The sequence below is a fragment of the Dermacentor silvarum genome, chromosome 3 (assembly GCF_013339745.2).
Source record: "Dermacentor silvarum isolate Dsil-2018 chromosome 3, BIME_Dsil_1.4, whole genome shotgun sequence".
Taxonomy (NCBI): Eukaryota; Metazoa; Arthropoda; class Arachnida; order Ixodida; family Ixodidae; genus Dermacentor; species Dermacentor silvarum.
This window is the reverse complement of record NC_051156.1, coordinates 99981209-100125387: the sequence shown is the minus strand read 5'-3', so window position 1 is coordinate 100125387 and position 144179 is coordinate 99981209. Positions and strand designations below refer to the sequence as shown.

Below are 144179 nucleotides of genomic sequence, written 5' to 3'. Positions count from 1 at the left end.
AGACCACATGAACCTTCACCCCGCTGCGGCGGCTGCGCTTGCTGCCAGCGTTTTGACAGTCGTTGTCTGCGGTCATTCAGTGTGATCTATTCATGTTTGCTTGTGCGCGCTGACACCACGCTTGTTAATTCAGTTAGTAAGCGAATGTGTCCAAGTTTATGCAGCCGATAAAACTACTATGCCTACTCGGAATAGCTCTCTAATTTGCTATCGCAATTGATGCTTCGCCTTTCGGGCGAAACTGCAACATTTTTTTATGTCAATTACACGTTAACCTTACCAGAAGACTTTATACGCAAGCATGTGTGTGGTGTGCCCCAAAGCCACCTCCGCTGCCACAAGTAATCAGTGCATGCAAAGTGCATGTAAGTCATGCAAGATTTTGTCTTTTATGGAAAGACACGCATACTTCTCAGAAACTACTGCCAAGCACAGAACTTCTGGATATTTCCGGCTCTTTATGGATAGGCACTGCTTTCTGGAACCCCAGCCAGGCAGGAAGACCCAGAAAATCATTTACCTGGTGGCCATCTCGCGTGTGGCGAGTGTCTGCTCGAGTTCCCGGACGCGTGTCTCCCAGGTGGACAGGTCGTGTAGCTGTGCCTGCTCCTGGAGGCTGGCCACTCGACGTGCCTCTTCCCGGGCCAACCGCTGGGCGGACTCCTGCAGCTGGCTCTGCAGGACGGCGTTGCGCTGTGCCAGGGTCTCCAGCTCAGCCTCGGTACGTTCCAGCCGCTCCTCCGATTGCCGCAGTTTCTCCTGCAAGGTGTTAAAGCGGCACCGCCATGCAAAATTAAAAAACTTCAGCCCAGCATTGTTTAACATCCACTCTGCTCAAGTTTCACATACAGGCACTGCAAAAAACTGCACTGCTTTTGCATTTTGATAAGTACACATTTCAGAGACACAAGCAACGTGCAGCCAACTTGGCTTCAATTACGAGGAAGTCAAGCAAGCAGGCGCGCCGTTATTTTCTTTACCAACACTGAAGCAAAGCTAGGTCTGCGTCCCACTTTCTGCTACCAGCATGAACATTATATCAGTGTTGCACATAAGCACACAAGTATTTTTACTGAGCAGCCATGTGCAACTTGTTAAGATGCACAGGTACGAGTGAAGGGGATTTCACCGAGTTGAATTTCCCCGAATTGAAGAAGTGAATTTCACCGAGCTGAAATTGTCTGTTACACTGTGCTTTATGGAAAATGCTTGACTCTCAGGCATCCCCTGACATATGTCTTCCTCGCACAACTCTCACGTCTTCTGACATTTGGCTTTCCCTCATTACACACATGCAATGGTGGTAGTCACAGTTGTAGTTATGCAGCTACAGCGAGAGATAGAGTAAGGATTCAGATGTGAGAACCACGTGACGGTGCAAATAACCTGGCACGAGAGGAACTTCTTTCCTTCTCTTGAGCTGTTGGATGTCAGTGCACTCTGCAAGACTAACCTGGAGAAGGCTTCCCATTCAGTTTCGGAGCACGGCACCGGCATGTGCAAACGTGATTGCTCAGATCTGATGCGCTTCCATCTAGTACCACCTTCAACCTAGTACAGTCGAACCTCGTTGATACGATCTTCGTGGGAACCAGAAAATAAAACGTATGATCCAAAAATCGTATCATCCAAAGCAAGCCCTAAAACGTAAGAAAACAGGCTTACTTCGTGACAAACTCGATTGCAAAGCTTCCTGTGGCGCCGAGTGATACTGCTCCGCATAACACGCATGCTATGCAAAGCAGCATCACGACACCACACGAACTGCAGCCAACACACTTTTATTGAGCAACTTTAAAATAGCTCGACAGTTGTTGCTGAACTTCCTTTTTTTTAAAGTCGGCAAACAAGTTCTTTCTAAAGATTTAAAACAAAAACAAAGCCGCCGTTTCCTCACTCAACTGCGCATTTGCGATGAAGCCCCAATAAGTATCTAACGCTGTGAGTGTGTTCGCCAGTAGTTGAGCACCGGTAGCCGGAGCTGTCACCACCTTCTTCGATGCTGTCATCTTGGTCGTCATCACCGCCACCTTCCGTGCTTTTTTATTATTTTTTATTTTTACGGTAAACTAACAAGAGCGAGCGAAAGATGACGCTAGCAGACGATACTGCGAGTGCAAAAATAGCGGTCGGGCGGGTCCGCATGACACCAATTTCCTGCGCCACGGCCGATCTGGAGGCACGCGCTCCCTTCCTTCTTTAAAGAGCGAGCGCGCGCCTCCAGACCGGCTGTGCTAGCGCGTACATCACTGAAGGGGGCAGCTCTCACTGATCAGCTTCGCTTGCGGCTCGTTTGCCACCAGGGCGCGCCAATTTATATCGGTCCAGGACCAATCCCTCCCATGGCACGAAAAACCTGCTTCGTGGCAGCTTTTCCGGCGCACGCGTTTTGCTGCCGTCGGCGCGCAGTGCGCGTTTTTTCACTGGTATCGCCGGGCCCTTAACATGTTGTTCGTGGGTCATTGGAAAGTAATTTATATAGTACACTTGAATTTAAAGCTACGAGTTTCAGAAATACCAGTCTGTAGTCGTATCATCCAATTTCAGGTGGAAAAGAGATCATATCAACCGCATGAAAATACATTGCTCCTATGGGGTGTCGGCCGGGAAACGAGAAAAAAAAAACGTATCATGCCGAAAAATGTATTACCGTATAAACCGGATTATAGGTCGAGTGGGAATATAGGTCGACCCCCTAAGTTTAGATGAAAAAAAGAAGAAAAAAAATGAAACGACCGAAAATCACCGATATACATTATTCTCGAACGGCACCGCTCACCGCCATCGGAGCCGCCGTCTCATTCATCGGAAGTGTCGCTATCCTCAGAAGACGACCGCTTGTTGCTGGCCTCCTCCCACAGTGCGTCGTCTTCAGTACCATCGAGAGAATTACTAATGCAGCATTTCTTAAATGCAGTCTGCACCATCACGTCTGGCAAAGAACGCCAGGCGGAGAGCACCCAGCCGCAGACGGTTCCAAGCGGAGGTCTCTGCAGGCGTCCCGTCGGCGTCTTCAAGTTGTCGCCGGACATCCACTCTTGGTACTCCAGCCGCACCCGGTCCTTGAACGGCTTGTTCAACACGACGTCGAGCGGCTGGAGGGTGGACGTCATACCACCTGGGATGATGACGAGGTCCGTTTTTCCGTCACAGAGCACGCGTTTCACACCTTCGGTGAGGTGACCGCGAAACGCGTCCAAAACCAGCATGCTCCGAGGACGCAGCAGTGCACCAGGGCCGGCGGTTCCAGACGACCCGGATCCATTCAAGCATCATGACCTCGTCCATATATCCCTTTTCGTTCACGCGAACGACAACACCTGGCGGGAATGCTTCCTTCGGCATCGTTTTCCTTTTAAATATGACGAAGGGTGGCAGCTTCCTACCGTCTGCAGTGCATGCCAACATGACGGTGAAGCGCGAATGCTCATTGCCCGTCGACAAAAGCTTCACGTCCTTGGCGCCGCGCTCCGTGATCGTGGTTGACGAAGGCATGTCAAACCACACGGGGGTTTGTGCGGGAACAGCGCGCACGCTGTTCCCGCACAAAGTCCGCGAGGGTGTCCTCGGGTTGCGGATAAACCGCACTACGCCCACGAAAGGACGTCTTGCACGGTTTGCACTTCAGCAATTCGCCTTTCTGTGCCCTCCAGTAACGCACGCATTTTCCTGAAACGCTAAATTGGCGCTGAGCGGCCATGTTGCCGTTCGTTTCAGCAAAGTCAATAACTGTTATCTTAAATGCTGCTGAAAACTGCCTGCGCGTGCCGCCACTCATTCTTCAACAGGCAAAAAATAAAAAAATCAAACAAATCGCACGAAGCGTTGATCCAAACAGAAATGTTGGGACAGGTCGGACGCAAAAGCACACAAAGAACACGGCAACGATAAAAAAAATCATGGAGGAATGACCGGTATTGGCTTTGGATACGGCCTTACGAGGCTTTGACAAACACACACACCACATGTTGCCAGACGACGACTCACATTCGGCTAAACACCGCTATATAAGACGAGGGGTGACTTTAGCTTGATTTTTTTATGAAAAAATCTCGACTTATATTCCGGTTTATACGGTACGTAGAATCGTATCAACGAGGTTCCACTGTAGCTGCTTTGGTATTACTCTTAATTAGCTTAGCAGAGCAGTGCTTGAGAATTCTAGGTAAGCATGTGGTAAGCCTATACCACAACCCCTGCCTTGTTTAACTTTAAGTGTCCACACTTCATGGACTCCCTGACAAAGTGATTGGCTAGGGGCAGCTACTAATGCGATTAGCATTCTTAGGAGACATCACGCACTTCCTGAAGCTGTGTGTGTGTATGCGTGTGTGTGTGCTTCACAGATGAAGAAAAATTTGTCTTGGTTTGGGGTCAAACACTGGACCAACATCTTTCCAAGGTATTTCCTCCACCATCGGAGCTGACCAGGAGGCTAGAAGATAAAAGAATGTGGCCGAGTTAATCGACAACTCGAAGCAAGAGGACACTGAATACGGCAAATCTTTTCTGCAGAAAGCTGCAAGGCAGGTTCATGAAATTGTCTGCTATCCTCCTAATTAGCTGGGATGGTACACCGACCACCTCGAAAAGGTGTTGGTCCCAAACTTGATCCCCAAACAAGGATGAACTTTTCTTCAACCGAAAACTTTCTTTCTGAAAAACTTGTATGGGTTTTCTTTGGTGTTTTGTGCAACTGCCAGATGGATGACACATTTCTTTTCCTTTTATAAAAAATTATCAAGGACTGCATTAAAGGGGGGAGGGGGCCCAGTCAGGAGGGGGTTGACCTTTTTTCACATTCAGCCTTCGAGAACACTTGCACAATGCGGCTCCACTGCAGCACCTGTCTCAACACTCATCCAACACCCACAGCAATGATGGAAGAGCCAGAAGCGACGTGCAGTGAGCTCACCTTGTTCACATCGTGCTGTGTGGCTGTCTCCCTGGCCTCGGCTGCAGCCTTCTTTAGCTCGGCCTCCAGGACACGCACCACGTTCTGCAGGTCACTGTACTGCTTGCGCAGCTGGCTAGCCTCCATGGCCTGCGCCTGGGACCGTGCGTTTGACCGGGATTCGAGTTCCTTCCTCGCCAACGACAGGGCAGTCTCGGCCTCTGAGAGGCGCTCACCGAGCGAGGCCTTCTCTCGTTGCAGCTGATCAATCTGCAACATTAAAAAAGAAAGTGAGAGAGAAACAATGCAGAGGAGTAGGTTTTTGATTGGCAAGTGAATGTCCCACAGCAATGCAGGTGCTTTGAGACACATTGTGACGGAGGGCTCTGCGTTAACCTTGACCCCCTTGGATTCTTTAACAAGCATCTAAAGCATGGCATATGAGCACTTTCAGTTCCGCCCCTATCAGAATATGGTCACCAGAGACTGGTACTGGACCCGCAACCACACGGCAGATTATTAAACCATCATTCAATCCCTTGGCTCTAGATGACGTGTTTCACCAGTGAATGTGCATTCAAAGTGGCAAAGCATTTTAGTTGCAGTAGGTGCTGCCATATCCCCTTTCGCCCTCAGTTGCATTGACCTTTGAAGCTCTGGCTTCAAGTATTCATGCCTGCCAAGTTCCTCTCAGATTCCAGATGTGGTTTAGCCAGCGCCGAGAGGTTGAAGGCTGCCCGAAAGTCTGGCTCACCTGTGCAGTCTTGGCGACCTGCTCGGTGCGGATGAGCTTGAAGTTGCCCTCCAGCCGTGCCAAGTTCTCCGTCAGAGTGCCCAGCGACTCCCCAACAACGCGCTTGTCCTCGTTGGCTGCAGCCAGGGCCACTTCCAGGGCTGCCTTCTGGCTACGCAGTTCCGTGGCTCGCTCCTCGCTGGCTGCCAGCTCCGTCTGCAGCCGCCGGACCTTCTGCACCCCCTCCCGCAACAGCTCGTCCTGGTTACGCCGACCAAGCTCGCTGTCGCTCAACCGCAGCCGCAGTCGCTGAACTTCCGTCACCAGCTCCGTGCGCTCCCGCTCCAGAGCTGAGAGGGCTGCGGACCGCTCGGCCAGGCTCGACTCGGCCGAACGCAGCTGTTCCTCCAACTCGGCCACACGGAACTTGCTGGAGAGGTCCCCAGCTTCGGAAACGGGCTATCAACAAGCCAAGAGCAGATCACATGCAGAATTTAAACAAAAATGCACATCTGGGTGTTGCCTAAGCAGTGGAAAACCTGGAAAGAGTGCCTAAGCACTGGTAACTGGAGAATCTGTAAGCTCCTGACATCTACTGTACTGCTGATACACATGCATGCATGCATACACATACACACACACACACACACACTTAAGAAATTATATTGTGAGCATTATATTCACCCTTCATCTTCGTCATCAGTGTATACTCATCCTCATTGCCAGCGTCACCTTCTTCAGCACGCGGTCCTGCTGAGTGAAGCGTCGAGCTAACAGCTGTCTCAGAAGTGGTGGAGACTGCTTTCGATTCCTTAGTCCCCTATGACTATGAGCTTCTCTGGAGCTTTGTTCGGGTCACTGCGTGCTCCGCCTTTCTGGCGCCATGCAATCAGGAGCAATCAGGACCCTCTGGCCTCATCACACTTGTCGCTCCCTCATGGATCATCAACACCCGCAGTGCGACCCAAACATGTTCACTGGTCTTCGTGGTGACTATGTTGAAGACTGGCTGGGCAATTATGACCAAGGGAGTTTAACCGGTGGGACGATTACCATAAGCTTTGCAACGGATGGACACTGCTGAGACTTGGTTTCTTAACCATGAGAGCACCTTGCCTGACTGGTCTGTATTCAAACAGCAGCTACTGCAGATTTTCAGCTCCCCAACCGTTTGCTCTGAAGTCACCAAGAAGACACGTGCAACTTACTAGCAAGACATACGCTTATATCGAAGATGTCCTTGCCCTTTGTCCCCAGGTTGACCCCATCATGAAGAATCCGATAGTGTTCATCACACCCTAAAGGGCATTGGACAAGTCATGCTTAACACACTCGCAACCAGATATCCCACTACTGTCGACAATGTCATTGCAACTAGCCAACATATGGATGAAGTGCAGTTGATTCGATTACAGCCAGGCGCCTGTGATACACGACCTTCCTCAGATATAAACCTGCATATGTTGGTTAGGGCTCTTATACATGAAGAGCACCAAGTGCATGCTGTGTCCACTCCTCCCGTCATCCAACCTTAGCCTTCGGCTACTGACCTGCGTGACATACGGCTCTGGACTACTTGGACGTGTTCGGCCTATAAATGTGCATTCGCACACACACCATTTATCTCTGCCTGCTTATGCAAAATCCAGACATCACAGATACACAGTATTCAAATCACATAACTGAGTGTGAAGTAAACATTTTTTAACTGTCATTATTAACTTATTAGGGCTACTGTCTTTGTCACAAGAAATAAAAAAGGCAGCAAACTAGGAGTGGCGCTAGATTTTCCGAAAGAACGTACTGTGCATTTGAACAAATGAAAAACGACAAAGTAATTGGCTGGCAATACAATTAAGACTGACGATGGCTGCTATCAATCGCTCTGGTGGAATGAACTAAGCATGACCCGACAACACTAGACATCAAATTTGTGACACAGATGCCGTGAGCTTTGCCAAGCAAAATAACTTTGGCACAAACCAGTGCAGCAGCTGCGGTGCACTGAAGCAATAGCTTTTTACTATAGCCTCTAATGTTGACTCTCCTGAAGGTCCTTGCTGAAAGCCTGAGGCAAGCCAACCCTCATCCAATTGTTCCCAATACGTTCCCTGTCACCAGACACAGTAGCCATTAACAACAGGCAGATTTAGTAAGTGTTATCGCATACCGTTAGTGCTACCTTCCTCTTCCTCCGCAAGCTAGCTCTATCCATGCCAACCCCTGTCAGCTGCATGAATAGTGTGGCTCACGTAGCATATGTGACGTTCATATGATTCGCCTCGCACTTCGTGAACTAGTTCAGTGCCATTTATATCTTGTGAAGAACCGGCATGGCACAACCTGCGTGAGCCCTGCATTGCCCCTCTGGTGAGTTCAGGGAATGCTGTGAACTTGACCTGCAGCCTTCACTGTGTAAACTGAATGGCAACGTGCAGAGGCCAGTTTGACAAACTTGTGAAACGAATAGTGAAGTGCAGCACCTGCTGAACTAGTTCAGAATGAGCAGGCAAATCAAATTGACCCGTGAATGCTGTGCTAATAGGCGGTTGGGATGGCAGCGTTAACAGCACATGGTCAAGTCGAACCTCACTATAACGACGGCACATACAGCATGGAAGTGCCCTCGTTACAGTGGAACCTCGTTGATACGATTCTACATAATATGCTTTTCGGGATGATACATGTTTTTCCCTTTTCCTGATAATACGATTTGGTTGGATAATACGTTGGATGATACGATTTGTGGATGATACGATTTTCGGATGATATGCTTTATTTTCCGGTTCCCGTGAAGATCGTCTCAACGAGATTCTACTGTATATCCAATATTTGTTATAAATGTAAAAAAATTGCGATTTGGTCTATACAAAAGAATTTCAAGCATGACAGTACCTCTGACGGGTTGGCAAATAGTCTCCTATTGATTTTGATGGTCCTTTGGCCTCTTGCTATGCCGGTACATGGCATGTGAACATTAAATTACAAACACACACTTCGTGCCATCATTAACACGCAGCCGTGCAATCAGTGCAGTCACACAGCGTTGGTATCCTGGCTTGCAAGCTGTAGGATAGTCAGGCCAAGCCGTTAGCCAGATCGTGCATTAGCGTCCAGAATGTGCTTCAAGTTGAGTACTTGACATCTTTGATGCTACCAGAATGCATATTTCGAGCTGCAAGCCACACTGATTTACTATAACCATTATGTTCTGAAATCCTGAATCCTCAGCTTTGTTATAAGCAGTAGAATACTCATTGAAAATAAAGCACAGCCAACCAAAATTTCAATTAACTTTGTTACGCAGCGGAACCTTGATGCATTGAAGATGCATATAAAAGCTGTCAGATGTAATAAACTATTAAATCTAAGACAGCAACACCTCGTTAATTCGGCCTTTGTTAACTCGGAAAACTGCATAATTTGGACTCGTCCTCTGACCGTAGCTGACATATACATTACGTAATTGAATCAAACTCTTGTTAATACAGGCGTATTTTACCATTAATTCGGACAACTCTCAGAGCTTGGCAAGTGCAGAGCGCTGCAAATGTGCAATGCTAAACAGAAAAAATGGCACTAGCATGAAACCAAAACGAAGTGGCAGAGTCCGCTTTATCATAGTCATCAGAAAAAATCATATGGAGAAGCCAAAACGCTTTGTGCCTATTTTTGTCTTTATAGCCTTCATTCTTGCGTTTACTGCTGCACATCATACCGTGCTGGCCATCCACGACCACGTCAATAGCGACCACGGTCTATTCACTGCAGTTGTAGCAAGCAGTACTTTCATTTTGACTTGTTGCAAGTGTCAGCCACGTGACTTCAGCCACACGACTTCGAACTTCATTTTTGCCGTCCACAATCGCACCAATTTCGGCCGCGGTTGTCTCCGCAGTGGTTGCGGCAAACAGTAGTTTTGTTTTGACTCAGTGCAACGGCTGTGCATGCAATGTCATAAACACAGCAGAAGCTGTTGAGGATGACGAACGCCGCCTATATCGCAACGTGTCTCCAAAACTCCAAACAAGATTACGGAAACTCCAGTACTAAACGCGCAGGAAGACAACACACGATTCCATGCCATCTCAGAACACCCACTCTTAGCACACGCAGAAGATTACCTCTAAAAGAGGACGCGCGTGTTGCATATGCACTCAGCCACATTGACAGTTATGCGCAGCCGCGGTTGTGCTAACATTGCCTCTTCCCTCCCCCCCTCTCCCTGGCATGCCCTTGATCACGTCACCGCGAACAAGAGCCCTCACCCTCTCCCTTTGCTCACATGAGAAGACGGCGCTCATCGGCTTGTCAAGCCCACCATCCTTCTTCGCTCACCCTCGCACGCTTTGACTCGCACCTAAAGCATACAGCGCACGGGATGTGGCGCACTTGGACTTTATACGGAACATGACTCTACTCTGCTTCAGCAGTTGCTCTTGGTCGCTCTTGGTCGCAAGCAGCTGCTTGTAATTCAAGCATTTGATCATCTGCATCCACGGAAGTTCCCATTTATTGTCTAAGTATTCCTTCGCGGCAGCCGTGAAATTTCGTTATATTGCGGCCGAGCCAGCGGGGCCACCGGCACAGACAAGCCGGCACAGCGGGATCTGGGTGCATAGTCGCCAACACCGACTACGTCATTCTCTCCTTGGTCCCCACATAGTGCTGCTTAGCGAATAGACATGCTGTGCTCTAAAATGCTCCCTGCCTCGACAAAGGCGTTCAGTGGCGTGCGAAAACATTCCCAAGATCACGTACGAATACGCCTTCATACGATTTGGAAATCTCATTGTATATTTTTCAAGGGACCGCGAAAAAGAGAGAGAGAAAAAAAAAACCACAATACTACGGAAACACAGCAGCAGCAGCGAGCGAATTGACCTTTGTACGTTGCTATGGCATCTAGATCATTTTGACGATAAGGTCCGATCTGCAACGTGCCGGTCGCTTGTTGAAACGCATCATTATATTGTGAACATTAAACGCAACGTAACGTTCATTATAGATTGGCGATGGATTCGAACGCAAAAGCATTTGATTTAACTGCATCAAGGTTCGACACCGCTGTAACACTACGCCGTGCGGAAAAAAAAAAAGAACCTCGGCGTCACGCCAAGGTTCCAAAACACTCTCAGCCAACGCTTGCAGCGCAGAGGGTATTCAGCCAACGCTAGAAAACGAAACTTAAGCGGCGCCGGGCCGGCGGAGCGGCGGACGCGCACGGAGACAGTCGACCGAGGGTGTTTAGAGGAAGGGCGTTCCCTGAGACAACCACAATCTCGTCTCTCGCAGCATATTTCACGCGCACCGTTCGTACGTCGTGCTATGGTGCACGAGCCTCTTTTAATTCGAACAAATTTTTGGGCCCCTTCGAGAGACTATACAACTGGGATTTAGGTCGGGACCGCGAAAACGCGACGTAGCGGCTATCGAAGGGATCCACTATTATAAATCCTCTCATTTTTCTTGATATTGCATGATACGAATTTCGTGATACGAATATTTCCGCGACCCCGTGAGATTCGTATCACCGATGTCCTCGCGGCAGCCATGAGCCTAAATACATGGTGCTAGACAAGAATTCATAAAATGTTACGTACGTTGCTATATCTAGAATTTCGTTATATTGAAGTTCATTATATGGAGATTTAACTGCATCAAGGTTCGACTGTAACACTATTCCAAAACACTCCATTATTACCTGTTGAGGCTGTGCAGCAGCAGCCTCGCGAGACAACGCGGCTTCCCTCTCGAGCAGGTCGGCCTCGATGTCCTCGAGCCTCTTCATGAGGCTCTCCTTGTCGCGTACGGAACGCTGCCGGGCCTCCAGCAGCTCCTGGGCCAGACGTGCGTTCTCGGCTCGAAGCATCTCTGCCGAGCTCTCCAGCGAGATCTTCTCAGCCTGGGTGGTCACGTGCTCCTTGTGCAGCTGGTTCCTGCCCTGCTGACTTTCGTGGAGCTGGTCGCGGAACCAGTCCTTGGATTTCTCTATGACCTGCGGAAAGTTTTGCAAGTGTTCGGCTGAAATCCAGACTGTCAATGAGAACAACGTTTGCAACTAAAGAATCTCGTCACTGTATTATGCGCAGAACAAAGTGAATTGGCATTTACGGTGTCTGTAAAATAACCTTGTTTGGAATGTGCGATGACAGCCATCATGCAAGTAACTGCTGTGGGGATCCGACAGGCCCATTTCCTATGGCATGCCGTGCCAGCACACAATTGCATGCTGCGAACCATGCCAGGAGGTGTTGGGAGACGCACTGAAGGTGTACCTTGCCCCTGTTTGCGCTACTGCCTCCGCGGCACCTCGATGCATGCTTCCACAGACCCATGGGATAGGAAAAAGGTATCTGTCCCTCCATGAAGGACAGCCCTCCCATGGAAGAAAAGCAACAAAGATTGAAAGAGCAACACACTCTTTCTAGCTGCAACCTACGACCTGAATTACATTACCTTCCTGCAATTGCAGCATGCCAGCAGACCATGTGCAAGAGAGCAAAATTGCCTTCTTCAAGTGCTTAAAGGCCACTTCATCACTCTTAGCAATAAATATTGAGTGTACATCATTTGTTTTGTCCTATTTGCCTGGGCCTGCCATGGTTGCAATTACAGTTAAACCTGGATATAACGAAATTGCCAAATTCCCGAAAAGCTTTGTTATAGAGAGGATTTTGTTATATGCAGGTTCGGCACGAAAATTAGAAAAACGCTTACCGTATTTACTCGTTTCTAACGCGCCCTCGATTGTAACGTGCACCCGTTTTCCATGACCAAAAGAGAGGAAAAAAAATTCTTTACCATACCGTGCACCTCAAGCTTTCATACAGAAATGCAACTATCGCTCAAGATTTACTCCCAATACACTAAAGTTGCGATGAACAAAAAAGTCCCGTGGACGCGTGTCGTTTCGCACAAGCGCGGGGCGTCGGAAATGAAGAGCGAGCAACACGATGGTGTCATATAGTGTCGCCTAGTGTCAGGTTAGTGAAGTGAAGCGCAGAGACTTGCACAGTAACCAGAGAGTGGCGCTGCCAGCGCGTTGAAAAAAAAACTTTTTTTTTTCTTAGGCAACATCAACTGAAAAAGGAGAGTGCCGGCTTGGCGGGCTAGGCCAGCTGCAGCAAGCGGCTGGATCAGGTTTGAATGAAGGGAAGGGGGGGGAAAGGTCACGCCCGCAGTGGCAAGATCGCCGAGGTCGAGGGATGCAGGCCCGCCTCTCACACGCACGCACACGTGCGCTCGCTCTCGCCTCGCAGTCGCCGTGAATTTGAGCGCGCCAAGCGCGACGCCGCCGCTTCGAATTCCGTCGCGGTGGAGAAGGTGCTTCCGGTTGCTGCTCGCTCAAAAATGACAAAATTTGGGGCGAAATCTCTAGGTTGTCGACGGGGAAAATTAATTATTTCGAGGGTATCTCCCGCTGCCACTTCATGACGTAGAGGTCTCAAATACATGTGCTTCTATGGAGTAACGGCGGAGAATAGAAAAACTTCGTTATATCCAGGAATTCGTTATATGGAGGTTCCTTATAAGCAGGTTTAACTGTACTTGCACTACAGGTAGAGGATACATTGTGAAGTGAAGGAGCGTGGCTGAAACTGAAGCTTGCCTTCCACCCTAAGCCACATGCAGAGCATACACCATACTGTCAAAATAGCAACTGGCAAACACTTCACTTCTTTGGTGGCTGTTTAAGTTAAAGAGCCCCTTACTTCCAATGACTATTCACTGAGGCCATAATAGAAGAAGCTTTTGCAGCTTTTTTGCAGCTTTCAGAACATGCTACAGCCAGGCTGGCAATCACACGTGAACAAAGTTCCACTAAAATCAGAAAATCTCAACTTTCTTTTCTGTAGTTGATATTGTTTCTTTGTTTTATAGTCAGGGTCAAGGCTTTAAACTGCTAACCTGCAGTTGGTTGCGGAGGCTAGCGTTCTCGGCTTCTAGCTGAGCCCGAGCACGCACGGCCGACTGGCTCTCAACGTGCAGCTCGGCAATCTTCTTCTTGAGTCCCTCAATGGCCCCGCATCGCGACTCCAGGTCCACCTTCAGCTCTTCCACAGCGACCTTCAGCTCACGGTTCTCGTTCGAGAGGACGGCAGCCTCGTCGTGGAGGAAACCTGTCTCGGATTCCTTGGAGTGGATCAGGCTGTCGTAGTCGCCCACCACGCGCCCGTAGCGGACTGACTCCATCTTCAGAGTCTGCAGCTCCTGCTGCAGGCCAGCCTCTCGCTGCACGGCTGCGTCCTTCTCCTCCGCGAGCTTCTGGCAGCGGGCCTCGGCTGCTGCTGCCCGCGTCTTCAGGTCCGACTTGGCCTGGACCAGGCGGCCCAGCTCACCCTGGAGCGTGTCCAGCTCGCCCTCGAGGTGGGCCTTCTCCTTTAGAAGCGCGAAGTGGTCAGTCTCGTCTGTTTCAACGCCGACGTGAGCCATGACGCTCCCGGTCGCGGACAGGAGGTCAGTCTGTGTAGCAGCCACTGTCTTCTCTCTGGCAGTGAGCACGGCGAATTGGGAAGCCCGCGGCACCATCATGGACTTGAGCATCCTGATCTCGTCATCAACATCGCTGACCCACGACAGGTTCGACTCGGTCTCGGAGCAGACGGAGGCCGAATCGAAGTTGTCTGCGTCGAAGCCCGGGTCCTCAGACGGCCGCCTCCAGTTGTGCACGGAAGGGAGCTCTCTCCTGGTAATGGTGCACTGGTTGCGGAGCAGGGGGCTGGACTTAGCGGGCCCGTTCTGGGAAGACTGCACGTGATTTCCAGTGGCAGCCGGATTGCTCAAGATGGTGCGAAGCCAGGAGGTGCGCTCGTCAACAGAGGCCACGATGCTCTCTGGCGGATATTCGACCAGCTCTTGGTAGATTGCTTTGGTTGGCACGGATGGCTTCAGAGGGACACCTGCGAGCACATTAAAGACAGAGCATTGTGCTTAACTGCTGCATTGATTGCCTAATCTGAACTGAACTGATTGCACTAATCGGTGCAAGACATACAGAAAAAGACATACTATGAGCAAGACCAACCGTGGCTTTCACAAACCCACTGTAATATATATAAGGCCTGTAAGCTAAAGTAAGTGATGTAAGCAGCATACTGAAAGGACAGAACCAAGACGTGCATTTAGGTGGCCTTATCGAAAAAGATCAAGACGGCTAGAAATGAAACTGCACCAACCAACACTGCTGTGTTCTCACTGCCTTCATGTTGTGTCATATTTTGAAAGCAAATATCGACATGCAACCTTGTAATTAAAAGAAGAAATAAGCATGTAGACAATCCATATTGACAGCAATAAGGTTCATGGCTTGTATTTAAAGGGACCCTGAAACCCTAGCTAATCATTGGATGGCCTCACTATTAAAGTGTGACGTCCTACGAACATTATGCCACAAAGACTTTACAAATCCTTCAATATAAGTGGAGTTATCAAACTGATACCCGGCTTTCTCTCTCTTTCCATCTCTGCTAGTGCACTGGAAGCTACACAGCGGAGAAGCCAAGAGGGCAAAGCCCCGGCCAAAAGTTCAGTATGGCAGCAGTGAAAGGGCTCGTCGCAACACCTCGTGGCGGCAACGGTAGACTACGCTATGCAGCATGCCACTACCATCTAGGAGGCCATGTGCAACAGATGCAGCTACATGAAATGCAAAGATGAAATTATTTTTCTGTCTTTTTTGAGATAGCAGACATATATTTTTAATTTATTTAACTCAAAATTAATATGTCTCACTGTGAATGGTCTCGCGATCACGAAATCAGCCAACAGCGATAATCGGCCAATTGCTTTCCATCAGCTTTCAATAGCAACACTGTGGATGCGAGAGCAAGCTACTGCTTTTGACAGGAGATTTCAAATTCCCTGCAGTATTCAGTGCAACAATATTTGGCTCACGTGTTCACAGGTGCCTCGTTAACAGATCACGAACACTTTTTTACTATGTTCAAGAAGTGCTTCAGGGCCCCTTTAACAGTGGCTTCCTTAGTATGATGTGACACTTATGTGTTGGTGACGGTTGTGAAGCCTTGAATGGACTAGGTGGCCGTTGGAAAGAAAGAAGTGCTTCAGCAGGAAGTGCCGTAGGCAGAGTGGGTCTTCAGACTTCTCAGTTCGCAACCATTATCGTTTACAATAATTACAGAATTACGTTTACAGATTATTATAAGACCACTTTTGTGCCACCCAAGGCAGGCTATATGCATTAAGCAACAGGCTACGAAAAGAGAGCTGAGAGGCATAACCTCAGCATGATTTGATGCATGGACATTTGCTGAATTTCAGAGAGAGCCATCCTTAACCGTAGCACAAGGTCGACAAATTATGTATGAACTAGCATTGCTGACACTTACATTTCTGAAAATTGTTTGGCTGTTTGATTTTCTTGATGCTGAAATTTCCTGCAACACATTACAATTACTACAGGAATCACTGGCTCGGAAAAGGTTAAAGACTTGAGACATATTTAACTAGTGAAAAAAAAGAAGACATGGGACAAAATCAAGAAGCACACAGGACATGACGCCAGTACGCAACCAACTAGCCCTAACAAAGCACCAACTAAGCAGCACCGACTAGCAACAACTAGCACCAGCTAAGTACACAACAGCTAGCCCAACTCGATCTCTTCTCTAAATTTGTTGATGTTAAAGGTTGGTGGTTGTTTAAAGGATGCTAACAAAAAAAAAAATCACACAATTACCAGACCCGCATTGCTCTGCCAAATTGCGTCATTTGTGAATGCTGCTCATTTACAGCCAGTTGAGTCAATGTGAAATGTCATTGCACGGCCTTTAATGAAGTGATAGGCCTGTCATATAACTCTTACCAATGGTGGACTGCTGAACTGAGAGGGCATCGGCTGCCTGCGACATGCACCTGAGTGGTGAACGAGGAGTCGCGGAGGCGGCCGGAGCAGCGTGCACCTTACGCGGTGAGTGTACCCGCGAGTGCTTCTCGATGCACTGGGCCACCTGGGTGCACAGGGTCGGATTCTCAGTCGCCACGTACTCCGCCACCTGCAAAGGGTGTTTTCACAGATACAACTGCAATCAATTTGATTCGTCTCGAAATCTTGCACGATATGGTAACTCGTTCATTTCCCTGTCCTTGAAAGAGTGCCTTGAAATTAATTCAGTAACGTGGAAGCAATGGCTTATACAGTTAGAAACCATGGAATTTGATTAGGTTTATTGGCATCCCCCTTTGAAATGCGGTGGCAACAATAGCCGCCTAGTCTGCTTGGTCTAATCAGGCTTTACCCCGTCTATAGCAGTCTAGCGTTTGCCTATCTTTCCTTAATCTTTTCTTTCTTTATTTAAACACCTGTCTCTATATACTGTACAATTACCTATGCCTGTAACTTTTCCTGTTCCATCAATCTCTTCCCTGCTTTTTTTTTTTCCACCAATACTGTAAATGTCTCTTGCTTATCTCGACTGCTGACCAGTTAATGCTTCAACCCACTTTTAATCCCCGTGCTTCTGAAACGTAGAAGTTCCCAACAGGTTTTGCTGGGTCCAAGATCAGACAGCACCCCCTTATGTTGATAATAACCAGAAAGTGCACTGCATATCTTATCTGATAGAACAGGTGCTGAAATATTACACCTCCATTGTGATCTGAAACTTTGTTTTTTTCTCCCTCATTCAACCCTTAACTTGAACTGTGTCCCATGTGTGATCGCACAAGCCCCTCACCCAGTGGCCTTGCGCCCTTGCTACAATGAACTGCTCCTAAACAATGGGTAGGATAAACCGTGCAAGAGATAGGACTGTGAAAAAACAGATTGTGTGCAAACAAGCGATTCTTTGATCCTTGTTTCATTGATATGATCCTGATTCTTTCAACCTTAATTCTTTGATTCCTTTGACCAGTCGACCAACCGATTGTTTTATTGATTGATTGATTGACTGATTGATTAATTGACTGACTGGATCTAATGCCACAAAGCAATACAGGAGGCATGACAGGCATTGTAGTGGAGAGATCTGAATATATTTCAACTGCCCGTGAGCACTATAACACGGACTCAAAGCTCAGTTCATTTTTGCTTTTGCATGTTGCTATCACTATAATGCAGCAGCCGCGTCTGGCAATCAAACCTACATACAATCTTACGCTCAGCAACAGAACATCAAGACCACTGAGCCTCAAAGAACGCGGGCGACGGCTTTGAGCGACGTCTCCCCGGTGTTGCCGGTATGAGGCCAGCAAATGCGCGCCGAAACTGGTGTGACGCGTGCTTTATTAATTTACGTTGATGTATTTTACTGCAAAGAGCAGCATAAATATTTCTAAAGGTCTTGCACTAGGTTTTTATCCTTGCACGTATCATTTGCTCGTTCCGTGCGACAATTGGTAGTACTTGACTGATGTACATCCTGTTCCGGCTTCGTGCTATTGGTTAGTCGCTAATAGCACTTCCGGGCAACGAGCGACGAATTCTACATTTCCAGAACCGAGCGATCGAGCGACAAAAACGAGCGATCTGTTCGCGCAACGGCCCGTTTCGTCGCTCGAAGCCGTCGCTCGTCGCCGTCGCGCACAAAATCGCTCTCATGCGGTTTGGGCTTTACTTAGAAAACGCGGAGCTGTTTCATAAGTTTCCTCAACATTAACCATTGTTGCCAAAAATAATGAAATGTCTGGCTACATAATGGCACAGTATCAGCATAAAACTCGGACACCTATCCTTCAGCACTCTTTTCTAATGCTCTTCATATTTTGTGAAAGACATTGGAGCAGATTGCCTAAAAATGCATGCAATGCAATATGAGCTCGCTACGTAACCGCATTCTGGCAGTGCCATAAAATAAAAGTCAGACATCTGTCCTCCAACGCTGTTTTCTAGCTCACTTCACACATTTTAACAGTTTTTGCAGCAAAATCCTGACGAGGAGCGTCTTAAGACTTCCACAATGCGATTTAAACATCACACTATTTGATTAGTAGCATGCTCGCGACTGTGAGGCACTGCCTTGGCATGTACAATTGTGTGTGCAGCACCTGAAGGTGACAAACCCCCAACACCACAGAGTCTGGGAACTCTAGCTCCAGGTCTGGCAAAAATGGCTGCCTCCCATTCTCTAAACAAAGGACCACGGAGGAAGGAAGCATGAAGTTAGAGGAGGTGCCTTGGCAATAAGGCAGCCTCCTCTGAGCTGTCCCTCCCTTCCTTCAGAGCCTATGATGGCTCTTGAAAAATAGGCCCTACCTGGTTGCCGGACCTCTCAAGGCATTGGTTGGTATGTGGTAGCTTTTAGTGATGCCCTCGTAAATATTGACCCTCACCACTCGCTCTTTGCTCCACATCCCCCCATACCCTCCATACACTCAGCGGCTGGAAATTATTGCTTGCCTATCATGTGGGGTGGGCCTATTTCCCATGAGCCTTTTTATCCTTTATGACTAGGCTGCAAAATCGTCGCGTGACACGCCTTCCCAGTCTTTTTTCCTTCCTCATGGTGTTGTGCAGGAGCAGGCTGTTAGTAGCAGGAGTGCCCACCCGGGGAGAGATGTTTGGATAGACCGGGTCATCATCAGGTAGAACTGCCGGCGGCTGCTCGGTTCCGTTGGTGGGTGGACCGACAGCGTCAGCGGGCGGCCCAGGTGGCGCCTGGGCCTTGCCCGTCATGCTTCCCGCCGAGCTAGCCATGCTGGATCGTCGGCTCTGCTCAGACTCAGCTGGGACGGACGAAACAAGCGGGGAACAGAATCGTAGGGACAGACAGGGCGAGGAGAGAGGGTGAGGAGAGAAAAAACCCAACAAAGCCCGTGTTAGTGGCGGTCACTGAAGACGAGCACAATTCATGCAACGTTACTGCAAGCACAGAAACAAAAAAAAGATACATTTCAGCTTCTCCGACAAAAATTTCACTTGGCACCCAACACCCACGCTCAACATTGACTCTGTCATGACAAATGGCTAAATGCCTCAGTTGCGTGTGGATCACCAGGTGACACACCAGGCAGACGGCACATAGTGATCAACAAATAGACGACACACAGAGCTGCACAGCACACACACCATTGACACTGAGACCAACTCTGAAAGCTGAATGCTTATGGCTCTATTTCTACAGTGGAATACTTTAGGTAACCACTTCGAAGAAAACAGTCTTTGTAACACAAGATCCTATGTGCCCTCAGTAACCCCTATCCCGACTATTAACTACAAGCACAGACATTCCCTAGCTCGTTTCCACCTGATGACGGGCCAATATAATGCAGCAATCCCTTTCGCTTGATTATATTCCATTCTTGCTGTCCACAGTTCCCAATCAGCAAATCCCAGTGATTACATGGGCGCAGTGCAATATGGCCAGATGACAACATGTCAAGAAGTAAACTACAGCAAGGTGAAAATGGGGACCAGTTGGCGACTTATATATCAATGGTGAAGCAACTATGTGAGCACAGGACATCACACAGCACATATGAAAGAAACACGATCCTGCGCCCTCAGATCAAAAAGCCCTGCATCTGTGTCAAGCTGTGTTGCATCTTCATGCTGTTGCATAGCTATGAAAAGGAACAAAGCTGTAGTAGAAGCATCCCAATAACCCGGCGGTATTACACGCGGCTCCCTCAGGTGCCACAAGAACCCCATGACAATCTACAAATATCTACAAATATATTTGTACTAGATAGTACAAATATCTTGGAGTGTGGATAAACAATGGGGCTGAGTACCTAACGGAACATGAAAAATATGTTAACGACTAAAGGTAGCAGGAATGCAGCTGTGATGAAAAATAGGGCACTGTGGAATTACAATAGGTATGAAGTGGTGAGAGGGATTTGGAAAGGGGTGATGGTACCCTAGTTTGACTTTCGGCAATGCGGTCCTGTGCATGAGATCAGAGGTTCGAGTAACGTTGGAAGTTAAGCAGCGAGGGGTAGGTAGGCTTGCTTTGGGAGCACACGGAAATACACAAAATCAGAGGGTACAGGGTGACATGGGATGCACATCATTCGAAGGCAGGGAAGCTAGCAGCAAGATAGAATTTGAGGAGCGATTGAGAGAGATGGCAGAAAAGCGGTGGGCAAGGAGAGTTTTCAGTTATTTGTACGTGAGGAATGTTGATACAAAATGGAGGAAGCTGACCAGAAAACTGTCAATCAAATATTTGGACTGCAGGAGGGGTGCAAACCAGGAAACAGCGGTTAAGAAAAAGGTTAAGGAAACAGAGAGGGGTCTGTGGAAAACAGGGATGCAGACGAAATCAGCACTGGGAACATACAGAACTTTCAAGCACGAAATTGCGAAAGAAAATATCTACGATAATTCTAGGGGAAGCTCTTTGTTGTTTGAAGCCAGGACAGGAGTATTGCGGACTAAGATGTACCGAGTCAAGTACCAAGGTATAGAAACGTTGTGCGGTGCGTGTGGAGAGGAAGAGGAAATGGCTGAACACCTCACACTTTTCTGTAAAGGGCTTAACCATACAGTGCAAAGCAAGGGGCTGATTTTTTCAAAGCATTGGGGTTTAGGGACAGTGAGGGCAAAATAGACTTTAAGCGGGTAGAAATAACCAAACGGAGGTTATCTGATTGGTGGCTAAAATCAAGGCAAGGGATGATTGCCTGGTCCTGACAACATGGAAAACAACTGTCACACTAAGAAATTAGAAGTTATCATTCATTTGTGAAAGATAGTTCGCCTTTTTTGAACTTTCTGCACCTTGCTGACTTCCACAGAACTTGTTTGCTCATTGCCACACTAATGACAAATGCAGCTGCTGGCCTCATGACATTTCTTATATCAAAAGATTACTAACACCTGGCAACTTTAGCTTTACCTTGAAAAATTACACTAAGAAAGTTTCACTTGGTGTTAGTGTCATTTGGACGCTCTCACATGAGCGAAAAAATTTTGTGGCACTTGCTACGAAGTGCAGTGAAATGTAAGCGCATTTATTTGCTTCATCTAATCTGTCAAAGCATGTAGCCACAGAAAGAGCGCTCATCAGAACCAACAAAAGTAACAAAAGAAAGTGGAGAGTTTTGTATTTTTGCAGACATACTATTCCAAAGGTATTTCTTTCAATCGGCAAACTACTCCCCTGGGTGGATATTGTAGTGAAATAGGAAATAGCCCATGTGTGCGATGATGTTGCATTCCAATAAAATGCGAACATTTGTTCTTTGTTTTATATTTTGTCTTTTTGTAAAATGACACCAATACTACTTACCTAACCCTTTCCAAATTCTTATAATATTTGCGCCTTTTGTAGCATCCATTCATCAGTGCCATCGATTCTGAATGACACTCTGCTTTGCTGCTATGCAGTAAACCCCTTAAATGGAATTCAGTAAAGCAAAGTGCACATGCCCAAAGTGATGCTGAATTTGCCAGTCTGACTGGGGTATTAGCAGCAGATAAAATTTTGCGACTGACTGAACGGGCTCCATATTTATTCCATCGTTCGTGCCACCAGCGACAAATGAGGTCCGTCATGTAGGAAGCTTACGCTGCACCGGCAATCTCTGAGGTCGTGCTCTGTCGGGCACGACCACCCACTTTCGAGTTCCGCACAGAGGAGGCACTACACTCTTGCAAATTGCACAGAACTAGTGACGAGAAAGCAGCAGCCGACGAGCTCTTCTGGAGAAAAACGCAGTAACGCTTTTACAGAAATTAAACACGATGTTCATTTAGAGCCATTGGATTCCAGCTGCAAGATGACAGCTCTCCTTGTCCTGTTTCATAAGTACAGCCACTGCACACAATCATGCCCTTTTGCCTTTTTGCACATTCCCGAACGTATGTCAGCATGCCTACGTAATCAGTACAGTTTCAGGCATGTTTTTGGTAGAGCGCAGATTGTGGAATCATCTTCCCAATGTGATTGCAGATGTGTCCAACCGTAATGCTACAGGGTATGTCTGCTCTGTAATGCAATGTTTTTCGAGTGATATTTACTACTATCCTTCTGTGCACACTTTCCCGTTTTAATGTGTTAGCATACGTACTTCAAGCACTTTCTGAGGGACAAGTATCTATCTATGTTTCTATCTATATGTTTGTATCTAACAGTTTTCCCGCCTACCTGGTATCTCTCTCTCTTTTTTTCTTTGCTTGAGTTGCTTGTTTTAATTTCTAGGTACTTGTATTACCCTGTTAATGCCCTCCTAGAGGGCTGTGAGGTATTCATAGCAAAATATAAAAAATTAAATAAACTCAATGAGTATCTACAGCCTCACTATATGTATTCCATTTTTATTTTTCGTTTTCATAGGTTTCTGTATTTATTCTATATGCGCAATCACACACATTGCCAATAATGTGTTGCATTTACTGGTACTGTATAACATTATGTTAATAATGTATAACCAATGTTGCATTTAGTGATCCATTCTCGTGATATTGCTGAACATTTTTCCATCATGACCCCCTGTATTTTAACCCCCCTAGGATAATGCCGTACAGGCGATGTAGGTATACCGAATAAATAAAATCAATAAATGTGCTTTGCGCATTGGCTCGTGGCTTCTGGTATTTCTGAATTGTGCTTTCTTTTGTCAATTTTTTTTCCTGTTTCATCTGCCATTTAAATGTATAAATGTAAGTGTTCTTTCCACAAAAAAATATATGAGGGTAACATGTGTCTGACCCCCTGTTTCCATCAACGGTGAGATGTCGACGTAGCCATGGCATGTAAAAAGACTGTTTCTCCTTCAACGGGAGGCCAGCAGCATGGAAAAGCAGATAAGAGAAAAAAAAAAAAAGAGTGAGCTTGGGATCCCATACCTAGGAAAGGTACATGGGAACCAGCCGTGGCAGACTTGGAGGAGCGGATGTCGAGTCGTGGATCGACGAACGCTGGCCAAGGGGTCGATGTCCTGGGCATCGTAAGGGAGCAGCTCGGCCGCCTGGTTCACCTGCTCGACGTTCAGCTCGAGGTAGGCCATGGCCTCGGGTCAAGCCAAGCCGGCTCCGGCAGGACGACCGACACCCCTCACTTGCAGTGCCAGTTCACTCACGCGCAGAGTGGCCCATCACACGATAACTCTGCGGCTTTAATTGAAAGAGGAAGGCTGAAATCTGCATGGAAACAAATTAGGAAAGGGGTGTTGCATTAGAATAAACAAAACGGTGCCAGGCATGCATAAGTATGACAACACTCTTAGGCCAGCGGGAAGGTTGCAGCAGAACAAAGAAGTATCGGCAGAATTCAGCTATTCTTCTGGCTCTGAACTCATTTTACTGAAACAGCAGCAGGCACTAACAGCAAACACAGCCGTCATCTCAAGCACAACTAATTATTTGCGACACACACAGTCGTCCTCGTTTGTCCTCGTATACACTGTCACAGAGTTTCCTACAAAAATTACCTGATGGCACTGGTCTCTACGAAAGCTGCAAGCATGGCAGTTAAGTAAGCATGGAAATGACTAGTTAGTAGGCGGATTTGCCTTAACTTCGTCCTTCTGTTTACAAACGGCTTTGCGAACAGATGATTTTCAACAAGGTACTGCGTTACAAATGCAACATGTTACATGTGCGCGGAATCTTATTGCCTTCTGCATTTAGAAACTGAGGGTTGCCTTGAAGTTTAGGCCGATAAAGCAGAGCTGTATACAAAGTCGCAAGAACGGTTGAAGCCGCAAGCACGAATGCCAGACCAATCCCCGAACCAACCATCACTCCCACGATAGCTGAACGATCGCAGTGCCAGTGTTCCCTCTAGTAATTCTTGTAGGAAACCATGCCTGTTGTGGCTTCTGAAGTACCATGCACGGACGTCACCAGTCTCAGAGCCCGAGTGGCTCGCAAAATCTCGTATAAATTACCAGTTGCCAAAGCTGCATAATAGGAAGGCGTTCAGCGTATCCCAGCGACCAATTGCACATTGCCACAGAGGCATGCATTTGAATCCTTGTGTTGACAGTGAAGCCAAGCAGGGGGAATAGCCTGGTGGTGTGATGACAATGGTACAGTCATCTTCGACGCAACAGAAAGGATGAATGTACAGGCAGGTGGACACAGCAAACACAGTTACACGCTGTAGAGCTTAAAGGAAAGTATGATGTGCCACTGAACTGAAAACAGCAGTCGATGGTGCCACAGTGAAAAGGAAGATGACAACACAACAATCTCGCTTCAAGCTAGGAACATAATATACTCCTATGATAGGGAAAATTGTCATTCACCCGAATGTAACATGAAGCTACAACTTCATGCTACATCCAGGTGGATGACAACTGAACCTTTCTCAACCTTGTGGGATTCCGCCGAACTGACTTGCCATAATATACTCCCACGTCACTCACCACTTACACATGAAAAGTCATTCTTCAACAGACTACCTCAAGAAACTCTACTTTATTAAAATTGATGATTGACGTTCATTTAATTCTCTCGATCCGAACTTATGTCATGTACATCGACAGCTCTAACGCTTCTGATCGTGTTACTCAAAAATGGCTGATGACTAAACTTTCAAGTGTCTGCCTTGACTGCATAAATCTTATCACGAATTACGTGTCTTAACAGAACGCTCTCAGTTCACTAATGTAACCACTCGAAGTTCTGTCACTAGTACAGCAACATCCAAACGTTCCTCAAGGCTCTGTTTTGTGGTCTGCTTTGTCTTCTAATATTTATAAGTGATCTACTACCGAGAACATCATCATCTATTTGTCTCCAAGCACAACCTTCAATCCATTTGTCTCTTTGCAGATTACTGCAACCTATGCCATCAAATGTCAAATAGCAAAGATTGGGTAGTGATACGACACGACCTGCCAAACATACAGGAAAGTCACACTGGTTTACGGAAGTGAATGTTTCCCCCCTTCGAATTCATGCTTGCATCAAAAGAACGGTCTCATGCCACCTTTCAATCCTCACTGGTCATGAATTGAATCTTAACAAATACCTTGGAGTAATAATCACTACGAAGTTAACATGAGCCAAAAATATTCTGAAGCTTGTGCTGATGTCTCATATCTCTTGGCTACATCAAAGAACATTCTTCCTCTCCCCTCACTCAGTGCATAAAGTTAAATATGAAACTGCCACATGCAATAAACGGAAGTACTATGCATCATCCATCTAGAACAACCCTTCAAGCTTAGCTAAGTAATGCTCTTGAATACATTCGGTATAGTGGCATGCAGATCGCCGTATCACGTTACAGGATAGTAACCATTCTGTCAGTAACAGTAGGTAACCTCTGGAACGCAACCTTGTAGCTTTAAAGGCCCAATAAATCTCAGAACTTCATTTACTTTGCTAATTAAATATAATAATTTTCTGTAATAAATCTATTAATTTGACTCTATTAACTATTAAATGTCTAAAGCAGACAAATGTGATAAATTAGTTTACAGCTTACATAATATTATTACACTGTTTATGCAAATTTCACAGGACTGCTACTCCGTATCAATTTTCTCCACTTAAGAGGTCCCAATAGAAGCAGCTTACAGAATAGTGATACTTTTTCACTGCTAAGCTGAAGTATTGTAAGCTTGACGCTGCATTTTTCTTTATTTACCAATGTCCTAGAATTTCTGCAAGGAAAATAGGTGGCCTAAATAAAACATTTCCTCCCCAAAGTCAGTAAATTTCAACTTATTTCCTTGAAGAAAAACAGACCTTATCAAAACCAGTCCAGCTCAAATCAATTCAATAAAAAAATAATAATAAGCATAGAAAACAATAAAACGAAGAGAATGGGTTATATTTGTTAATTCCGCAAACATTTCTAAAAATGTAAGAGCATGCAATAATTTTTTAACAGAGAATATAATGGCACATGCCAGGAAATCCACGAAGTTTAGCAGGTGCTCATACACGTAACATGCTTATTTAAAACAAACTTATTTAAACAAACAAAACAAACTCAACATGGGCTCTGCCATGTGCTTCAAAATAAGATTCAGTAAAGCTTGGAAATCGAACAATTGTGCCATATGCCAAGATAATAGGTACTTACATATCAGATGCTTAGATATGTCTCCGACAATAATCTCGATTTTAGCAACATGGACAGCTAGTAGAGTGGTAGACCTTTTTTGGCGCTCATGGTGAAATGCCTCTTTTTATTTTTAAGGAAACCACAGGCAATTACTAATCGCTCAGGCAGTAGTGCTGGGCGATCGCATCATAGGCAAGAGGACATACAGATTGTTCAAGCAGTACACTCAAACAGCAACATACGTGTGTGTGCCATGTGAATGTTATTTTTACTTGCACTCGTGACCTTTTGCTTTCGCCATGCTGTCCAAGTTGTCACGATTTCAATCTTACACAAGGACGCAATTGCCATGTAAGGTCACTCTTGCATCACAAGTGCTGCAGCAGCCTTTAGTCGGGAGTTTCATAGAAAACTACCTAGGGTGAAAAAATATGGCAGCACCGTCTAGGTGAGCTGCAACAGCGTGGGAATGATGGGATATTAAAGGTTCGGAAGGTGCCGAACTTATCTAGGTACGAAACATGGGCAAGCCTGCAGGAGCAGAAATTTCTAGAAATGAAATCTTTATAAAATGTCTTGATTTTCCCACAATGCATGTTGTAATCATGCTTACTAAAAAATACGTGAAAAAATGAAACACATGATTGAAATTGACACATACTGAATGCCCACCATCTGTTTTCTCTAACCTCAAATCAAAACAAATTATGGGGTTTAAGAGTCCAAAGTAACTCGTGAGCTACAAGAGACGTCGTAGTGGGGGGCTTTGGGTTAATCACGACCACATATAATTACACCACTAACATCATTGAAGTGTACATTAAGGCTGCACTTTAACATGCAGTCATACCAACTCGCCCAAGCGTCGTGCTTAATTGTCGTGCTTGGCAGCAGTACAACAAAGCCACGCAGCTGAGTTTCCTCCAATTTTTTTTTAAAAGCCCACCCAGTGCGAGTGCTTAGGTTTTAATTTTAATTGTTCTTATCCAATAATAGAGAAAAAAAGATATGGCCGATCACACGCATATGTAGGAAGCAGTGATCTCTGATGGTTACTGAAATGCCTCGACTTCTTAGTGTAGCGTCGCACTCGTCGCTCAATGAGCGCCTTGGTCCCATTTTGCTCTCTTTACTTCTCGCTGCATGCTCAGCTGCTTTTCATGCAAACTTCTTAAATCTTATAGCCAACTTCTTCTGCAACTGACTTTTTCGATCCAATCTGCTATAAATATATCATAGATTTGTTCACAGCTGATGAGAACTTGTTACATTACTGTCCACGTGTGTTTCGCGAGAAGTCCTACTCGCAAATTAGCGGTGAATTCCGGAGCAATGTATAATCAATGTTGGCCCCATTCCAGGTTTCCTTATTTCCTGCAGGCTTCCATTTTGACACAAATTTTCAAAAACAAAAAAATATGCTTTAGAAATATAGGCACCAAATTTAAAATTGTGACATTCCATGAGAAACGCACAAATATCACAACCCTGCAAATTGCGCCTCTAGTGAGGTTTAACACCTCAAAATCCAATGTATCACTTTTGCTACGCTGAGTTTGATACCTAAATATTCTTATTTAAAACAAGACTTACAGCTCACAACGAACTCTGATTTCCCCATTCGAACACATGTACAATGCAGAAATGCCGTCACGAGACACTTGGTGGACTGATTCGAATGAAGTTTTGATGCATTTGAGAGAGAAAGTTAAATTCTAGTGACTCTAGGAAGCAAATTTTTATTTATGGCCTGGAAAACTGGTAACGTTAGGAAATATTGAAGCACAAGGTTTACAAATTCATAACACTGCACAAAAGCAGGTAACGCAGTCCTGTAGACTGCATCTATTAGAACATCTAAAGCGGACAAGTTTGATATACGAATTTACAGCTTACATGAATTCATTACAACGTTCACAAGAGTTTTGAAAAAGTACCTTTCACATTTTAGCAGTATACTGCAGAGCGGTCTATAATGCATTAATTATGTCTGCTTTAGATGTTTTTTTAATAGGTGCGGTTTACAAAATAACGATATAAATATTGAATAACAATAATAAGTATTGAATTGGATAGTCAAGTGCAGGCACATATTTAAAGCAGGAATATTTATTTCGCTATAATTATGTACCATGCTTGTACTTACTAGTGAAAAAAGACAGCTCAATATCAGGGACAATTCGGTTCCGTTTTAAACACAAGATTACTAATTGGTATTAAAAAAACTGCACAAACAGCCTCGCAACATCTTTAGAGCCTGATTGCAAGCAAGCTTTCAGAGGCTGCTGAATAAATTGTTGCCGCTAATTAAATGTTGTGTAAAAAAAAGAAAAAGTTGCTGAAGGACTTGTGTGCCATTATAACATGTAAAAGGGCCTTTGTAAGAAAGACATCCGTTGAATGTAAAAGATAAAACCTGCCAAATGACTAGACTGCCAAAAACACTAAATGACAGACTACAAGGAAAAATCACAGATGGTTACGTACGTAGGCTACCACCGTGAAACTGCAAATAAATCTTAATTACCCATTTTGTTTCTTCATTGCTTCGAAAACATGTGTCGTCATTTCACCTCTGATAATTTGCAATACTTTGTTTAGCTGGTGGAGAACAGTAACCAGAATTTAACAGTTGGTTGCTGCGAAATATTCGGCTAGTTTCAATATTCGAAAATACAGAATAGTTCTTTTTCAAATACGAATAGTTAGTGTGTTATATTCAATTCGCATCCGAAACTTCAAATATTTGCCCACCCATACTAATTACTGAAATAACATTTCATAGTTTTGTTGCACTGAACATTGCCAGAAACAAAGACAAATAAGTTATTCCTTTCCTTGACGTGGAACGGCATTTGGGCTTTGTGCAAATGAAGCGGGCAAAATTTATATTTTATGGATCACTCTGAAATATGCCAATAATTTGTGGATTTTGTAAAACTCATGCAACTGAAGTAATTGTAAGCTAATAGATGTTCAACAGATACAGTTGACATAATTGCAATACATTCGTTTGCATAGTTGGGCTAGTTGGTGAAAATTGCACACGAAAATCAGCTTTCAGGAACAAATACTAAGAATAAGAAATAGTTAGGCTGCACACACAACAGTGCCTGCTGTGTTTCCTACTTCTCTAAGTTCAGCCAATGAATTGACCAAGGACATCATGCAGCTGATAGAAGAAAAAAACTATAATTCAGCTATTTTGGCAAGGCCCTTCACAGCAAATTGGCGTATTACTTTAAACAGCATGTTGTTTCTTCATTTTATTCAGAAATAAAAATGTTGACTTAATTTAGAAAGTACACTGCGTGCTAATGGGTTAGTGAAGACAGTTGAGCTAGTTGTCGATTTTCAAAGGCCAGGACAAACATAAGCGCAATAAATATGATGACAGATGAGAAGAGGCAGACAGCACAGAGCGCCGAGTTTAAAACCTAATTTGAACTCGGTTCTCCAAATTTTGAGACGTTTATGGACCTTAGGCAATTCGTATAAACAATGAGGACCCAGTTAACGAAGCTACTCCAAGCAGCCACTAAAGTTTCAGTAAACTTCTTATACAACAAATATAATTGAAATCGCCAAAGAGGTTGCTTGACGAGACCATTTCTGTTTCACGCATAATAGATAAAGAAAAGGTATTTCTCACTTCAAGCAGTAATGACATATTTTCGATGTTGCAGAAGTTCTACCACGTGCTTTTCTCACACGTAAAAGGATGACACTTTGCGAGTATCAAAGTTGGAAAACACTTATAAGACATTTTAATTTGATACGAAACTTTTGCTTGATATTCTGGACCTGCGCGTCACTGACACTTTTTTTGTCACAGGAAAATTTGTTGACCTTGTGTAGCTGTAAGGCAAGGTAGGATACGTTGTTCCCCCACAAAAAAAAAAAAAATTAACCAAGAATGCTGCACACCTCTCCTCTAGTTGTGCTCCCATGTGGTAGCTACAACTATCACAGGAATGAAACGAACCAGTGAATCATAATGCATCCAACTCCTGAATACTAAAACCATAACTGATTTCTAGAAACAAACATTAACTTATTTAGGTAGCAATGGCGTTTGCCAGTATTTTTTTTTTCCCCAACCTGAAAGGGTTAATGAAAAAAAAAAAAAATACAAGTTGTAAATAGTGTCGGTATTCCGTTAACATTTCGGAACACCACTGCCAAGCAGAGTGTAACCAGTTAGTGGGAAAAGGCTGCCATTGAACTCAAAACTGCCTGCACACCTTATGCAGGGTATGGCAGTCGCCGCACTTTCATCGTTTGGATTATTAATGCTGACAGGAAACCACAGGACAGTGTTCAAGAACACTAGAGGGGCTGAAAGAATGTGTGCAATGTGTCAACATTGCACCATAATTCACTCAGAATACATAAGTCCTTAGAAAAGTTATTGCATGTTTGTTATTGCTGAATGTGGAGGAAAACCAAAAACAACAGAAAAAAATAAAGACGAGGATACTTTCGAAGAATGCTTTAGCAAAACAAGTGCATCCGAAATTAGTAGAATAAACGAATAAATAATCGCGTTTAAATCAAAACCCTGGCTAAACTATGAGGTTAGTTGATTGCAAATGAACTAATGGGGCATGATGCTGCGTGCAGCGCGTATTCGGCAACGAAGGTTCGCTAATTACACGAGGGGCCTCGGCTTCCTATATATATAATCAAGGCAATAAGGACTGAGACCGGAACATCTTAGCTCGCTCTAGAACGATCGTAACGCACGCGAAAGTACCACAAGACGACCCCATCTGCTCGGTGCCGGAGTCTAGTCGCGCGTGAATAACGCTCGGAGCGTGTGCGGCTATTTTCTTGTTTTCTTTTTTTCGCTCGCCAAATGCGAAAGTGTCCTCGAAAATAGCAGCAAGCTGCTATCGTGAAAGAGCGCGCCTTATGCTGCGAAAATAGAACCGGCCACGTCTTCCCATACCGGAACTCAAGCCTAGCTCGCGACCGCGTATTTCCCGAATAGGAACCGCGCAACCGAGCGCTCCATTCCGCAGATTCGCGTCGCTCTCCCGGCCAGCCGCACCTCATCACGGTGAGCGACGTGGATCACGGGCTGAGCTTGGCAAGCGCTTCTGAGAGGCTGGCCTCGTACCTTTTTGTAAGTCGGGTGTGCGGCGTGTGAAGCACTGCGACGGGCTGCCCCGCATCGACAATGTCGCTGTTCAGTGACGAACGGACGCGTTTCGCTGCGAAAGAATCACATCGCGTCGTTCCACAACACGGGACATGACAGACGACATTATGGAGAACGACGCGCGGTATCGCCGCCTGTCGGTGAAGCTGGGCGGGAGAGCGAAGATGGCAAATTAATGTTCATCGAATTGTTGTATCACAAATAAACGTGCGACGGCTTTTAAAAATGTTTGACGCTTTATAAGAAATATTTCTGAGAAAAAATTCTTTGTTCTTTTTTTTTTTTTTGCTCCGGCTCGCTACGTCTCACGTCGACCAGACACGGCTGCATCTCTGGCTTTTGGCTGCGCCGCCTGCGAGCGCCGCAAGCGAGCCGCCGCGCGTCGTCGGCTTCCCTGTCGGGGCGCTGGCTAAGCCTAACCAAGCTTTCAGCCGGCGCCGCGATGCGATACGCTGCGCGACGGAGTTGAGCGAAACGCACCGCGCGGAGGCATGCCTCGGGGCAAACCCAGGGGTCGCCGCGAGACCGGCGACGTGGTGAAATGGCAAATCATCGAGCTCTGGGAGGCGGGCGTCAAGAACAAGAGCGAGATCGCGCGCCGACTCCACCTGTCGTGGACGGCCGTCAACCTCTGGGTGCAACGCTGGGAGAGCGAGGGCCACCTGAACGTACGGCCCCGCTCGGGCCGGCCGCGCACCACTTCGGGCGACGACGAAACCACCGTGAACACGTACACGGCCTTCTACGGCGCCGGTGGAGCGCTGCCCAAGCCTGCCGTTCAGGTCAAGCTCGAGCGGCCGGACCAGCGGCTCTCGGAGCACCACCACCGCCCGCCCCCGTCGTTCGCGGCTGCTGCTAGCGTCGCTGCCGCCGCGACCAGTGGCTGCGGCGACAGCGACCCGTCGGCGGCGAACGGCCCCTTGCCGCTGCTTCCGTTGCGTCAACTTTCCGACCCCACTTGCTTCGCGAACCACGAGAGCGCCTTCAAAAGGAGCTTTGAGAACGGCGGCGACCCCCACCACCCGGCCGAACGGCACGAGGAAGTGGTCGGTCTCGACCCGCCGCCGCCGCAAAGACTCAGCCTCGCTACTCAGACGGACGGCAGCAGCACGACGCCGCCCTCTGAAGCGGTCGGATAGCCGATGACGATCGCCCGTGATGGACTGAAGCTCCTTTATTTATTGTAGAGACTACTCCGCACCCCATCCAGGGGTGGGACAGATTTCGATGATGACGCGCGCGTCACCACGCTTGTGTTTACGGCGGCGCGCCCCCCCGGAAGCGCCTGAATTTTCTTTAATGAACTGAACGTACCCGGACATAAGTGCATGTGCATCACTTTAGACCGTGCCCTAGACATTCCAAAGCGCGAAAAAAAGAAAACGGCGCTTGCTTCTGGTCGTGTCAAATGCCCGTGATATAGTATTGCGTATACGAATCTATAGTGTAAATAATGCGAGGATGGGGTGAAACACTTTATACAGCTCCGTGATTTTATTGCACTTTCCATCGTTAGCGGCAGCTAATCGTTTAGACAACGTTCTTGTCGTTAGTTACTGTTTTTTTTTTTTCTTTTTTTTTTTTTTTTTTTTTAGATTTATGTGCTGCACGCTTCTCAAACTTTTATCTGCAGTACTTTTAGCCTGCCGCTGTTTGTCGTAGAACAGTGAGCGTGATTTTACCCTTCCCCTGGTCTCGTCGTAGTCAGTAGATACCCGGTGATTTTAATATATTTATGCAGCAGTGTGGAATAAATGTGATCTCGCTGCTCCGTTGATTTGTGTCATGAAGAAATCGATGCAATCAATGCTGACCATGCCATGGACGCATTGTAATAAAACGAGATGGAGCAGCAAAAATGTGTGTCAAAACGTTTCCATTTGGCTGAATTTCGCGTGCATTCGCGAAACCTTTTTTGAAATCTTGAAACATTTCGATGTTATGTGCCAAACGCCAGACGTAGTACGACTGATCGGAAGTACTTGTCTTGGTCGCATCGCCGGTCGTCTGCTAACGCCGAACAGAAGACGATACGCAACTGCTTCCCACACAAACGTGATCTTTCGAGAAAATAAATTTACGGACACTTATTCAAAGAGGCAATACGAGCCAACTTTCACGAGGGCGCCCAAACTACCGTTCATTTTTTTTTCTTCGCCTCCTTCCTTGTTATTAACGAAAAAAATAAGATCGCTGCGTTTACGAGTGGCGCTGCCGTCGACATGCCCAGCGGCTCCGTCTGCGAGGCTTTCCACGTGCGAGCGGTGCAGTGCAGACGATATGACTCTCGTTGGGACCCTCGAAAATGAGCATTCGGCGAAATTACTGTCCGGCCCTGAACTGCAGGAGGCGGCAGTGAACGGAGTAGACTTGTGCGTCTCTGCCGGATGCGACAGCGGCTCGGGTAAGTCTTTTCTTTTTCTCTCGTCCATTTCTTCTTCGTCGAGGTGGAGCCGAGCTATCGGCCAAGCGCTGCTCACATGTGATCCGTCGGTGCTTCTACCCGCGCAGATTTTTTTTCCCGCTTTCCTGTGGATAGCCGAGAAAGTGCGTCGATGACCAAGGAACAGAGTTCGCGAGCTCTTCCGGCGAGTGTCGTCCGCGATTACGCGCTCGCTATCGTTTTCTAGGTGCAGCCAGGGAGTCTCAACGTTGGGCTACCTTTATTTGACCTTTTCCTCCGGAGGTTAGGCCTAGGCATGCCGAGACCTGCGGCTTTCGTTTGAACCCTCGTGATATCGCCTGCTTTTGGGTTTCGCTTGATCGTAGTCGGGCGAAAGTGCGCCCCTACACTTGGCGTAGCGGCTTTTACCGCGCCCCTTCTCTGTCGTGTGCACCTTTTCTGAAAAATAAAATGGGAGGGCATCGAAAATGCGATGTTCGAAGCGCGATTTTTTTTTTTTTTGAAGTGGCGAGGAGGAGCGAAGTTTTCGGTGCTTCTCTCTCTCGCTCATTAATATATGTTTTTTTTTTTTTCTCAGCTGTTTTGTGTCCCTCTTTCCACTCCCGTTCGCTCCGAATGGTTTGGCGTGCTTAAGTAGCAGTCGGCCGTGATTACAGTAGCCGGCTTCCAGAATGGGACTTGAGGTGGTGCGCGCGAGGAATGCCTTGTTTTTTTTTTTTCCCCGCCGCTTTCACAAACGCGCATAAACGTTCTCGAGATTTTGCTCGACGTCGGCAGTTATTATATTTGTTCCGCCCCTGCTGCTGGCTCGCAGAGAAATGCCGGATCGCGAAATTGGCGGTTTCGCATGTTGGCACGTGCTGAAGAAATTGCGCAACGGAAGCGACAACTTCCGCGCTGTGATCGGTTTCTCCGTCGTACTTCGATGGACCCGACGTAAGTAGTACATACATACGTACGGCTTCGAGGTTTCACGGATTTTCTTGCGGAAGAGAAACTGTTCTCCGGCGTGCACCGGTCTTCCTTTATCTCTGTTCGCCCGGCGCGATTGTCGGCCGCGTCGTTATCTCCCCGTCGTGCGTCGTAGGGTAAGAAATAAATAAATAAAAAGGAATATCCGACGACGGAGCCTCTTGGGAAGCGAACGGTGTCCTCCGGAACTTCTGAATACTTTTGCACGACTGAGGGGGAGCGCGTGTTGCCTGCGACTGTGAAGCAATCTGCTACACTGCGTCGCAGGATAAAAATTGAAGAAAAGGAAAAGAGCCGCGAAAGCACGCGACTTGCAGACGATTACGTGATGATGTCCGAAGGCCGCGGCGATCCTTCTCACCGACGACTACTACCGCATTGACGCACGCTGTAGCGCGCGTGATCTTCAGACGGCAGCGCCCGGAATTACGTGCGAGCGCGTGACTTCGTAATTCGATTCTGGCGGATTTCGTTGCGACGGGACATATATATATTCCAGCAGTGCCCAGCGAAGAGGATAGTGGTAAGAATCGTTGATCAAGCGTTTGGCGCTACTTAAAGAACGAGCGCTTCAGGTAACGGTCGAGGGCTTGGTTGCTCGTTCGCGAAGTCATTAACTCGATAATCGACGTGGTTTCTTGCGTGTGCTTGCGTCCACCCAAAAGTTCCGTGGCGGGCGGGCTTTCTCTTATTTAGTATCATTTTTTATTCATCGTTTTTCTCTCTCTCTCTCACATCAGCCGTTTGGCCCATCGTTACAGGCCATAATGAGGCACCATTTGCTTCTGCTTTTTGTGTATTCATTAGCGAATGTTTGAAAAAAATATTTATAGGCATGGAATATTGCTTTATCCTTTTGAGAGAATGAAAAAGAAACATGGGAGAGTAGAGGTTTTAAAGAAAATTAAATCCATATCACTCCCGTAATAAATCTAATAGGCAGCTTGTGAGCGAGTAACAAGTGAAAGATTGCCGCATTTTCCGGTGGGGCTCACAACTGGCTATAATGAGAACTGGCTGGTGCAGCATATTCACTGGCCCTTTCCAGTTTATGGCAGGACCCAGTAGTCGTAGTAATTGCACATATTCGAAGTCATGTTGTTGGACTAGTCTGTTCATGGATTCAGCAAAATATTTAAACTGTGCGAAGAAGACAAGATGTGAACAGACGCACAAAGCGTTTCTGTTCACGTCTTGTCTTCTTCACGCAGTTTAATATTTGGCCGTAATCGAATGTCAAATTTTCAAATAAGATGTGTTGGCTTGAAATAGGGGCAGTCGGTTCACGTTTGGTATCTCTGATAGTCACGCACCCCATATTATTGACCCTTTTCGCGGCGATCCCGTGGGCGCTGCCATGTTTGATCACGTGGTGACTCGTCCATTGCTTGCCTCAACTGCCTCCGTTGCCTCCTTGTTTACAATGGAAGTGTGTGACGCCGGCACGGCTTAGAAAACCTCTGTTTTCGGAGATATCGTAGACGGTGACTAGGTGGACGACACGAAACTTTGATCACAGCTTCAGAGAACATGCAAAAGCGCTTTCGGAGCTGATTAAGCTATGTCCAAATGGCGCGAGCAGCGTATTGCCATGGTGCTTGTTCTAAAAGCGGGGCTAAATATGTATTCCAAGCTTTCCGATTATGAATTCAGTCAGGATTAGTGTGTTTTGCTCTTTGTTCTTTATTCGGCAAATATTTTGAAGCAGTGGCTTGTCAGTTTCTGACTCAGTGAAGTTCCTCGGTGCGGCCACTACCTGATTATTTTCTGCCTAATCTCTCGCGGGTGTGCTCAGTTCCGATAGATTTGTTCTTGCTGCGCACAAGGCTTGAAACATAGCTGTTTTGTACATTGTAATACCTTGTAGCAAATGTATATTACAGCTAGAAACTCGCTTACTCTTGTGGACCGTCACGAAACATTCAATTTCGACCATTAATCCGTGCGCCATCAGTGTAGTCCGTCATTTATAGTGCGTATACAGTGCGCATATATTCAAGTGTGCGCCCACTCACTTATTCTTGATACGTCGACGATAGAGTGGGCGTAAGTTTTCCTGCCATTTGGGACATATGTGTATAGATAATGTGCGCAAAACTTACTATGACAGGAAGCGGCGCTACTCCTTTTGTCATTGTTTAACGAGTGGTACTCACTCTTGCCGACGTTCTGGGGATGAAGCTTTTTCTTTGAAGGTTAGCGATACAAGGCTGGTGGATGAGCAAATTTCTGTATCCTCGAGGAAGCCGTACATCACGAAGTGCCAGTAACACGTTCGGACAGTTGCAGCAGCGGTACGCGAACTTGGCCACACAGATTCATTCTATTCGTTAACATGCCAGTCACTATTTTTGCAGCCAACTACTGCACACCTCTTCAATCCACATGATTCAGTCTAGCATGATTGGAGCACAATGTGTTAGCTGAAAACTCAGTTGCATTTCCGACAGCTGATCGCACAGAAGCAAGGTAGAAGCAGTAATGGTTTCGTATTCGTGCGCGGTCGCTGAGAGAGAGGTATGGCGCGTAAAGCCCCTTAATGGCACGCCGCCGTGAGCGCCATCTCGTTTCTCTAAACCAAACTGCTCCGCAAAAAGAGTCAATACTTATACTTGTGGAAGTTGCGTCATGGACGAAAAATCTTCATGGGTGGAGGACGGGGTTTTGGCCAGTTGCTGAAGAGCTGTTGAATCTGCGCTGGTTTGTGTGATTCAGCTGTCGAGTTTCTAAAGTCCATGCCTCTAGGTTAATATATTTTCATCTTTCTGACAATGAAAATGATTGTGTGGCCGTGCACGACATTGCTTTCCATCCTCGGTGGCAGTAGCAAGCAGTTTGCTATGCATATGGGCATTGCATGACTGAAATTTTTTGCATTTTTGAATAGAAGCGAACAATGTCATTGCCTTGCCACGAGTAAGCTTGCAAGATTGCGACCACGGGACATATTCTGAAACGTTCTACTTCGGCGATATTTCACTTTTCGCCTTCAGGCATGCGTTAATTAGCTGTTTTAGGAAAATTGGATGAGCTGATTGGCTAGTTGAGCCCGAAGTCATTCAATTTTACCCAACCAGGGCCAATCAGCGTGCTTCTGAAGGCGAAAAGAGAAATATAGCCGAAGTGGAATGTTTCATAATATGTCGCCACTTACAGGGTCTGATTTGAATTGTTAGAAAGATGTTCAGGTCCTTGCTAAGAAATATGATTGGAGTGATGAATAAGAAAGACCGAAGAAAAGGTATAAATTTGCTACTGGGTGTTTGTTCATGTATACATGCCTGTGCACACTTGCAAGGGCATATTAGCATAGTTGCTTCACCTTTATTCATTTTTTTTTTTAATTAGACAGCAGCCCAGCAATTTGTCCACTCTGTGGACAAGAGTCAAGTGACATGCTCTGGTGGTGTCTCAAGATTTTTTTTTTTTTTTTCATTTTCTCTGGAGTAGTTTTTCCTGACCCTTTCTATGGTGATGGGTCAAATGATTGGTCAAATCAAGTATTGCTTGGGTGATACGATTAACCAAAGGAAGATCAGCTTTTTCTGCATGCGTCTTTGTATCATTACCCTGTACTGATGCGAAAATAGATTACTGTCCTTGTCAAGATACGCCCACAGAATCGTAATCACCTAGAACACCATTTCTACCGTCTAGAGATAATTTTATGCCCTGTATTTGAAGGCAGGTGGCTTCAGTTCTTGTTACCCCTACCATGTACCTGTAAACCCTACCAATCAGCTAACCAATCTTGTATGGCCACTCGCACTCGGGCACATCTTTCGGAGTACACAAGATTCTCAAATACTTGTCGAACATTGCCATGTCTTCTACACAAAGCCTCGCTCGTTGCAGCAGTCTTCTTCGTGTCACGATTGTGAATAACCATATAAATTTTATTTTATTTTGTTTATTTTTTACCGATTATGGTGAAGGGGCTTCAGTCAAAGAGCACATCCCGTGTGTTCGCAGGTGTGAAAATTTGATCTTTGCATTAATTAGGCCACCAAGATAAATTTGATTTTTTGTTTTGTTTTTGTGTGTGTAAAGTCTGATCAAGCTCTCTGGCTTATCGAGATTGTATTGGCTGGAACAAATTTATGCAGGGTGCCGCCAACCTCTTGAAAGTGGAGAATGGCAGTGACAGAAAAATGGCTTAAGTATAAAGTCACTGTAATAACAGTTGCATATCTTGGCACTAAGGTTATTGTTCTGGTAATTAACTAGCAACTGTGCTTTAGAATAATAATGTTCTTATTTCAATAGACGAAGTGAAAGTTGAGCTGTATTATTATTTATTTTATTTAAAGAATACTGCAGGCCAACATGAGGTCCGGGCATAAGTGGATTATTGTTTATACAGTTGTGATGCCTAATACATAGAGATTCTAAAGAGAATAAAAAGAAGTACCATGCAAGGGACTGCATAAGTTGCAGTAAAGGCAAAGGTAACTTTTTCACAGAAATGAATAAATATGAGCAAAGAACTGCTCACGGTATAAGGACCCCATGAAATTATCAAGCCATAACAAACTTACAGCACCGGCACAATGCAGCGTTTTACACACAGGCACACACGCACAAAAAGAAATGTTCGCTGCAAGCACAATTTTTTCTTGGCAAGTCGTACATTATTGTACAGGAATACATCGGCAGACAGGGCATTTCGTGCGTTAATTTCTCTGGGGGAAAAGAAAAACTTAGTTCAATTAGTGTTCATGGAAATCGGAGTTGATCTTGTTGGCGGTGATAATGCCTAGTTTCTCTCATAGTGGCTGGAGATAGGGTGAAGGATCTAACCATAAGTTACGTTTCCAGAGGTAGAAAAAAACATTTAAGATGTGCTACCAAGCTTCAAGGGTGACACTAATATTCTCATTCATAAAAGGACATGCAAAGTCACGACATCCATACCAATTAAATATGAAGTGGGCGGCTATTCTGTTGATGTGCTCCAGTTTGTGGAGCACTGAAGCCAAGGTGGGAACGGTAGAGAAACGCTAAGTAGTTGTCGACAGTCTCTTGTGAAAGCCATGTCGGGATGAGGACAGAATGTTGTTTTTCACGAAATTTCACCATAAATTTGAAGGTATGCTATAGAAGCTTGCACAATGTACACATGCGTGATATCCAGTGATAGTTTGACAGTGAAGTTGGGTCAACTTTCTTAAATATATGCACAACATGGGCGGCACGCCAGCCTGATGGAACGATGCCACAAGAAACAGACATGCACAAGGCTATGAGAAAAAAAAATGGGAATGCCACTCGGCATAGCAACAAAGGAAAGCATTTGGAATACTGTTAGGACCAAATATCTTTTCCCGATTTCACATTTAAAAGCGTAGAAAGTGCGCCCGCATGCATTATGAAATTAGTTCTAACATTTTCTGTCTGTCAGCAAGAATTGGAGAGCACCAAATTGTTTCAGAGAAGATAGAGGAGTGAAAGTAATGAACTAATGTACCCGGAAGCTTGTTGGTTACTCATTATTAATTACTCATTCAATAATCTTTAAGTAGGCATTCGGTTGGCGCTTATTTGAGTTCAAGTGGCACCAAAATTTTGTAGGCTCAGTCTTGAGAAACTGCCTAATTGTGTGGGAACAATTAAGCTGCCTGCCCATTCTAATTTTTTTGATGAGGGTTCGTTTTAGCTTTTTGAATGTTGGATCAATTGTTTTTTACTTCCTTGGATTCTTTACTTTCCGAACAAGGTGCATTATGTCCCTATTGATCCGAGCATTTTTTCGGTGAATAATTTTTTTGTTCAGAATGAAATTATCAATGCAAAAGTGGCAAATGGATTTGAACTTCTGAGAGAGTTGCCATAGTCACTAGACATGTTGGCAGAGAAGTCTTTCAGTGCTAGTTTGATGTAATCAAGAACGGACTCGTCATTGTCTATAGAAAAATTTTTGACAGTCCTGCATTCTTTAATTGCACGATAGTTTGAACGGTCTACTTCACAAGTAAAACGCACAAGCTTACGATCAGGTATACCCTCTTCAACGGTTACGTCCAAGTTGCAAAGTGCACTGCTGTGGAAGACTAGATCTAGAACAGAGGAAGAAGATTCCTGCACCCGTGTAGGAAGATCAACTGCTTGCTCGAGGTCAGAAGCTAACATTGTGTCAAACATTATTTGGTTCACGAGAGAAGACAGTTTTCTACAAATAATGTTCGGAAGGTTAAAGTCCCCAGCAACTATTATGATCGCTTTAAAATATGCAACTATACATTCATGAAGCGTGGTTAGGCAATCCAAGGTGGCACATGGTTGGAGGGTATACTGCTGCAAGGTTAAACAATCCATTTAAGTTGAGTGGCACAGACAAGCTCTTGCTCATGATAAAAAACTACTCCACCACCACCACAAGGACGTCTGTCCCTTCTATATTTATTGTAGGAACCAGGAATCAAGTCCCCATCTTCATAAAGCCATGTTTCAGTTATTACTACTAAAAGGGGGTCATGACAAAGGAAGTATGGTTTCTAGCTCTGCTGTGTTAACTATACTTCTTGTGCTCACGTTTAGTGGGCGCAGAGCGCTAGGGTGACAACACGAGGTTGTCAAATGCAGTCTGCATCTTGTATCTGGCATAAAGATTTACGTGTTTTTATGATTGTCCCACACAAGCTTGTCATTGTCATTGATACGGTAGGCTTTTTGGTTTTTTGTTTTTTTTCATTTTCTTTATCACCGCATGCACTCTCATAGAGCACCTTCCACCTGTGCAGTGTGCACCGAGAATAATCGTTCTCTATGAAAATATGTGTCCCTTTGAGTTCCTTATCGTTATGTTAGAATGGACTGTTTTTCGTTGTGATCTTGTTGATACAAAATTGGAGGACAATTTCTACTACTGCGACCAAGCCTGTGAATTCTACCAACTGATATACATTTCACCGCAAGCTTTTGTTCGAACACTTTATGGGCTATTTTGTTTTATAATTGAACGCAAGTTTCATCGGGCACTGCAGATACGCTGTAAATAACCAAGTTAGAGCAACGGCTGCGGCCTTCAAGGTCACCCAACTTCTCAGATTGCTGAGTGAAACAACATCGAAGCGACCCTACAGTGCTACGAAGGTCATTAATTTTACCTGTGGACGGATTGACGCCCTGCACAAGTTTGTCAAGTTCCACTACCCTGGCACTGACGGTGATTAAGCAGTGTGTTATGCCGCCAGCTGGGACACCACCTGCAGTGATGTCGTATAACATGCTTTCCGTGTCAAGGCTTGGGTTTGACTCTACATCTCCGCAGAGGAGGGCCTTGCACGCAGAAAAACATTCGTACGCAATTCAAGCCAAGATATCATGGGCATAGCACAACAAGAAATCAATTACTAGACTTTACAGAGGAATGTGAGTGGCTAACCTGAATTTTCGGGAGTGTTGTCGACTTCACTTTGCCATGGCCTCTGTGCCAGGTGCTTCGGGTGGTTTTGATGTCACTGATCGCTGTGCCACGCTGTTACGGACAGGCAGATGAATAGAAGAGTCAAGAAAACAGGCCTGGGAAAGTTGGTGCGACAGGGAACGAACAGCGGCAGGTCAGTAGAACTGGCAAGCGTATTGCCAAGAAGGAATGCCTGGGTTACAAAAGGAAGACGGTCGGTCATTCGTTGGCTGCGTTGTGCCATGCCCGCCTGAAAGTAAATCATCTTTCTTACTGTGAGAAGAGGTTCGGTAAGCCAGAAGAGGTGCAAATGCCGGTGTTGGGTGGCAACACTGCCTTGGAAGTTCCCACATCAGCTCGTCGCGATGTTGGGGATTTTGAGTGTTTGCTCATGCCTAGTTAATCGTTTATTGTTAAAGATGGCCCACATTATATTCTAAAGGAGCCGAAGACTGAACCTGGCAAGTTTTGACTTTTTACTGAGCTACGATGAACCAAATATAAGAAAATACATTGGCAACTGTAGTGTTACGCTGACATACCAGCGCTTATGTTTTAATCTGAAACAAAAAAAGAACAGCAACTGTGACTCCTCCAGCTATCAAAATAATAATATACTTATTAAAGAATATTTTGTCAGTCTGGTGCTCCTTAGTTTAGGACCTCTTTAAAGGGTACAGCTTAAGACGAATGCAACTCGTGCTTTCCTCCTGACAACAAAATGAAGCTAAAGGCAACTGCATGCTGCTCAACAAAACCTAATTTCACTTGTCACTCACTGCACCAAACTGTGCAGTTTGCACCCTTTCCAAAGTTGTTGTGTACTGTACTGCAACAGAGCATGCCTACTCCTGAAGGGACACTGAGCACAAAACTAATAAGAAGCTGTAATAGTAAATTACCCATCTGAAATAACAAAAAGTCGCTCGTACCATTCAGCATATCTGCCAACATTTACTATTTTATCGTAAAATGCCAGATATTTTAGCTGCTAATTTACGACCATTGTATTGACACAAACATTTTTCATTTGCATATACAGGGTCTGTTAGAAAAGTATCCGACCGTAGGCCGAAGAAAAAAAAAAACTACTTAACTGGAGCATTGTAAACCTAATCACCCTCAAAGTAGTCTCCTTGGGACTCCACACACTTCTCCCAGCGGTGCTGCCATTGTTGGAAGCATTCCGAGAAGGCCTATTTCGGAATGGAGTTTAGCTCAGCTGTCGTTGCAGCCATAATGTCCTCTCTTGTCTGAAATCGCGCTCCTTTCAATGGGCTCTTGATTTTTGGAAACAGCCAGAAGTCACAGGGGGCCATATCAGGAGAGTAAGGAGCCTGTTGAATAGGGATGGTCGATGAATTTTTTTATTCGATTAACGATTAATCATTCATCATTTTAGCCTTTTGCGCAGTTGGCGTGTAGAGCATGAGGCCGGCTCTCGCATCCCCAAACGAAGGCAGGTCAACGTTTAATCGATTAATTGTTTTCGATGCAGGCTTTTTCATCGATTAATCGCAATTTTTTCCGGGCACTTTAAAAAAGTTTAAACACAGTTATCTACTTTTCTAGGACCCTATTTTAATGTTTGAGAGGTGGAACCAAGTTAGAAATAAAAGTGTGTAAAGTTTAATATTTAATTTGGTAAAATACTAAATAGGGTTGGCATTAGTGTCCTTTGAAAATGTAAACATTATATGTTATAAAATGGCACTTAAAGCAGCATGAAACAAGGTAAATGACACTAGTGCATCCTGGTGGAATACAGTTAAACAAGAAATAAGAAAGTGGCAGAAGTGCAAGATGAAGTCCAACTAAAATATGCAAGGAATTGCAATATGCATAGGGGAAATGAAATGCATAGGAGTGACGCGGACATCAACACGTTTGACGCTGCATATCACAGGCCATCTAATTCGTTGTGCAACTATAGTGTTCTTTTCCTGGGCCTCACCACAGACATCAAGATACTGTGGCTGCATCAGTGCAAAGAGTCAAGGCACTTCGTAGCTTGGCAGGTGTACGTTGGAGAAACAGTCGAATGTCCATGCTTACACTGATAACAAGCCACATTCTCTGTCGGCACGCTTGGAGGCAGTATATAGAAAGGGACTTCGCTTGGCAATGGGAGTTGCTCGGGCAGCTTCAAACGAGAAGGTTACTAATGAAGCAGTCTCTCCCACTCCATCTTTTGGTGTCTCAGGCCTTGTTCACGCATCAGTTAAGGCTGGGCGAGTCCACCGCAGACACGGCGCTTCTCCGGCGGCTAAGAGCTCACTCTCATTTCCGTGCGGCGCTGAACACCTTCAGATTTTTAGGATTGAAATGGCCTAAACGGAGTAGTCTCAGCCCGCCATGGTCTGTTTTGGACATCACCTGCAGCCTCAGTGTACCCCGGCTACCGGCGAAACGCGTCATTCCAATTGCCAAAGCTAAGTTCCTTGTACTGGACCACTTGAGCACACCGTACCAAAGCCACCTACAAGCGTACACAGACGGGTAGGTGTGTGCACAAACAGATAGCTGCGCCGCAGCATTCTGTATATCCTCCCTTCGTGTATCGTAGTCTAACCGCCTGGATCACGTAGGTTCGTCTACAACAGTACAAATCGCCGCAATTACCGCGGCCTTGCGAAAACTACCGGTATATACTGCACAAGATATCGTCGTGCTGACGGAAACAAAGTCTGCATTACAGCGATTATTACATCTTGGCCCATGTGAAAACACCCGTGCACTTAGATTTAGGTGCACGTTAAAGAACCCCAGGTGGTCCAAATTATTCCGGCGTCTCCCACTATGGCGTGCCTCATAATCAGATCGTGGTTTTGGCACGTGAAACCCCATAATTTAACATCTTGGCCTACCTTGAGAGAAGTTTGCAAGGCAATCTCTAGCACTGATCAAAGATCTAATGAGCTAGGAATTTAACGTAAAATCTTACTCGATTCCATCCCACGTAGGAATTGAAAGAAACGAAAAAGTTGACGCTCTTGCACGCCTGACGCTGACATGTGTCCCAAAAATGAGGGCGCCAAGCATTTTTCTGAACTCCAAGTATGCAATCCGTTATCACTTTAGGGCAATCCACAAGACTCCACACCAAACCTGTGTGATCGATGGACTTACTCGCGAAGAAGCCACGCTGTTATATCGCATCACAACTGACTCCGCGTACACACCGGCTTGGTCATTCAAGACTGGAATTTGCGCTTCCCCGCTCTATGCCTTCTGTGGTGATGTCGGCAACATTGACCGTTTCATTTGGCTATGCCCACAGTTCGACACAGAAAGAAACGCAATGGTCGACAGCCTGTGAAAGAGTGGTCTTTCGCACAGGACAGTTGAAGACGTCGTTTTCCCCGGAGGGCTCGCGGCAATCAGGAAGAGAGTGCAAAGAGTGCTGATTGCCTTCCTGTGAGACACGGGGCTCTGGTGACACACACCTTATCTCAACTCGTAGGAGGCTCAGGCGGAACAATTACCAGCTATGTATGCCAGACTAACCCCGCCTGCTGCAACACTACCACCACCACCCTCAAAACCATAGAATGTCAATTGGCTGAGATGTTCAGGGGAAACCGACACCTTCTTGAATGGCCACACAGCCAGCATGTGAGAATAGACGCTCGGAAGCTACACATTTGCTAGAATCAGCATGAACTTGATCGTTATGTCAAATACGTGCTCCAAACTGGCATGCACACCATGTGTCGTCTTTAGTGGACTAGGAGTGACACAACAATCAACGCCTGGGTTGCTATAGTATGCCTTGAATTGCGAGGGCATTTCAAGCCTCCGGCTTCGGGTGGCGTGCTAGGTGTGGGTGAAGAGAGGGGAAGCATTCGGCTCGGCATCACTCGGGACTTGGAAAAACAGTGACAGTCGCTCTACCACAGCCACACAGTCACTGCGCATTCTCTGCCATTCTAGTACGATTTCAACATTTTCGCGCAACTCCTGTCAAATTCTCAAAAACGAATAATCGAACACTTCTAATCGATTAAATGAAAGGTGGACATCGATGGAGATTAATCGTTTTGCGGGATACTTTTAATCGATTAATCGTTCATCGATATTACGAACCATACTGTTGAACTACAGGAGTCTGGTTTTTCGCCAAAAAAGTTTGAATCAAGTGCTAGGAATGTGCAGGAGCATTGTCGTGATGGATGCGCCAATTTCCTGTTGACCACAACTCCGATCTCTTGTGCTGCACAGCATCACGTGGGCGACGAAGGACATCCCTGTAGTACTCTTTGGTGATTGTTTGACCCCGTGGTGCGTACTCGTTGTGTACCACACCGCGGCAGTCAAAGAAAGCAGTCAGCATCACTGTTGATGGTCGACTGGAGCGTGGCTCGCTCTCCATCGATGTGTGGCTGTCTTGAAACCTGTTGTACCACTCCTTAATCTTTGTGCTGCTCATAGCATCGTCACCGAAAGCCGTCTGAATCTTCCTAATGTTTTCCACTTGGCTGTCGCCCAGTTGCTGGCAAAATTTATGCAGTAGCGCTGTTCCAGTCGCTCCGTCATTTTCCTTGCAATAAAAAAAACCGACGAGAGCACTGCGCACTACCCCACTCAAGCGCTGCGTCCCAGCGACGGACGCTATTGGCAGGCGGGGAAAAAATCCGCGCATGCAAATGAAGGTTCAAGGTAGGCTGATGCAAGCACGCTTGTTTCATATCCATCAGGTGTTCGCAAAAAAAAAAAATGTCGAATACTTTTCTAACAGACCTCGTAGTTTTGGGCAAAACCAATTCGTGGCACCCAATTCTTCGGACCCGTCAATTGTACGGACCAACCTGCACGGCAGTGACATCAACTGATAGAACCAATGCATAACGGCAACCAAATTGTTCACAGCTGATACATGAATATTTCATTTATGAATTTCGTAAACATAACGGCTTGTCTGCGGCACAGATCGTTCTTGCTGCGACTATAGAGCACAGCACCCATACAGACCAAAGTCTGCAAACTTTTAATAAGCAGTCAACACATTGAATAGTCAAACAATTGTGGTATTTTTTTAGCTTCCAGTGTAGTGTTTCTTTTTCAAATTCTTGGGTTGCCAGGTCTGCATGAGACAAGGCCTGTTACACCAGGAAAGACTCAAGAACTAAAAACGGGTGGTGACGATGCCTTGGAAGTTCCCGTGCCAGCTTGCTATGACATCATAGATTTTTGACAGCATCTGCAGTGACTTCATTTTTTCTTTGTATAATAATGGACTACGTACATGCCCTTTCTGTTATAAAATGGCCAAATACTGAACTTGGAACTTTCGAGAACCCTTAGTGAGCCACAGTGGCCCAAGTAGAAGAAAAGGCTTCAAAATTCGTGATGTCACACTTGGCATGCTGTGGTTTTGGTGTGAAATTTAGGAAGTGGAAGCTTAGCCTTAATATTCCCATCTAGTAGTGAGCCTCTCGCCGCAAAACTAATGAAAATGGAGTTTTGAAAGACTATTGTATTAGTGTAAACTGATTCAGTTAAGCACTCAAACCAACATGAATTGAACATATCAATTTTGTAGGGAAAACAAGTACTTGATGTGCCATATTAGTTGTACCCGTAATAGTAAAAAAAAAAAAAAAAAAAAAAAAGTTGGTGGAACTGAGCTGTAGTCTGTCGTGAAATACCAGTTCGGTATTCCGTTTAAAAGTGGACCATACCGTTCATCTTTTACTGCAATGTCTGTTTGTTGCACTCCACTGTGGCTCGTCCTGATGCCTTGTCTGCTTCGTGTTTCATTACCGTTTTCCTTTGCTTCAGTGAAGGGTCACTTCGCTCGGTGATTATCTCGCACCTCTTGAACCCCCCCCCCTTGATACGCCTCCATTTGATCTTTGTTCGAGTGGGGTCGTGTGTGCCAGTATCCAGTGGCAAGGATGTGGCGCGTTCCATGCGCCAGAAATACCGTGCAATCAGCCGTCAGTTATGTAAGGAATAAGAGTTGACAGTGACATTGTGCTGTGACCATAAGCGTACCAGCATTCTCCTGTTTGAAGAGGTATTACCTGTGACGTGGCTTCAAGGCAGTGTACTGCTTTTAGCTCATGAGTGCTACTACTACCAGAAGTATTCTGGATTCTTTTTTTTTTTTTTTTCTCCTTTTTGTGGAGGGGGGAGGCTGCCGATAGTTGGATAGCATGTCAACATTATTAAAGTGTCAACACATTGTTGTTGTTGTTAAACTGTCCTTTTAGTCTTCTGTCTCAGAAGAGGGGAAAAATAGAACTTGTAGTAAACTATGCAAGCACAAACCATGATGTTTATGCATAGTTGAGACGGCCATCATCAAGAAACCATCCAGTGGGAGTCATTGGTTTCTAAAAGGAAAATGATAAAGCAATGGCAAACGAACACAGAAAGCAAATGCCAAATCGGTCTAGAGATCTAAACTACCCTTGTGTAGACCGCAGAACATTTGTTGTAAGCCAAGAGAAACCTTAGTGGCAAAGCAAATCGCAACAGGAAGAGGCTGCCGCCTGCTTTGAGTCAGATAGCTGTACAGAGCAAGGGCACCACACATCCTCGTTAGAAATGTTGACAGAGCAGTGCGAACATGCAATTCTCTGCCGAAAAGTCAAATAAGATTGGCCAAATTGTATTCCTATATTCATGTTCATTTGTGAAGCAATTAACTTTTTTTTATTACCTCTGGTTTGCCACTTGGGACATGTTGCCTCAAGAGAGTTGGTACTGTATATTTGCAATGCAGCGCCACTCTTGTCGTTGGTTTACACTGTTTTCTCCTTCACAAAAGCTCTGTTCTCGATAAAAGTGATGTTTTGAACAGCTTGAAACATGAGCCGACTGGTTTTATTTACCGTTAGTCTCCGCTTATAAGATGAAGCAATGGTAGTATTAATTAGAGAGGAAACTTGCATGGATGATGTTCACATTGGAACAGAGAGAACATGTGTTTGGGCAGGTCATGTCATTTATGTAACAGATAACTGGCAATCTGCTAGAATAATAGAGTGGTTGTCAAGGAAAGGGAAATGCAGTGGAGGGCAGCTAAATATTTAGTGGACTAATCAGATAAGGAAAGGGATGGTAGTTGGACAGGTTTGAGTGACACGAGACCAAGGTGGTTACTGAGTATACTGTTCTCTTCCCTGCCCCTTCCTTCTTTGTCTAACCAAATTTTCAAAAATAAGTTCAGCATACTCTTCAGTGCCTCGTGGTATTGATTGGAAATATGTAACTGTAATGTATGGCAAAATACTGTGAATTACCAATCTAAAGAGCTTAATTTGAAGCTTGTCATCATCTAGCTAAAAGTGTTTTTTTTTTTAAGCTCTGGTTCAGCGGCATCGCAATATCTGTCAAGGCTAGCGCACACACTTCAGGCTATTCATAGCTAACTGTTGTTTTAATTTGCCTGACTACAGTTCTTCCTTCTAGGATTTCACTCATTAAGTGCCTGTTCATAAGAATTGAAATGTATAGCTGTACTCTCTGTCCTCGACTCGGTGAGTGTCCGACGCACGTTACTTCACATTGCGATGCACCTTCTGTTCTTTTGTCCCGCCACTTGTCAAGTCTCGGCAGTTGACATGAATATGTTCATTTTTGCTCCAGCTGTAGGCCGCAGTTCATTCTCCCATCGGGCTGTCACATATACCGATCACTCTGTTGATTCAAAACAGGACAGCACGTCCTCTTTCCTGTGTGTGTATGTTGTTGGAATATGTGTGTGCAGCTGCACACACGTACGTGCGTGTGTGTGCGTGTGTGTGAGGCAATTGCTTGGGATGTTTGTTCTTTCTGCTGTTCTGGGCAGTATATGTGTGTGAAAGATGCTGCGATGAGTATTGCTACGCCACATGCTGGAGGTGGCATGCGCACTAATATATTTTTCATTACAAGCCTTCCAGTGTAATCATTGTCCAATGCAGGGTTGGGCTGTTGTAATGTACCGAGAGCTGCGGCTGCCATGTTGATAGTATCTGTATGGATTCTGACAGTTGCTGTTGCCTGTTAGCGATACACTTGTTTGTTGACCTTTACATCTATTTCAAAATTAAAACGATTTTGGGGTTTTACATGCCAAAGCCACAATCTGATTGGGGCACGCTGTAGTGGGGAATTAAGAAATACTTTTGACCACCTGGAGTTTTTCAACACGTACCCAATGCACAGTACACAAGTGGTTTTTTGCATTCCTCGTCTGTTGCAAGCTGTTATCAGTGCTGGAATAGCAATTATAATTGGTGCCATGCAATGCGGTAAAAGCAAATAGTCGTGTGAGCTAATTGGAAATGAAAACTGCCTGTGTATCTCAGATAAAAATAGACTTGTCCACTGTCTATTGCTGCTTCTTCCATTCAGCTAGAATCGCACAAGTGTGGATGAGTGGTAAACAGTTGATGGATCACGCAATGATTGTCAATTAAAGGACCTTTTTTTTTCCCCTTGTAATTCACTGTTCCCTGAATGGCTGATGTGGCCTTTTAGCTCTGGCTTCACTGCATGGAGCAGAAGTGAGTGTTTGCTGCAAGGCACGCATTGAAGCAACTTCCCATTGGCTCTATGGAAATGCAAAGGACATTTTGGGTTGGAATTTCCTCACCCCCCAGGCAGCTCAAAAGTGAGGGGCATGTCATGCACAGGTTTGACAAGCATGTGCTTAACATATGCTTTTTATAACTTAACCTTGTCGGGGTGCTTATTAGGGAGTTTTAGCTTGCCTGTCAGCACGTTATCCTTTGCGGGATGTGAAGTTACTGGACACGTGTGGCGTGAAGAGTTCTGTTGGTGGCGCAGAGTTAAGCTAGAGCGGACACAGAGGTGTGATTGCAGTGACCTAAAATATCCTTCCTAATTTAACTGCTGTTCTAAAGCGTCAGTAGCAACATGGTCGTTGACATTCAGTCCTTTTTAAACCGACGAGGGCACTCCTGTAATGTAAAAACATTCTAAATGTGCTGTGGTTTGACAAAGCGTCATGTCGATAACTGCCGTTGCTACTGGCATCCATGGCTCTGGTAACCCAGTATTCCGTAAACGGCAATATGTTTATAAACAAGCTAAAACTCTATTTAAACTGCAACAAAATGGGTAGCTTGCGTGCTTGCTACACTAAAACTAAAGGCAAAGCTATAAGCAAAAGAAAAATATAATAAAGAAACAATGAAAGCTTTAGTAGGGGACAAAAAGAGCTCGCTAGCAGCCAAACTACGCACTAACAAAAGAAAAAGTAAAGTATTTACATATTACACGCAATGTCAAACGAGTGCTTAATTTGCAACATGGCATGAGCTGGCTGCAGTTACCCTCAAATAATTGAGTTGACACCAAACTGCGTAAAGTATCATTGACTGAGTGAGCTTAGTGTTACAGCTGCAGGCGCATGCTCTTTTTCGATGAGCAGATGCAGTGCAGCCCAGCAGCTGGGCTCTGCAAGCTTACGAAGGTGGAGCCCCTGCTTCGGTTGCTAGGTGTGTGCACACTTTTATATTCGTTCCAGCATTAGGAACTTCACTTTTGCCTGAAACACTCGAATCTTTTCGGAAGGCTGGCTGATATTGCGGTATCAGTTTGAGCTTCTGCCTAGTCATATGTATGCATAGATACGGGCAGGGATTGCTATGGTGGACCCTTTGTGTAGGCCCACCATATAAATACGCAGACTGAACTGAGGCATGAATTCGCAGTGCGAGGTTGCTTTGTTCTTTTCAGTTCTTTAAATTTTATTTTATTTTCTTCATTTTCTGTATCATAAATGTCTTGCTTTGCATTTGAGCAAACTGAGCATGCTAGAGATTCACAATTTCTTAAAAGTAAAGTCCACTTATTGGTCACCTAATTAGATGCCATTGTGTAATACCTTCATATGCAATATATGTTTGTTTCATGAGCTGTGGAAAATGATTGACATAAGTACTGTGCTGAGCTTAAGGTTGAGCGGAAGTAATTTACTGTGCTTCTGGTACTTGCTTTTATAGTGCGATTTTGCGAGCGTTTAACGACTTCTCGTGCTTGCCTACGTGTGGCACGGAGATGGGTGTACTCGAGAGAGTTGAGAAGAGAGACGGTGTTTATTATCCGTCCACATGAAATTTTTCTGCTCCAACTAGCTGACGAAAAACTTCGTGTGGCCATTATGATAACCGTGCTTCTTCGGGAGCTGTACGTAGCATTATTTCACGCACGTACGGGCCACTTGACTGCTCAGCAGAACATAATCTCTTAAAGTTGTAAACCTGCTCGCTTACTTTTTTTTTTTCTTCTTTTGGTTATCAAGAAATGAAGCTAGCTGTAGTAGAAGGGAAAGGGAACGTTAATGGCTAGTGTCTTTAGACGTCGGAGAGGGTGCATAGCCGAGGGCACATGCGTCAACACGAGCTCCAAGATAAGCACCAAGCAAACTGACGTATCTGTTCCCATCCCCACCATGCTCCTTCTGTCTCTGCCTGCCCATCTTATCTCGGGCAACCCGGGGCTGGGTTGTCTGGCATCACCTCCCGTCTTTCCCACTCTCTCACTCTTTTTTTATTTCTTCTTGTCAGATCCCTTGATTGCGTTATCTGGCTCTCGTGGCTCTGTGAGTGTTGAACGAGAGGCTGCCACCAAGTAGTACACGGTGAACGAGCAGTGGCTGTGCTTGGCTGGGCTGTCTGTGGCTTTGTAGGTGGTTGTGGTGGTGGTGGTGGTGGTTGTGCAGTGGAATTGTGCATTTTCTACTGCTCTGAAGGGAGCCCAAAATGCTCTTGCTTGTGCCCCTGGAAGACGGAACGAGGAGGGTCGTGTACCTGAGTCAGGGCTGCCTTTTGAAGCTGGCCACGGGGGAGTCGTTGGCAGGTGGTAACGACACTGTGACTGGTGAGGAGTCTCCCGGTGACTGAAGTTGTGGCACCTTGTTCTTTTTCTTTTTTGTCTGCATATATGTATTGGTGAAACATTGAAGGTAGTAGGTGTAGTTCTTGTGTCACTTTTGAAGTAGTTGGTGTTGATGGTTACCTGTTTATGAGCAGTGCAACTTGGGTCACTGTAGAACGTGATCTTGGAGTGGAGTAGCTATGAAATTACTTGGTAAATGATGGAGTGAAACAGAATGAACCCGTGATCGGCTGTAGCTCTCCGTAAAGATCAGAACGCAGCTTATAGAAGAAAGAACACATTTGCACTATACGTACAAATACATTACAGGAAACAGTCGGATATCCAAGTGCTGTCGATAGTGACACAACGTCGGTGAATGTCCTCGCATTGAGTGGCCGTTTTTAGTGCTTGGATACTGCCCTTCCTGCATGTGACATATCAGGCACGAGGAATCGGTTCATTCATCCCCGCTGTAAGTCAAAGTTGACAGAAGATAAAAAAAGCTCTGCACTTTGCATATCTGTCCGGGTTGGTGACTCTCTTTGTTGCTTTCGACTTGCACTTTGCATGCTGGCTTGACTTTCCTGCGTGCTACTGAGGGCAAAGCAGAGCTTGCACTAAACTGGAACAGACTCCTGCACAACATTATCTAAATGAAAAAGGAAAGAAAAGAGGAGGCGAGACTGGGCGTCTATGCATCTGGTTTTATCTTGCAGCACAGTAGCCCGTGTATTCAACCTTATCCTATCTCGTGCTGGCTGCTCTTGTACTGGCGTACCAGCGTGGCTCTAGAGATTTCGCTCTTTCTTTGGTGTACTTTGTAAGCATTCCTTTTAATTTTGTGGCTGAGGAGCCCTTGCCAAGAGACACAGCCACCGGTTATTTTCCAAACATTAGGGGTTCTTCTTGGAGCAGCTTATACTGTTATTTGCATGTTTGTGTAGCCGGCTCGTTGAGTCCCAGCGTCTCCAGCTTGTCCGTTTTAAAAACAGTTGCATGCCCTTGCCCTGCAACAAAGTTACTTGCCAGGAGTGCGAGCTTACCGGTCTTCTTACTGGGGGCAGAACTTGGCACTTGTTACATTTGGCAGTTACCTTCTTTTTTTTGCTTTTGCTTTTTTTGTAATTTTGTTAAAACCATGGTTCTGGTTGAATTCCTGTGCTGCTGCGAAAAAATTATAAAAGATATTTAGAGCCGTTGAATGAAAAGTAGTCTCTAAATTCATGCTGCCTTATGGTGTGTACTGGGCAAGCAGCTGACAGCTGTGAACTTAACATTGCTATCTGAGCTGCGTGAATTTGGTCAAGGGTGTGTGCCACTTTCAGCACAATAAGAGGAGGTGTATTTTTGAGCAATTGCGTGCACATCTCCTCTCCACACTTGTCTGACAAAAGAAAAAAAGCATGTGGTAGTGTTTCTTTGTAGGCTAATCTTTGGCCGCTTTTCATTGGTTCACTCTTTACATTTATGTCTCAAACTTTTGGCATGTTAGTTCACCCATCTTCATTTCTGCGCAAATGATTGCACAGAACGTTAGCCTACGTTTTTCTCTCAAGAGACACAAGCAGAATTGTGACATTCTGATTGTTATATTTATAGCTGAGAAAATGCTCGTAATTCGGATATTTTCTGTGACACTTGCAAGCCATCAAATGCGAGCACGTACTACTAGCAGATTGCGTTCTTTTTTAAATCGGGGAAAGCAAATAAAATTGGGAGTGGTCCTGCAACTATGGAGGACTGTTGTTCACAATTTATCCTCCTCCTTTTCTTTGGTTGCTCATTCTGCCTGAAGGTGCTATTGTTGTCGTTGTTATTATCCTGAATGTCAGTGGCACATAATAGCCCAATAATTGGGTGGTCAAGAGAAACAGACAAAGACGAGGACTGCTTGGAAGTTGTCACATAAACAAATTTAAGCTGCCGAAAAAGAAAATTTAAGAACTCTTACAAAACACAGAATTTCAGAAAAAGAAAAATAAGAGGAAACAGTTAAGCAAGGTTATCAATTGGTTTCAGTAAGATACTTCCAGACTATGGAGGAAACATTTCTGTGGCCGAACCCAAAAATAGAGGCTGCTAAGGTCTGTATGACAGGGAACAGATAAATCCACACCAAGATAGATAGCAGAGCCTAGTTTGTGATACTCTTTTTCTTATCACAGAGAAATGTCGACAGGAGAGAGATGGTCTCTTATAACTTTTCCTCAGTATGAGCATAATGGGGAGGGAATCAGTGGAAACGTGCGTAAATAAAAACAATGTTAACATACGACAACGCAGCCTCGTTCTGTAAACCTCGTCTTCATGTTTGGAAAAATTTACTGGGCCAGGGATGGAGGAAGTGTCGGTAATCCATAGAATGAGCCGGTACTGAATCCGACAATGTTTATAGCACTCTGTCCAATTCTTTTTCTTTCTAGGTTTTTCCCCACTGCAGTCTTATTGTTCTTCGTTGTTAGACGTAATCTTACTGTATGGCCCTATGTGCTGTTAGTTTATTGTTGTTTGCAAAGCAATGCTTTATTGTAACAAGCTGAATTTGACAAGTTATTGTCACTAGGGGGGTTTTATTGTACGACATACAAAGACCTTGTGTTTGTGGCTCAAGTTAAGCACAGCGACGTGGCTTAGCGGGTAGCACGCTTGGCTGGCATGCATTGAAGACAATCCTGAGGTCAAGTTTGTGATTTCAAGGTCGAGTTCTTTTTTATTTTTTATCTCGTGTGGGTTGATGATATTGCTAATGCTTAACACTGCACTTCAGTTTGAGAGAGAATTTTAAAAGGGCTATCGTTGTGAATTAAAAGGACACAATCTGGTACGTTGTTGCTGCTTTTTGTGCAGGCTTTGCTGTGCTCACTTCTGTTTGGAGCATCTTTGCTCTGTCAAAAATCCAGGGCTGCTATTTTGGTTTTGTTTGCGTGGTGCATAAGTATGAAGCGCTATGCTTTTAGACACTCTGCTAAATGTACAGTAGCCGAGCTGTGTCATTCCTGTTACGCAGGTGACAGTGAAGGCCAAGGTTACTCAGTGCCAACAGCCTTATGGAGACTGGCTGACTGTTCACTTCTTGCACTTAGAACTAGCTTCTCTACGTGCCAAATGATGGGCATCTGTAGCAGCGTGACACATTAGGTAGTTGCTAGCCCATTAGCTGTTTATGTAGAAAAAAGTCTCAGATTCGTTCAATTGGCAGTGGCAAGTGGGTTTTCATATGCACTATGTGATCTTTGAGCAATTAATGAAGGGTCTCTAACGCTTAGGACTGTCTTCTTAACAAAAGTGTTTGGAGACGTGAAATGGGGAAATATGGATTTAAGATCACTGTCTGTGCGTATGTGTGTCCATGTACGTGTGTGTGAGAGAGAGACTTGACAATTCATTGTTTCCAACACAGCCAAGTCATATAATGCCACGTCCAGTTCGGAACTTTTCTTCTACTATGATATTATAAGTTGATGACTGTAGATGGCAACTACATTATGTGTGACAGTGGTTTCATGTAGGGCTTGTATTTTGACGAGTGGTGGTTCAAGTTAGGTATCACCTCTTGTCCTGTCTCTGCTGTTTACTCCTATGATATCAGGGTCTCCAAGGGCCTTTTGAAGTTTTCAGGAGCAAGTTTTTCACCACACTTCTTACTAGTTGCCACAGTGTGCCTTTTGCTGGAAACAAGGCAGCCTGGGAGCACTAATGGCAGTTGCAGTTGACACCATGCTAACCCACTCACACAAACTCCTACAATCACAGAATTGCACCGCAGGTTTGATGAAGTGAGAGCAGTGCAACAAAACAAAGGATCGTTCGTTCTTTCTATTAATTTTTTCCCATTCACATGCAGCGTCGTGCTCATGCAGAAATCTGCCACTTGTGCACTGACGCTTGCTGCTTCTGGTAACTAGACACCACATGCTCGTCAGAGTGGGAGTCCACGTTGAAATTCACGTCGTGAATCCCTGCTTTTTTATGAATATGCAATACTACATGAGCTCTATGTGTGTGAAATGGCTCACATCATGGTGTCAACAGTGTGCTTTATCCGATTATCTCAGGAACATTATCACCATAGGAACAGGATAATCAGTCGCATGCACAATAGCATTATGTGAATGTTTTGGTTTTCAGTTTTGTTTGCATGGGAGTCTGCTGCGAATTGCAACACAACAGGTTTTGCAACCACCATCGTGTTCTTGGGCAATGTTATTGAGTATTTTTTTTTTTTTTCCTTGTCTGATTGCGCAGATTCAAAGCCAGAAGCCATGACGGCTTCAGCGGAGGCAGATGCCGCCAGCCTCGGCTCAGCCGAAGACAGTGGCAAGGGTTCCTCGACCTCCGAGGAAGAGGATGGCACTGTGGCCAAGCCAGGTGCAGCCTCGGGTGAAGCAGCGTCGGAGACTAGCGGCCAGGAGCTGGTCTTCATCCAGGACACTGGGTTCAACGTGCGAATTCAGGCACCAGGCTTAGAGACATTTGACATTCAGGTGAGGGATGCTCGTGTGTGCACTCTGTTTTCCAGCTCTTCACTCTAATGCATGCCTTTAATTTCATTTTTTTTTTTTTTCATGGATCACTGGAAACTCGTTTGATTTTCCTTTTCTTTTTAAACGATAGTTTTAACTAATAGTACATTCAACTGGTCGTTTTCGAGCGCTCTTGCTGTGCAGTTTACATTTGGCTGGCCGAAATCAAGCTCTTGGGACACATTTGCCTGGTTCTTTCAGAGCGCCCCACTCCAGCTCGGAGCACTCGGAGGTGCTCCCACCTTTAACCTGGAAGCTTGATTAAGATCCAACGGAAACCTGATCGCGTGGCTACTCTGATTGCTCTGGGAGCAGCCAGCACGTTCGGCTGGGGCAGGCTGGCTTTTGACCTAATCTGAAGAGTGCTCTGCATTGCTGCGAACAGTCGGAGCGCAGTCAAAACTAGTCAAATGTACCACTAGTGGGACTTTAATATTTGACTTGCAAACATGAATATGCCATGTTTATACAGTTACGTGCTACAAAAAATAGCATTGACATTGTTATAGATTGATCGGTGACTGCTTTTGTAGTTTGCCTTAAAACAGGCCATTATGCTGTCACATATTGTGGTTTTCAGGTCTCCCAACATTTTTGCTGTGCGCATAGCTCAAGCACTTTATATAAACACGCAACAAGCTTGGCCCAGTCACCTTGTGGGGCTTCACAAATGTTTTTCACGAGTAAACAGTTCTACGCCACATATTAGTGTAACATGATGGGAATTTCAAGAACTCTTGCATGCATCAGGTCATTCAGTTATGTCAAGCAATCCAAGCTAAAGTTCATTAAGCCAGTTTGCAGACAATGAAGTATGCAGATGTAACTGAAGGAGGTAGCCTGTAGATTAGTAGCAGAAACCATCACTGGTTAGAGCAGCAGGTAGACGGTACTTTCAAGCATAGCATGTCAAGCTTGTATTGCGGAATTATACAGTGTCCGTAATATGTGCCTTATATTTCGGGGCTCGTAGTGTTCCTTGAAACCCTTGAATACTCTTGAGCGTGAAACTGCCATTTCCAAGGCCATGACTGACTGAAATGAAATTTCATTTTGGCTAGTTTGGTTATAAATGAGTATTATGTATTACTATTGAAACAATTTTGGGGGCAAAGCTGCAGTGCTCGTAATTGTCTAATTTTCTTGGTAGCAGCCTTTAAATAGAACCCAAACACATGCATCTGGTGGTTAGCAGATATGATGTATGTCCCGCCTCGTTGCCTCCAGGGTACTTTAATGCACCGCAAGTGGCACCTCATTTCGCAGATGATGCCAAGGAGCCACTTTCGGCGAGCAGTAATGGCACCTTTCTTTTTTTTTTTTCCTGTTTCAATATCAAAACGGTCTACATTTGCAAGCATTTTGTGGCACATTCACTTGTACTTCAGACAGAAAATTTTACACCGCGGTCTATCTAGTATATCTTTTTTTCTATAGTACCTGAAACTGGGCTTTCTGTGCCGCTCACAATTTTGTTGCCATGTTGCCAATGTTGTTTCGCAGAGTGCTTAAAAATGCTTGAATTTTGCTTACGGCCAAGCTTAGATTTTATTTGTGTATACGACTACAAAGGTTACGCAGGCGAAGAGTCAAGCCAATTGAATCTGGTCATTGGTTTCATTGTAGGGAGACGCATTGGTTGCGGCAGCCAGTGATGGATTATCTGAAAAAGGCGTAGCGAGCACTTTTTTTTCTCTCTCTCTGTGCAGTAAGAAATGCTTGTTGTGTGTAATATTTTGTTTTCTATCATCGTGTTGGTTTAATCCTTGAAAGTGGTTTGTTGGGACCTTGCAAATTAAATCCTTAAAAACCCTGTAACTTTTTCCACAAAGGCTGCTACAAGCGCTGCATTTATTATCATCATCACCATTGTGAAGGTATGCTACATGCAACTGTGCACATGTATCAAATAACTGGGAAGCAAAGAGTCGGTACGATCACTGCTTCTGGCAGGGAACCTTTGCACTCGGCTTTCCTGCATTGGTGCATACGAACTGGGGTGGCAACTGGTGTCTGTTTGCAGGTGAGCTCTATGGAGCTGGTCCAGGAGATCCACCAGCTGCTGATGGACCGGGAGGACACCTGCCACCGGACGTGCTTCAGCCTCCAGCTGGACGGCACCACACTAGACAACTTTGCCGAGCTGAAGAACATCCAGGGCCTCGCGGAGGGATCCCTCATCAAGGTCGTCGAAGGTGGGTGTCCATGCCATGCTTGTGAGGTGTTGTACTTCTTGTTTACCACAGGGACATATGGAATGAACCAGTTTGAGCAATATGAAATGAAACCCGAATTGCATTAGAGAGGCTGTAGTGGCTAAATGCATATAGCCCTACGTAAAAGTGTTCAGCGAGACTTAATGTTCAACGGGAAAGCTCCTTGTTACATTACTAAGCATGAACAGCATGGCCTTTTGTGCAAGTGCCAAGCTTCAGATGTTGTTTTAAGATGTTTTAGAACATTTATTCTGCATATAACGAAGCTCCCTTACACTCCGGGAACCTTCCAGCGATGATCTGTGCAGGGATTCAGAATTTGGAAATCATCTTTGTTGTAACCCAGTTTGTGTTAGTCTGTCATACATCACTTGCAGAGTACTTTAACCAACTTTAACTGCCAGCACAATACCTGTTCATAATTTGAGAATGTGCTAGTAGCAAATGTAGTGGAGCGTTAGTGTTTTGGAGCCACAATGACCAGGCACAAAAAGACACACATGCACAAAGGCAGCAAGAGAGAAGGTAATTGGGAACAAGGTGCAGTTACCAAATAAATTTTGTTCTGTGCAAAAGTGATATTATATAGCACCAGGCGTGTGCACTTGTTAGACATGGACTCCAAATTCAGCAGCATTTGTGACATGAACCCTAATTCTTTTTAAGGTCGTTTCCAGTGCAGACTATTAATTCATAGTGGCACCCATTCCTTTTTGTCCCCCTCTCTCCCTCTGTTTGTGTAAGGTGCGTGTGTGCATTCATGCTGTATTGCAAGAATGAGCTGCATTTGTCATTTACCTGTCAAGTGTGAAGTGATTATTCACTTTTAAAAGCGTGTTCCTTTTTTTTTTTTCATGTGGTAGACTTGCTACAATTAAATCTTCTCGTTAATTATAATACACCTAAAGAAACTTATTCTCTGGTATTTTTTCGATGCATTTTAAAGCCAGTTAATTCAAATGGCCTAGAGAAGGATCTCAGTTCGTTCAAACATTTTCTCTTTGGCATACTGAGCAGCAGTGGCATGTGGTGAAAGGGGCTGATTAGAAGATTCATGAAATGGGAATTGTCTTAGCATCCCCATATTTGATAATTTGCCTTCTGTGTATTTTGACAGGCGCAACTGGGTTTGTAGTCTGAGGTCATGTTTATAATCTGCTCATATACAGTCTGTTCTATTCTTCGCATCTGTTCCACACTCAATTTTGAGTGCGTAAATCGTGCGTCTCTGTCTGAAATTTGCTTCAACCCTTCAAGATCGTCAAAAAAAATTTTTTAGACCACTAGAAATGTGGGATAACAAGCGCCAGTTGCATATGATTAGACATCTTTGCAGGTTTTTTTTTTTTTTTTCATAAAGTTACGTTTACGTTATTCTTTTTTGTATGGTTGCTAGTACGGTTTAACATGGTTACCTAGTTAACTTTGTCTCCGTTGTAGACCTGTTTCTGTTGGCTTTAGCCACTGGTATAGCCTGAACCGTTATCTGCATGCAGTGCGAGCGAGTGCGTTCTTTCCAGCATTCTGCAGGCCCCAGCTTACAAGCCACGCTGTTAGACTATTTCTCAGCCTTTCCGTATGACTACCTCACAAAGGAAGGTGAAAGCTTTCACTTGCCTTCCTTTCAAAGGCCGTCAACCGTGCCAAGAGTGTCTTATCTCCTTTTGTGCCTCTCACAAAAGGATTAATGCAGCAGCAGGTCTACAGAAGCGCATTTTATGGTGCACGTCAGTGCGCATTCATTCAAGAACAAATGAAGCTACGTCGTAAAAAGAAAAAAAAAATACCTGCTGATGAATTTTTCATTGCCATCTAAAGGACCTCAGTGAATGCACGCTATCCGCTGTAGGCATTGTTGCGTTAATTTTTTTGATAGACAAGAAGGGTAGAAATGTAGGTGAGCAGGGGAAAAGTGTGCATGGAAGACGATGGGGTAATTGCTTTGCTGGAGTTCGAGTTGAGCACCGTCCGATGAAGTGGAATCTGGATGGGTCTCGTGCAGAGCCGTACACGGTGCGGGAGGCACGCATTCACGTGCGCCATGTGCGAGATCTGCTCAAGTCTCTGGATCCCGGTGATGCCTACAATGGCCTGGACTGCAGCTCCCTGGCCTTCCTCAATGTCGTCACGCAGGGGGACATCCTTGGTGAGGAGAAACTTTTCGTTTTTGCATATATATATATATATTGCGACTTCCTTCACTTTTCTTTCTTTCTTTTCATTATTTCTTCATTTTTTATGAATCTGTAATCTGTAAAATAGGAAGCTATGCATAGTATTTAACTTCGAGCGAGAGAGAATTGCTTCAACTTTTTTGTTTTTTCCCCCACTTTGATTTGCTGCGGTGGCTCGGCGACTATAATGTGTTGCTGTGATACACGAGATTGCTGGTTTGGTTCCTGGCTTCAGCGCCTGTATTCCTACAGGGGCAGAATGCAAAAAAATGCTTGCATACTTAAATTTAAGTGCATTTAAAAAAAAAACAAGGTAGTTGAAATTAATCGGGGGAGGCCCACTACGATGTCTCAAAGCCTGTGTATCGTCTTGGAATGTTAGGCCCCATAATTTAATTCAGTTTTCCTTGTCACATTGGGAAGCTGCAGTTAAGGTTGGAACCTTTTGGTGTCTTTTCTTTGAATGTTTTTTTTTTTTTTGTGTGTGTGTGTGTTGTGTTGTGCTGCAACTTGTTCCGTGCTCTGCAGAGAAGAAGAGCCGAGGAGAGTCTGTCGACTGCACACCACCGGACTACATCATCCCGGGCTGCAAAGAAAGCCCACCACTCGTGCCTCTGCTGCCGCAGGCCAAGGACCAGAAGGTGAGGGAACTGAGTGAGCGGGCAGAAAGTTGTTCGCCAGTGGCTGCACCACTCTACTTAGTGATGCAAAGCTATTGATACTGCTATGAATAGTATAGATAGCTGTCATAATTGAACTATCGATAGTACAAGAACTATTGGTAGTACCATCAATAGCGCACTATGGATAGTACTACTGATAGCGTGCTATTGATAATGTAAATTGCGCAATGTACCCCACGTAAACACTGGTGACATGGCCCTGTTCCCAGTTGCATGAAGTTGGTGGTACTGACGGTCAGTTATTGCAAAAGTTCTGCTAATATTGGTATCCAAGAATTGCAAAGCTATTTATCATACTGTGACTAGTGAACTATCGCAGTGCTATCGATAGCACGATCATAGTACTACTGACTATGTAGATTTTTTTTTTTCGTTTACACTTTTGACAGTTTCAGAGTGAAATGTCAAAATACATATTACTGATAGTGCCATCAACAGCAATACATTGATGGTCTTGTTTCACACTATCGATAGTTTTGCATCATTAATTCTACCACCAAGCATGAGGTCGTGTGTGTAACTCCCAGCCACCACCACAGCTACTGGACTTTGATGGCGTGCTCATCAAAGAACCCCAGCCAGATTATTGATTCAGAGCACGCCACTCCACTGCCTCTTGTATTCTTGGGAGATTCAATTATATTGGCATTTCTCTGCTCCCATTATTCTTGCTCAATTCTCACTGAGTGTTTCCTCTGTCTGTTTTTTGCGAGGAGGCTAGCATTCATGTCGTTTGTCCCTCATGTTTCCATCTATTTTGCTCTGTTTGTTGCCCCATTTCAACTCGTATGCTCATCACACACCATGAAATGTCCGCAGACAGAACTGGGCTGTTGTGGACCACAGTATGTGTATGTTTCATCCTGTACAATTGTGGTCACCTTTCATTGAAAGACCTTCAGTTTTTACGCTCGCGGACTCGATCTTCCAAACTTTTAGTGACTGTTTTCATGCCAACTGCACTAGCTACCTGTGTAGGTTAACTGTGATCAGTGCGATTAATAGGACGACATTGCACTGCACATGAAGCTATACTTTGTTTGGCATCAAACTGCTTTCTCCAAACAACACTCTCTTAGTAACTCACCGTGAGGGTGGTGAGAGGCGTCTCTAAAACCGACCCCTTGCTACTGTTCGCAGAGTTATCAAGCCCTGAAAGTGTTGACCACCAGTGGTTGGAACCCCCCACCTGGGCCAAGAAAACTGCACGGTAAATTCCTCCCGACATCTTATCTTGAGGTGTAGCTGTTGCGCACTTTAAACTGTGGGATTTTTTTCTACTCTGCACTTTTGCACAAGGCAAAGCGAATGTTGCCTTCTCTTTTGAATTGCATGCTGCTCTGCCACCTGATGAGCAACAGTGCCTGTTGTTTTTGCCTTGTGCAGGGGACCTGATGTACTTGTATGTCGTGACGCTGGAAGACAAGAGGTACCACATCACAGCATCTACAAGAGGCTTCTATATCAACGAGTAAGTTGATACGCACCGGTATGGTTATGCATTGTACTATATTTACTGTACTTTGCAAGATAATGCAGTTTCCTTTTTAGGTCTTTATGTAAGCAGCTGCAGGTTGAGACAGCTCTTGACTTGACTCGCTCAGTTGGCAAATTTTACCATGTTGGAGAAAATCGCTATGCAGAGATGCAGAGACACAAAAAAACTCGTGACGATGACTGCTGACAAGCAGTGTAATTAATTACATGTCTGACAGCCATGTGCAGCCACAACCACGCTAGAAAAAAGAGACATGCTATCGAACCGAACCATGTGACCTGAAGGGGAAGCAGTGCTCAACAGCCTGATTTCAGTTTTGTGCACCTGAGGGTTAGTGAGTAAAATGTGTTCGTTTTAGTGTATGCATTCAGCGCAGAGTGTCTTGTTTGTTGCTGAAACTTTACAAGCCGTGCGATACCTCTTCTCCTCTTCTTTCTCTTCAGGTCCACGGAGGAAGAGTTCAACCCACGGCCATGTTCACCCAAGCACGTCTACCACTCCCTCGTTGACCTGCTTAGTCAGGTAGGGGACAGGTCACATGACTCAGCCCTGTTATGGTAAATCAGCACTAAAAGGGGATTATTAGGTTGTGTTAGATTAAAAGATAATGCCTTCTGTGTATTGTACAGTACAGATTGCTTATAACATAAGTCAGTGGAGATTCGAATATCTGCACTTTAAGCAGAACTGTGACTAGCTATAACAGTTTTCAAAGTCTGCACACTTGCAGAAGCATGTAAACCAAGCAGTCGCACATAGGCTTACAACCGCTTTTTTTGTTCGTGTACGTGCGCGAATTTTTTTTAATTTACGTTTGCGAATGTTGAAAGCTTAATCTGTGGGGACTGTCCTTTAGAGATGTTGCTCACATGAAGCAGACAAAATAACGGTTTAAAAAAATGCAAAAGAAAAGAAGCATTTACTCTCTGAAACTGCCGACTAATCGCGCTGTGCATGTATTCAGTGTGGATTTCGGCGCACAGAGCATCGCCCCTCAAAAGCGGACGGCATGCGCGGGCCAGTCTCGGACGCCATGAGCAGAGGCGCAGTGGTTTCTCAATGGCCTAGGCAACCCCCACGTGTCTGAAACTTCTGCTATGCCCCCTCAGAGTGCCTTATAACACATGACTTATCCAGCATGCTGCCACTACTGCAACAGTGGGTGTGCGTGGGTGTTTCCTTTTTGTTTGTTCATACTGCCTGTCCCCCTCCCCTGTGTTGCGCTTGTCGCTCTCTCCTCTACTGCCGACACACTGTTCAGAAGGGATGCAGCATTTTCTGGCCGACGCGTCATAACTAGTATTTCGTCTTGTTGTAAACCTCCTTGTGTCCGGTCCTGCATTATAGGTAGTTGTATTATTTCCAAAATGTACGTTGGACCTGCATATGCCGGGTGTCACACTTTAAGTTGAGCCAAACTTTACAAATATGCAAATGCCAAGTAGCTGCACAGAACCAAGGTAATGTTGTTTGCCGTCGCTTGGAGATACTTGGATTATTTCTTGCATTCTGTCTAATTACATAATTAGTCTTAATTAATTAAACAACTTCTCAAATATTATGATTACATGAAAAGTGTCAATGAGAAAATTGTAGACCAACATGAAAAACTCCCGATACAGCTTTCTGTTGCTCAATACATGCTACATAATAGTGTTTTTCCGAGCGTGAAAGAAGCCTGCGAATACGTGTAAAGTGCCTCGAGCGGCCAGTCGCGTGGCAATTTTTTGTCCAGCTACGTGGCATTTGCATATCTTTAAAGTTTCACTCAAGTTACGTGGGACACCCTCTGCAGGTCAGCCTTACTGTGACGGGAGGCTAGATAAAGCAGAAAGAGCTCAAAAGGGAAACATGGGTAACAACGGCCTGCTGTTGCAGTAGATGACTTCAGAGCCGCAGGAGTTGCTGCAACATCTTTGAACCTTGCAGGTGAGCAGCTCCTTCAAGCGCAACTTTGCGCTCATCCAGAAGAAGCGGACCCAGCGGCACCCCTTCGAGCGGGTGGCCACGCCCTACCAGGTCTACTCATGGCTAGCACCCACGTCCGAGCACAGCATTGACGCCATTCGTGCGGAAGACGGTGAGACTGCAGCGTCTTTCCAATGCATGAAGGTTGCTCAGTTTAATTTGGAAAGTAATTCATAGGGGGCTTTAGAACAGAGGCTTCAAAAATTTGGGGCCCTAAAAATTTAGCTTCATGCTTGCTGGAATTGGTGTTCGCAGTAATGGTGACATTTAGACTTGGGTGATGCAGTTATGCTGTGCACGTGTGTGTAGTTGAAAAGCAAATCTATGACAGAATGAAAAAGCAAAGAAATGTTGTGCTAATACGCATTGCATTGTCAGTGTCAGTTTCAAGTATTAGTTATAAGTAAATTAGCCGGCTCACAATGTTTGGCTTCTGGTGCGCATTCATTTCCATTCACTTTATTGGTGGCATTGAAACGTTCTCATTTTAGGTTGTGGCATGTTATACAATGGTGGCCACTCACTAGAGCAAATTTCCTAGGTTCTGATGCGGGTATCATCAGCATAAATTGAAATGCAAACAGATCACATGGTCTAGAGCATATTCTTTGAGAGATTACGTGTAAGTACAGTGTTGTGTAACTGCTTGTCATAGACATTAGACATTCAATGGTGTGCAGAGAGAGAGAGAGAGAACTTTATTCAATATGTGTACATCACTAACAAGGCTGAAAGTTGGGCAAGGTGGTTTTCGTTCATACATTAGTAGTTCGTACATTCTTCTTCCATTGATTTAGCCCAGACAAGACCGACAAAATTGATTGAATTATCCAGCAGCTCGAATTAAGGTGGTGAAAAAAATGCCAAAACGCACCCCTGATTCATTTGCCAGTAATTTGCCAGATTCTGAACAAAGTAAAAATGTAATGTGCAGCTGACTTTTTAGCATATATATATATATATATATATATAAATGTTGCGCAAGAGGGCCGGTTTCCTAAAGTCAGCTGTGCCGCACGGTTTTTAAAGGCAACTTCGCCGCAATGCATCTGTGTTATACGGTAAAGCATACAAATGCTAAGGCAGTTCTTGTTTCGTATCTGATTGTGTCGCACAGGTAATTTTCAGTTCATTTTTTGGTGAAAAAAAAAAAAGAGGCGCGCATTATAATTAGGTAAATACTGTAATCGTACATTGTGAGCTACAGTTATTGCTTGAAAACATTCCTAGGGCAGGTCGTAAATAGACGTTTTTGACGGGAGATGACATGTGTTCAACGCATTCACAGATCCCTAAGCTTCTCCGAGACAGATGCTGCCACTAAAGTGGTCGCTATTGGAGTCGCGTCACCATAGAGGCCAGGCACGAGCCTGCTGGCAGGTAAAGTTTGAATTATTTGGCGAAGGGGCTAATTTTAGGATTGGAATAATGAAAGTTGGAGTCCATAGAAATACATAAGCGCCAGCTGGAATGTTCAGTCGCGATCAAATTAGGCAGTAAATCGAATTAACCGGAGTCAAATTAACGTATGTCTACTGTACAAGTGATCAAGCCCCCTCAGTAGAGAGTCTCACTAGTTGCTCACATCACTGCTGATTCAACGGAAGGGGCCAGGTACAGTTGATATCGATGTACAGTCAACGTCCGGTTTTTCGGACTCTCTAGGGGCTGTGAAAAGGTCCGAAAAATCGGGCATTCCGAAAAATCGAATGCATGCCTTTTACTGCTGCCACAAGCCTCGAATCGCCACAGGCACGTCTGAAATAGCTCTAAAGGCCTGCCAGTTCACTTATGAGGCATATGGGTGCTCGTACTGTAACAGGAGACGGCGGGTGCAAGCGTGTGTAATTAAGTAATACATACCGTGCCCAGTCACAATTGCCCCTTCCCACTTTTGTTATGCTTCACCACAATACTTTGCATACACTTCACCGCGTAACACTGCTGTAGTAAGGCGAAGCTGACTTTCAGACCCGGCATTATGCAACGCGTCCTGCTTTCAAAGCTTTGAAGCCGTTGGCTAGGATTACATAGGCGGAGCCGGCGCCCTTGCTAACAGTGGCGAATTGTTTAAATGAAAAACAAGGTACCGAACAGCAAGAAGCTTAGTAGCGAACCTCGAAGCAGCTAGGTGTAGCATTGCCGCGGTGGTGGCTATGGCTGCGAGCGGATCTGCTTGCAAGAGCACCGGTTTGAGGCGGCGAGATAAGCAAACTTGCGTAGGTGATGGCTTCGATAAGTGCCGTTTCGAACCTTCAGACATGACAAAAAGTCCGGAAAATCAGATGGTGACGGTTTTTTGTGCCTGAAATTTCAGACGTCCTTATGCATTGAGTACATGGCGGTGCCACGAAGGCGTCCGTAATACTTGGCATGTCCGAAAAATCGGGCGTCCGGAAAATCGGTCGTTGATTGTATAACACACACAAAACCTGTGGGCCTTATTTTTCTCATTGTTGGCGCAGGTTACCGCGCGGCATAATAAATGCATTCAGGCCCTCTCCGTAAAGGAAGTGCATTAGTTCCTTGCGAGCCTAATTAACTGCTCATAGCCTGTGGGCAGGTCTGCTGTCAATATCCCGGCATCTCCGAGCCCTTTCTCTTGTGTTGCCTTTGTCCCTGGACAGATGGCAAGCATCCATTGCAGACACTGGGGCAGAGCACTGCACAGACATCTCGTACAGAAGTCAAGGACTGCGTTCTAGTCTGTTTAGTCTTATTTACCCATTTTAATTCGCACTAATGACATTTGTGACTTGTCCTTTCACCGTTGCACGTGCCTTCCCCCCTCAGCATTCTCATTCAAGCTGGGCTACGAGGAGCACATCCCGGGCCAGACGCGTGACTGGAACGACGAGCTGCAGACGACGCGCGAGCTGCCTCGCAAGACCCTGCCCGAGCGGCTGCTGCGCGAGCGAGCTGTGTTCAAGGTGCACAGCGACTTCGTGGCTGCTGCCACGCGAGGTGCCGTCGCTGTGGTCGATGGCAACGTCATGGCCATCAATCCTGGAGAGGAGACCAAGTGAGTGCACTTTCCACTTCATTGTACAGTACAGCATGAAGTAAAGAATTTGCATTTCTACTTCTTTGGGGGGTCAGTGCTTTGGATGTATCATTCCCGTAGGTAAAGTACTTCATTTGCATTGTTGACTTGTTCTCACTCGGAGTATTGCTGACTGAACATTGATCTGAGGAGGCTTCCTTTCAGTGCACTCCTAAATTTTAGATGCAATTTTTTCAGCATGTGAGGATCAAGTCAGTGTAAACCGCAGATTAATAACACAAATGTACACTGAAACTTCTATCCTGTAATTAGTTGGCGAGCGCGATGACTTTCTTGCAAGCATAGCAAAAGGAGGTGTAATTTAGGCAAGCAGGACTTGCATTTTGTGATACAGTAAAAAGCGCTTTAATTTGGATTACACGGCACTGGAAGCAATAGTTAAATTATTGAAATGTTACAATGTTGAATGGACTAAGAAAACAATTGTCAAATGGTTGCTGCAGCAGTGTGCCCATATTTAATGAAGAAATTTGGTAACCTCACTTGTACATGGCACCGAATCTACTCGCTGAGTGAAAAACTCGGTGCGGAGCTGCTGCAGAGGTTGTGATGATAGTAGGAAAGCGATGGCAGCCGTGCAACATGCTTCGCAAATCAAATATCTACTATTCTATTTGTCAAATATTTGATGTAGAGACCCGCACAGTGCCACAGGTTGCGTGCGCTGCAAAGCACCTCTTGCTCGATGCCACCCAAATGAGTGTTTCACTTTATTTTGGTGAAGAATGAGCGCCTAGCGCACTGCGGATGGGACGCCCTGGCTGACACAGTAGAGGACTTTGTCACTGCGAGCGCTCTGCAATGTCAGCCCGATGCAGGGATTGCATACACAGCACCTGAACGCCACAATTCGCAGAACGGTGCCATGTCAGGCAAAGTCCTCCTCTGTTGCTACAAGGTTCATCCAGGTCGTCAGGACCGATCGAAATGAAAATGCGACGCGCATAGAGGAAACAGTAACAAAAGCAGCGCGTCTTTCGTAAAGTGTGAAAACATGTGCAAAGATCCAGGTCTATTAGCTGCCGATAGGCAAGTGGATCTGCTGTGTCTACGCAACATGTGTGTGTTTATGCCTCAGAAGCTGACTATACCTGTGGTTCGGAAATTCACAAATTTGCATGGGCGGTGCACATTAGGCAAACAAGACCTAACGACTGCACTGCATAGCATTAGTTTTGAGTGTCACATTGCACCTGCACCACTGTGGTCGAACTGCACAAATTAGTATGAACCTCTCGTATATCACGGTTCACTGGTTCACCGTGGTGCAGGCGAATCAAATGGTCCTCTTATCAAAGTTTCATTGATGTTCAAACTGACAACTGTATGTTCATACTGCTGTGCTCAGTCTTGGAGTGCAGCATGGAGTTTTGTGTAGATGTGTTTTTCTAAAGCTACGTGCCGACCTGGAATCCAGTATTTATGGCCACTAAAGTATCTCTCTCTCTTGAGATGAGCAACACGGGTGATCAGGAAAGTCACGCTGATATGTTTAGCTGTCTGAATTCCCAAATGCACACCTAGTCAGTGGTGGCATGCATTCTCTGTGCAGTGCCAATGCAGTGCATACAAGGAATGACATTCCTAAACTTCTTTCCTTGCAGGATGCAGATGTTCATCTGGAATAATATCTTCTTTAGCTTGGGCTTTGATGTACGAGACCACTACAAGGAATTGGGTGGTGATGCAGCAGCTTTTGCGGCGCCCTGCAATGACTTGCAAGTAAGTTGTGGAAAGCCTGCAAGGTTTGCAGCGATGTGTGCAGTAGAATCTTGAGTATACATATCTCTCGGGATGGTGCAATAATTGATATCGCCCAAAAATGATTTTAAAAATCTGGAAATTAAGCGGGGACATAACAATGAAATAGCTCAGTTGCTTAAAATTTTCTATTTTAAAATTTTTTTTGTTCCGCAATCCTTCCTTTATCTCAGTGCAAAATATTTGTAAGAAATATGCCGCAGAATTTGATAAAATTGCGCTTTTTTTAGTGTGTCGTCTTCAAAATCTGGAAGAAAATCGGGCTTCGGGAGGTGCTATCTCACTGATGATCGTGTGAGCACAGCTTTCCATTGACGCAGTGCCACCATCTTGGTATCGCCGTAAACACAAGGAAACGGAGATTTAGATAGAAGTGGTGCTGTATTTCTCCACGCAGAAATAAAACCAACAAAAGGAAGCACGAAAAGGGAAGACAAGTCTTACGATTGATTACTGCAGTCATGTGGAGTGCAAGGAGCACTCCTATTGGCTGACGCGAATTTGAATCACGGGCGCGCTTGTTTCGCGCACATTTTGACAACAGCGAACTGCGTACTTTGCTTGTTCCGAGGTCGACATTTCAAGATCTGCCTGATTATCTCGAGTTTCTTTCGTCGCTGTGTCTTAGCTGCGGCTTAAGGGTGATAAGGACATGATTTATGCATGATAACGTATCGTGCAATGTGACAGGGGGAAAGGTAGAAAGTTTCCAATTGTTATTGTGTGCTGAAGGTGACTGAAGGCGTGGAAAAGACAGATAAGGCTACCCATGGAAATGAATGCGGCTGATCTTGCCGACGTGGCAAGACTGGGTCAGCGCGTGTGATTGGAGGCTCCTGATAATGTTACAAGGTGTTTGACAATGGCCGACAATTTGCATGTACAGTCAGCGTCACCCTTGTGTAGAGCTCGAGAACGGCGGCTGCCGGGGTGCTCCAGAGCTAGCCAGCGACGTCTAACGGTAGTTGCTTGCTGCCTCCAGAGCGCCCCGGAGGCCTTTCCACGCTCTGCACAAGGGTGACGCCGACTGTGCTGCGTATGTCAAAAGAGAAGTTAAGGGCGATGGTGTACACGTGGGGTTGTAATCATGGTGGAGTCATATAGGGCGCCCCAGCTACAGGAATGCGACCGGCACATCGACACGGCCGTCCTGCTGGCCTGACGTGTGCTGGAGCCTCCTCGCCAGGGAACGCGTGTAGGCTCGATTGTTTGTATCATCGTATTGGCGAGAAAAGCTGTTCATAACGTTTAAAATTTAGCATGTTGTTAGCTAATGGACTTGGGCCAGACCTTCTGAAAAATTCTTATCATCCCAAGATATGTATTAGGCATGATCGTATCACCGAGATCCTACTGTACTTCTATTCGTTGTCATATCCCTAAACTTGAAAATGCTGCATGCAAATGTATATAATTTAGTAATGAAATTTAAAGTTAGTAGGGCTAGAAGTGCTGTCCCTTCCGTAAACGGATTGTTGTGGCTCGCCAAACTTCTGAAATCCACGAGGTGGTTTGGAAACAAGTGTTCCTACGTCAACCTACTCTACTAGGTCTGTCAATCATGGATCGCATTGTGTTACTGTCGCATCTGCAAAAGTCGTTTCATTTCATCGTAAAGCAACACTAAAGAGAAAAATAAACGTAGTTGTATTAGTAAATTATGCTTCTACAATACAATAAAGAAAAAACCTACTCTGATGAGGAGTCTTGACGAACAATAAAAGATGCAAAAACAAAAAATATGGGGTAGCGCCGCCGCTTTAATGTTTCCACACCAGTCCACTGTGACATCACAATTTTGACGGCGTCTACCTGATTAAATTTTGATCTGCTAAGATGTACTGCACTGTATTCTAAAGCAGCGAAAGATTGAACTTGGCAAGTTTCAAGAACTTTTGCTGCGTAACAACCACCCAAACATGAGAAAAGTAACTTTGAAATCTCGGACGTCACACTGATGTAAAGGTGCTGGGGTTCTCGTGTGAAATTTAAAAAATAGAAATCTGACCTCTGTTACTGTGCTAATAAACAACCTATTACAGCGAAATCAATGAAAATACTTTATCGGTCTACACTGATTTGGTGTGTCCCTCCAGTGTCCCTTTAATGTGTTAATGTTAGTTCCCATCAAGGAGCTTTACATTTTAGCATTGACGTCCTGTGCCCTTGCTTGGCCACCGGTGTAGGGCGTGCGAGCGTATGCGGCCGTGGACGTGGACGGCCTATGCACGCTGGGCACGGTGGTGGTGGACTACCGGGGCTACCGGGTCACGGCGCAGTCCATCATCCCTGGCATCCTCGAGCGCGAGCAGGACCAGTCGGTCGTCTACGGTTCGGTCGACTTCGGCAAGACGGTCGTCACGCATCCCGACTACCTCGAGCTGGTCAGTTTTTTTCTTCCCATTCTGCATAAACTGTTTGCCGCATTCAGTAATCTCCTCGCTTTCATCACTATTTGAATGAATTCGCGTGTTTCCAAGCCTGAAATGTGTGCGCTCTTATTGCAGTTGAAGAAGGCTGGAAATGCGCTGAAAATACTACCTCACAGGTGAGCTTGGTCATACTTCATAAACAAGGTCTTTCTCTTGTGCGCTTGCTTGTACACTGCGTAGTATTACGGGTGACAGTGATTGCTGATCATTGTTTGCCGTCTCTCTTGTGTGCAGTGTGATCAACGAGAAGAACGAAGAAGTAGAGCTGTGCTCGTCTGTTGAGTGCAAGGTGAGTGGTCCCTTTTAACTTTGGACGCTGCTGCTAAAAGGTGACTGAAATTATGCCAACATTGCATACTCGGTTCTCTCTGCCATTGTTATAATGGTGAATGAAGCACAGTGGAAAACTGACATTTTGAATTTTATCAAATACATCATTTGGAAGGATCTGGCACTAATAATTGCATAAGTGGATGTGAAGAAACAAGTCTAGCTTCCCTATGGTTTTCTGCGAAATGGGCTGTAATCCTTGATGTGCCAACCTTCTTACTATCTGTACTGGCACAACTCTAAAGGTTCAAAAGCTTATCTTGATGCAGCCAGCTAGCTCTTATTATTTTCAGCCTAGCCTTCGTGTTGCCGTTTAGAGGTGGACCTTCTGTATGTCCTGCTTTAGGGTAGTTGAAGGCGAACGAGGCAGACGCACCTTGCAAGGATGGTTTTTTTTTTTTTTTTTTAAATTAAGGTTGTGCAAATATTCTAACATACAAATATGAAGGAATAGTGAATATTCAAACTCTTTGATTTGCGAATCAAATATCTTCGGTTTCGTAGCGACGATGAGAGCGACGCCCCCCCCCCCCCCCCCCTTTTTTTTTTTTTCAATTAAGGTTAGTTGAGACCAGCATCCTTGCTGTTCTGTTGACTTTTCATCCAGTTCAGTTCAAGATTTCAAAGGAAGGAGAGGGCGTAATCCGTCTTAAAAATGTTCTTTTTATACAGAGAAGGACAAACGCCACCTCTTTTATTTGTGTGGTCATTTATATGCTGCAAGCACTTGAGAGGGGGAAATTTTTTTTTTAAGTATGCTGAAAATATCTGTTTCTAATGTTCAGGTTTCAGCTAGCTCAGCTTTCTGCATGAAGTGTCATCTTTTTCCTCGTTGCAGGGCATTACGGGCAATGACAACAGGCACTACATCTTGGACCTGTTGCGGACATTCCCTCCCGATGTCAACTACCTCATTTGTGAGTGGCCCTGTTTTACGTTATTTCTGCTATTGTCGTGATTGAAAAGACTGCTTTAAAAGAAAAAGAAAACTGACTGTTAGAGAATATTGACAACCACTTATTAAAACAGGCCACCTGTTGAACACATGACTGCATCACACCCCTGCCTTTTCTCGCAATTCATGTATCTCCTCTGTCTGCCCTTCAACACGCGGAGTGTGGGTTATATGCTAATTTTGCCTTTATGTGTGGCTTCACGGCACGCGCTGCCATAAAGCCACACTGTAAGGCGAAATTTGCACTGCCGTGAAGCCACACCTAAAGGCAAAATTTGCGTATAAGGCAGGGGGGTGACTTCGAGGCTAAAAATTCTGACAAAAAAACCTCGCCTCATATTCAAATAAATACGGTATATGTCAGCACCTCAAATTCAGGACACTGCTTTTAGAAGAGACAGGTAAGCTTATACTCGGCACTAAATGATGGTTGCTTCTACAGAGAACTGGTTTAGGATTGTCCCTCAATTTCTTCTCAGGCCTACTTCTATGCATAGCCAATCTCGCTGCATATGGAATAGGTCTACTGCAGTGTCGAAAAAATATTCTGACAGAGGCACAGAAAAGTCTGAGCAGCAGCAGTAGCTTTTTTGTTAGAGCAAATTGCAGCATAGCACCTTTAGCTGCCCACACGTTATTGCACAAGATCAGGCAGCTCTTGCACAAGATTCACCATGCATAATTGTACGATTGCACGTGCCAGTTGTTACGGTGACTGTATTACATTGTTCACCGTAGTCACTTGTCACAGGTCCAATGTTTAACAGAAGTGCTTTGAAGTTATGCAAGGTTAAACAAATGGTCCCTAAACTGTTCAGCTGATCAGAGAGCTCAGCTTAGTACGTATAATCTTGGAAGGAAATGCATCAGGTTTTTCAATTGTGGGAATTACAGCCGATTGTTGGAAGTACAAGGTCAGTGGCATCTCCATTTGGAAATAAAGCATTCTTGACATGTCGAGATTCAGCTCCATTCCTTTCATTGCAGTGGATGGTGTGGAATTGTGCAAGGAGTCCCGAGCGGCTGGCTTTCCGCGGGAACACAAGCACAAGCTGTGTTGCCTCCGACAGGAGCTGATTGACGCCTTTGTCGAGTGAGTGTCCCAGCTCTTGTTTAGAGCATAATCTGAATGTAATGCGAGCTGCTTTCTCAAACTGATAAGCTCAAAAATAAAGCTCGCACTGTATTAAGGAAGAACAGTGTTGTTCATCTAACTATATTTTTCAGCTGGCTGTGTGCCTGTGCAGGGCCTAACAATGCTTTGCCCATTCATTACGTAGCACGGCATTGTGCTTGGTGTTGAAAAATACCCGTAAAATATGGCAATTTGTGTTGCAGTAAGGCATTTTTAGATTAGCCAGCACTGTCAGCACTAACACATACAAAGGAGCCTATGCAGCGTGCAAGTTCTTCACACATTCATTGTCACTTACTCTTTTTCTTGAGCACACCGAGTCTCGTCCCTTCCATTTGTTATTTCTAGACACTCTCTGGCCATTCATCTTGAATTGTTCATGTTCATCTTGCCAGCATGAGCTCGTCCATTTCATTCGTGCTCATTTCTTGAGCTCAGGACAGATCGTCACCCGAATTGTCGAGCTGCGTTGGCGTTTATTCCGTATGGCAATGTTTTCTGTGACTGCAGTGCTCGGTACGTGCTGTTCATGAAGCTTGCCGCCTTCCACCTACGAAGCCTAGAGAAGAAGCAGCTGACAAGGGATGGCGAGGAGGCGAAGGTGAGTTGGCCAGCATGCGAGCTCGTCTTGCTTCGGCGCCATACGAGTAAATTGTCGCTCCTTGAGGGAAAGGAAACAGCCTGGTGGCCGTACACTGTAAAGTGCCACAAGTGGAACAACTGTTGAACATTGTGCGCTAGATGCCAGAAGAACCGGTGACACTTCTTCCAGCAGTGGGAGCCTTGTAGTTCGCACTGCTGGTGTTTTAGTGTAGGCTGCTAGGTATGGCATTATTTGCGTGCAGTTTGCTGTACCACTGTCGTGGTTTTCGTGTTCCTCCTGCAAGCCTGTCTTCAGTCCCTCTACTTCAATGGGAACTTGTTCCTAGTTGCTTACTTTAATTTGTCCTAGCCTTTTCCTCGTGGTGTTTTTCAGACTACATGCCAAAAAAAGTTGGCATTGTTTGAACTTTGTCTTGTTCACCAAGAATAATCTTGCGTGCATTTTCTTTCTTTAACCCTTTAACCTCCAATCCCCAGCTGTACTCGTCATGGTAGGTTGTACCAATATCGCCAATGACGAGTCACACTCATCAGCCAGATGTTGGGCTGCTCCCAATTGCCAAAGACAACTTAGGTCAGATCAGCATTGAGGGAAAGCTGCCCTCAAGAACAGCTTTTTTTTTTTTCTAACCAATAACCAATCAAATATTTTCAGAATCAGAATGACATAGAAAAAATTATGACTACATAAAAAATGTAAGAAATTTAGTGTGCTTTTTTTTTCGGAATAAATTTGGGTGTTAAAGGGTTAAAGCTGCGCTCCCAGTATTTTCAGGTCGCGAACGGCTTGCACATATCAGCATGACGTAGTGATTTTGACAGGAAAGGGGCAAGTGTAGAGTTTGAAAGGAAGTGTACAACATTGATGATTATTTTTGCGGGGCAAGGTGCACCCAAAAGGGTGGGAAAACTTTGTAGTGTAGGTCATTTTACTAGTTAGGTTAGATATAGCTAGTTGGCACACTTGACTTATTGGACCAGTTCATCTTATTTATGGTCCTTCAAATATAGTACAGTATCTAATACCATGAGGATGACTATCTTACGACATTGTAAGCAACCTGGAAGCGAACATTGAATAATAAGGAGCAACCATCTTTACGAATTCATCTTCCTAGGTTCCTAGGCCCTGAGGTCACGTGTAAACTTACTTTCATATTCATTAATTTTCACCCCTCTATTTGTTCACTTGGCATTTAGTAGAGACATTTAATCACTCGCTGAATAACTTCACGTGTTTTAGGATGACTCCAAGGAAGGGTCACCGGAGAAGGAGACGGAGAAAAAAGAAAAGTCAGAGCCGCCTCTGATGCCCGGGGAGATCAGGAAGTCAGCAGAGCGGCTAACAAACGGAGACAGTCCTGGCACCAATGGCGTGTCGTCCGAAGGTACACACCTACTGTTGCCTCATTCCAGCCACTTGCAATGCGTCGAAGTCTACACGCCTTGGTTTTGTTTTGTTTCCTTAACTCTTGTGCTTTGTGTCAGTGCCACTTTAATGTGCAAGCAAGTATTATATTTTCAACTCATTATCATGCATAGTCTCCCTGAGAACTGTTCAGAAGGCATTCGCGAGACAGAGGGTTCACTGAAATACAGAACCTTAGATTGGACAGTGGAAGCCCCAGCACGGATTCCATGTGGAAGCTTTATGCCTGGGCTTCTTTTGTTTGCATGCTGTTGAAGTGTTTGAAAGTCTGTCAGCTGCAGCGTAATGTTGACTTTATCAAGTGAAATTAAATGGAGAGACAGAGACATTAGTTGGCCATGCAACTGTCTACAATGATTAAAATCTGCTGCGCTGGATCTGCGACTGTGGCACTCTGCAACCAAGTACAAGTTTGAGTGGTTTTAGACTCGCGAAAATTTCGGGAAATATTCAATCTAGTGTGCCGATTGTAAATATGCAATTACTTTTGAAATCAATGAAAAAAAAGTTAGTTATTATTGTGTTATAAATTTGGGGTGTGACTTGCAAAGAAATGTGCTATCAGCACCAAGAAAGCTAAAATTTAAGCAGGTATAGTACTCCAGAATGTTCAGCGAGTGCAAGTTTGCATTTTTCATGTTCGTATCTGTACTTTAGCTGAAGTTATGAAATTCTAAAGTTGCAACTTTGCGCGTGTGGAATTTTATTGGTGATTTCTACTAATTTCAAAATCTTTCAACATCCTTAAACACTATTTTATAGTTGTTGTGCACTCTCTCACTCTCTATCATTCAGGCAATGAAGAAATCAAGAGGAGTGAATGAGTAGCTGGGACACAGTACTGCTCCCAAAATTTTATGCTTGCAAAAATCTTAATTTGAAAAAAAATGCAAGAATTTAAAAAAGCGCTAGAATACACATTTCATGCTACAAAACCAGGAAGCGTTCTTCTCTAGCAGCATTGAAGGCCCATCTTTGGCATGAAAGCAAACTGGAAAGATGCTCTTTCAAACAATACCAATATGCCTTGGCTGTGATGGATGGTTTTAAAATGGCAAATGGCACAAAATGGATCATTTCAGCACTTTCATGGGCAGAACTGAGCAATTCATAAGACGAATACCGTGTTTTCTTCCTCAACGACTTGTCATGTCGAGCTACTTTGTTGCCAGGAGGTGCACCCTGATATATTAGGATTTGAAAAATAACATAAATGAAAAAATCTCCAATGCCCATGTGCCCCCTTAAGCACATGTTAATGAAACCTTGGTGGTCAAAGTTCATATCGAGCCCTCTAGTACCGCATTTCTTGTAAACCACTGAGCAGGTTTGGAAAATAAGGCGTACACTTATATCATGAATTGAGGAAAGGTATTTGTTTTATGGCACTTCAGAATAAAGCCTGAAATGTTACTTAGTTTGGTGTGACCTATTTGATTACTCATTCTCGGCTGCATGTTTCTTTGCCTGTGTAGCCGAAAGTCAGAAAGATGTGATCATCAAGGCAGCTCGGGGTGTCGGGTCCCTGAAGGATACAGGTGAGATCCTCACATTGATATCTTTTTATGACACATGCGTGCCTGGCATACTAACTTGGTGGCTGTGACATTCTGTTGCCAAGCACAAGGTTGGGGTTTTTATTGTAGGCTATAGTAGATGCATTGTAGTGGCTATATTAAAAAAAAAAAAACAGCTGGTCATAAATAAACCGAAAATCCGCATTTGCCCCTTGATTTCCTCATCTTCTTTACTGTAGCAGCTGAAAGTTGTGCCAATTCTGCCGGGATTTTGTTTGTGGATTTGGTTTCAAATGTTGTTATTATAGTGTAGGGTAAATACATGTTGAGTTCAGTTGAGTTCCCACGGCTCAAGGCTTGTGAGAGAACTTTCTATTTTGAAGTGCAAGGTAAAAACCTAAACAGTGAAATAATCAACAGAGAGGGTACCGTATTTGCACGATTCTGATGCGCACCCTATTTTTCCCGGGTTTACAGTAAGAAAATAAAAGTGCACCTGAACGTAACGGGCCCCCGATTTAAAACAGAAAAAATGTAGCACGTCCCCCACCTTTGTATTCAGAAAGAACGAGACATGCACAATTTTTAAATAAAAAAGAACCTTTCATAATAAAAGCGCCATCGCCATTTGCGCTTCACTGGCCACAGATACCAAGCAAGCAGGGGCGATATTATTGAGCAATGACTTTTAGAGACACTTCTATCACTTTCGCAAGATTTTACGTAACTTTCAGCATCATACTTGTCGAGGTGCTATACGGCCGACGGCATTCCTGGCTCTGTGCACAGATTGCGAGCTTCACACGGTGCTGGAAGCACTGGCGGCCATCAAACCATCCGGTGCCGAGTCGCGCGAAAGCTCACGAAAGTGATAGACTGAGAATACTGCTCCATATAGTAGTCTAGCACAAAATGAACTCTCAGCAACCTTCAGGAAAATGTTCTGTCACCATCCTGCGTCTGATGGCTCTGACAGTAAGCTGTTGCCAATGTTGCCAACATAGTTTTCGCAGGCAATTCTGGGACCCATTTTCTCGGAAAAAATGTGCACGTTATATTTGGGTAAATATGGTACTAATAAATGTGGTGAATGGTAGTGCTCTTTATATTTGAGGTATAGGTTAATTGATTGAGTTAGTGATTCATTAATGACCACCTGTCGTTTCCTGGGGCCAGCATGTTAGGCACTGCATATTGGAGACTGATCAGCCACTTACTGTTTCTTGCAGAGTTTGACATCCGGTTCAATCCTGATGTGTTCTCTCCTGGAGTGAAGCACGCTGGTGATGTAAGTGATTATACTTAGTTTGTTGATCTCTTCTTTTTCTTCGCATGTACAGAACTGTGCACATATGATTGTGTTGTTCTGTCAAAGCATGCACATGTTCAAAGGCTCTAGATTGCTATCGCAAAGTGTTAGCTTGCCTAAGAACCTGTTAGTGTTTCACAACTCGCAGCGCTGATAATGCTTCGTTGCGAATACAGTTAAACCTCGATATAACAAAGTCGGTAAAATCGGCAATTTGGTTTTATGTTGAAATGTCATTACACTAAAATTCAACCTTTTATGCAAATAAGTACAGTCTCCTATAACCTTTTTTACACTGAAGGGGCCACAAAATTTTACAATTTATCAGGCAGTCAGAAAAGGCAAATTTGAGTGAGAAAGAAATTCATTTTGTTGAATTGTCGACTCGACAACGTAAAATACGGTTTCATGGCATGTCCACGATATCTTCACATCGGCAGTACGAAGCAAAGCCAGTCATCCGCCCCCATGGCCGATAGGGTTGCCTGCAGGGGGGCAATGCTATCGTAAAGCGTGCCTGCAGCGGGGAGCAAAAGCTTCGTCTGCTTCTTGCTTCAGTGGGTCTCTGAAACTTGAGATTACGCAACCTGCAGTAATAAAGGCACGGGAAGACAATGCACATGATGCCGTGCCATCTCGGCATACCCACTCTTTGCACATGCACCTCTAAAACGGGGCACGTTGGATGCGTATGTGCTCAGCCACGCTGACAGCCATGCTCGTCCACAGCCGAGCTAAAAAATTAGATGCGCACCAACTTGCCCCCCCCCCCCCTCTCGCTTGATCACATTATCGTGAGGGGCCTCTTCCTCCCCCTTTCCCCTTTGCTCACGCAAGAAGATGGAACTCATCAAGCCACCATCCTTCTCGGCTCGCACCTAAATCATGGAGCACACGGGGTGCGAAAGGATCTTATCGCCCTTGGGCTTTGGTATCTGGAACACGACGCTGCTTCAATTTGGCTCTTGGTCACGCTGCACGCAATTTAAGAGTTGTGTTTGCAAGCAGCCACTAGTAATTCAACCATTTGATCATCTGCGTCTGCAGAAGTTTCCATTTTATTGTCTCGGTATTCCTTCATGGTGGCGGTGAAAGTTTCGTTATGTTGAAATTGTGTATAAACTCGCTTCATTATATTAAAGTTCTAAATAGATGGTGGTCTATAGGCAAAAAGTTATAAAAAAGTTAACTACTTTGTTATATCAAGAATTTTGTTATATTGAGGTTCGTTATACCGAAGTATAACTGTATTTTCTAGGACTTGCTAACAACTGCAGTGTTGCGTGAAAATTGTGCTGACTGCATTAGATGCAGTCACTTTTTTAGAAACAATTGATCAAACATGATTAGCGCCCTTTGTCTTCACCGCTTACTAATGTGCAAAAGCAAGTAGGCTGATAATGGTAATTGCTCAAGTCGAGTTGTCTTGTGTAATGCTTTCACTAGTCTTCACCTTGCAGTACGACATGCTGATGGAGACAGGTTTTAAGATAGCTTGTACAGTAGAACCTAGTTCTTATATTTTTCGAGAAAAAAAAACGTACAATCCGAAGTTTAAAATATTTGACAGACTGCACATAGTTGACATCTACATGTGAAGCATTGCGAGACAACAACGGCACACCTAGCTCTGATGGGGCCCTAGACACGCGTTGGTTTTGCTGCTTCGGCAAGCTTACATTTGCGCGCCTCGAATTCAGCCTGGGTAACCAGCTTCTTCGAGCAGAGCATTTTGGCGGGAAGTTTTGGCGTGCCCACTCGCCACAAATTGTTGTGGCACGAGACGCTGATGCGTGAGTATTGCAGGGAAGCTGCTGCAGCAGGCAGCTACTGTTGACGATCACACGCGCTTCACGCCTTGTTTATATGAGATCTAGGGACTGGAAACGTATCATACGATCGCAGTTTGTTAATGTACTGAACGTTAATGCTGAATTACAGTGTAGACCGCTTATAACGTAAGCCGCCGGAGTCACGAATATCCGCATTATAAGCAGTACCGCACTATAACCAACGCAACAATTTTCAAGGCTCGCACATAGGCAAAACGTGCACCGAGCCGCCACGCGTATGCGACAGTCGAGGAATGCGGCTAGAACGTTTGCATTCAATTTACAGTGGAATCTCGTTAATTCAAAATAATTCACGCGGCGGCGCCTCCGACCGGCATTGCTCCGGCACCGCCATAGAGTAAAAGCTTAAGAGAGACCCCTCAATCTCGCGCGCGAACAAAACGAAAAAAAAGGGGAAAAAATGCGGCGGAAATTTCTCCCTCTCTCAAATGGCAAGGTCGCCGATTCTGCGTTGCGCCGGAAGATGCGTGTACGTGCCGACGTCTCAGCCACGGCTACCGTAGCCACGCGTAGAAAATGGCAGTGAACCCTTCTTTCTCCTCTACGTTCTATTCACGTGTTGATCTTGCACACTGCGGCTACGGCGCAGAGGGAAGCAGCGGCGCTGTCCCAGGCCAGCCAACGAAACTGCCCACGCCGGCAAATGCCCACTTCCCGACAACAACAGAAAACGAAACTTCGAAGAGCAGGCGCTGGGCCGGCTGAAGCGGTGGCGCCTGCACGGCGGCGGGCGTGCACGGTGCAAGTGAGGGAGCTACGAGGGAGGGCGAGAATAGCCACCGAAGCGGCGGAGTTGACGCCCTCCTCCCTCACATTCCACGGTCTCCGCGTGCACCCTTCGCCGTGCCGTGCCGGCGCCGCCCGCTCCATGAGGTTTCGTTTGCTGCCGTTATCGTGAAGCGAGCGTTGGCCGGCGTTAGCAGTTCGTGGCCCTCGCTCGCTATGCGCGCCGTGATATTTCACGACTCGCACTCAAGATTCTGGTTTCAGCCTCACTGGCTGTTCGTTCGCACCACGCGCCCTTCTCCTCCACTTCGTCTCTCTTTCTTTCTCGAGCACTCCTTGGGGCACCCATTTGAGGGGAGCGTTCGCCGTCTCCGCTGACTTCCGTACTCCCAGGCAGCCGCACTGTAACTGGTATTTCGTTTCCCGCAGCTGCACTATAAGCGATACGTGTATACATGGAGTGCTATGGGAAAATTAACGGGAGTCTGAAAAGACCGCACTATATCTGGTCCTGCACTATAAGCGGTTACGTTATAAGTGGTCTATACTGTATCGTGTTTTCCAGGAACGTACAAACTGGTTAAAAAAAAAACCTAACTGTATTAAGTAATTTTCTTGTGTTCTCCCTCGCAAATGATTTTGCCGGGAAATCATGCGAAATGTGATTGTATAGACGAGGTTCTACTGTATACCATATTTTGAGTTCACATTAAAGAACCCCAGGTGGCCAAAGTTAGTCCCAAGCTTTCCACCGCAGTATTCTTCTTACCCTGCTGCACAGCTTTGGGATGTTGAACCCTAAAATTTTTCTTCTCTCTTTCTTTCTTCGCAGGAAGAGCAGCTGAAGAGACAGCGGCGTCTAGTCATTGAGGCAGCAGACTTTTTGGTCGCTGACCAACTACCCGCTTTTGTGAGTGCCAAGGAACACTTTTTGTATCATCGGGCATCGTACATTGCGTAACTGTTCACTGACGGACTTCTAGGTGTTCCGAGTGCTCATGGAATTGCATCCTAACATTGTCTCGTGTGTTTGACTGTCTAGCAACAGCAGTATCGAGAAACCTTTCCTGGTTGACAGACACTAGATCCACCACGCATACAGGGCATGCATTTGTCTGTTTCATTTTCGTTTAAAAGTTATGGCGATACCTGTTCAGCTTGAGTAATAGTGCAGCCCAAAACAGGTCGGACTTGCCCAATCAATGGCTCTTGCCCTAAGCTAACTCGGGGGGCAAATAACAGTATTTAATGCAGTGGCTGTAGCCTGACTCATCTCATTGGTCATGGAAGTTGCTCTGTCTAGTGCTGGTGTTAGTAGAGATCTGTACCACATGGTCCCAGGGTGCACAGCCTTCAGCAAATAGCAGTGAGATGGCAACTGTTGTATACCTAACCTGCAGGTTTTATTGCAGCAGCTCAGTTTCAGCTGCCAAATCATGAGGAAACTAACGCAAAGAACATGACTGAACATGTGCATCATTGTCAGTATGTTTGATATTGATATTATGTTGATATTTAATTGCCTTATTTAACGGTAGTATTTACTTTCAACTTCATTTATTTTGTGTCGGCACAGGTGAAAGACTGTGCGGATCACTCCTGCTCTCCCATCGATGGAATTACACTCAGCGAGGCCATGCATAGTCGGTGAGTTACTGCGAATGCATGTTAAGCATGAGCATTTGAATGGTCAACTGCAACCTTGTAGTAATATTACCCAATAAATATTTGTCTCAAACACCTTTCATTATGCATTAAATGAATTTGTCTCATAGGGCTGGCCTTGAAGCACTCAGCATCTGGCATTGGCTATATATAAAGTAACAAGAAGTTGATATATGAAACTTTGCATCTTTTTTGTTCAGGCACCTTGCAGATTTTATTTCAAACCTGCTTTCTCGTATTAGATCAAAGTATTGAAGATTTTGAGGCATTAAGCTTCAAACCAAACTTTTGTACGAGCAATTTTTTTTTAACCCAGGCTCAAAATTTAAGACGGCAGAGCCCGTTTCAGATGCCCAAATCTGTTTCCTCAGCAGCATTTAATTTGTAATACCTTCAGTGCTGCATTTCAGCAACCGATGCAGGACCTCTTTCAACTTGCTGTGTTTGTACATGTATCTATCTCTGTGGCTGTTTGCAGGGGTATCAACATGAGGTACTTGGGACGGCTCGCAGACATGCTGGCGCCCATGGAACAGCTCAAGTATTTGCATGTGAGTGCCTTTCAGTATCGTGTCAATGAGCTAGCTGTCTTTGCTGTACTAAACATTGGTACTGACAGTTTTCTGTAAGTTCATGAAAACTAGGGAGTGAATATCAAAATTTTTAATACGAATCGAATACGAATACGTAGCTTCAAATATTGAATTGAATATCGAATAACGATGTGCATATACATTTATTGGCAAGATTGATTATTTTAACATGTTGGAACGTTGCAATTACGTTAATTCCCACTAGCTGTCTATTCTCGCCAACCTGTGCCTATCATACAACATCAAATGCCCTAAACTCAGAGGCAATTGACCCTTTGCCAGCTGTCACTCATCGCGTTTGCTGTCAAGCAATAAGCTGACTGGGGGCGGCGTTGAAAAATAGTGCACCCTCACTGTCCATAAACCCTTGCCTCCTTGCTACTTAGAAGCTGGTTTTCCCGCAAGTCTTATACGTCCAGTGGCTAAGCGTGCCATAGTCAAAAATTGCGGCAGCAGCACGAAATTATCACGAAGTTCAGCACAAAATCGGACACATATTCATAGATTCATAGTCGTGGCGTGGAGTAGAGGTAGAACACCCGACTTCAAATCTGAAGGTCGTAAGTTCGAATCCTGCTCCATTCCACTACATTTTCAGGCATGGAGTGGTGCCTGACACCGGCAAAGAAAAAAAAATACATATTGCCGAGAGCTAGTGGGGCTATACTAGTTCAGGTGCAACCAAACTAGGCAGGCCCACTAAGCTTCATCAAAGTCACTCCCTCACCAGAACAGGAATTGGCCTCCCTGGTGCAGTATTCGGCCACTACCTCCCTGATGACTCCGACAATTAACCCATGGCCCTCAGTCCCCAGTGGCTGCGGAGCACCTGACCAAGGCGGCGGTCAGACCTGCGACGTGGCAGAGGGTGCTAAGAATCTCTGGGTCCGGACAGGCCGCCAATGGAAACTGAACCTGGCAACGTTCAACACGCGCACCCTCTCTAGTGAAGCTAGCTTAGCAGGACTATTTGAGGAATTATCAGGCATTGCCTGGGATATTATTGGCCTCAGTGAGGTTAGAAGAACTGGTGAAGCTTACACAGTGCTGACTAACGGCCACGTCCTCTGCTACAGAGGTCTTCCAGATAAGAGAGAATCCGGGGTAGGATTTCTAGTCCATAAGCACATAGCGGGCAACATTGATGAATTTTACAGCATTAGTGAGAGGGTAGCAGTCGTCATAATAAAGCTGAATAGGAGGTACAAAATGAAGGTAGTACAAGCCTACGCCCCAACTTCCAGTCACGATGATGAGGAAATAGAACAGCTTTATGAAGATGTGGAATTAGCAATGAGAAAGGTGCAAACTCAGTATACTGTAGTCATGAGCGACTTCAATGCAAAAGTGGGCAAAAAGCAGGTTGGCGAGCAAGCAATTGGAAACTACGGCATCGATTCTAGGAATGCAAGAGGAGAGATGTTAGTGGAATTCGCGGAAAGGAATAGGCTCCGAATAATGAATACATTCTTCAGGAAGCGCACCAACAGGAAGTGGACCTGGAAAAGCCCTAATGGAGAAACAAGGAATGAAATAGATTTCATACTCTCTGCCGATCCAAGCATAGTGCAGAATGTAGAAGTGTTAGGTAAGGTAAAGTGCAGTGACCATAGGTTAGTGAGGTCTAGGATTTCTCTCAATTTGAAGAGAGAAAGAGTGAAATTAGTCAAGAGGAAACAGGCCAACCTAGACGCAGTAAGGGTGAAAGCAGACCAATTCAGACTGGTGCTCGCAAACAAATATGCAGCTTTAGAACAGGAAGATGAAGATAACATAGAGCTAATGAATGAAACCGTAACTAGGCTGATCTCAGAAGCAGCAATTGAAGTGGGAGGTAAGGCACCAAAGCAACCTGTAGGGAAGCTCTCCCAAGAAACAAAGGACCTAATAAAGAAACGACAAAACATGAAAGTGTTCAACTCAAGAGATCAGATAGAATTCGCTGAACTGTCAAAACTGATCAACAAGAAGAAAGTAAGGGATATTCGAAATTATAACGTGGGAAAAATTGAGGAAGCCGTAAAATATGGACGCAGCATGAAATCAGTAAAAAGAAAACTAGGCATAGGACAAGGCAAGATGTATGCACTGAAAGATAAGCATGGTAATATCATCAGCAATTTCGATGACATAGTAAAAGCAGCAGAAGAATTCTATACTGACCTGTACAGTAGCCAAAACAGCCAAGCTACTTTCATTCGAAATAGTGATGAACCGGATACAGAAGCTCCTTCTATAACTAGCGATGAAGTTAGAAGGGCCTTGAAAGACATGACCAGGGGAAAAGCGCCTGGAGAAGATGGAATAACAGTAGATTTAATCAAAGATGGAGGAGATATCATGCTTGAAAAGCTTGCGGCCCTTTATACGCAATGCCTCACAACTTCAAGTGTACCAGAGAGCTGGAAGAACGCCAACATTATACTTATCCATAAGAAGGGAGACGTTAAAGAATTGAAGAATTACAGACCCATTAGCTTGCTTTCCGTATTGTATAAAATATTCACCAAGATAATTTCCAATAGAATCAGGACAACACTTGACTTCAGTCAACCAAGAGAACAGGCTGGTTTCAGGAAGGGATATTCTACGATGGACCATATCCATGTCATCAATCAGGTAATCGAGAAATCTGCGGAGTACAATCAACCTCTCTATATGGCTTTCATAGATTATGAAAAGGCATTCGATTCAGTAGAGATACCAGCAGTCATAGAGGCATTGCGTAATCAAGGAGTAGAGGAGGCATACGTGAATATCTTAGCAAATATCTACAAGGATTCCACAGCTACCTTGGTTCTCCACAAGTAGAAAGATACCTATCAAGAAAGGGGTCAGGCAAGGAGACACAATCTCTCCAATGCTATTCACTGCATGCTTAGAAGAAGTATTCAAGCTCTTAGACTGGGAAGGATTAGGAGTGAGGATCGACGGCGAATATCTCAGCAACCTTCGGTTTGCAGATGACATTGTCCTATTGAGCAACAATGGAGAGGAATTACAACAAATGATTGAGGACCTTCATCGAGAAAGTGCAAGAATTGGGTTGAAGATGAATATGCAGAAGACAAAGATAATGTTCAATAGCCTGGCAAGGGAACAAGAATTCAGGATCGCCAGTCAGCCTCTAGAGTCTGTAAAAGGAATATGTTTATCTAGGTCAATTACTCACAGGGGACCCTGATCATGAGAAAGAAATTTACAGAAGAATAAAATTGGGTTGGAGTGCATACGGCAGGCATTGCCAAATCCTGAGTGGGAGTTTACCACTGTCCTTGAAAAGAAAAGTGTACAATCATTGCATACTACCGGTGCTAACATATGGGGCAAAAACTTGGAGGTTAACAAAGAAGCTCGAGAACAAGTTAAGAACCGCACAAAGAGCGATGGAACGAAAAATCCTAGGAGTAACGTTAAGAGACAGGAAGAGAGCGGTGTGGATCAGACAACAAACGGGGGTAGACGATATTCTAGTTGACATTAAGCGGAAGAAATGGAGCTGGGCAGGCCATGTAATGCGTAGGATGGATAACCGATGGACCATTAGGGTTACAGAATGGATACCAAGAGAAGGGAAGCGCAGTCGAGGACGGCAGAAAGTCAGGTGGGATGACGAGGTTAGGAAATTCGCAGGCGCAAGTTGGAATACTACTAGCGCAAGACAGGGGTAATTGGAGATCGCAGGGAGAGGCCTTCGTCCTGCAGTGGACATAAATATAGGCTGATGATGATTCATAGATTAGATCGAAGCAAACGCTCGGCCACGGTGGCCGCATTTCGAAGGGGGCGAAATGCGAAAACACCCGTGTACTTAGATTTAGGTGCACGTTAAAGAACCCCAGGTGATCGAAATTTCCGGAGTCCCCCACTACGGCGTGCCTCATAATCAAATGTGGTTTTGGCACGTACAACCACATAATTTAGAAGCAAACGCTGAGAACCGTGCTTGCTTCCACATAGCCAGCAATATATCGGATTTCTTTTTTCCCCCGAATATTCGTATACAACAGATTATTCAGAAATTTGTGAATACCTAGTTTTCGGATTGAATACGAATATTTAAAATACAAAATTTGAAATTTTCAAATATTTGCTCACCCCCACTGAAAACCCCTCGCCTTCTTTACCGAAGATGAAGATCCCTTACCGCGCTGCAGCACAGTGTGCAGGGCAATTGTAAACGATCAACTATGTTTAAGGGGTACTAAAGAGCCACACTAAATGAATTCAATTTAAACTGGTAAAGTTCAAAGGAAAAAGTGGCAAAAAGACTTTATAGGCTGGCATGGACCATGTGCTCATGAGATTACACACCCACCGACTCAGTACATAGCTCAGTTACCACACTGCAGTGGCTCGGTTGCTATGACATTAAATACTGCTAAGTATAAGGTAGGGGGTTTGATCCCCAGTTACGGCAGCCACATTCCAATGCGGGTGGAATGCAAAACACGCTCGTGTACTGTGTATTTGGTGCATGTTAAAGAACCGGACATGGTCAATAATAATTTGGTGCCCTCTGCTATGGCATCCCGTACAGCCAACTGCGTACAGCATTGGGACGTTATACTCTACGATTTAGTAGTAGTCCATTTGTCTGCAAAGTAGCCTTTTTAGCTTTGTTAAAATGTTTTGTTTGTAACATGCCTTGTGTTGTACCTCTAGTGCCGATAATGCTCATTGTTACTTGTGCTCGTAATCGCAGGCAGTGGTGGTGGGTGAGCTGCTGACCCGTGCAGCCAAGCATCTGCTGACCACCTACCTACAGGGGGTCGACCCCACCAACATGGCGGCCGCTATCAGCCACTTTCTCAACTGCTTCCTCGCTGCGCCCACCGTCAACGTCCAGGCACCCGTGTCCTCCGATGAGGTGCGTGTGTGTTCTCGCCGTAACCTACTCCCACCTTTTTTACCTGCTGCTGTTGGCCTTGACACTATCGTGTTTCAGTGTTGATAGGTTAGGTTGGATTAGATGGTGGTGGTTCTATGGCACCTATGCAGCATTGGCCGAATAGCACCAAAGCTATAGTATTTTGTTGTAGCAGTATTATTAGTATTTTAAGTAATGTATTGTACCAGTGTGCAATTGGTGCCCCTTCAAGCGCCAATAAATTTTGTCTGTTGAAAATCGAGTAGCAACAGACTTATTGCATCAATAATTGCAACAGACTTGAGCATCAATAAAAATATACAGCAACGAAACAGATAACGATTCTTGCATTTTTCTGCAAGTTTTGTCGCATCCTCAAATATGGATTTCGTGCCGGAACTCAAAATTAGTTGAGCTATGCGAACCATATTGGCGGTTTCATGTAAATTTTTCTTGAAAAAGAGTGAGCCACGTCAGAAATTGTACAAGTGGAAGTCATTGCTATCGTAAACAATCAAAAAAGAGTATCCACTGCATATTTACTGTTGTGACAGTGAGCACACGTATGCCTATCTTGTAACTTCTTTCACTAATGCACTTGGCACACATAAATTTTGAAGCACAGTTCCGTTTGAAATTGTCAATGTATGCAGAGGTTTCTTAACATAATTATTTTCATTAGTGCTTCTGATTTCGAGGCGTTATCTTGCCATGTACACTTGTCTATGCACTGTACGAGGGAATAGCCCCACACCACCAGCTTTACATGCTGTTATTGTAAGGTCTCATTGTCTTGCAGTGCAGCTTACATTGGCCAAACTGGCCATTGTATCAAAGTTTGTTTTCAACACAATTTGTTCCTGTCTCGCAGCTCAAGAGTAACCGGAAGAAGGGCAAGAGGAAGGGAAGGCACAACCTGTTCTCTGTACAAGGTACGGGCATAATGCTATCTTTCGCATTGTCATACAGTGCAACCCTGTTCGGTAAACTCTTCATTGGTAAACCTCCGCTGGTGCATTGTTGCTTGTAATGGAACTGCATCTTCAAGCATTAACGGACAAAGGGGGCAGGCACATCATACTTTATTGGGTCCTACATTATTGATTTGTCACTAACAATGAGAGTAAAGACGTTCTACACCCAAAAATTTGTACGTCCAGCGGCTTGGGAAGAAGGTTCGTCGAGAACGAGAGTAGCTGCACGCGTGCCCATCATTTTGGAAAGAGGGCAGGCCCCCAATTTTAACTGCATACTTGTGCGTGCAGACACCAGTGAGTGGGCAAGCCTGACGCCACGCTCCCTGTGGGAGCAACTGCGCGGGGAGCTGCGGTCTTACTACGGCTGGGAGCTGCCCTCGACGGCCGTGTCGGTGGGTGCGTGTCCGGACGAGTTTCTCGAGAGCCTGCGTCTGCACAAATGCTCCCTCCTGCGTTCAATCTGCCTCAAGACGGGCCTGCAGCTGCTGCACCGCGAGTACACCTTGGAGCACCGGTCGCGGGCCCCGTTCACGGAGGATGACATTCTCCAGGTGGGTTCCTCCAGATGGGCACTTCCACTCAGTGGGTCGAGTAAATCAATGAAATGACAGTAGCTTATGCATTACCGTATTTACTCGATTGTAATGCAACCACGATTGTAACGCGAGGGGTAACCTTTCATTGCATCCATTAAGAAAAAAATGAAAGCACAAAAGTAACGCAAGGCATGACTTTTTGTTGCGTCCAGCAAAAAAAAAAAGACAGAGAGAAGAAAGCCGATAAAGTAACGCGGGACCACTGGATGCATGGAAAAGTCGCAATATCGCTCGAAAGGCGAAGCATCAATTGCGATAGCAAATTAGTAGAGGGCTATACGGAGTAAGGATAGTAGTATTTATCGGCTGCATAAACTTGGACACATTCGCTTACTAACTGAACAAGCATGAGTAGATCACACTCGATGACCGCAGACAACCACTGTCAGAACGTTGGCTTGAGCAAGCGCGGCGGCAGCAGCGACCGAAGGTTCGTGCGGTCTATCGCTTCAGCAGAAACTGTACGGAAATGCACAGCGCATACAAAGGTAAAAGCCGTGTGGAGATCACTTTCAAGATACGGCGCGCACGACAGCCCGGAGCAGCGCAAAGTACAAGTACACAGTTGCCGGCAGAGTAGAAGCTCCACCCCCTCCCTCTTGCGCTGCCTTCCAGCTTTCCTCCTTTCACGTGGGAGATTAAGACGCCAGTTCCCCTTGCGCCTGGTCGCAAGATACACATTTGGTGCCACAGCTAAACGTCGCCTCCGCTCCCTCCCTCTTGTCCCCACACTGCCTTTCGCACGACGGAAGACGCGACGTTTGCTCTCCGCCGTGCGTTCACTCTCCATGAAAGTGTGCGTCCCTCGCGCACTTTCACTCGCACATTTCACTCATTGATTAGAATTGGGTGCATCATTGCACTATTTAGACAACTTGAATTTCGGTATTCGATTGTAACGTGAGGATCGACTTCAGGTAGCAAAAATGTAGGGGGAAAAAATGTCGCAGTTTCGCCTGAAAGGCGAAGCATTTATTGCGACAGCAAATTAGTAGAGAGCTATTCGGGGTAGGGATAGTAGTTTTGGATAAACTTGGACACATTAGCTTACTAACTGAATTAACAATCGTGGTGTCAGCGCGCACAAGCAAACTTGAATATATCACACTGAATGACTGCAGCCAACGACTGTCAAAACGCTGGCAGCAAGCGCAGGTTCGCGCGGTCTATCGCTTCAACGGAAACTGAGCGGTGAATGCACAGCGCATAGAAAGGTCAGAGCCGTGTGGAGATAAGAGACGATGCGGACGACCGGCATTCCCAGGCAAAGCGCAAAGGAGAAGTTGTTGGCAGAGGAGAAGCTGCCCTCCGTGATAGCGCGCGTCCTCCGTGCGCTTTCGCTCGTGCACACGGCGCGCGGCGACGATTTTATTTTATCGCCCTTGGAATCTATACAGAACCTCACTGGCGACGGCAGAAATCCGGTTGAAGTGTCCATATAATTGCTATCGCACTAAAACTTATTACAATCCAGTAAATACGGTAATTGCTAATGACGCTGCAAACAAATACAGATTTTATGCCATTACATACCAAACCACAGCCCGATATGAAGCGCACAGTCTTTCTGGTCTGCATTTTTGAGGGCATCGCTTCAAGCTGTGCATTTCGAGAAGCGAGTTCCATCTTAGAAAACGGCAAATCAGGAAGTTGCTGCTTTAAAGCTAAGTGGCCCGCTTGAGGCTGTTCCACTGAGTGCCGTAGTAAAAAGGCTTACCTGTCATCCTATCAATGTGTTGTATCAGCCAGATCCTGAAAACAGGATAAGGTGGTTCCTATTATGTGGCTGCATAAACGGGACAACAAAAACGGGTGGGCTTCCTCTGCTAGAAGGCTGCGGTTTTAATCATCACACCAGCACACATGGAAGTGAGTTTAAATGGCAACACCTTTGAAGTGGTCACATGCTTGTTTTGTGTTGTGTCAAAACCGTCCCGGTGGTTTGCCTGTCGTTGTGCAGGTGTTCCCGGTGGCCAAGCACTGTGCACCCTCGTGCAACAGACGCGTACCACTTCTACCTGACGGGCCAGAGCAAGATCCAGCAGGGCCTGCTCCGCGAGGGCTACGAGCTTGTCAGCGAGGCCCTGAACCTCATGAACAACGTCTACGGAGCGCTGCACCCGGAGATCGCCCAGTGTCTGCGTCTGCTGGCTCGCCTGTGCTACGTTATGGGAGACCACCTCGAGGTGGGCTGCGTTTTAGAGCAGAGCCTTCTTTTTCTCTTCCCCAGGGTTCGTCATTGTTTCCTGGCTATACAGTTGCCGACGGATTTTTTAGACTCCAAAAATTCGGACTTGTTTGATATTCCGGATAAGTGCACTGTCAGGGTTTCCATAGAGCTCATACATTTTTGCAACCGATTTTTTCGGATGAATTTAGGCCCCAAAGTTAGATTTTCCGTACTACATCGATTTTCCGGACTAAATCGCTCGTTCCGAGCTATGTTTTTTCTAGCTATGTTCCGAGCTATGTTTTTCGGGCGCAGCCATGGTTGCGTATGGCTGTCAGCGTGGCCGACCGTATACGGAGCTCACGCGCCCTATTTTAGAGCTAGTCTGCTGATTGTGCATAAAGTGGGGGTGCCAAGATGGCGCGGCATCACCAAAAACAAACACAATAAAATGCAAGACAGCAACTCCAGAAATAAATAAAACTGAACATGCCTCAAAATATATATATATATTTGCGGTTTTCAGACAAGAAAATTCTTATGTTGCATAGCCGATGAAGGGCAAACATGCTGATTTGAACAAAAAAATGAACCTAGCTTGAACACTGCTGCACTGTCCTTTATTTGAATATAACTGATATGCTGTGTTTTTGTGTTTTATTTTATTCTTAACAGGCCATGGCATACCAGCAGAAGGCTGTGCTCATGAGTGAACGAGTGAATGGAATAGACCACCCTTACACCATCACTGAATATGTAAGTATGCAGCGAGGTTTTTCATCTGCCTAGCATAGTTGACTGGCTTGACCAGCCAGCAAGGGACCTGTTTTCTGCTAGGGTATTTAGTAACAAGAAACCGGCACAGAATACCGTTTTATGTGAAATAGGCATTGTAATCGTAATTCAGTCACTAAGCAGCGAAGGCACTCAATTATATCTAGTCCAACTAGTTCCAGTGCATTCAGGTCATAAGGTATCTATGGGCAGGATAAAAAATTGTTTGGAGCGCTTTCAGCAGGCACTTCCGAGTCGCGAATAACAGCTTAATCATTGTATTGTCCCAGCCATGGTGAATGAAGATGCAGCTAAGGGTTATGCAAAGCGTGATAAAGAAACATTGCAGACATAGCATTAAGAGACGGGAATATGGCAGTATGGGCTAGAGGGGACGCTGGTGTAGCTGATATTTTACAGTTAAACCTGCTTATAACGAACCTCCATATAACGAATTCCTGGATATAACGAAGTTTTTCTATTCCCCGCCGTTACTCCATAGAAGCACATGTATTTGAGACCTCTATGTAACGAAGTGGCAGCGGGAGACCCCCTCGATATAACGCATTTTCCCCTCCGACAACCTAGAGATTTCGCCCCAAATTTTGTCATTTTTGCGGGAGCAGCAACCGGAAGCACCTTCTCCGCCGCGACGGAATACGAAGCGATCGCACGTGTGCGTGCGTGCGTGTGCGAGGCGGGCCTGCATCCCTCGACCCGGCGATCTTGCCGCCGCGGGCGTGACCTTTCCCCCTCCCTTCATTCAAACCTGATCCTGCTGCAGCTGGCCTAGCCCGCCAAGCCGGCACTCTCTCCTTTTCCAGTTGATGTTGCCGAAGCGCTAGCTGGTACACGCTGCGACACATCACACTCGATGAGCGCGGACACGCGTTGTCAAACGCTGGCAGCGTGTGGAAGCGCCGCTGAAGAAGCGAGCGAAGTGACCTTCGTGCTGTTGTCTATCGCTTCAACGCAAACTGAGCGCCAAAAATACACAGCACGCACAAAGCTACGAGCCGCCGACGCACCTACACTGCTAGGCTCTGCCCCAACGCAGATCGCTTTCAAGATACGGCCCGCGCGCCGCCGCGCAGTACGCAATTGATTCCAGAGTACAGTACAACGCCGCCCCGCTATCCCTCCCCCCTCGCTCCCTCGCCGGTGCCTCGAGCGCAACGGAAGGCGCGCTTCCTCCCTGCTTTTCTTGCGCGCGCGAGATTTAGACGCGGTCGTCGGCTCCTTCGCACGTTTTCACTCGCACATACAGCATACGGCACGCGGCGACTGCGTTATCGCCCTTGGACTTTATACGGAATATCTATGAACCAAAACCAATTTTAGGGCCACAATGCATCATAGACACCATCTTTACATAGCAATCACGGATCTCAAGGGCCATACTTTTGCTGGCGGAAACCGAAAATAATCTATGAACCAAAACCAATTTTAGGGCCACAATGCATCATAGACACCATCTTTACATAGCAATCACGGATCTCAAGGGCCATACTTTTGCTGGCGGAAACCGAAAATAAGTCATAGTTGTCGCCCCCGGCACTTTCGGCGGCCAATGCCATTGTCAAGCCACCAAGCCAAGCGACATGAAAAGTCAAAATGGCCGCTCGGGCCGGCGCGGCGTGGCAGTTCGCAACGTACTATGCGGGAACGGTCCCGCAGTTGCGACGCAACAGCGGGGTTTCCAATGCATTGGGTTCTATGGGAGCTGTGCTGGGACCGGCTGAAAACGACGTAACAGCCGGGAAAACGCAGCCCCCCGGAACGTAACAGCGGGGTTCTACTGTAACACTATACGATGCCATCGTGACGCTCGCTCTTCGTTTCCGATGCCTCGCGCGATGCCTCGCGCTTGTGCGAAACGACATGCGTCCACGCATCCAGTACCTGGTGTGACATTCTAAGGATGAGTGCTTGGGCGAAAACGGAAAACGGGTGCGCGTTACAATTGAGGGCGCGTTAGAACGGAGTAAATACAGTAAGAGTTTCTTTTTCAAATTTTCGTGCCGAACTTGCATATACCGAAATCCTCTTTATAACGAAGTTTTTCGGGAATTCGTCAATTTCGTTATATCCAGGTTTAACTGTAGTTGAGATTAAGTGAAAGAGGTCTTGCATAGAGCAGGTAGCCAGTGGTCCGTTTTGAGCGGAGGATGCCAGGTGAAGGGAAACGCAGACGGAAGCAGCAGATGATTAGACACTGTGATGAGATTAGGACGTTTGCGCACATGTGGTAGATTCTCGGGGAGAGTCCTTGGTCCTGTAGCAAGCTTAAGCTAGGATTACGATGATGAAGACATTGGTACAGCGGGTGTCAAGGCAGCCAGAATTGATCAGCGACTGTATTCAAAGTTCTGGTACAAAGCGTCTTTCTACACATAGTGCCTTATATGCTTAAAGGCGATTTCAATTCTGGAGAAGCTGGCAACACCCCATCTCCACAGCATTGTGCTGTGTTGTATTAGCTTGTTTGCAGTACTTTGAATACAGTCGCTGATCCATTTTTTGGACACGGATGGAGCTGCAAAGGTGTTCAAATAATCAGCCAGTCCGGAAAAATAATTTCAACGGTAAAAATAAATTTTTCTTGTTTTCACCGAGCCAGCACAGTGGAAAATTCGCTTACAGAGTTTTGCTTGTGGTGCTTCATTAGAATGACACCTACAGTTAAACGTCGTTAGTTCGGATTTCACGAGACCAAAAAAGAAAGAAATGACAGAAATAACCGGATGTAAGTTATCAGGGTATAAAGAAAACAAAGAAATGCTTACTACATCAGTATGCTTTTATTGAATTTATTTACTGAATGAGTTAGCAAATCCTGTTTCTATTATGCACAAAAGCAGTGCGGTAGCTGCAATTATCATCTCATGACTTATTAGCGCTGCGCTGGCAAAGGCTTCGCAACTTCCTTCGCAACGCAAATCATTCGTCCATCATGATGTAGCCAGCACTATTCATCCTTGAAACCTTCCGTAGTATTTGTTACATTGGGCGTGCAGCCGTTGCACTGAGTCAAAACGAAGCGACTGTTTGCCGCAACCCCGGTTGCTATTGGCGCGATCATGTACCCAGTTCGAAAGGCACACGGTGTGTGCAGCGTAAGATCAGCTTGGAGCACTTGCAAAGCCGTGGGATCGCCTCGACAACGGAAGTGAGCGCAGAGCAGGAGTGTGAATGGCTGTAACTTTGTTTGCAGCCACCATGCTTGCGATATCACACGCGTGGATCAGTCTGAAAACTTGAGCAACACTCCATATGGCGTCCAAAATTTTTGTCACTGTTATAGTACATTGATTCTGTGGAGTTGGTGGTGATTCTGCAGGCAAGTATGAATAGTAATCGAGCTGGTCCGAAGACTTGGGCATCCGAAAAATTGGTCGGTTCTTGTACCTCCTGCTAGTGTTGCAAACTGCATTGGAGTGTTTTATTACAAACGCAAGGAGTCAATAGACGAAGCCACTTTACCGGCTCTAAATTTCTTTTCTTGTGGTTTTCTTATGGCTTGTGATTATGGTTGTTACTAAGAATCTCCTTATTCTCGGTTCTCCTTATTCTCTTGGCTCATTGAAGTGCTCAGCAAGAGGAGAATGTGGTGGCTGTAGAAGTGCTAGAATTGTGACCCACTTTATTTCCTCATAGTGATTTTGTTGGACGAATTACCCACTGCGGTGTCATAGTGGCTATATGGTGTTGCGATGCTGAGCTTGAGATGCAGGTTCGATCCCGGCTGTGGCGACCGCATTTCGATGGGGCTGAAATGCAAAAATGTCCGTGTACGCGTTAAGGAACCCCACGCGGTAAGAATTAATCCGGGGAGTCCTTCACTACAGTGTGCCTCATAATCAGATCGGGGTTTTGGCACATAAAAACTCCAGAATTAAATTTCTTCTTTGGGCAAATCAAGTTCCTTCACAATCTACAGAAGTGGCATACTTTAAACGGCTTCCTTGTAGAGATTGTGGTGCTAACTATGAATTGTAATGAATGAACTACGGGGGAACAGTACTGTGTCTCAATGGCGAATGGACTTTTTTTTTTTGCAGACCCACCTCGCTCTGTACTGCTTCGCAAATTCACAAGTGACGACGACGTTGAAGCTACTATACCGGGCAAGGTACCTCATGCTGCTCGCATGCGGGGAGAACCATCCCGAGATGCCCGTGCTTGATGTAAGTGTGCCTTAGTGTTGCAACATACCCATATGCTTAACTGACACAAGTACAGTGAAGCTTGTCGAACACCTTGTAGTGGTGGTGCAATGGTAGGTAGTGCAGCCGATGAATTTGAGATTGCAGGTTTGGTTGACTGACAATCTCAAATCTCGTGCATTTATAGGCCTGAGATGTCACAACTGCTCTGTGCCAGGATCCCAAGCTAATATCATGTATCCTAAACTGTGTACAGAATTTATTTGCAATACTTATGAAATATTGTGCGATACAGCTGTGACTTTGCAGTAGACTCAATGCCACAAACTCGTTCTAGCACAAGACCAATGCTAAGGGGGTGTTTACTAAAGTGCACTGTTGTGTCATGTGTCAAACTGTCTCCAGCCGTGGCCTCCCTATATTTTTCAATGCCTGCCCAGTCTACATGAGAGCCATCGGTCCACTGCTGCGGCACCACATTCGCAGTCATTTTATCCCTGTTGTTGCTAAAGCATGGACAACTTGAGCTGGGCACTGCTGCAGCTCCGTGCCTTCTGCATGACGTGCAAGGACAGATAGTTGATGTGCCCCTAAGCATGCTCCCATAAACTGTGATCAACTACTGGGAAAGGAGCAACCTCTCAGTGACCTCCGCTTTTAGCATCACTGGGCTGGCAATACGGAAAGCTATGCTCCAGCACTCTTTGATAGTCTGCATTTAGACTACCATGACAAATCAGTGGGAAGTCCTGACATATCTTTACTCTCTCTGAATTCAGCCCACTGAATCATTAAACTAATTCGTCGAAGTCATGTCAGTGGAAGTTGACAGTGCTGCTGCCATTCACTTTACCTGCCTGAGACTGCCTGATGGTCGTATTGAAGCTTCGTTTCACCTGAATGTCTTATCTTTTTCTGGTTGCAGAGCAATATTGGCCTCATTCTGCACGCGGTCGGCGAGTACGACTTGTCATTAAGGTTCCTCGAGAATGCCCTCAAGCTGAACATTGCGTGAGTGGCATGCCTTATTCTGTACTGCTCGTGGCATCCCCTTCTTGGGTTATCTTCTTTAAAGGCTTGTGACAGGGAACTCTGTCACAATGGTCATTGGTTGCCTTGAAGTCTGGATAAACGTCTGTGAAAACGAGAAGCTGGCAAAAGCCAAGAAAAAAGAAGCTTGTGTATAGCTCGAAGGCGCAAACTTTCATTGCTAGCTGCGTTTAATACATTCAGGTATAACGGTCAGCCTGCTCCCGACATCACCACTTGTGTATGTGTAACAGAAACTCTCTGTACTGAGCGGCAATAGCAGCATTGCTTTGCAGCAACTAATGACCAGAGGGTTTGACCTAAAGTGCCTGAATGTGCTTGCTTTCTTTTTGCTAAGGAGCGACATCTTCCTCCTCACCCTTGCAACTAGTGTCAGCCACTATGTTCCTGATTTGCATGCGCAGAGTGGTGGAGTACGTACGCGACTTCGGTTTGTCCAGCGGCTATTTCTACACTAATAGACAATGTGGAGCAAGAAAAAAAAATTTAGGAAGATAGACTGGAAGAAGCGCACAGAGCATTTGGCTGCGAAGATCGAGGACCGAGTTTTGTGCTAGTGGTGATCAGCGAAGTGTGTGGTTCGTGTCCAGTCTTGAGGGATCATCTTCGGCAATCTGTATAGCTGAATCACATTGTTACCGTGCTTTTCATTGTCAACATCGTTGGACCACGTTTTGAAAGAAATGGGGGATGGAAACAGCTTCCAGCTGGAAATCCAGCACCAACAATAGGATGCATTGGCGGCACTTGAAAAGTTTGATACTTAGCATTTTAAAAGGAAACATATAGTACCGTATTTTCCTGTTTTTAAGTTGCACCCCCCTCAAAACGGCAGTTTTTCCGAAAAAAAAAAATGGGTATATACGCCGCATCGATGTATAACACGCACCTGTTCATTCGGTAAGCGATAATAAAAAGATTAGTGACGTTTCACTTCGAGAATGTGGCTCACGCGCCAGCGTATGGGTGCCAGTCCTATATAATTGCGATAGCAATGATATGGACACTCCAGGCATATTTCTGCCACCGCGGTTGTCGCGATGTTCCGTATAAAGTACAAGGGCGATAACATCATTCCCACGCGCCGTATGCTGTATGTGCGAGTGAAAGTGCGCAACGAAAAAAAAAAGCATATATAAGGTGCACTGATCTACAAGACGCACCGCCATAAAATTCAGAAACAAAAAAACACAATTTATACACCAGAAAATACAGTACAGGGACTTTCGTTTTATCATTAGCTGAGCTACTTTATCAACACACTACAGTGACTACACCATGCTGCACCAAACAATTCCATTTCTTGAACACAATTTCAATATTCTGACACTTTTTGTGGGCCTCTGTGTAAGAAAAACCGCGTACAATTTTGTGTGCATTTTCATAGTCAATTTATTTTCTTAGCTATTGTTAGTCTGCACTTTTGCGTTTAACACCTATAAAATGCTTTGTGTATACAAGTCGTTTTTTTTTGTAGCGCATACTTCTAGCACTGTAATAATGTTTTTTGCTGTAATGCAATGTATGGCTTTCACTGTGCTGGCACTGTAGCGACAAGTGCCGGCTGAAGCTTTAGGTCGCTTCAATTCACCCTGCACTTTTCAAGCTGTTTTTTTTTTTTTTTTTTTGCCAGTTCATGGTTGTGCAGAACCGGCACGGCACGACCTGCACGAGCCCTGCGCTTCCTCTCTGATGAGTGAAGGCTGTGCTGTGAATTCATCCCGCATGAAACCTGCACTGTGTGAAACAAATGGTGACATGCAAATGCTGCCATTTTGAGCTGGTGAAACGAATAGTGAGGTGAAACACCTTCTGAATTAGTCTAGAAAGTGCAGGTGAATGAAATGGACCTTATGTCAATGCACTGCACAGTTTTGTAGAAAGGTGTCAGTGCCACTGATCACAAGTCATCTGCTCCAAAGCCGGGACGTGAATACACTTGCCAGAGGGGAAAATTTGCATATTCTCTGCACTTGGGCTCCCTTCAACGGTGGACTGCACAGCACTCTGTTGCTGATATGCTTGCATTTTCGCTCGACAGTTTTGTAGCGCAGGGGATCGGTGATGACTGAGGCAGTGGTGCATCAGAGGCAAACCAAGCTGGCATGATAGCCGAATTGTGGCAGTTTTTGGCCTTTCTCCGAGCATTGTATGCACCACTTACTTGAGCAGCATAATCTACAATATTGTCCCACTGCGTAGGAATGAACCAATGACAAAGAAACTTATTAAATAAACAAGAAACACTTTATAGCGCTAACTTCTACCTGCAGAGAAAAGAACAAATTTGATGGTGACATTCATGACAGGCACAGTAGCTGTTCGTGAATCGGAGCTGAAGTGGCTGTCACTCAAGTCGCTGTTTATACATGCTGTAGATCTTTATCGATCACCCCTGCATGGCACGGTGAGTGTTCATAGATGAGCCGGAAGCTTCGAGTTGAAGACATACTCGGATAGCAGCACAATTCTGAGTACCCACTGGTCACATCGGTGATGGCAGGTAATGCAAAAGCTCTCTTTTCGAAACATTACATAAGATGATACGTCAATGCCGATGACAAAGTAAAGCAAACACATCACTCAGGGCTATCTAGGCAGAGGTGGACGGGCAGCGTGCAACTTATCAGCAGTACAGTCAAATCTTGTTATTACGTAGTTACATCAGACGCAAAAACACCTTCATTATATTCAATACTCGTTATAAGCATATATTTTTTTACATGCCGACACTGGTGATACACACTTTGAACCTACTTCGTCATATCTGATAATTCTTTGTATTCGTGTTCATTACACCGAAGGTTCGACTCTAATGTTGTCATAGGATAGTGACTGTGCACTGCAAGAAATGCTAGCCAGGAAGGTGAATGACAAGAATGGAGCTGTTTATTGGGCATCCCAGTTGAGGGCAACTGTACTTACACTACTTTCTGACTGCTGCTTTACTTTCGCTTGCTTCTGGAAGTTTCCCCAGAGTGAGCTCGTGGTCATGCGTGGTTGTCCTGTGTGCAGGTTCTATGGTAGCCGCAGCCTCAAGGTGGCGGTCAGCTACCACTTGGTGGCTCGTGCTCAGTCCTGCCTGGGTGACTTCCGAGGGGCCCTGCAGAACGAGAAGGAGACCTACACTATCTACAAGGCACAGGTGTGTGTGTGTGTGTGTGTGTGTGTGTGTGTGTGTGTGTGCGCGCGCGCGCGCGCGCGCGCACTTGAAAATGTTCGATTACAAGGGACACTGTCAGCCCTGCCTTGATTTGTGATGTGGCTTGTTGTGGAATGCCTTCCGCCCTGGAAGTGATAACAATTGCTCGCATGTGTAGAGTTGTTGCCTGTCCAGTCTTTCGCTGTTGTGGCGAGTTTGCAGAAGTTAGTGGCCAAACGTCGCAATTGTGGCGAATGAGGAGATAACACTAAAGAATGGGGGTTTAAAAAATGGGGGGGGGGGGATTTGCTGGTGTTTGCATGTTGAATAAGCATGCGTTTTTCTGTTCTTTGATCAAGCAGTAAATTTTTCAAGTACAGGTAAACATTGATAAAATGACGAAAATTCGCACTCACTTCGTTACTCAGCAATCTCAATACATTGAAATGCCATAATTATTGTGTCTGGGCCACAACCACAGGAGGGTCGCATCCTTGAATTATGATGTAAGTAGAATTTAAAAAAAATTATAAATCAGAAATTATGCATGCATAAGCCACAGCGCATCTGTTTTCAAGCATGCACCTCGTCAGCTTCGGCTGCGTACCTTTATCTCTGAAAAGTGTTGACAGACTGCAAGGAAACATCTCTTTTCTTCAGTTGTTCTCGCAGTTGATTGTCTGTTAATGGGAAGCTTGTTGACTTAAGCGTTGGCATTGTTGTAAAATTCGTCTTGCAAATCACTGTGGCTTGTCCCATCACAGTTTCCGTTGGCGCCACTTTTCACAGGCAGATCCTTGTGCTGTGCACTGCCTGGAGAATGTGCGCACTGTGCTGCAAGCTTTTGTTGCTCCGGCACTGCCTCAAAAGTATGCAGGTGTTATTGACTGCAACATTCCATTCACATCTGGCACGAAAGCCTCTTCATTTTTAATCGTCATGCTTGGCACACTCTGCCTCTGAGGATGGCTTCGCCTTTGAACAGTGCAGAATTGGCACAGTGCATAGAGGCATATTGCTTGGCACATTGGTCTCCTCTTTAATTGTTTCCGCATTCAGAGGTAAGCTCATCGGCTAACCACTGATGTCGTCATGAAGTTCACATACCGGTACACCATGACTTGTCTCGTCATGCTTTACCCCACTGCATACTTGTTCGCGCAATTTGTGTGTTGCCATTTGCAGGGCAGTGCCTGTTGCCATGCACTGCTCTGAACACACGAGCTATTTGTAGTATTCAGGCTAAAAGTACAAGTTTTTTTGGACATCAACTTACTGAAAAGGGAAGATGACTTGTTACATCAAGGGGTTTGTTCAGTTGAAGCATGTTAAATCGAAGTTCAATGTATTCGAGTTCTAAACTCAACGCTATTGCGTTATGAAACCTCGGATGTCCTAAGATGTCTGTCATGATGTGCAGCTTGGCGAGGAGCACGACAAGACTCGTGAGAGCTCGGAGTGCCTGCGCCACCTGACGCAGCAGGCGGTGGTGCTCCAGAAGAAGATCAACGACATCTACAAGAAGAACACCACAGCTGCTCTGCCTCCTATTCAGGTGTGTTTGCTTGTCAAGTGCACTGTGGCACATCACTCTCGAAGGGAGGTGAATAACTTGAGCTGTATTAGTAAATTGCCCTTCTACGATACCGAAAAACCCACTTGCCATGAGAGAAGGCTTGGTTGACCAGAAAACGCTGCCTTGATCGTCGGATATACTGAAGTGAATCGCGACGTTGTAGATTTTGATGGCGTCTGTTTTGGTGTGGTTTGTTTTTGATCAGTAACGATTGCCTACATTGTATTCTAAAGGAGCCAAAGACTGAACTTGGCAAGTTTCTAGAACTTTGGCCGAGTCACAATGGCCAGAACATATGGGAGAGAAATAAGTTACATCACACTGACGTAATGCCGCCAATGTTTCAGCATGAAGTTCCAGAAATGAAAGTTTTGCCTTTGTTTTTCGTTTAGTAATCAATGTATTTATATGAAATTAACGAAAATAGTTCTATAAAATACTGTGCCAGTCTAAACTGATTTAGTGCTTTTGTTGAGTGTCCCTTTAAGGAGGCATTCTAACTACAGTATTGTGTGCAGTTGTTTCCTTTTGAAATGGTCACCATCTGGTAGTTCAGCAGCTTTTTCTTTTTTTTTTTTTCCTACAAGCATGTTTTAAATATAAAGGCGACTGCAAGTGGAATCGAACATGTTCTTTTGCATATTGCAATGTGCTGGAGGCAAACATGGTTCATGTTCTATGAGTGTTTTCTCTAAGCAGCAAGGAAAAATGATTCCAATGCACAAGGGAAAGGGCACATTGAAATCGCAAGACTGTGACCACGAAAAATTGGGTGCATACCATAAAGAAATATCATGCACCACCTTTCTCTCTTTTCTGGTTATGAAAATTGGCTAATCATTAGATTCAAGGGTGCAGTAGAATCTGGTGACTATGGTAAATTCAACCCTTCACTTCTAGGTCTCATCATTGTCAAAGTATTGATTGCTGCAGAAAGCAGCTGTTAGCACGCCACGCGCTAATGCTTTCGCTCGTGCCCACTTCCGCTGTGCGTTAATGCCTTCTTTGCATCGTCTTTCTTTTGCCATGCTCAGATCCAGGCACCTTCCCAGAGCAACGTCCTCGAGATGCTCAACATAATCAACGGCATTCTTTTTGTACAGATCAGGTGAGGACCACGTGCTTTGCCAAGCACATTGATGCTTGGAATGACAGAAAATTGATCTACTAGTTGCTCGGGATTCATGTTAGAAAAAGCTAGCCTTGCAGACGTGGACACAAGAAGAGGAAACGAAGAGCACAAATGACATTGTGTTGTCCGTTTTCTGTTCTTGTGTACATTTCTGCACGCCTACCTTTTCTTTTTAACATTTATACTTTGTTGTTTTTAATGACACAAGGGCCAGAAATGGCCAGAGAGCGCCATGAGCATTGCATGAGAGAAGCGACGTTGAATGTGTGCTGAGCACATTCATTTGCAGGGCAGTAGCCATTTATTGCAAAGCACAATGTTTCATTTTTTTACATGCTCAATTTGATACACAAAAAAAATTCTGATGTGGGTGCAGGAAAACTAATGCAGATAATGTACTGGAGCCAAGTTGGAGGTGTGTAGTTTAAAAAACAAATAATTAATCAGTAATTAATCATTAACTCAAATAATCTGTCATTGTTTTTTGTTTTTGTTGGTATAAATGTACTCTACATGGTCAGAAATAAAGGTAAACAAGCAAGTCTTTCTAACATGTGTTTTTTAGTGATATCGAATGACGCTTGGTCTAGGGTTAAGCGTGTTATCATCCTGTGTAATTATCAGTGCTTGTTTCATCTTGCCTTGGCTCTTAAAGAAACTGCGGACCCTTTCTGCCATTGGAGAGTGTTGTGACGGCAATTTATTTCGTGAAATGGAATTCATTGTTGAGGATTTGTCGGTATCGCAGCTGCGCTATACAGACCCAGTATCGTATCTCAATTTGGCTTGACAGAGGCCATTGCTTAAGCCCAAACCGCATGAGAGCGATTTTATGCGCGACAGTGACGAGCGACGGGTTCCAGCGACAAAGCTGGCCGTCGCGCGAACAGATTGCTCATTCTTGTCGCTCAATCGCTCGGTTCTGGAAATCTAGAATTCGTTGCTTGTTGCCCAGAAGTGCTATAAGCGACTGGCCAATAGCGCGAAGCCGGCACAGGATGTACATCAGTCAAGTACTACCGATTGTCGCACGGAACAAGCGAACAACTAAATTTTGATACGTGCACAGATAAAAACCTAATGCAAGACCGTTAAAAATATTTATGCTACTATTTACAGTAAAACTCATCAACTTAAATTAATAAAGCATGCGTCACGCCAGTTTCGGCGCGTATTTGCTGCCCTCATACCGGCAACACCGGGGAGACGTTGCTCGAAGTCGTCGCTCTCATGCGGTATGACTTGCAGGCGACGAGCGCACGCGACAGCCATCTCCATCGCGTCGCTTGTCGCTGTCGCGCGCAAGATCGCTTGCATGCGGTTTATACTTTATAGTTGTGCATTTATTCTTGCGAGTAAGGGACACCGTATACCGTATATGTGACATACCGTAGAGTCTAACCTCAATATAACATGCGTAGACATAACAGGCTATCATATATAACAGAGTATAAATCTAAAATTTGCAAATTCATTTCACCAACGGCATGTATGATTATTAACAATATTGCATATAATGAAGGCATTTTCATGTCAGATGTTGCTTCGTTATAATGAGATTCAACTGAACTTACACTCGAACCCAGATATATCGAACGATTGTCGATATTGAATAACTGTAATGGCCCCTTGGGAATCTTATTGAAAAGCATCGCTCTTTCGTTCACCGCCAGATTCAATATATTGAACGCAGTGCCCTGCAAGTATGATTCTCCTAACGAAGAATGCGATGAGTTCTCATGTCATCTGAAATAATCATATTGCCGAAATGGCACTGTTTTGGCAGATGCTGTCAAGGAATTAAATGTTTCGACGAGAAGTGTGCTCATTTTCGGTGCTTTTATTTTTTAACATTCTATTTCAAGACATAGTAGTTGCAATGTATACCTCAATACATCAAAGCATAGCCTGATCACTGGTGTCTTGAATGGATGTATAGCAGTAATAATTGCTCAGACAGTTTTTTTTTTTTTTTATTTTTATGTGAAACTTCGAAGAAGGTCCTCAAGCGCGATGAATGAAAGCAATATTACTGAGAGTAAAAAAAATCTGAAATATACGAAATATTCACCGGGTTTATAGTTACCCATTTTTGTAAGTCGGATCACGCAATAAAATTATGAAGCTTTGTTGACGTAAATACTAGCCATAGTGACACCCATGCTGTGCAGGAAAGCAGTAGCTTCGCAAATATGAAAACGGGCAAGTTCCTATTGCTCAGGGAGCACTTGTTTTTACTCATTGCAGCAGGCACATGGTCCGTTTTTTCCTGCATTCTTTATGCTCGCCAAGCAATGGTCGTCAGCTCGTGGAGCATGCAGAAGCCTCCTCATACTTGATTATTGAATTCGATCAGATTTTCTGGGGGAGCAAGGTGATTTAGTGTGCTTTCAACTGGAGCTTATGGGGTCTCATACGTGCTTTATTCAATTCCTGTACAGGGCTGTACAGTAATTTGGAATGTTGCACAATATTGTGCAGTAATGAATAAGGGCACCTCAACAGGCAGCATTCAAAATGCAAAAGCTTAGAGAGCTAGTCAAGCTTCGGTTGAAGGTCGGTCTGTATTTGACTGCATGGCCTTTGTGTGGGCTTTTCGACGGGAAGAATTGCTCATAATAATTCGTGCATACGCTGTCATGCTGATGGATAAAAGCAACCCACAGGGGGTATAATAAAGTTGCACTTGATATTAGTCTAAAACTATTAATAAAATAATGCGCTCTCATGAGCATATCTACCTTTGTTTGAGACATCGTTAAAACAGCCTGTACATCTCATCGGAAAAATGACACGCCGAGAGAAGCTTCTGTGTCGTCGCTGCTCCTATCATTAAAAAATAATTTTGCCAAGTCGACCAAAGTGCAAATTTTGAGTCTTTTTATTAGAGACGTGCTAGGAGCACTGAAGGCTGATCTCGGCGATTCCTCCAGTCAGTTTTATTTTTCCAGACTAGCCAATCTGCCAATTATTGTAAAATCTGACAAATAGCTAAAGGTCAGTCATCATTTCAGAGAGTGCATGATGTTGCTAGTAGAATTGCAACAGAAGTGTATAAGAACGCGTAAAAAAAACTTTTCATCAAATTTATCGATATCTATAGGCGCAGTAACAAGAGTTGTAAATACCGTATTTACTCTATTGTAACGCGAGTTGTTTTTCAGATTTTTGCTACCTGAAGTCTATCCTTGCGTTACAATCAAATACCGAAATTCAAGTTGTCTAAAAAGTGCAATGATGCACCCACTTCTAATCAACGAGTGAAATGTGCAAGTGAAAGCGTGGAGGGAGGGGAGCGGAGGCGATGTTTAGCTGCGGCAACAAATGCGTATCTTGCGACCGGGCGCAAGGGGAACTGGCGACTCAATCTCCCACACGAAAGGAGGAAAGCGGGAAGGCAGTGCGGGAGGGAGGGGGCTTCTACTCTGCCAGCAACTGCATACTTGTACTATGCATGGCTGCGGGCTGTCGCACGCATCGTATCTTGAAAGCGATTTCCACACAGGTCTTACCTTTGTACGTGCTGTGCTTTCGCTGCTCAGTTTCCGTTCAAGCGATAGACCGCACGAACCTTTGCTCGCTGCTGCTGGTACGCTTGCTCATGCTAGCGTTTTGACAGTGGTTGTGCGCGGTTGAGTGTGATCTAATCATGTTTGCTTGTGTGCGCTTCATTAATTCATTTAGTAAGCGAATGCGTCCAAGTATATACAGCCGATCAAACTACTGTCCTTCGCATAGCTCTGTACTAATTTGCTATCGCAATTGATGCTTCGCCTTTCGGGCGAAACTGCGACTTTTTCATGCATCCTGTGGTCTCGTGTTACATTAATGGTTTTCTTTTTTTTTTTTTCTGGACGCAACAAAAAAGCACCCCTCGCGTTACTTTCGCGGTTTTATTTTTTCTTGATGGATGCAATGAAAAGTCACCCCTTTCGTTACAATCGAGTAAATACAGTATGAAAGGCATGGAGGAAAAATGGGCAAGGTGCGTTCCTCAAAATAATGGATCTTATTTGTGCGCCATAATGCCAGATTGGCTTTAGTGATTTTCACCGCATTAGAGCCCTGTAGTGCGGTGAAGCATACTGCCTGCGGCCGTTCGTTATCGGAAGGAGGATCGCCACACGGCTGCAGAAACGCAAAAGGCCTCCTACCCCAGTACATGCGCTCCACAAGAAATGGATGGCACTCGATCTTTTGACTGAGTGGCTCCTTTCATGGGGATCTATAAATCCCCACTTTTCAAGTTCTCGGGTCATCCATCCGAGAGGTGCGGAGTTTTCAGATAAGCTTCAGATAGGCATAGTTTATACTTTGAATCATCTACATATTGAACTATTTTGCAATCCCCTTCGAGTTATTTGGGTTCAACTACCATATTTTCTCGAATGTAACGCGACCACAATTTTAACGCGAAAATCGACTTTTCAGTCCGCGAATAAAAAAAAAAGAATTCAGAGCCCTTCCCCTGTCGAGAAAATGGGGATAAGCGAAGCTTGTGGCAAGACGACGCTGTCACAGGTTTTGCGCTTCGTTTGCCCTAAACTCGGGGTCAGCGGCTCTTCGCTGACGTTTAGCCTCGGCTTCGGAAGCCCTCACACTAGAATCGGATGACAAGCTTCTTTTACCCCCATTGTCCAGGGAAAGGGCTGGTGATATTGTCTTTTGGGTCTCACGTGTGACAAGGCTAGTTCAAAGGCGCGTTACAGGTTCCCGAGCCCACACTGGTATGTGCCGTTGAGCTTGGACCCTTTCTGCACTATCACCAGGATCGGCCCACTTTTCAGTGTGACACCACTTGCGAGCCTGTAAAGCTTCACTTAAAAAATAAAACCATAAATGTAATGTGAGATGAACGTAAAGATAAATGGTACCTTTATTTAAGGAGTCAATTCAGAAATGAGTTCACTTATCGTCGTCTGAGGAGACGGAGCTTTCCTTGGGCGGTATTTACTTTTTAGTTTCAGAGATAGTTTTACTTTTGCGAAATTTCGGCGGCACTCACCACCGAAAGCATCCCCGACAAGTGTTTTTGATGCTGTGCCACGGTCGATTGGTCGATTATCAGTGCCAAGAGCGCTAGTGCAAAGAGCACTGTCGGCCATATACTTCGAGGTGTTCGGTGCCAAAACAAGCCAAGTCTCGTGAAATTGAAACTATTTCCGAAAGTGATCGCTGAAAATCAAGTAATCCGTGCCCTTGAGCTTGTTTCAGATCGTTTCACTTCTTAAAACACCCTACAACCATTTAATTTGGGGACCGTACCAGGCCACTACGAGGCCCTTCTAACCGACCCCACATTTATAAAGGCCTCACATCGCTGCCGCTACAAGAGAATCGTTGACTCATTGACGTCAAGCCGCAGAGCCGCGATGGATTTTCCCAGCTCCTTGGTCATCAAAATTACTCGTCTCTCAAAGCGGCTGTCACACCAAGCGCTCTGCGTCACCATAATGTTGCGAATGAACATAGTCTAATCGCGAGAGCCCGCAGTGTAATGCAGCACCGTAACCGAACACTAGTCACAAGCACAGCAAAAAATGTTGTGGATTCCAACAAAAAAGAAGTTTTAACTTCTGTCGACTTGTCTATGGATTAAATGGAGACATAAAGCTACAGATTGCCAACGTAACGGTAAATAACCGCAGAATTTAGGATATTTGTTTTTAAAACGTATATTTTCCTGTTATTCGAATGTAACGCGAAGGTAGAGTGCAAGCAAAGCAAATCATGAAAAAAAATCGCGTTACAATCGATTAAATACGGTATATCACCTCTTGCTATGTGCAACAGCGCAGCAGTTTCGTGTGCAGCAAGACATCTGCCTACGTAGGTGAATCTTTTCATCAGTATTAATTCAAATGACATTCAGTGCTTGTGATACAACTGAATCTTCATGTAAGGTACACCGATGTAAAGAAATAAATATACAATGTTTCTCGCCTATATTGGCGTGTAATAGATATTCGAAAGTGTTTTCATCTCAGCTTGTCAAGCTGCAACCACCATTGCAGCCATCACAGCCCCAATTTGTTGGGTCTCTCATCGGTGGAATTTTATTTCCTTCCTGCCACCCTCCTTCATTTCCCACAGTCCGCAGGACATTGAGAACTTCAAGGCCGAGTTGGAACGTCGACAGCAGCTGGCTGCGGCCGAGAAGAAGTCTGCCACTGCCGACGATGGAGCAGCCACCAAGGAGCCGTCGGACTCTTGTAACGGTGGTGCCGTGGCACAGTCTGGTAGTGCGGTGACAAATGGCAGTAGTCCCGTCGACACGACGACAACGATAGAGACGTCTTCCTCTGGGGATGCCGCCACTGTTGCAGCTGAAGTACCGAGCCGGTGAGGAGGACGGCATCACCGTCGCCGACATTACCATCCAAGAGGCATGCATCCCTTCCATCAATTTACTTGTGTGGGAGACTCGTGAAACGATACCGGCGCCCGCGGCATGTGCCGGATGGACTCTTCAATCCGTGCCCGTGGCATCATCTATTTACTCCTCCCCCTCTACCCAGGCTCTTGCCCCCTTTTCTTTCTTACAAAAGTAGCATTGTAAATTTCCGAACTCGTTCTTTACACACCTCAATTTTCTTTTTTCTTCTTGCTGTTTCTGTTGCTGTTTTATTACTTACATGGCGAGTGCACGAAATTGAGTGATTTCTTCGTGGCTTGAGAGGGAGAGTTACATTTTCTTATATCTCTTCCTCTACAGGCTTAGTCCTTCTTTTTTTTTTTTTATTGGACAAGTGTGCTGTGCATATATGTCTTCTGGCTCAACGACATCCTTTCTGGGGGAAGTTGCACTTACCTTGGTAGCGTACTGTTTTCTTTTTTTCACGTACAGGCTGCGAGAGTCGCTACTTTTTTTAATGCTTGACACCCACCGTGTAAGAAAATGACTGTGCATAGGAAAGCAGAAGCCCTCATCGTCGGGTAGTGCGTAAAAACAGAGTTGGCGCACTTGAGATCTCTCCTTGCAGAGTGGTCTATCAAACAGTATGAGCATTTTTCTTTCAATGTGCAACAAACAGATCAAAGCAGCTCTGGTGGTTTTTTTTCTGGGGGCTGTTGTCCGAGCTGCTAGTGTGTAGCAATAGCCTGGTAGAGTGATCGCTGACCGAGTAAAAGTAGACACGGCCCAATTCGCAGGAATGGACTGTATCGAACCGTTGGTCGTCATTGCTAGAAAGCGCTCGAGCTCGTGTCCTTTTGCACACATGTCGCAAGCGAGGTGTGTTGTTCAGTCAATGAACCTTTGTATCTGCGATTGCAAAGCTGTTTTTCAGACCTTCCGTTGCCTCGTCACAGTGAAGATAATGGTGACGATGATCAAGTCTGAAAATGACCAGTTGTACATGAGAAAAATATTGCCTGTTTGTTTTTTGTTTTTTTTACACATTAAGTCAGTTTGTTTAGTGAACTGTGTTTCTCATTGTTTCTGCCCCCTTTGGCACTTTCTGCACACTTTATTCGCTTGCCGGCAAGCAGTGCGATTGTTTTGGGAGCTGCAGGTTTTCAAGCTCGTGCAGTCATTTCCGGTTTAGACTAGCGTCGTCGTAAGGGGCTGAAAGAAATAGCATGTATTCGAAAAAAAAAATTGAGACAAATTTGTCGGGCACTCCGTACAATGTGCTCTTCTGCGTAAGTGTGAAGGGCCAGTGCAATCTGCGGGATATCGTTTTCGCATACGCAAGATTTGGGTTGTTTCACAAGCGTCCCGTGTTACCCTGTGATTCCTGAGCTGGAGCAGCATAATAAGATGATTATGAGTGTATACACCAGTCGCTCAATCTTGTATTCAGTGACGAGACGTTTTTTTCTTTTTTTTTTTTTTTTTTCATAGTTGAACGAGAAATGTTGGCAACGGGTATCGTGTATCAGGCCAAGCCATTTTCTTTTTTTACATATATTTTAGCTTTTTGCTCAGCAGAACCTTGTTCGACTTTGTTCTTGCGATGTGAAGCGAACACAGAATTGCATATCTAGTGTGTATAAGAAAAAACTTTTTATAACTGGAGGCAACACCTGCTGTTTTGTTAGAGCAGAAAACTCGTACGAAGGTGTGGGTACTGTTGAAGGCTGTGCATGCTCGTAATAATATACCCTGTACATAACTGGCTGGAAAGCGAGATAGTTGGCATCTTTCAAAGATCTTGCTAGTTTCTCAGTACAATTCTTTTGTGTACTCTTGCAGACAACATCGCAGTCTTCTCTTGCGAGGCTGCTTTTTTTAACTGTAGTGACCAAGAAGTCGCTTCAGTGCAGCTGTCAACAAAATGTGCGTTGCTGTCCTTTTTGGAAGCTGAATTATGCTGATGATCTAGCCAAGTATACATTTATTATTCTCTTGTTGAGAACCGTCGTGCTTGATTTTTATTGCTTTTTCACGCTGGCACATAGAGAAGACTGCTGGTTGAACTTCCCGTAAGTCACTATGCAAAACTCCTAGACAGAGTCTGAACTGTTTCTTGGGAAAGGGAAAACAGAATGTCCACAGTGATGTTTTACTTGTCGGTCACTTCACACAATTAAGGAAGTAGTCAAGTCCTCAGGTACAAGAATGACTGGGAACAGTTCAGGCCTAGCACAAGGGTGAGGTGCGATATATCTGATTCCCCTTATGACTGGCTCCCTGTTTTTTCAACTGTTAAGGGCACCGGAGTGTATTAGCACAGAACAATTCACTACTGCAGTGCGCGTAACTAAGGAAGGCTGTGTGTGAATACCTCGGGGCAGTTACCACGCATGTTCGCATCGAACTGTGCCATTGCAGCTGTTGCACTGTGCTGTGATGCTCCAGCGTCCAAGGAACCAAGTTTCAGTGCCTTTAATGTGTTAACCTGCTGACAAATGTGGGTGTGCATGTGTGGGCATCACACCCGCAAGAGTTGCTGGCGGCTGGTGCGAAGCACTTTCCTGATAGCGGCACCTTCTGTCTGAAGCTTGCTACAGGTCTGGTTGAGGATTCCTTAATATTTTTCTCCTCGAGACCCTGCAAGAATTTGCGCTGACCATTGACCAAAGGCGAACAAATTTCATCTGTGGCATTCGCCTTGCAAAAGAGTCACAAATGTTGAAAAAAAAATGCTTAACCAGTCTACAGGGCAACTTTTCAACAGATGTGAAGCTAGCTTGTGCGTTTTCGAACGCTGGGCCAGCTTCTAACAGATATGAAGTGAGGCTGTGCATGGCCTTGACAGTTGGCATGATGGATTGTTCCTGGCACCGGGCGTGAATTGGTATGCAGATAGAGCATTGCGTTGCTCGAAACATTTTGGAACACGTGGACCCCCATTAGCAACATTGAGGACAACAACATCTCATGAGGCAACCTGTCCTTGCATACCAAGTATGTCATCGTTTTTATAGTGATGAGGTCACTGTACCAAAGTGCCATGATTCCCGATGATGACATTTCTTTAAAGATGGCAAGGGCAGTGTAGGCAAAATCTTCTCCAACCTTGGCATGTGTCGCATCTACACCGATGGCTTTGCGCATGAACTTGTTTCACAGTGCTGTCGACGAACTGCCGACCATTTGTTCTTTTTTGTCCCTTCTGACATGTTACTTTCTCGTTCTTGCTTAACTGTTGATATAGTCTGTGCATACTGCTAGTCAACTGTGTGATGTATTGTGACCGGTGGCTGACTTCATTCAAGGGGGCGGTGTGCCTTGTCAATGTTTACAAGTGAGCTGTATGAGGGGCCTTCTGCTTATGTTGTGTAAACTCGAATACGCTGTCTTCCTTTCTCTGCACTACCTGTCTCGACCGCGCACTTGTGTGGTGTTAGAACGCTCAGCTGTCCACACTTTTGCGAGGAACTGCGGTGGGGCTCCAACGAGTGCCGATCTAGAGCCTAACATATGTTGAAACTGGGATGTTCTTGAGACGGCAGGCAACAGCTTTCTTGGAATTATGGGGTTGCTCCAACAAGCAGTTTTGGTGACTGGTAACATGTTGAAGCCAAAGCATATGTTTTTTTTTTTTTTTTTTTTTTTTTTTTTTTCCCCTTCTTGCCGGGCGATTTTCCTCAACTCTGCTGTTATGTAAACAGTGGCACTCTTGCTCTTCAAACTTGGAGAACGGTTCTGCGACAACCCCAATTCTTTTCTTCCCCCCTTTTTTTTTTTTTTCACAGCAATTTGGTGGGCGAAATTCTTCTCCTTCGTTTCGCTGAACCGTGCATTTTGTAAATGACTATGGGCTTCATGCTGTTGCCATGGAAGTCATGAGCTTATGCAGAAAAGTCAGCATGCCGACTGCAGCTTTGTGCAAGTGCTGTGTGCCGTTTGCGCATCATCTGTGTGCTCTTGCTTGCTGGCTGTAGATAGGATGAAAATCTACGCCCGCATTAGCAAACATTCTTTTATGCAAGATTGTTGCCTGCATGCTCAGTGTTTGGGCACCCTCTCCTGATATCGAGGCTAGCGTGATGTCGAGGCTATCGCCATGGTGACAACCATTCTTGGTGCCACAGGCTCTTGCATGAGAGAAGGCTTGCGAATTATATCGTGCGGTTTATCTTGCGTGAGCCCATTGCACGCCTGTGTGCAAGGCTTGTGGAAGGATGTGCTCATCATTGCATTTGAACTGGTTAGTGATGTTGCAGGGCTTTTGTCGTTCGTTTTCCTTTTTTTTTTTTTTTCTATTCACCTTGAGACGAGACGCCTGCTGGGTGTCCATAGTGATGCACCATACCTTGGCTCATAGAAATGTTAGCCTTTCTAGCTGTACCTCTGTCCCACTGTGGCAACTGTAATATTTAGAGTGTACTCGCATTCAGAAGTGCGTAGTACACCATGTGACGTCAGTTTACTGTTGGTTTAATATGCAGTGCACATATGTAGGTGTTGCTGTACAAAAAGAACAAATAGCAAGTATTAGTAGTATAAATAGAATAGTATAGTATTCTATAGAATAGAACACTATACAAACCAATTGGATCCAGTTAAGACCAACAAAGACTAATTGTATTTCATGAAAATAGCAAATGGAACACTTTTCCTATACTCAACCTATATAACAGCACAGTGTGTTTAACTGATGCTTAAAAATCGTGCATAGCAAATGAAGGCATTGTAGCAACTGCCTTCACAACACTGTTTTCAGGCAACTCATCCAGGGACAACAAAAACCAGCAAATCGATTTCATGCCATTCAGAAAGCTAAACTGAAAAGCGGCGCTGTCTGTAAAAAAAAAAATTACAAAAAAAACTGGTCATGCCAGTCTAAAACCAGCCAGATGGTGACAGAAGTACAGCTTGAAGGGTGCAATACCCTCTTGCCAGCTGGTAGTAGCCAACATTGCAGAAGACTGCTTTGCTGCTTCTAGTTTGCATATTCAAGTACAAGTTGCAGTTGACTGCCATTGTTGAACAGCAGTACCATACTTAACGAGAACATTTGTTTTGCATTTTTCCCCCACACAGTGGGCAACGACAGAAGGAAAGGCAGACAAAGTTTGGTAGTACGTGTCGTCTTCTGTTGAAAGTTTGTTGGCTGAAATGTGAGCTGCGACTCCTTTCTGAAAGTGAGCCGTGTTTTGCGCAGCAGATGCTGGAGGACGTGTTAGGCCAACTCGGATACAGAAATGTAATCCTGGTAGCTCATTTGTACACAGAAAAATATTACTCTTAGAAAGGCTTAGGTATTAGTGGCTCTTTTTATATCCCAATCCATAGCCCAACATGCTGCCAACTTGCAGGCAAGGAGAGTGTGCGTGGCCCTAAACCGATTTTTTAGATGTGCCATTTAAGAACAGAGAATCATACAAACGCAGAACACTCTGGCTGATCATTTTGGTTGATTGATGCCTTGAATGTTTGCATGTAGCTGCACTTTTCTCCTTCCTGTTGCTATGATCCTTTTTTTTTTAATATTATTTACAGGTAGTTGTTGAGTATTAGCAGTTACATAGGAGCTGGGCTATATTTTTTTGTTGTTTCGATAGATCCTAGCATTCCATGTGTTTCATAGAGAACAACCTAGCCAGTTTGTTGTACAAATGAGTCAGCTTGTAAGGTAGCCATTGTTAAAAAAATAAAATGTTGCATCAGTGCTAACCCATTATTGTCTGTGTTCCACAACAGTTTGAAGTTAATAGTAGTCTTTTTAGTGTACATTGCATTTTGACACTTTTCGACCCTTAAAGATTCGGTTGTAACTGAAATTAAGTGGATGTCTACAATGTGCATATGGAGTGCAATTCTCCACAACACATGCATCGAATCCTGGCCACGGCGGGCGCATTTCGATGGGGGCGAAATGCGAAAACACTCGTGTACTTAGATTTAGGTGCACGTTAATGAACCCCAGGTGGTCCAAATTTCCAGGGTCCCCCACTATGGCGTGCCTCATAATCGGATCGTGGTTTTGGCACGTAAAACCCCATAATTTAATATATATTTTTTTTTTGCACAACACATGCACCTATTGGTGTGCAATTATTCTATAGTTTTGAATAACATATTGCCCGATTTGATTGAATCGGTCTTCAATTTGAATAGTCGCTGCATATTCGTAAATCCTAATATTTTTCTAATTGTTTTCAAATATTTAGAGTTTCCCAACTGTGTGCAATCAGGCATACGCTTAGTCAGACATAAAACATGAGAAGTTCCGTAGTGTAGCACACTATGTCATTAGAGAATCGGTCTTTCTGACTTAACTGCCATCATGTACTCGTCACTGAGTTGCTCCTCATGCTCCATTTGATCTTTTAATTAACTCTTCGCAATGCGCAATCTTGTGACAGAAGCTTGCCAACGTTGTGAATATCTAGGATGTCAATATCCTTTTGTGAAAACAGCTGCTCATTATTTAAAAAAGTTTCTGGTATGATTTGACTCTCATTCGGTTTCAGCTTGGTTCTGAAAATTGCTATTCACGCAACCGTATACAAGCACACTTTTGTACTCGGTTCAGCGTCCTTCGCTGTTCCAAAATTGCAGGCGCTTTTATTGCCGGAATCGCTATAGATGCGTGGGAGCATTGTGGTGCTAGTCGGTAGTGTGAATCGCACCGGCTTTGGGATTGGCCTATGCACCTTATTAAATGATGTTGCAGTTTTGCCCGTAAGTCAGAACACCGATAGCGATAGCAAAGTATTAGACAACTACATGAAGTAAGGGTCGTAGTTTTATCGTATCAATTGGAGTAAACATTTGCTTACTAATGAACAAGCATGGTTTCAGCTGAACAGATTTCACTCGATGACCACGAACGCTCTGTCGCGCGCGATAAATAACGGCAGCATCAACAAGCCAGCGGCTTCGTGTGGCGTCTCGCTTCAACAAGTCTCGGAAGCTCGAGATTAGGTGACCTTCAGCACTTAACGCGTGGAAAGACAGCACACCTAGGCACCAGCCGCCAAGGTGAGGTGCGCAGAGCCGTGTCATGCACAGCAACGGCGGGCTAGAAGTGATGCCCGCTCACATGGCCCCCTCCCTCCTTGGCGCACGGTTTACCACGTTACTGCGCTCGCCCCACCCCTTGCACGTGTCAAGCCACCATCCTTCACGGCTCATCGTCCCACCTACAGCATACGGCGCGCGATAGAATCTTGGCGCACTGAAACTATCGGATTAAGGGCTGTTTCGGCCCCATATATAAAAAAGAAAACGTAAACAGCTAACTACATTTTAATAGATAACGAAACCACATCAACATCAAAACATTACTGAGCAACGGTTAGGCTCATAATTTAATTTACTTAATAAACATGTGACCTCGTCCTCAGCAGCACAAATATAACTGCTGAACCATCACACACAGCGGGTAACAATCATTTGGAGCAAAGGTGCTAATCTAGGAGCCGAGCTTCTGGCCATCTAATTAGCCTTGATGTCATTCGCCTTTCCTAAAGTTTTATAAGATATCTTTACTGCGTTTTACGCAATAGCTGGCAACATTGTGTCTATTTTAGCAACAATGGAACTTACTTGTTCTCAATTTGGTGCGACCGCCGCAGCACGGTTCCTTGTATATCGAAACTAGCACGCCTTTTAAAGCTTTATTCAGTAAGATGTTACCGTTTTTCGCACAAACAGAAAGCGTGCAGCTGTCGAATGTTCCCTTCTGGATCCAGTGAGCACGGAGCAACACGTACGTGCTGACGAGCACAGCACAGAAATCTCAAAGTCGCCACAATTTGTGCACACATTATTAGCAGCTTGTCCCCCCTGATCTCCGGGTGTTTGTACTCTTAATGATTTTCTGCAAAGTCCTTCCTTTTCTCAGGCATCATCCTTTAGAGTAGGAGAACCATGGCATGGCATCTTTGGTAAGCCTCTTCGATGACCGCACAGATGTTGTTGTTGTTGTTGTTGTTGTTGTTGTTGCCTCAAAACATGGCTCGTACCCACGAGGGGGATTGGCCACACTGGATAAAATAAAACATACACCTAACAACGAACAAAGGGGTAAAGGTGAATAATCAAAATTAAGATTTTGGCAACTCCTTAACACAGATTTTATGACGTCCTATACAAATAAAAATTAAGAGAAAACTATCTACAAAAATAAACATAAAATAACATGTCCCACGGTCGGTACCCTAGCAGCGTAACCTTCCGGATGCTTCAATAAATTTGTGTACAGCAGTGATCATAGAACCCTGACTTGTGCCTAATTGACAGGCCCCAAAAGACAAAATGTTTGGCGTTGTAAGTGCCAAACCCAGATTACTGCTTGCAAATAACAGAAACATTCTATGGAGGGAGGAGAAGCGGTGGCAAGAAAGAAAGAAATGGTCAATAGTCTCCGGTTGATTACAAAACGAGCAGAGGTCAGTGATTGATAAACCGGATCTATGAAGATAAAAGTTTAGGCGGGGAACTTTGCAGCGGAAAGTGGACAGCGTCACCTCACCTTGGCGTGAAAGGCACTTGCTCGTGTTCCACCGAAATTTTAAATGTTGAAAATCGTCTGAAGAAAGTATGGACGAGTCATAGCAACTCAGCAATAAAAGGCGTTTAAATCTAGCTCCTGTTATTAAAAAGAAATCAGGAATAATATTTATGACCGGATCATTTAGTGATGTCGAAGCGAGCGAGTCAGCTGATTCATTTAAAAAGATTCCACTATGTCCGGGGACCCAGAGAAAGCGTACTTCGGATAACTTTTCTGGGGCAAGAGTCGAAAATATACTCAGTAGGTGTGACTGATTATTGGAAGTTAAATGTGTACAGACCGAAAGCGCACCTGTAACAACTATTACCTTAGAATTCTGTGGACCCAATTTTCGGATGGCAAGAATAACTGCCAGAAATTCTGCAAGAAATATTGGAGTGTAATCAGCGAGACGGAGAGCAAAATACCAGTTGAGTTGATTCGAAAAGATGCCAACACCAGCCTTCTCTAAATTTTGTGATGCGTCCGCAGAAATAACCAAATGAGACGGAAATTGACTAACATAGTCTTGAAGGAGACCTTCAAGTATGCGCGCAGGAAGAAGTTTCGCGTGTTTTGGAAAAATATCAAAAGTGAGTTTTATTTTGAATGAATTAGATTTTGGAGAAATCAGGTGCGGTAGGCTAACTTGAAGTTTTGATAACAGCGATTGAACAAAAATAACTTGTGGCTGTCGGTAACGCCGCCATCCTGTTCTGAAAAATGATTCTGGTGAATTGATGAAAACGGGTTGCAAATTGGAAAGGCGTGTATCGTAAAGCTTCAGGAAAGTCAGGACAGTAGGTTGCTTAAATCTGGAATCAAGCGGAATAATTCCAGACTCCAGATAAAGCACATTATTAGCCACAAAACTTGGCATCCCGAGGCAGAGACGCAGTGCTTGTCTTTCCAGTAGAATTAAAGGTCTTAGCTTGTATGCTGCACATCCTGAAAAAAGAACACAACCAAATTCTAGAATGGGGCGGACGTAAAGCTTATAAATCATCAGCAACATAGTTCTACGCATCCCTGTGTTTTTATTGCTGAACAGGCGCAACAATGCCATTGCACGTTCTCCTTTATTAGCATTTGCTTCTATTTGCTGCTGCCAGTTTAGCTTACCATCATAAGTTATCCCCAAGTACTTCAAAGTTGGAACTTGCGGAATCGGCTGATTACGATAATGAAGAGAAATAGAGACAGGATTTGACAATGGAAAACACCAGTAGAGCGCATTTCTTTACGTTAAGCGAAAAAGACAGGCCGTCCAGCCAGGACTCGAGTTCAGACAAATAAGATTGCAAAATTTGGTATAACGTATTAATATCCCTTGCTGATGAGAAAAATGCAATGTCATCATCATAGAGATAGAGTTGTACATCCTGATGGATTGGCACAGAAGATAACAAAATATTAAACAAAAGTGGCGAAAGAACTGATCCCTGTGGTACGCCTCTCGTCTGTTTATACGTATCCGATGTCACCCCATCCTTGAAACAAAAAAATTCTCTATCAAAAAGGAACTCTTGTATCCAGGCTACTAAATAGTCTGCAACAGAACAGCTAACTAATCGAGAAATTAAAATTTCATGTTCGACACTGTCATATGCTTTTGCAATATCTAAAGTTACCAATGCCGATATATCTCCTGATTTTCCTGCGAGCCGAATGCAGCTTTCTAAACGTGAGCTGACCAAATGGAACATTGAGGCCTAAATCCTATTTGTCTCGAGCACAGAATACCACGAGAAGAAGTAAATTCAAGGAGCCGGACATGAATTACTTTTTCTGCAATTTTGACTAGATTCGATGTAAGTGCAATTGGCCGGATGTTGTCCAAGATATATCCGAGGTTTTGTTTTTTAAGCAAAAGCACAATTTTTGCAATTTTCTAAGAGGTCGGAATCCATACAATATAGTGAACAGTTAACTATATTCAAGAGCTCATCTGGCAAAGAGTTAAACAATAATTTAATCATAGTAATGGTGATACGGTCTGGTCCAGGAGCCGAATGATGTGCAGTTAAGATGACATCGGATAATTCTGTCATGGTAACTTCTACAAATTCAGATATCGAAATTTTGAACCTCCTCGGTCTGGGACACAGCGAAGAAAAGCGTGCTTCAAGCCCTTTCGCGATATTATTTAGTGAATCCGCCGCTTCTTTGGGGGATAGAACAGCAGAATATGACCATATACGGACTGTTGAGCATCTTTTTTGTTGCGTAAGAACCTAAAAAGTGCCGATCTTCTTTCTGGTTTTGACAAAGACGTATGTAGTGCATTTTTTTGTTCATCTTTAGCTATCGCCACAGTTCGTTTAAATAGAGCTGCATAGAATTTATAGTGCATCCAATTTTTCGGTGAATTATTATGTTGGAGACTTTTCCACGCTGCTTTTCTTCGCCTATAATCCCTTGTGCAAGCATCGTTCCACCATGATGACTTCAACGGCGATCTGCAAGACATAACCGTAAACTCAGCAGGCTGAATAGAAGAGTTTAAAAGCGATACCACTGAGTCAGCCCTCCGTTGTTCATCATAAGTACTCAACGCTGATAAGCCTGCATTTATAGTTGATTTATAAGTTGTGGGGATGCGCGACTCTCACGCGTCCCCTGATGTTGTTTTCCCCGCATGTCTCCTGTAGTCCGGCTTCTCTGCGTGGCTAAGCCCGGCGGTGGTTGCGGCGCGTTGCGAGAGATGGCGCCAGTGTCGCGATGCTACGTACGGCGTCAAGGCGGGCCGGCAGTGTCCTACGCCGGCGAGGCTTGTGGGGCTTCAACCGCTACGTCATGGTTCGCGAGCTCTGGAAGGCGGTACACGTCCCTGCCCTCACCTTTGCCAACGCCATCATTTGCATGTCTTCGCCGACTCGAGAGTGGCTGGAGCGAGGCCAGCGGGTCGTCGGACGCCTCGGAACGGGATGCCATGGGAACGTCGCCAACGAGGCCATCCAGGGAGACCTTGGCTGGTCAAGCTTTGAGGCACGCGAGGCCAACAGCAAGATTTCGTACGATGGGCGACTGCGGGCGATGGGGAAGCACCGGTGGGCACGTAGGGCGTTTGACTACGTCACTGTCAACGGCTTGCGAACAAGGTGGATGAAGCGTCTGCAACAACTGCGCAAGAAGTTTGGGTTTTTCTGTTGCCCTACGCAAGCGGAAAACGCCCAGGTGTCGGCCAAGGCGGTAAGCAATCAGGTGCGCCAACGCGAAACAGAAATGTGGCGAGTGGCCATGGACACCAAGTCGACACTGCAGCTGTACAGGGCGTGCAAGACAGACATCCACCGGGAGGACTTCTACGACAACAGCATTGGTAGCAGTCTGTTGTTTGAGGCGCGGGCCGGCGCACTCAGAACGCTGGCATATCGCCACCACTACGACCACACCATAGCCAACACCATCTGTAGGGCATGCGGGGAAAACAACATCAGGGGACGCGTGAGAGTCGCGCATCCCCACAAAGTTTTATAATTAATGAGTCGTCTTTGTCGTATAATAGGAGCCTGACGTGAAAGCATAATTTCAAAAGTGATGGCTAAGTGATCGCTACTTGTTCCATTGTCAAAGGTGTCCCAAGGTGAAATAGACATGTTAGCAGAGGAGAAAGTCAGATCTAATGCAGAAGAGAATCGCCCACGTAGAAAGGTAATTTGTCCTGAATTGTGACATTGAAAGTTGTTGTTACGCACCCAATTCCACAACCTCTTTCCACAACCATCCGTTTTAATTCCCCAAGAAGTATGATGCAAATTAAAATCTACTGCCAGGAGCGTTGCATTTGAACAGTTTCGGAACAGCGAGTCCAGGTGATCAGTGTTCTCGACTCCGTACGGGAGGTACGTATTAACCACTGTAAACACAGAGCAACCTGGCAGTGAAAAAAAAAAAATAATCCTAAAATTTCGCAGTCTGAACACACATGTTCAAAAGTTACAGTTACCTTATGATACATTTTTGATGAAACTAGTATTAGCAGCCCACCGCCCCTACCTGGACGATCTAAACGAAATGTTCGAAAATTATTAATAGTAAATCTTTGATGTGACGAAAGCCATGACTCTTGAAGTAAAATAACATCTGGTATTATTTTGTGTACTAAATAAAGAAGGTCAACGTAACCTGAGGATATAGAGCGGCAATTCCATTGGAGAACTTTTACTGATGCTATGGCGATCCTAGAATGGATGATTCCACGCCAGAACGCAACGCATCCTGCTCGTGGTGTTCACTGTTCTTTCCTTTTTTAGGCTTAGATTTAGGAGTATCCGTGGGAGAAAGTGGGGAACCCTTGCGTCTATTGCTGATGGTCCCAAGCCTCATGTGTCCAAATGAGTGGCTAGGTCCCGCCAGAGGCGTACCAACTATTTCTCGAGTGGGGGGGCAAACCGCAGATCTGACTCTCTCTCTCTTCATATATATATATATATATATATATATATACATATATATATATTGAATTACTATTATAATAAGTGAAAAAGCCTGGAAATGCATCTGTCAGGTATTTTTATTTGTAACAATAGACCTAGTTCTCAATAACACATGGTGAACCATCGAGGCCCGAAAAATTATTTGAATTTGCATTTATTTCTTGTCGCTATAAAATATATATGTGATGCAGGGACAAATGGCATTGAGTTACCAGAGGTCCCTGATCCCACCCAGTAGCAGCAGTGTAGCTCACAAAAAAAAAAAAATGCACATTTGTTGCAGTCAATTTTACTAATTAAAGAGTTTTACTTTGTGTTTAAGTCTACAGCATAAATGTATCGCTAGTTAAGGAAATAGTACTGTCGAGGTTATACAGAACAAAGTACAATCAACATAAATTACTCTCAATACTAAAAAGAAAAAGACGGCAGAGGTGTGCGAACTTGTCGAATTACGACCCGATTTTAAGTGAAGCTGCTTTTTTTTCGAATAGTTGCACTAAACGTTTCAGTTTCCTGTAATTACATCACATACTTTGAAAAGTTACCCGTATATTAGTGTTCCGTTTCAAACCTTGTCCCAGTGTAATGCTTTGAAGCACTTCTGGCTGTAAACTTTAAAAAGACAGTAATTCATGAATACACATCTTACTTCGTCAGAAAATTTCATTGTCCCCAGATATAAACAAGATGCCCTGTTTAGCTCACCGAGGACACCAGAGAAGCAACCTATACGCATCCCGTGTGGTGCACGGGAACAAATGGGAAAACAATGGTTTAGTAATTATCTGCAACACTTGCATTTAAACCAGGAAAGTCTGATTTTCGCAACGCACTGCGGTTAAAATTATCCATATTTTCATGGAATTTCAAGTCCATATCTCATGCAATTGTTTTAGGAGTCGGGAAAAGCGGCGGTATGGCACCCTGGAACACTTCAATATACAACTTTTTACAAAGGCTTACAATGAACCTACACAGAAAAAAAAGCATTTATCGCTCGTCACTCAGGATATTGTTTCGTACTTTGAAGAAATATTAACACCGTGTCCCGCATAGTTTACTGAGGATACCGGGATCAACAACATGATGCCGTGTATAAAGCATAAAAACTGGGGGAAAGCGAGTATTCAGTAACGGTTTTTCGAGTACGTAAGCAACCACCGCAGTTCAAATTTTTGAACACGTCACAATAAGGTGCTCTTCATTTCTTCAAAATATAAAATATCTGCTGTTCTTGCTCCTGCCGGGAAACAAGTAGTAGGGTAGCCCTTATTCAGAAACGGCCTTAAAATGAAATCGATAAAAAGAGAAGTGACACAGGCCTTTAGAAAAAAATTCAGTTAAATGTTCTATTGGCACTGAAATGGCTCTGCACGTTCGACCGAGGTCACTTTCACGAACATACCACCTCGAAGACCCTCATGTAATGTCCCGTTCTGGGACCTTTGAGGTATCATGAATAAATGAACTTGCATACAAAATCCTAATCCGTTCTAAACAAGAATATTCCAGTGCTATCTAGGACAACCACCAGATTAATATGATTAATTCCCTTGAATCGGTTCAGAACCGTGCTGCCAGGTTCATTCTCTCTGACTACTCCTATAATACAAGTGTCTCAGCCTTAAAATCCCGGTTGTGTCTTCCCTCGCTCACCTCCCGCCGCAAAAGTGCTCGTCTTTTTTTTTTACTTTTTAGGTTCTTTCATTCGCTGCCCGCAGGTAACCAAATCATCCTTCCAGCGCATCGTTTCTCCCGCCATACGCATCCCAATGCTGTGTATCTACCACGCGCCCATTCCACCACGTATCAGCGTTCTTTTTTTTCTGCACACAGCCCGAGAATGGAACACCCTTCCTTCTGACATCGCCCTCATCACCGACATTTCCCGTTTCAAAACTGATATTGAAGGCCATGTTTCAAGTCACGCCACCTAACCTGCCCTGTCATTTTTCTACGTGCCCACCCCTCATGTAATGTCCCGTTCTGGGACCTTTGAGGTATCATAAATAAATAAATAAATAAATAAATCACGACTTATCACGACGATAAGTCGTGATTACACAAAGAAATTCGGCAGTTACACCTGTAAGTGGTTTGATTAAATTTTTGATGGTGATAAGATATATATTTATACTGCAACGCTACGTAGACTGTCTCTGGACGGAGATTCAATAGCTCCAGCTTTTTATAATCCAACCATTTCGTGCAGTAAGGCACACCCATCGTTGGACGCGGCTGATTAAAATACTTTATCCGGACCTCTCCCCTCGCCCGAAGGTTAAATATATCAAGCCGATTGTTTTGTTTTTTCAAGTATGGTTAGGCGGTAATTTGTAACTGCGGGAACTGTCCAGCGCCAGGACTTCTGCGCAATGCAAGCGTGTATGGCGAATCTCGCGCGTCGCCCGCTACTGCGCGTCCCGAGGAGGCACAATACTCGCTGCCCAAACCGGGGTACGTAGTAAAGAAAAGCATTATTAACGTGGCGACTCTATTAAGAAATCAAATTTAGCTTCAGCTGTAGTTTTGTTGGACTTTCCAGTGTGTAGCCGAAAGTGCCCACTTTCGAAAGTGGGGTGGGGGGGGGGGGGCAAATGGCATGCTTTGCCCCCCCACTTTTGACAGTGGGGGGGGGGCAAGTGCCCCCCCCCGCCCCCCCCCCCCGGTAGATACGCCTATGGGTCCCGCAGTTGCTGAGACCGGAGAACAAACTGAGGTATCGGACTCAACCTCTGCCTGATTTTCAAAGTTCGATTCATTTGAATGGCGCGCGGGAATACTACATGGAGTGGGGTCAGCAGCAGCAGAGTGCGATTGGAGGAGGCTATTAAATTTGGCAGTTAGCATCTCAGTTATTCCTTCGGCAAAAGTATTAAACAGTCGCTCCATAACTATTGGCATTGCCTTGTCTATGGCTGCGGCTACAGTGGCCGAAACTGTGGCTTCTAGAGATGTTGACTGACGGGAAGCAGCTGCTGCGTAACCAACATCGCGCTCCTTTATTGCTGATTGCTTCCGCACGGGAACAATGACGTTTCTCCGCGATCTCAAGCACCTGAATCTCATGGCCTCGCGCAGGGCAGTTATTATCTGTAGCACTATGAGATCCATCGCACAAGCAACACATAGGTGCTTCTTCGTCGCAGGCTGATGTAGAGTGAGAGCTGCCGCAATTACAGCATCTCACTGAAGATCTACATGCATTAGCACTGTGGCCAAATCTCCAGCAGTTTCGGCGCTGCAATGGCCTAGGTGACAATGTCTCCACGCGGAACAAATACGGCCATGCCTTCACTTCAGACGGGCGCGCTAAACCGGCGAACGAGACGATGACGCTCTCGGTTGGGACTCGGTTATCACCCACCGACCTATTGCATCTATAAACAGAAACAACACCAGCCGGAGAGAGCATCTTCAAAAGGGCCTCAGGAGTAATATCGGTGGGAACCCCGCAAACAATGCCTTTCACGCATGCGAGATGAGGAGGGACGAAAGCACGAACCGCGATGCTAGTGAATCTCGTGCAGTTAAGCAAATCATTAAGGCACTGAACATTAGAAGACTTACATAGAATGCCTGTCTTGCCAAAACGCCTCACCTCCGAGATGTCAACGAAGTGCTCGGTAATACCGTGCAGCTCCTCCTGGAACCTTTCTGATTCGGTTAGCCGAATGGAACCACCATCCGTGGGAACGAGCGCCACGGGCAAGGTACTGACTCCGTTCCGAAGAAAACACTCCAGGGGCACCGACTCAGTGGGACGGCTAGCCGACCAGGGCAAGCTCTGGCCGGGACCGGAGACCGGCATTCACGCTCCCTGGAAAAAAAAAAGAAAAACTATAGGAGAAACAAAGCCCTACGAGCAGTTAAAATGTGGCCAATCCCCTTTCGAATACGAGACAAGAGGCCGGAACCACAGAATCGCGAGAGCACGTCCGACAGCGACGGAGCTCGAAACTCCGCTTCGATAGCTGGCGTTCTGCTTGTCACAATCCCGCACAGATGAAATAGCAGTTGAGAGACCTTTGTGTCGTTCGCACATAACTGAGGCCCGTTACCGTTCTTGTAGTCGTTGGGAACTGTGTTTTTTTATAGGCCCCCTTCCCTGCCCACTGAAAACCTGACGTCGAAGATCTGATGCATGTCTTCAACTATGACTATCCTTTAAACATAGGAAAGTAGCTGTATCGAGTACAGTGCGCAGGTCGCGCTGGGCGTCGCGGTTTGTCCGTTACGCTCGTAACCCGTCAGGAGTGGATGCAGGCTCGTGATCTGATTGACGTTTTGGATGAGGCCGACCAATATGTCCCCCAGGAGCTGTACGCCATGACTGACCATTTCGACGCCTGGATAAAGCGGTGTGCCAAGAAGACTTCCACAGACTGCCGCCGAAAGGACTCCAGCGATGGTGACCAGTGGCGAAAACGAATTTGGGTCATCTTAAGAGCGCCTTTGCGAAGTGACGTGTTCATCAGCACACGTGCAGCAGCGGCCACTTGTAACGCAGTTATATACTATTTCTGTCAAGGCAGTTGATGTATAGTTGATAAGTATTTCTGTATGGCGTACCCTGCTGGACAGGTTGCCTTTGGCTACAATAAATACCGTACATACAGAACGTATCGCAGAGAACTCTGGCAGTGACGGGCGCGCCCATGTCTAGACAGGCACGTAGCCAATATTTTTAAATGCGAAGCATTTCATGGCGAACATTCGCCTCTTTGATGGTATCTATCTATCTACCCGCCTACGTCTTGGGGCTCTCATGGTCGTTTTGTTAACTTTGTCTGTACCAAAATTTGCGTATTATATATGACAAGACTTCAACGCAAAAGAGGGAAAAAAGCAGGATGGTGAGCAAGCAATTGGCAACTACGGCATCGATTCTAGGAATGCAAGAGGAGAGATGTTAGTGGAATTCGCGGAAAGGAATAAGCTCCGAATAATGAATACCTTCTTCAGGAAGCGCAGCAACAGGAAGTGGACCTGGAAAAGCCCTAATGGAGAAACAAGGAATGAAATAGATTTCATACTCTCTGCCGATCCAAGCATAGTGCAGGATGTAGAAGTGTTAGGTAAGGTAAAGTGCAGTGACCATAGGTTAGTGAGGTCTAGGATTTCTCTCAGTTTGAAGAGAGAAAGAGTGAAATTAGTCAAGAGGAAACAAGCCAACCTAGAGGCAGTAAGGGTAAAAGGCTGGTGCTCGCAAATAAATATGCAGCTTTAGAAAACGAAGATAAAAACAACATAGAGGTAATGAATGAAACCGTAACTAGGTCGATCACAGAAGCAGCAATTGAAGTGGGAGGTAAGGCACCAAGGCAACCAGTAGGTAAGAGAGAGAAATAGAAGAGAGGAAAGGCAGGGAGGTTAACCCGACGTACGTCCGGTTTGCTACCCTGCATTGGGGAAAGGGGGTATAGGGATGAAAAGAGAAATAGGGAGAGCACAGTTTCACGCACAAAGAAACTTCGCACAAAGTCTACAGACGGTCGCCAAGACCTGTCGACTTGAGATAGTGCAACAAGGCTTTCGTGGCTTTCTGTGCCATCGACGCATACGGCCATGGTCCAAGGATCTTCATTTCAGAAAATGGTCGAGAGTCCAGCCGGTCCAATGCTGTCCGGAGAGCTTCACGCTCGACGTCGAACTGGGGACAGAGACATAAGACATGTTCCATTGTTTCTGTAGTTCCACAAGAGTCGCACATGGGCGTATCCCCAATTCCAATGCGGAATGAGTAGGCCTTTGTAATTGCCACCCCGAGCCAGAGGCAGCACAAGACTGTCGCCGCAGAGCGGGAAATGTTTGATGGCACTTGTAGCTTCAAGGATGGGTCAATTTTGTGGAAATGACACTTCGGGAGGTTAAGAGAAGACCAATATTTGTATGCCATAGCTTTAGCCAGTAGGTAAGCTCTCCCAAGAAACAAAGGACCTAATAAACGACAGAACATGAAAATGTCCCGCTCAAGAGATCAGATAGAATTCGCTGAACTGTCAAAACTGATCAACAAGAAGAAAGTAAGGGATATTCGAAATTATAACGTGGGAAAGATTGAGGAAGCCGTAAAATATGGACACAGCATTAAATCAGTAAGAAGAAAGCTTGGCATAGGACAAGGCAAGATGTATGCACTGAAAGATAAGCATAGAAATATCATCAGCAATTTCCATGACATAGTAAAAGCAGCGGAAGAATTCTATACTGACCTGTACAGTTCCCAAAACAGCCAAGCTACTTTCATTCGAAATAGTGATGAACCGGATACAGAGGCTCCTTCTATAACTAGTGATGAAGTTAGAAGGGCCTTGAAAGACATGACCAGGGGAAAGCTGCTGGAGAAGATGGAATAACAGTAGATTTAATCAAAGATGGAGGAGATACCATGCTTGAAAAGCTTGCAGTCCTTTATACACAATGCCTCACAACTTCAGGTGTACCAGAGAGCTGGAAGAACGCCAACATTATACTAATCCATAAGAAGAGAGACGTTAAGGAATTGAAGAATTATAGACCCATTAGCTTGCTTTCAGTATTGTATAAAATATTCACCAAGATAATTTCCAATAGAATCAGGGCAACACGACTTAATTCAGCCAACCAAGAGAACAGGCTGGCTTCAGGAAGGGATATTCTACGATGGATCATATCCATGTCATCAATCAGGTAATCGAGAAATCTGCGAAGTACAATCAACCTCTCTATGTGGCTTTCATAGATTATGAAAAGGCATTTGATTCAGTAGAGATACCAGCAGTCATAGAGGCATTGCGTAATCAAGGATTACAGGAGGCATACGTGAATATCTTGGCAAATATCTACAAGGATTGCACAGCAGCCTTGGTTCTCCACAAGAAAAGTAGAAAGTTACCTATCAAGAAAGGGGTCAGGCAAGGAGACATAATCTCCCCAATGCTATTCACTGCACGCTTAGAAGTATTCAAGCTCTTGGACTGGGAAAGCTTAGGAGTGAGGATCAATGGTGAATATCTCAGCAACCTTCGGTTTGCGGATGACATTGTCCTATTCAGCAACAATGGAGACAAATTACAGCAAATGATTGAGGACCTTAATCGAGAAAGTGTGAGAATTGGGTTGAAGATGAATATGCCGAAGACAAAGATAATGTTCAGTAGCGTGGCAAGGGAACAAGAATTCAGGATCGCCAGTCAGCCTCTAGAGTGTGTAAAGGAGTACGTTTACCTAGGTCAATTACTGACAGGGGACCCTGATCACGAGAAAGAAATTTACAGAAGAATAAAGTTGGGTTGGGGTGCATACGGCAGGCATTGCCAAAGCCTGACTGGGAGCTTACCACTGTCGCTGAAAAGAAAAGTGTACAATCATTGCATTCTACCGGTGCTAACATATGGGGCAGAAACTTGGAGGTTAACAAAGAAGCTCGAGAACAAGTTAAGGACCGCACAAAGAGCGATGGAACAAAAAAACCTTAGGACTAACGTTAGGAGACAATAAGAGAGCGGTGTGGATCAGAGAACAAACGGGGATAGCGGATATTCTACTTGACATTAAGCGCAAGAAATGGAGCTGGGCAGGCCATGTAAAATTGCGTAGGATGGATAACCGGTGGACCATTAGGGTTACAGAATGGATACCAAGACAAGGGAAGTGCAGTCGAGGTCGGCAGAAAACCAGATGGAATGATGAAGTTGGGAAATTTGCAGGCGCAAGTTGGAATACGCTAGCGCAAGACAGGGTAATTGGAGATAGCAGGGACATAGCCTTCGTCCTGCAGTGGACATAAATATAGGCTGATGATGATGACAATATGACAAGAGTGCATGATGAACATAGATAATAGGTAATCACATGAATATTATGGCATGTGTGTCACGTAGGGCATGAAATACGCTTGGATGAACATCAAGTGATGCGGCATAGCCAGCTCCCCGCACAATGCTTCGCATAACATCGATTCCCACAGGGTGTGGGATCTGCCGGCTTTTTTTTTTTTTTTTTTTTTTTTGAGGGTTCTCCAGCGTCAAGTGCTCTGAACTAAATGTTTGCCGACACACACACAAACATATACGTGATATGATTAATAAAATGGCAAGGTCATTCACCTGTTGCTCTGACCTTGAGGCGCCGGAGCGCGAGCCACCGGAGCGCAAATATGGCAGGTGTGAGGTCACGCACGTGATTCGCTGCTGAGAGGCTTCGCAGCTGCGCTCGGTCTGAGAATCGCCGCTGCGTTACCACTCTTACACCGTGGTTACCACGGATTTACCACCTGACTAGGCAAGGGTTTAACGGCTGCTTCGCCGGCGCTTGGTCGCTCAGTCTCTCTATGGATAGCGCGCCGGCTGCGCCGTGTCTGCGTGCGCTTCCCCGCAAGCGACAGGCTGAATACAATCATCCAGTAGATATAGCTAGACAGCAGGCTGCGAAATCTCCCACAAAGGCAAAGTTGGATGCTGAAACACGGAGCAAATGGAGGCCAGATTAGCACGTACGTTACAGAGAAGCTTACCAAGCGCGGAAGCGTGCATTAATGAAACACTGTGTGCATAGTCTTTGCAAAACCAAGCCAAACAGACCTTTCGCTCGTGATAACTAGGTTTAGAAGAGTTAAACATCAACCAATTTTTAGGAGACAGCCCGGTTTCGGCTGCTCTGCAGAATGATCTCGCCTCAGCGAGTGTTTCAATCTGCCATTGATGATGATGAAAAGATTTTATTGACAGGAAAAGGAGAGTGGAGTTAGGGGAAGGGTGGTCGGATCATTATTCCGGAATTCCGTTGGCTAAGGCCGCTGCCCTGGCTCTTTTCACAAGGGCTTGCTGGTCCTCGAGGGTTGAGCTCGACAGGGCTACCTCCCATCCTTCCCACGTTGGCTGTTGTGTGGTGTCTAAGGCACTATTAGCCTGACAGGCCCATACGTACCATATGGTACAAATCTGCTTTCTGCCCGCAGAATTTACATTCGGCTGAAAAGGATTGTGGCTCGATACCACTGGATTGCTAAATGACATGGTTTCTAATCTCCGTAGATGACATTCTTCTGCTTTATCTAATCCCTTGGCCGGGCCCGAGTATTTTCGTCGCGATAGGCGCAAGTGCTGTAATACATCTGCATATGTTACTAATGGCAATGGGAGGTCCGGTTCTACGGGGAGGGAGGAGAAGGGACCCCGGGGGAGGAAAGCTCGGGCGGCGGCGTGTGCACGCTCATTTCCCTCTACTCCCTGATGACCTGGCACCCAAATCAGCTCTTTGTGCGAAGACCCCAGATTGTTTCAGAATGCTGCAAGCTAGCGGCGCAATTCTGCCCCGCATGTAATTTCTATATGCAGTTTGCGAATCCGTAATGATGTATTCGGAATTAGGATGCGAAGCTGCCATAGCAATCGCCACCTCTTCCAATTCTGCAATTTCCCCGTGCCGAACAGAAAGTCCACTGACCGTCTTACCTTGATGCACAACCGCTATTGTGGAGACCCCTCCTACAGGACCCGCCGGATCCACGAAGAAGGCTCCCTCTATTTTATAACAGATCCCGTCCATCTTCTTGGCTCTCGCCCTCCTCCTTGCTTGTTGATGTTCAGGGTGCATGTTTTTCGGGAGGGGCATTATCGCAAACTTGCTCCTCCACTCTTCCGGATGTCTTGTCCTGTTGCCGTGTGGTAAGGGCAGCTGATGTTCAAGTCCTCCAGCACCTTGCGCCCCGTTTTCGTTCCTGCCAATCTGGCATATTGACTTAATAGGTGGGCCTCAATTAGCTCATCTGTTGTGTTGTGCACCCCCAACTGCAGCAAGCGCTCCGTATATGTCTTGACCGACAGTCCCAGCGCCTTCTTATATGCTGTTCTAAGCATGACATCGAAATGATTTAAATCGCACTTCCTCGTCCGAAGGTACGGAGCCACGTACACGATTCGGCTTGAACCAACCGAAGAGTGTCGTTTTCCATCATCCCTCTCATCTTATTGGTGATACGAGTGATCATACGTATTACTTGTTCGCATGTCGTACGGAGCTTAGCAATCATTTCTGCGTTGGCACCCTTGTTGTCAAGCAGTAGTCCCAGGATACGCAATGTCGCCACTTCAGGGATTGCGGCGTCGTGAACCCTAATTTCTACCGGGGCTTCATCCTGTCGTCTGCGCATGATGAAAAGAGCCGATTTTTCCGGAGAGCAGTGCAGTCCGCACTCTTGGCATATCTTTGGACCATCGAAGCAGCCTCTTGAAGCGCCTCTTCCATCTGCCCCAGACTGCCCTTGGTCACCCAAATAGTGATGTCTGCATAGAGGGCGTGCCGAATTCCCTCTATATGCGATCGAGTTGTTCCGGCAAATTCATAAGGGCGATGTTGAAGAGCATAGGAGAGAGGACTGCTCCTTGTGGCGTACCCCCAGTGCCCATAGGGATTGGTTCGGACCTAAAATCTCCAATCCTTACATGAGCTCGTCTGTCTTTTAGAAAGTCTCTGACGTATTCAAAAGTCCTTCTTCCACATTGTGTCGTCCGCAGGTTGTCCAGTATCTTTGAGTGCTTTACATTATCGAAAGCACCCTTGAGATCCAGGGATGGCTTTACTATTCCGTTTGCTGGGTGGGTCAATAACTTCCATCTTGAGCTGCAACAGTACGTCTTGCGTGGATAGGCGCTCCCGAAAGCCAAACATGGTGTGGGGCATGAAATCGTTTTCCTCCAAATACGCTGAAAGCCTGGCATGCACTGCTTTCTCCATCAGCTTGCCGGCGCATGAAGTGAGCGAAATCGGACGGAGGTTGTTAATGCTTACCCACGAAACACAAAACGTCTTCAAAACTTCTCGGAACGGCTACAAACGGCTGTAGACGTCTTGGTCTAGGCGAAGACGTTAAACAGATGTTGTTGAAAACATTATGTAGCAGGAAGCACATTTAATCAAATATGCTATTGTGTTTCAGCTGTGGTAACAGCCCACCTCTGGCGTCACCGGAGTATACTTTGGTGAACGATTTGACAGCGTATAACTCAAGAACTTTTTTAGATGTTTTTGTCGGAAAACGTGCGACAGGCTTCCCACGAAACACACAAGCAGCTATTTGATGCCTAAAAGATGTCTTGAACGGATAATTCAGAAGTCTAATAGCTGTCCTGGTCAAGACATTTTCTAGCCGTGGACGTCTACAGGTACTTCAGTAAGCCCTGCTAACGTTACGCTGAAAGTTGGCTAATAAACATCTCGACAAGAACAACTTCAAGAATGGTATTAGACGTTTCCAGAATTCTGTAATAATGGCTTCGGAAACATTATGCAGGCTTTTATAAAACATCTTGACAAGAAGAAGTTGAGAATTTTATTAAACGTTCCCAGAATTGTGTTACAAATTAGGCTATAAAAGCCTGCATATTGTTTCTGAAGCCATAACGTATTCAAGAGCAGATGGCAGTTCGCTCAACGTTTGCGACTGCGCGCGGTCAGATCTGTCGGTGACGATAACTGGTACCGCAATTCCGGCTTCTTCAGCGCTTATTAACGCAAAGGGAAAGGAAAACACGGCTCTGATAAGGACGCTGCAGACGGGCGCGCACGTGTGCGCCCGGCCGTTTTCTTTTTCTTTTTTCTAAACATTGACTGTCGTGACAGACTCACCCGTATCGTGCAACGCGCCGTGGAACGGGTGGGTTCTGCCGGCCGCGCGGCAAACACGTACTACGTTGTCGACGCGGCGATCGAGGGGGTAAATCGGAAAGGAATCAAAGAAAATAACCCTGCTGGCTTTTTCCGCTTGTTCACCCAAAGGGTGAAAGCAGCGAAATGATATATGATGCAACGTTAACGGATTGCATATGGCTTGTTAAAGTCGCACGGAATGTAAGGCTGCGCGTCGGGCATGCGCATTTTAAATCTTTTTCACTTTCACGTGCACGCCCAAGCATGCCGCACATTTTCCGACAAAAACATCTAAAAGTTAGACGCTCTCAAGACATTCACCAAAGTATACTCCGGTAACGCCAGAGGTGGGCTGTTACCCCAGCTGTAACACAATAGTATTTATTTATTTATTTATTTATTTATTTATTTATTTATTTATTTATTTATTTATTTATTTATTTATTTATTTTCAGTACCCTCAGGGTATAAATACATTACAGAGGGGAGGGGCATACAAAGTAAATGTGAACACAAAAATAATAACAAGCATAACATAAAGATAGAAGCATTACACAGAATTATACAAAACATATACAGCATATACGAAGCATTAGACCGAATAATTAGATACTGACATAAAGCACACAAGAACGTAATGTGTGGTACTACAATAAGCTTGATAGGGCATTTTTAAAGGCAGTTGAATCAGCTATGTCCGTTATGAAGGCGGGTAAGTGATTCCAGTCCATTGCGGTCCTAGGGACAAAAGATTGCGAGCCTGCAGTAGTTGAAAAATACGGTATCTTAACCTTATGGGGATGATCAAGCCGGTGTGAGCGAAATGGCGCTGGTAGGATGAACAAGGATCGAAGAGCGGGGTTGTGGTAGTACATTTTGTGAAAAAGACAAATGCGTGACTGCTTTCTACGTTTGGCCAGGGAAGGAAGACCAAGAGCAGCTTTCATTTCTGTGACGCTGTCACTGCGGTTATAGTTAGCTGAAATGAAGCGAGCGGAGCGATTTTGCACTGCCCCTACGCCCTGTATCAATGTAGAATGATGCGGACCCCACACAGACGAGGCGTATTCTAGCTGGGGCCGAACGTAAGTTGTATAAAGTAACAGTTTTAGTGACAGCGGGTCAAGGTAAAAGTTTCTTTTTAAGTAACCTAAAGTTTGGTTCACTTTAGCTATTAAATAATCAACGTGATGTTTCCATGATAAGTCACTGCATAGTAAACACCAAGATAGCGATAGGAAGCTGTGGTTTGCAGGGAGTTGTTGTTAAGAAAGTAGGACGGAGAGATAACATCACGCCTAGTTACGCGCATTCTTTTGCATTTAGCAACGTTTAATTCTATATGCCACGTGTGGCACCACTCTGTTACGATATTTAGATCGTTCTGAAGTGATGTTACGTCGGAAGCGTTGCCTATTTTCCGGTAAATGACACAGTCGTCGGCGAATAAACAAGCTTGGGAAGAAATATTAGCAGTTAGATCATTGATATAAATGAGAAATAAAAGGGGTCCAAGGACTGACCCTTGAGGTACGCCGGAACCGACTGGAGCCAATGGAGAATCGGAGGCCTTAGCTGTAACATATACTGGACACGACAGGAAAGAAATTCGCGAATCCAATCAAGTACTTGCGGGTCAATATTTAACGCATTTAGTTTATGTAGCAGTAAGGAGTGATTAACCTTATCAAAAGCCTTGGCGAAATCTAAAAAAATACAATCGACAAAAAATCCGGAGTCAATATACTCATGTAAGTTGTTTGTGAAGGTGATAAGTTGGGTTTCACAGGAGAAAAACTTACGGAAGCCATGTTGCGAAGTCGAGAAAAAACTGTTATCCTCTAGATAGTTGACAAGATGTGTGAAAATGATATGTTCAAAAATCTTACATGGAACTGACGTGAGTGAAATAGGTCGAAAGTTTAACGAGCTATTTCGTTTACCTGATTTGAAAATTGGCACAATTTTACCTATTTTCCAGTTACCTAGTAAAGTACAAGAGTCATACGATTGCGAAAAAAGACATATTTGATTAATCGTACTTCCTGCTACATATTTCCAAGAACATCTGTTTAACGTCTTCGCTTAGACCAAGACGTCTATAGCCGTTTGTAGCCGTTCCGAGAAGTTTTCAAGACGTTTTGTGTTTCGTGGGTTGGGCGTGCGCGTGAAAGTGAAAAATATTTAAAATGCGCGTGCTCGACGCGCAGCGTTAATTCCGTGCGACTTTAACAAGCCATATGTAATCCGTTAACGCCGCATCATATAGCCTTTCGCTGCTTTCCCCCTTTCGGTGAACAAGCAGAAAACGCCGGCGGGGTTATTTGATTCCTTTCCGATTTTTTCACTCCATGGCCGCGATTTTGTAGCGATGCCTTATGCCTTATTTTAGAATAGTCTTATCTTCTACCGCTCACGGCCGGCTGATGCCGTTGATAACGCGAGCGGACCGTCGCTCTGACCACTGACAAAGCGCGATAAGCGCGAAAAGGCATTATTACTTTAAAGGCATCGCTACAAAATACCGGCCCATGAGTCTGTCACGACAGTCAAAGTTTAGAAAAAAGAAAAAGAAAACGGCCGGCCGCACATGTGCGCGCCCGTTCAGCGTCCTTATCAGAGCCGGAATTGCGATACCAGCTATCGTCACCAACAGATCTGGCCGCGCGCAGTCGCAAACGTGCGCTTGGACCACCTGTCTTGGACCGCACCAGGGGGGCGCGCTGAAGTTTACGCGAGCGATTCAAAGGGCCGTGCACATGCTCGAAAGCGTTCGCTCGCCAGTGCTCATGCTTCTCTTCCCAATTGCTATGCTCACGTTCAAGCCTTGACCAGCGCCTGCAGATACGGTGCAGTTCCTTACGGTACGTATACGTTTACCTGCTGCAACGTGCGCGCCGCTTTTGTTTTGGCGGGCCCGTGCTGGGGCGAAGTTTAGACTCGAATATATTTGCATGCACGGTATGTAGCAGAACGTTCTTTTGTGATCGGGGAGGTAAAGCCGGAGTTTCACATAATTGGTTTAATGATTACAGAAATTCTAGCTGCGTGTGGCCTAAAGATGGCAGTGTGTAGCTTCCAGCACGCTAGCAGGCAGGGAAATAGTCTTGCATTGGTGTGGTAACTTCACTTATAGTTGGAGGATTGGAAAACCTTTTGCGGCATGACATTCGTGAGACGACGTCCTTTAATATAGTGAGGCCATTCTTTGATTAAGTGTTTAGGGTCCCTTTAGGAAGAGAATGGTTTTATTGACATGTGGTACAATACCGCAGGGATATTGTAATAGACACTCGGAAGGAGCAGTTGCCGGCCTTGATTGTCAGGCTAAGCTCACCTGTTGCTACAACTCACCAACACCACTACGTAAATAAAAGTAGCATACTCTTGTAAGATATTTGTTTGCAAACCATCTAACTGCTAATGACCTACTGCAAGTCGTGTGTGGATAAAACCATCTGCCAGTTTAATTTCACTCTACATTTAGCTTTTTCATATCATATCTGCAACATAATTCTGAACGTCATCGTACAGCATAAGATTTTGAGAGAAAGTATTGCTTAAATTTATAAAGTAAACGTGACCGAGGTAAAACAACGGCACATATGTTGCTATTTGAAATACCGAATCGCACATCTTTATTGTAAATCAAGTGTGGCTTACTCACTTTTTTTCTTCATTGTTGTATTACAGAGCGAACTTCTGTGGGCAGCCAGCGGTGTCCAAGAGGGAAGGGACCTGCGGATGGCTGTGGTTACTGCAGCTACGTCTTATTTTCTGTGGGCACTTTTTCTACTGCATTAAAGAATTTTGTAAAATAATTCTACATGCATCCTTAATTTATTAGTCAATAAAGCCGCTTTCTCACAAGGTCAGGTAATTTTTTTCTGCATGTTGTTATGCTCATTTGCTTTGGATGTGTATTGCACATTTGATATATGTTAAACAATTTTATGCAAGTTATTATAAATAATATAATGTAATGCTTCAATTTAATTTTCAGTTCTATATAGTAACATGTGCACTATGAAGCTAGCATACAGATATGGTATGCGGAAGAAGTGGCCAATAATTTTGCTTACCACGTCACTGTAGAATGACAATCTATAAATGCTGCTTTAAAGACGGCTATAAGAGCCCGCATATTGTTTCTGAAGCCATTATACGTTATGACTTCGGAAACAATAAGCAGGCTTTTATACCTCAATTAAGAATTTTGTTAGACGTCCCCAGAATTCTGTTATAATTTATAACAGAATTCTGGGAACGTCTAAAAAATTCTTAACTTGTTCTTGTCAAGATGTTTTATAAAAGCCTGCATAATGTTTCCAAAGTCATTATTACAGAATTCTGGGAACGTCTAACAAAATTCTTGAAGTTATTCTTGTCGAGATGTTTATTAGCCAACTTTTAGCGTAACGTTAGCAGGGCCTACTGGACTACCTGTAGACGTCCACGGCTAGAAAATGTCTTGACCAGGACAGCTATTAGACTTTTGAATTATCCGTTCAAGACATCTTTTAGACATCAAATATCTGCTTGTGTGTTTCGTGGGTACCTCTTTGCCCGGCTTAGGGATAAAGCTGACGTCTGCCGATTTCATTGAAACACTCATTCGGTGATCCCGATCTGCCATTGGAACACTGTTGCTAACAGAAAAAAAGAGCGGAAAATGCTGCTCCAGAAGTGCCCCGAATGTGTCATTGGACAACTTGTATAGGAGGTGTTAGTACGTCTGCCCAGGTATGGTGCCTATACTCCGTTCCATACATAGCAGTCAAAGCTGTGGAAGCTACGCAATAAGTATCGGCCAAGAAAGTTATCATTCCGCGCGTTCCATCTATGCTTCGCTGCGTGCTAACAGCGTTCGCTCGCTCGAACATACACGTGAGGCTCCTCGCGACGGGTTGCAAATAAAAAAAACGAAAAGACCAAAAATTCAGAGCCCTTCCACTACTGTGAAGATGGAAGCCCGCAAAACCGTGACTATGGTGGGTCTGCTTCAGTGAATATTGCCCCAACGATGAGAATGGGCATATCGTGTTTGGGCATCGCCCAACCGAACATGTCTATCATGAACAATCCTGTTGAGAAACTGGCGTTGAAACCTGGCCGTCGCACCGGGGAGGTTGGAGCTAGCGTTGCCGTGGCTTGCATCACTGTTGTCAGGTTCCTGGAAGGCTAGACGACGCTGACGATTGGTCTCAACATCGCGCTCCCGCAAATAAGTGTCCGCAGCTCTTTGCAGACGTTTCGCCTCGGCTTCGGAAGCCCTCACGCAAGAATAGGCACGTCGACGACGAGCCCTTTCCCGAGCGCGTTCGCGGCCGCGTTGCTCAAGCGCGTCAGCACACGTCGTCAGTTGCTCATGAATCGCGGCCTCCCCATTACGACCACAGAAGAGAAGTGAAATTCTACGCTGGAATGATTAGCGGCAACGCAGCCAGCTGTGGAAGCAGACGACGACGACGATCGCTGGAGCAGTGGCAGGAGCGTGTGCCGAGCACGAGCGCAAACCGAGGGGCGCCAACGAGGCATGCTGCGGAAGAAGACGAGGGCGCTCGAGCCAATGCTGATGATGATAGTTTTTTCTATACGCGGACACGATTCTGTTAAAGCCCTTAACAGCTTGGCTTTAAAGTAAGAATGATCTAAAACAACGGATTAGCAGCCGTACACCACAGTGTGTTTGTTTCTAAGGAAATCTTGTTTCATTCAATACTGAGCCTATATAAAAAACAGTTGCGCACAATTGCGGTCAAAATTCGAACTATACCGAAGTCTCTTCCACAGCGTTGACTGCTATGTATGGACCGGAGTATTGACCCTTTTCGCGGAGCAGTTTGTTTTAAACAAACGAGATGGCGCTCACGGCGGCGCGCCATACCTCTCCTCAGCGCCCGCGCTCGAATACGAAACCATTACCGCTTCTGCCTTGCTTCTGTGCGATCAGCTGTCGGAAATGCGACTGAGTTTTCGCTAACACATGCTAGATTGAATCACGTGGATTGAAGATGTGTGCAGTACTTGGCTGCAATAATAGTGAGTGGCATGTTAAGGAATAGAATGAATCTGTGTAGCCAAGTTCACGGACCGCTGCTGCAACTGTCCGAACGTGTTACCGGCACTTCGTGATGTGCGGCTTTCCTCGAGGATACAGAAATTGGCTCATCCGCCAGCCTTGTATCGCTGACCTTCAAAGAAAGGGCTTCATCCCCAGAACGTCAGCAAGAGTGAGTACCACTCGTTAAACAATGACAAAGGGAGTAACGCCGCTTCCTGTCATAGTAAGTTTCGCGCACGTTGTCTATACACATCTGTCCCAAATGGCAGGAAAACTTACGCCCACTCTATCGCCGCCGTATCAAGAATAAGTGAACGGGCGCACACTTGAATATATGCGCACTGTATACGCACAATAAATGACGGACTACACCTATGGCGCACTAATGGTCGAAGCTGAGTGTTTCGTGACGGTCCACAAGAGTAAGCGATTTACTAGCTGCGATATATATTTGCTACAAGGGATTACAATGTTCAAAACAGCTACGTTTCAAGCCTTGTGCGCAGCAAGAACAAATCTATCGGAACTGAGCACAACCGCGATCGATTGAGCAGAACATAATCAGATAGTGGCCGCACCGAGGAACTTCACTGAGTCGGAAACTGACAAGCCACTGCTTCAAAATGTTTGCCGAATAGAGAACAAAGAGCAAAACACACTAATCCTGACTGAATTCATAATTGGAAAGCTTGGAATACATTTTTAGCCCCGCTTTTAGAACAAGCACCATATATACGCTGCTTGCGCCGTTTCGACATAGCTTAATCAGCTCCGGAAGCACTTTTGCATGTTCTCTGAAGCTATTATCAAAGCTTCGTGTCGTCCACCTAGTCACAGTCTACGATATCTCCGAAAACAGAGGTTTTCTAAGCCGCGCCGGCGTCATACACTTCCATTGTAAACAAGGAGGCAACGAAGGC

General features: G+C 45.1%; 3 protein-coding genes across 3 annotated transcripts in view; 2 read left to right on the top strand and 1 right to left on the bottom strand.

The window, feature by feature from the left end:
* Positions 1-31826, bottom strand: part of LOC119444605 (paramyosin) — a 52643-nt gene extending 20817 nt beyond the window's left edge. The window contains exons 1-7 of the mRNA XM_049664669.1: positions 31680-31826; positions 23383-23676; positions 19135-19313; positions 16456-16645; positions 13539-14530; positions 11332-11625; positions 5649-6086 (exon numbers count right to left, since the gene is read on the bottom strand). Of these exons, the coding sequence (XP_049520626.1) occupies positions 5649-6086; positions 11332-11625; positions 13539-14530; positions 16456-16645; positions 19135-19313; positions 23383-23482 (2193 nt within the window). The 5' untranslated portion in view covers positions 23483-23676; positions 31680-31826. The remainder of the gene's footprint in view (positions 1-5648; positions 6087-11331; positions 11626-13538; positions 14531-16455; positions 16646-19134; positions 19314-23382; positions 23677-31679) is intronic.
* Positions 31827-32075: 249 nt separating this feature from the next.
* On the top strand, positions 32076-33580 carry LOC119445614 (uncharacterized). The gene has a single exon (XM_037709876.2). It carries the CDS (start codon positions 32213-32215, stop codon positions 32858-32860), a length of 648 nt encoding a protein of 215 aa, XP_037565804.1. The 5' UTR covers positions 32076-32212; the 3' UTR covers positions 32861-33580.
* A 19624-nt stretch (positions 33581-53204) lies between these two features.
* LOC119445613 (clustered mitochondria protein homolog) lies at positions 53205-118295 on the top strand. Its single transcript, XM_037709875.2, is given in 35 exon segments — positions 53205-53341; positions 57587-57825; positions 59888-60059; positions 62083-62226; positions 62783-62895; positions 64078-64147; positions 64324-64408; positions 64879-64957; positions 66365-66515; positions 69197-69425; positions 71072-71189; positions 73415-73612; positions 73736-73776; positions 73895-73949; positions 74829-74907; positions 75933-76038; positions 76591-76681; positions 77927-78071; positions 79588-79650; positions 80859-80917; positions 84350-84427; positions 85094-85164; positions 85661-85733; positions 90481-90645; positions 91517-91577; positions 91911-92173; positions 94179-94199; positions 94201-94404; positions 95064-95144; positions 99224-99349; positions 100254-100339; positions 103394-103523; positions 104941-105075; positions 106131-106204; positions 112322-118295. Coding segments are annotated over 35 exon segments (4176 nt in total). The 5' UTR covers positions 53205-53223; the 3' UTR covers positions 112575-118295.
* The last annotated feature ends 25884 nt before the right edge of the window (positions 118296-144179 follow it).

Excerpts from the sequence above, each read along its gene's own strand:
- LOC119445614 (XM_037709876.2), top strand. The coding sequence starts at position 32,213 with ATGCCTCGGGGCAAACCCAGGGGTCGCCGCGAGACCGGCGACGTGGTG.